We start from the raw sequence: 144,179 nt of genomic DNA on the forward strand, positions 1-144,179 counted from the left end.
GTCAGTTGGGTATGGGAACGCTGGGTGTTAGGATTTCTTGCCCAATCAGAATCAGTGTACCCTTGCAAACATAAACCAGAACCATATGTTAAGCCATAACAAAAAGTACACCGCAAATAACGTAATACACGAAGACATGCAATCCAATGTGACATCCTAGGTGTTGTGAAATACTGATTGAGTATGCTAAATGAGTAAGCTAAATATGGCCTAGTGTGAATTAACCAAAGAAGTTTTCCTAAAACAGAACGATAGGTGTGTGCATTGAAGGGCTGTCCTAGGGTATCCTTCGACAAGTGGACAGTAGGATCAAGAGGCGTGGCCACTGGCCATGTCTGATCCGAAGTGGTAAGCTTACCTATCTTGTCATCAGGCGTGTGTGTGTGTACGCACGACACCCGAAGACTTTGAAATGGGAAATAACAGACCGAGAGTCGGGCACCAGTTGAGGATGTACACCAAAGTGTTAAGAGCCTCAACCCAAAGGCGCTCAGCAAGCTCTGCTGCGAACAGCATAGAGCATTCCATTTCCATGACTGTGCGGTTCCTACGCTCTATGACTTCATTCTGAGAGGGAGAGTTGGTAGAGGTGAGCTAGCAAGAAATGCCATGCTTCTGTAGAAACTCGGAAAACTCGTGGGAGATAAACTCACCACCGCTATCACTCCTCATGCACCCGACACGACGACCAGTCTGGTTATAAACCAGCAGCACCCAAGCAAAAAAATATGTGAAAGCATCTGACTTATGCTTGAGAAAGTACACCTACATGTATCGAGAATGATCATCCACTATCAAAAAGAAGTACAGCATGCCATTCAAAGCGGCAATGGATGTCAGCCCGCAAAGATCAATGTGAATCAATCTAAGAGGCTTCTCAGCTCTATGTGTAGACTACTGAGGAAATGGGGTACGATGTTGCTTCTCGAGCTGACAGTCTTTACAGACATCTCGAGCTAGCTTCAGGCGTGGAAGACCCTTAACTAGCTCATGGCGTGACAACTCATAAAGTGAGTCATAACCAAGATGCCCTAAGCGAAAATGCCAAAGACGCTCATTGTGTGTAGGCTCCTGAGATGTGGCTAAGGATTGGAAGTTATGGAACACGGAGCCCTCGGCAGTCGGCTCGGTGAGAAAATGAGTCATGTGGTATAGGCCATTAGGCTGTGCCTCACCACGAGCAATCACTAAACCAGCCTGAGAGTCAAGAACCTTGACTGTGGTTGCTGTAAAGAAAACTGCTCGCCCCAACCGGCAAAGCTGCTAAACAGATAACAAGTTCACCCCAAGCTAAGAGACATGATATACATTGTCCAACGAAGCCAGACCCGGATCCTTGTCAATGGCAAAACTGGCGCAACCTTGAGCCTGAATCTTGACCGAGGAGTTGTTTTCTACACGAACTTGCCCCGCTGCAGGGATTCGGGTACGGAAAAAGTCCTCTATAGGAGTCATGTCATGTGTAGCTCCATTGTCCACAATCCAAACTGAAGCTGAAGTGCTTGGCTGTGACGAGTGGGCCTCTGCAGTAACCTTGTCAGGAGACAACTCATAGATGTGAACGAGACTTGCATCGGATGTCTCTACGGAGAGGATGTGGGCCTCTACAGACTAGTCAGACAAGCCCTCTGGAGAACGTTGTCGACTGAGATGGCTATGCGGTGGCAGTGTGAGTCTGACCTTTAAACTACCCCTTGCCATCACCCTGCCTCCCCTGCTGGGGGTTGCCCCACTGAGGAGCACGGGTCTGAGACTTAGGTTTTGGTGCTGTGCCTCATGCCTTTGATTGACACTCGTTGTCAAAATGGCCAGCCTTTTGACAATGTTGGCAATACCTATTCTTTTTAGGTACATACTGTCACATTGGTTTAAGTTGTGACTGGGAGTTTCCTTAAGAATCCCCAAATTGATTTAGCTTTTGAGTTTGATTTTGATTTTGAGTGGAGGTTTGGTTTGGTTTGCCCTTCCCTTGTTGCTCTTTCTGAGAATGAGTAAGAATAGTCCCCCTCTGAAGAGGAATTCATATGAAACTGATCGAACAACTGTGCGTAACGCAACAACTGACACTCAAATTCACAGAATGAAGGCATGGTAGGCTTTGAAACCATTCCTTCCACAAAATTGAAGTATTTCTTGGGAAGTTTATTTAGGAACAATGTGACCTGATCGTCAGAGGACTTGGAAGTCCCCGTAGTGGAGAATTCAGCGAGGAGACGCCGAAACTCAACCAACCTGACTTTCAAGTCATCCCGGTCAGTGATTTTGAAAAGCTAAAGCTCATGGTCAAGATTAATACGACGGGTCCTATCCCGAGCCGCATAGCGGTCAGTCAAGTGTGCCCATCGCTCTGACGCTAAGTCAAAATGCTCAAGCTGAGAATGAAACTCAATCAATAAGCCCTGCATCAACTCGACAATAGCGAAGGCATTCCTAGCCTTCCATGAGCGGACGACCTTGTATGGATTAAATGTGGGATCGGGTTGGGGTTCCAACCCCTGCACAAGATCCCATAGGTTCTGTGAGTCCAGGACATGTCTCATCAAATTGGACCAAGTAGTAAAGTTTGACCCATTAAAACGAGTCTTGTCATTAAATGCGTTCTTGGCAGAAGATGAGCTAGAACCATGAGGTGTCGGGTAGGTGGTGTAAGATGATGGTGACAAAGATGGTGGAGGTGGGTGTGTCTGATAAGAGTAAGAGGGAGGGGAAAGAGGTGGGTAGACAGAAGGAGACTGTGAGTGTCCAATGAGTGCCGATTGATACGAAGGCAGTGAAACATGAATGTTTCCATAAGGTGCCAGTGTAGGTGGAGACACTGGGACACGGTAGCCTTGTCCAAAGTGAGGCTGGGACACAGTAGGATGACCAGAAGGTCCACTAGGCAATGCCATGGAGGCAAACTGTGGAGGCAACTGATCCACACTTGGGAGAGACTGAGTGGGATACCCAGGCTGCAATGATCTCGAAAGTGTATATGAGATAGGTGGAACACCACCCAACTGAGGGAAGGATGAGGTACTAAAGAATGTGCCTATGTTTCCATAACCCCCCGGTGTGATGTGCAGTGTGACATGAGGTGTCTAAAATGGAAATGTAAATGGTGTAAATGGAAGTGATGAAGCAACGGAAAAATGTTGTGGGATGGGTGGGTTTTGAAAGTGAGGTGTATGAGGTGCAGATTCTTTTTGTTCATTTTTATCATTTAAAGACTGATAATGAAACTGTGAAGATAATGATACACCATGTAATGAAGTGAAAGAAAAACCAAATTCATTCTAATTATGTGAAGTAGACGGAAAAGAAGGAAGGACAGAAGAAGAGGTACCTGACTTTTTCTTATAATCCCCGCGACGTGTGTTAACATATAAGAATTGGTCCTTAAGAGGACCTTTTCTGTAGTCAACAAACTGGACTCTTTCTTCCACATGATCTCTACCAGTATATTGCAAAACAGAAGAGGTAAAAGAAGAAGGCACAAAAGACGAATCAAAAGTACATTGCACCGGAGAGGACGGAAGAGTTTGAAAAAATGAAAAATACTCCGGATCTTGCTCTCTAAGAGGGGGGCCCATCCTTGATGGAGGTCTCAACAGCCCTGCAACATAATTAGACTTACGCGCAACATCTGAAGAGTGAAAATCATGCATACCTTCATTCAGAAGCTTTTCTTGAAGGGCAATCCTTTGGTTGAGTCCTCAATCTTCTTTCGTCAATAGGCTATGATCAGTTTATATTCTTCAAAGGTCAGCTTGCCTATCTTTTCTTCCATGTACTATGATGTATCTTCCACCATGTTGGAACTTTGTGGAGCAAGCTGATCGGCCCACTCTTGCTCATTTCTCGACATAGGCTCTTCTGAAGACTGAATTGGTGTTGATATATTCGAAGTCATTTGAACCTACTGTTGTTCTTGCTTCTTGCGAAGAGCTCTCAGATCAAAGGCCTAGGTTTCTCAGAAAGTACAAGGCTCTAATACCATGTAAAGAAAATACCCTAACACAGAAGCATAAACAAAAACCGTACGACAAAGCACAGACTGATAAAAGAACATAGTTAGGGTTAGGGTTAGGGTAACTCAGAGACAATGAACACAGTTAATAAATGAAATGATATGACTACTAATAATACGATGCTCATGTAGCAAACACACTATGCAGTGAATGAATACTGAACCTCGAACTCCTGTATCTCAAGAATCAAGGCAAGGGTAATGAGCAGAAGAGTGTGTCGTACTCCGAACGGATCTCGAATCGTAGCAAGGCAGCCTCCAGATGTCGAATACCAGCAAATGCAGCAATGAGAAGCTAGATCTGATGCAGACAGCAATGAGGAGAGAGAAAGACTAAAAACGCAAGCAGGATAGCTTGCAGGAGAGAAAAACTGCAGCGACTGCAGCAAGAGAGAGAAAACTGTCAGGGCGGTAGCTAGGGTCTGCAAACGCAGCAGTTTGCTGACGTGGCAGGCTGTACGACAGCAGTGTAAATAAACAGCAATCATTGGCCAGGCAGAAACAACAGCAATCACTGTGTGGATGGCTGGAGACAAGCACCAGACTGTAGAAAATAGTGATGGACAGCAAGGGCTGAGATGTCCTCCGTGCTGATAACACTTGAAACCTGTAAAAACAAGATTCGGGGAAGAGTGGAGGGCTGGCTGCCAATTTATAGAAAATTAGGGTTCTAGATCCTCTTCCACTTAACTCTCTCAATCCACTCCCCGTTTTAGGGTTTTGGCTAAAATAAGCCTAAAATAAGCATGTTTTGGGGCTATTTAAGTGGGTAAGAGCAATTCTTCACACAACATCAGCCATACCAAGATATATTTTTCCATATATTGCATGCATCACTAGTTGCATTTTTCCTCATGACTCACACTATACGGAGTATTTGCATGACCAGCATTAATATCATGAGTTCCAAACGCGATGGACTGCATATATACATTGCCAAACTTCCCACTTTGTGTCCCACCATCATGCCAATATTGCTATACATGGGGATATGCATATTTCCAGTCATATCCAAATAAATTGGGCTTTACACACAATGCATTGGTTGTTGCATACCATAGGGATTTGTGCCATACATTCTTATATGCAGTCCATGTCCAACCATAGCATAAAGACTCGTGCCATCACCAAAGTATCATGGTTGCCCCATCATTGCATGTATGCCCTGCTGTCCAAAAAGCATTGGATCAGCACTTCCAAGTTGGCACTGCATTGCATCAATTGCCCCACTAGTATCATATGCTTATGCTCACTTTCCACATTTGGAACATCATGTTGTTGTATTGGCTCTCCCCTCGGTGCATCTTGCTATCCCGAAGTTCTTGAGGACCATTGCCTCTTCTTGCCTTTACTGCCCTCCTTTAAAGGGGTTCAAAAAGCGCATAACTAAGGGCCAATTGCATAAACATTTCAGCTGTTGTCCTCTTCAAATGCACAAATTACCTTAATAATCTCAAACATTGAACACCCTATTGACCCCAAAACGGACGCCTCTTTCGGTATTTCTTTAACTTGATTACTAATGGAATGAGTGCATGCTAAGATTTGCAATCTCCTTTGCTGTTCCAAAAGCCTCTTTGCTGTAGCAACAATCAGCAATTAATTCGGTCCAATGACCCCTTGATTTTTCACCCAAGACTTGCACGAATGGAACCTCCAACTAGCCAAATGCTGCCCCAAATTGCAATGAATGGGCTGGCATCTGAATTCCCTAACAATTACACAAATTCCAGGTGATGTGAATTCAATATACAATGCCTTCATCAATCGGCATGAGTCCCGAGGTGGTTGTTAAACCCTGATTTTTGCAAAAATTTAGGATTTACAATAGAGATCTCTTTGCTTCCACCAAATTTAGCTAAGATTTGCTAAAAATGACTAAGAAATGCTAAGATCTCTAGAGAATGGGTTCGAGAAGGTGAGAGAAAGCCAAGATGAGAGAGAAATCCAATTTTCTTCTTGAGAAAATCCTAAATTCTACCTAATGTCTGCTCCATCCTGCATTTAATACAGTCACCTACTATTGATGTACACCTCCAAAATGTTGTCACCTGATCAACAATGCTGTTGCTAGCCCCTAGAAGGTGACTCCTTGGTATTCCTTACCTGCTAAGGTCCCTAGATGGCTGTCTTTTGCAGCTATTTGATGTCCTTTGATCAGAAAATGGACCAGCAGCTCTCTCTCTCTCTCTCTCTCTCTCTCTCTCTCTCTCTCTCTCTCTCTCTCTCTCTCTCTCTCTCTCTCTCTCTCTCTCTCTCTCTCTCTCTCTCTCTCTCATGTGACGGATGCTGGCGTGACGGCTCTCTGACGTGATGGATGCTGGCGTGACGGCTCTCTCTGACGGATGTTGGCATGACGGCTTTTGACGGATACTGGTGTGACGGCTCTCTCTGACGGGATGCTTCTGACAGGATGCTGGCGTGACGGCTCTCTCTCTCTCCCTCCCTCCCTCCTCTCTCCCCCCCCCCTCTCTCTCTCTCTCTCTCTCTCTCTCTCTCTCTCTCTCTCTCTCTCTCTTTTCGTAATGGAAATTATATTTATCAAGTACTAAACAACAAAAGAGTTACAAAAGTCATGGCAATGACGCAGAGGAAATCGCCATATGCTAGGGAAGTAAGTCCTCTCGAGGGCGTGACGTCTCTCTCTCTCTCTCTCTCTCTCGCGTGCTCAGTCGTAGTGAGCAGTTGTGGAGTGAGGGACTTGGCGTGAGGGACCTAGGTGATATACCTGGCATGATGGAATGCAATCGTGGGCAGGTCTCTCTCACTTAGTCGTGAGCAGTCGTGATCAAAGAATGCAGTCGTTCTCTCTCGCATGCTGGCCTGAATGAATGAATGCAGTCGTGAGTAGGGTCTCTCGCATACTGGTTAGCAGGGAATGCAGTCGTGTGAGCAGTCTCTCGCACACTGGTTTGAATGAATGCAGTCGTGAGCAGGGAATATAGACGTGAGCAGCCGTGACCAAAGAATGTAGTCGTGAGCAGTAACTGAAAACAGTGTGAACGCATTTGGGCCCGTAAAAGATTATTGGGCTTGCAAAAAATTTAGTGAGGGGTTGGGAAAACCCTGGAAATTTGCTCAAATTTGCAAGAAATCACAGAAATTGCTCTGATCTAACAATACAAAGTACAAGTTGAATGGCTTTGCACACAATGTATGAGAGATGGATAATATAGACAAATGCAAGTATCAAACCGTGGAAAATGAATATCTGGGAGACGAATCTGATCAAGAACTAACACAACCGTTCATGGAAACAATGTTCAACACCCCTTCTAAGAACACATGGTACAAGACGTATGGCCATAGGGTCCGTGATTGGACTGTCTCCCCAGCATCTGACAGGCATGAAAGACTTCACGCACCATGAATGAAAAAAAATACAAAGAAATTCATCTCATGATTCGCTCTGAACTACGAATTATGAGACAAGAATTAGAGAAAGAAATACGAGAGCAAGTCAAAGCCGAACTGATAGTAAATCAGAGGGCAGAAATGCAAGACATGCAGAGAAAGATTAAGAATGACCTACAAGCACAAATGCTGTCCGAAATGCACACGCTGAAAACAGAAATGCTGAAAGTTGTAGATGCCTACAAAGCTGAAATCTTAAAATTGGGAAAAGAACTGAATACATTTGAGAAAAAAGAAATGAACGCGCAAGAAGAACTACAAAAAGAGAAAGAGGCTTTGAAGGCATGTGAAAGGGAGGTTCATTCATGGGCAAAAGTGGCAAAGACAACACAAAAGCAGATAGAAGAAGCCAACCCATGGATTGAGGCAATAAAAAAGAATAAGAAAACATCAGTGAACAAGACTGAAGTAATGAATGCTACCTTGGAAGAAGAGGCTAGGAGACGGACTAGGGTTTTACATGTACGGGTAGTAGGATGGGAGGAGAAGAGCAGCCCACAGGAAGATGCTAAGACACTTGCTGACAAAATTGGGGCTTTAGACGTACCTATCGTTAGTGCTTGGAGAGTGGGGAAAGAGGACTCTAAGTCCAAGGCTCTAATTCTTCGCTTTGGAGACAGAATAAAAAAAAGGCCTTCCTCTCCAAGAGGAGAGCCCTCAAGGGTGAGAAGATTTATTTGGATGAGGACCTTACCCCAACATAGATAGCGCATCGCAGAGAACACATCCCCAAGGTATTGGAGGCTCGCAAAGAGGGAAAGTGGGCTGTTTACAGGAATGGACGAGTCATCATCACTGACAAAATAACTTCATGACGGTAAGAGGCCTATGAGACACTTCGGATGTCAATATGGAATTGTAATGGAGCCCTGCGCTTGGATATTGGTTACTTTGAAGATAGCTTCCGAAACATAGACATAGCAATGTACACAGAAACACACCAATGTAAAGGTAGCCGACTACCAGACGTGCGGGGATACAGGTGGGAAAGTGCATTTCGTCCAGCAACTAGAAAACCAGGAAGCATTAGGGATTCTGGAGGTGTGGCCATACTATACCGAGAAGACCTCAAAGGGATAGTGCAAGTAATGAAAAGAGATGATGATGCATGATATTTATGGATTAGGATACATGCAGGAAGACCACGGGAGATATTCATCGCAATATGCTACTTTTCTCCTGCAAATTCTACCTATGCCACACGAGATGGATCTCCCTTTGATGTACTCTATGAGGATATCATGAGATATGCTAGCATTGGGGACATATTATTAGTAGGAAATTTCAATGCACGCAATGGAGATAGACAGAGTGACTTTTATATGCATGACAGTGCCATGTTCAAAGAGATCGACATAGATGAAATAGGCCTACGCAGGAGAGCCTAGGATAAAGAAGTGAGTACCTATGGGACACATCTATTGACCTTGGGAAGTGCACATAGACTAGCCATCTTTAATGGTCTGCCACAATGGCCAGGATCTGACAATTTGACATATTGGAATCACAAAGGAGAGGCAAATACTGTGGACTACCTGATGGGCTCACCGGCATTGATACCAGATATCCAAAATTTCAAGATATCTAAGAGGCCAATTGGCATAGCAACAGATCATGCTATTCTGACACTCATGCTCTCTTGTGTACATATGAAATATGAAACACCGTGCCTCCCTAAACATCCCAAATACTACTTTACAGAAGACACCTCACACATCTACAGTGGTTCTCTGCAGACCAGTTTACATACATTGGACTTGAGTAGATCGTTGGAAGAATGTATAAGGGATTTAGCAAAGGCCATACATGGATCAGCCATGTATGCATTCCCACACAACTTGCCCCGATGTAGACCCACGCAATCTACTGCTCCCCAAAATAGCTGGTATGATGATGAGTGTAGGGTCACTCGAGCTCGCTTACTGAGGGAAGTGGAGCTAGGCACTCAAACACATCACTAAGCAAAGGCGTTCTTCAAACGCCTTGTGCGGAAGAAGAAACGAGACTACCTAACGAAAGTAGAAGCAGAGATATATCAGCTATTTTTGGGGCGGGACAACAAGAGCGCATGGAAGATGTTTCATGAAAGACAACCCCCCATACAGATTACTTCACCATATGCTTGGCTTGACTATGGGAGACAGTTGTATGACTTGCCAGGACAACCACCTATGCAGCCCCACAAGCTTGTAGGCCAACACAGTGGTCTTTCTTCACATGGAAAATGGTTAGGGATGCAATCTATAGATTACAAAATGGGAGGGCACAGGATGAGGATAGACTAGTAGCACAACATTTCCGACTCTGTATATGCCTGGTACTAGGATGAACATGTACATTCTGCCTCATGAGAGAGGGGAATTGAATAGTGCATCACAACTCAGATACTCACAGAGCGTTAGGTATCCTATGGATAGATTGACTTACAATGGTTACTATGTGAAGCATTATGCTTATATGATGAAGGTTATGGAAGTTAAGGAACCTACCACTTATGCTGAAGTAGTGATGGATAAGAATTGGTGCACAGTTATGGATGAGGAAATAAATGCCCTGGCTGAAAATAGTACTTGGGATCTTGTTCCACTACCAGATGGAAAAAAGACCATTGGCTACAAATGGGTCTATAAGATTAGATGTAAGTTGGATGGTAGTGTAGAGAGGTACAAAGCCAGGCTGGTCACTAAGGGTTATGCTCAGCAGTATGGACTAGACTACCAAGAAACTTTTAGCCATGTTGCCAAGATGGAAACCATATGAACAATGATTGCATCGGCTACTGCAAAAGGCTAGAAATTGCAGCAGATGGATGTTAAGAAGTACATATGTTCAATAGAGCAGTACGTGAAGGTTTCCCTATGAGTTGGTCAGACAATACTATAATTCCGCTATTTAAAAGTGGTGATCCCCTAATTCCTAGCAACTACAGGACTATCATGATCGGTCATTCTTTGGCCAAGATATATGGATCTATATTGGAGTATGAACTCAATGAGTGGACTGAAATGCAAGGCAAGAGAGCACAAGGACAGGCAGGTTTCAGACGAGGATATACGACGCTGGACCATATTCTCGCACTTAAGAGCCATTATTGAGGAGAGTCAAGCCCGAGACAAGAGGATCTATTATTGCTTTGTAGACTTTCGCAAAGCTTTTGATACAGTGCCTCGTACACGCATCATGCAGAGATTGCAGGACATTGGAGTACCAGAGGGTATACGATGGGGTGTCTATGCATTATATGAGGTAGTGACAAGTCATGTACGAGCACCTGGGGAGCTATCAGAGAGGATTGACAATACTATAGGAGTGAAACAAGGATGTCCACTTTCACCCACATTGTTTGGCCTATACATAGATGAAGTGTCTGATAACATAGACCGAGGAGGAGCTAGAGCCAACCTAGCAGGGGTGTTGATACCGATATTACTGTATGCAAATGATATTGTTCTCATTTCAGATTCACTAGAGGGTTTGCAGTGCCATCTAGATGCTTTGCACATCTTTTGTAGAGATAAAGACCTCACAGTGAACCTTGGGAAGACCAAAACCATGGTTTTCAATACTTCAACAGCATGGGTGACTAGATCTATGTACAAATTCACATTTGGGGGAGACATACTGGAGCATGTGAGGGAATACGTCTATTTGGGAGTCACTTTCTCTGGCCCACATTTTTCATTGAGAGGGGCGTCAGAGGCACGTCTGGCATGTGGATACACAGTACTAGGGGCACTTGAGAGTCAATGTGCTCACATACAGTTCCAGGAGCCCTGCACCAAACTTAGCCCATAGGCGCCTTAGCCCACTCACTGATCAGATTGGAGTAGAGAGGGATTATTATGATGGCTGGGATAGCATGGAAAGGCCATTGATCATGATGATAGCACGATGATTAGAAGTAAGCCCTCCACCCTACATCCCATTGTCAGAGCAGAGCTAGGGGCAACACCCATAGTCACGGAGACACTCTTCAGGGCAGTAACCTTTTGGCACAGACTATGGAAACTTCCACGCCATAGATACTCTAGATTGGCACTAACCTCATCTAGACAACTAGCAACAGGAGGCGAGAAGAACTATTGGTTTTCACAAATGGCTATTTGGATGAGCCTACATGGTTTGGATATTGACCGTCTTCCACCTTTGGATTATAGCCTTGATTGCCCTACACTTTCTCTCAGCCGATCAAAGTTGAACCAGGTGGTCAAAGCTGATATCTTGAGGATTGAGACGGCAAGGGCATGGATCCACCCACCACTCCCTCTAGGATTGAGGATGGAGTTCTACAGGAGTCATTTCTTGTGCCTCTCTGATGATGGTTTCACTATTCGGCCAGCATATATGGGCACCCATCTCTCCCATAGCGTACGGGTTGCTATCGGAGAGATTCGCACCTCGTCATATAGGCTCCAGATGAAGACAGGCAAATGGACATATACCCTAGCAGAGGATAGGACTTGCCAACTTTGTGGTCGAGAGCCTGAGACGGAGGCGCACTACATATGCAAATGCACAGTATACTATGACATACGAGGATGGTACCACTGCCTCTTCCGAGATGGATTTGGAGCCCTTCGTCGCATCATGGAGTACGAGGACTAGAGATGCCTAGGTCTCTTCCTCCTGGAGCTCGAGAGGCGCCGAACTTCACTACTGCAAAATAGGAGGCCAGCTCACCCAGAGGGACACACATAGAGAGCAGTGACAGACTTCTACAGAGCCGACCCTACTGACACTACCAGCCTAGCAGAGACAGAGCCACCCTGCCAAACACCTTACAGGCCACACCGTGCAGTCACACTGGATAGAGCCATTTCCGTTCGTCGAGCACGACGACCCCATCTACCATGACCATGTCCGAGGAGGCCACATCATAGTCGGATTAGAGCCATTATCATGAGACACCTCAGACTCACCACCAAGCATATCAGTGAAGCAGCTAGGGACCGCATCATAGCTGAGGTCATGTGCAGATCTTGAGACCAGCTACAGCCCATAGTCTCCACCACACTTTTGTACATGGCTAAATCAAATCTGGTTCTCCTTGCCTTTCCTTTTCTTTTCTATCGATGGAACAACACTACACATGGTTCAACCCTAGTATAGTCCCATCATATAGCTATTTTCAGTATTGTTTCATAGGCCACCCACTTACTGTAATGTTATCTTTACCTTACTGATGAGATGACATTAGACATGGATGTACTCTGGATTTTGTCTCATAGGCCACATTGGCCTTATGTAGACGTTAATCTCTCTCTCTCTCTCTCTCTCTCTCTCTCTCTCTCTCTCTCTCAAGCTGTAAACTAACTGAATGGCTAAGACCTAACCCCCAAAAATGTTTACTCAATTTGCATGGGTATTTTTGCCAAGTGGCAACCTTCTTCTTTGATTAGAAAATGGACCAGCAGCTCTCTCTCTCTCTCTCTCTCTCTCTCTCTCTCTCTCTCTCTCTTTCTCTCTCTCTCAAAGTTGAACCAGGTGATCAAAGCTGATATCTTGAGAATTGAGACAGCAAGGACATAGACCCATCCACCACTCCCTCTAGGATCGAGGATGGAGTTCTACAAGAGTCATTTCTTGTGTCTCTATAATAATGGTTTCACTATTTGGCCAGCATATATGGACACCCATCTCTCCCATAGCGTACGGGTTGCTATCGGACAGATTCGCACCTCCTCACATAGGCTTCAGATGGAGACAAGCAAATGGACAAATACCCTAGCAGAGGATAGGACTTGCCAGTTTTGTGGTCGAGAGCTTGAGATGGAGGAGCACTACATATGCAGATGCACAGTATACTATGACATACGAGGACAGTACCACTGCCTCTTCCGAAATGGATTTGGACCCCTTCGTCGCGTCATGGAGTACGAGGACCAAAGATGCCTAGGTCTTTTCCTCCTGGAGCTCAAGAGGCACCAAACTGCACTACTGCGAGACAGGAGGCCAGCTCACCTAGAGGGACACACACAAAGAGCAGTGACAGACTTCTTCTACAAAGCCGACCCTACTGACACTACCAACCTAGCAAAGACAGAGCCACCTCGCCAGGCCACACCATGGTGTCACATTGGATAGAGCCACTTCCCTTCGTCGAGCACGACGACCCCGTCTACCAGGACCACGTCCGAGGAGGCCACACCACAGTCGGATTAGAGCCATTGTCACGAGACACCGCAGACTCACCACTAGGTATATTAGTGAAGCAGCTAGGGACCGCATCATAGCTGAGATCATATGCAGATCTTGAGATCAGCTACAGCCCATAGTCCCCACCACACTTTTGTACATGGTTCTATCAGATATGATTCTCCTTTCCTTTCCTTTTCTTTTCTTTTCTATCGATGGAACAATACTACACATGCTTCAACCCCAGTATAGTCCCATCATATAGTTATTTTCAGTATTGTTTCATAGGCCACCCACTTATTTGTAATGTTATATTTACCTTACTAATGAGATGACATTAGACATGGATGTACTCTGGATTTGGTCTCATAGGCCACATCGGCCTTATGTAGACGTTAATATATCTTTCTTTTCTTCTTTCTAGTATAGTCCCATCGTATAGTTATTTTCAGTATTGTTTCATCGGCCACCCACTTATTTGTAATGTTATCTTTACCTTACTGATGAGATGACATTAGACATGGATGTACTCTGGATTTTGTCTCATAGGCTACATTGGCCTTATGTAGACCCAACCCCCAAAAACGTTTTCTCAATTTGCATGGGTATTTTTGCCAAGCGGCAACCTTTTAAACCCATTTTTTAGCATTATTCAACCATTTAATTAATTTTCAGAATTAAATAATCTTGAAAATTAATTTTTACCCTTCTAATCCTACCCAAAATTAAATGTGCCCATCTATAATTAAATTGGCTAGGCCATTTGCAACCTCGAGTGGTCCCCAACCTCTATTGACACTTGGACTGACATTAATTAATTAATTAATGATTGTCCCTACTGTCACCACTAACACTTATTTGTCAAATAATTGTCCTAGGGTCAAAACTGACCAACTAACCCTGAAAGCACAGCTGATATAACTTGTTACAACTTTTGTCTTTGGAATCCATTACATCCTTGGGTTCCTTGGCATGTTACCATAAAATGACTACCATGTGTATCACATGTGCTAAATAACCTTGCACATTTGATTAATAACTTAAGAAAATGTTATCAGCAAGATTAAAGCATCTCAAAATTTCACGTCCCCCTGACGAGTAGCCACAACAGCATTGTAATTGGATCAGCTTTGTTCTTCCTATAACAAAAGAGACACAAGTTGGTCGATATTGAAGGTAACTTGGTTACCCATAGTTACCAACCGCAAGGTAATAGCAAAACCTTGATATAACTCCGGCAGACCATTAAGAGTGATAGAAACAAGCTAATTATCAAGAACTCCTTCATCAATATTTAATAATTGCACTATAAGATCTTTGATAGGCATCCATATTACCTTCTTCCTCCATGCCAACATCTTCAAGTTTCTTACATAGGTAAGCAACTCGTGCTTCATTGTGCAGTAGATATAATGATGCAAGCTTTTGCCATGCATCCTTAGCTATCTTGCATCATCTAATGCGTGGAATGATACCTCTCTTCACCGGTAAAGCAATTAAGGTATGCGCTTGGGCATTACGGCCATCCATCTTATCTAATCTTGAGTGGGAGGAGTTGTTGAAGAAGAAAAAGAGTCAACATCATGAGAGCCACCTCACAATGTGGAAGTTAGAGGTGGTGCCAAGGTTGGAGAGGCTGGCCTTTGCTCGGTGCCGTTCGTAATATGCCATAGATTCTTCGTGACAAAAACAAGTCGCATCATGTAAGCCCACATTGGGTAATTGGTACCATATTGAGCTTGTTGTTGACGCCAAGCATGCCCAACAAATTATTATTATCATTGGCCATGAGTGGAAATCAGCAATAAAATAATATTTTCCAAGTGAAAGAAAGAGAATATATGCCTGAAGAATAATAAGTCGCAGATAAATGAAATGCTGCCCACCTCAATGAAGTCAAGTAATGTGCAGAATAATAATTTCTTTCTTGCTGTTTTCCTGCTGAGGAGAGAGAAAAGTACACAGAAAATAATTATTTTCAGAAATAAATATTACCAAATCAAGGCAGCAATCAACAATTTGCTGAAATCAGAGGTTAATGGCTGAAAGTGCTCCAATAATGCGAACAGCAGCAGAATATACCCAATAGTACGCGGAAACAATAAAATTTTTCTTCAATGTCCGAAAAAACAAAGGCCAGAAGCCAAATAATATGATTTTGGAGCACGTCGAGGGCTAAGAAAATGAATTGAGGCAAAAGCCCCAATTTCAGGCACCTCGGTGGTGAAATTGGGCAAAAGCCCCAAATTTGACCCAAAAAGTGAACAGAAATTGAAGAAGGTGGATAAAAATTTTATCCACATGCTGTTGAATGTCACGTCACAATGTGAATTGAGCCTCAATATTGATGAAATTTGATGGATTTCAGAAAATCCCCAAATTTTCCAAAAATTCTGGGGTGAAATTGGGTGCGAATGTCGAAAAGCCCCAAATTTTATCGAGAAATTGAAAAGAATTCAACAATTTTTATGAATTTTTTACCCAAAAGATGTCGAATGTCACCCTTAGTGATGAATTGAAGTCAATGTGGAGGAAGAATGCCAAATTCTGAAAAAGCCCCACACTTGGTGGCAAAATTGGAGTGAAATTGGCCAATTCAGTGAAAAGCCCCAAATTTGTCAATGATTGATAACAAATTTCTTCAATTCAAAGATGAACTTGGAGAAATTGATAGAATACCCCAAATTTTCTGCATGGATTGGGGTGAATTGTGAGACTTTGAAAAAAAACCCCAAATTTGGGCAAGTTTGTGCTTTTAAGAGGGGGCTTGCGCAGAAACTAAGGCTTGCTAGAATATAAGAGAAATTTATTAAATAATGTTTCTTTGATGAAACTTAAAACTGTAATGTGTCAGCCCAAAACTGAAATGTATGGCACGTTTTTCGGCTGATGTGGAGCAAGTCGACGGAATAGGTGACAAGGAATCGGCTGTGGAAGCAACATTGAAGGCGATAGCTTGTCGGCGTGGCAATGGGCAGCAAGTCACATCAGCAAGAGACCTTTGACGTTGCTCTCAGTCTATGTGCGTGTGACAGACAGAGTACCTTTAACATGGCTGTCAGTCTGTGTGCATACAACAAGCAAAGTGTCAAGTGGGCACGGATGGCATCAGGTTGGTGACTAGTGTGGGGAACAAGTCGTGAGGAGGTGACCTAGAGGCAAACAAGAGTCAGCAGACTCGGCAATGCACAAGTCTTTTGGGAGATGTGAGTTAAATGGCAATAGGTAACATTGCAGCCTAGTCACGACAAACATGCAGCCAACACAGCAACGATTGTCGATGTGGCAAAGACCCAAATAGAACCATGTAGGTTGTCAAGTGTATGGCGATGCGTGAATAAAGACGGGTATGCCTCAACCTTTGAAGACCAAAGCAAGGTGATGCTAGGGGGCAAAAGTAGCCGTGGTGGCCAAGCAGCAAGTCGTGGCTGGTGACGGGAATGTTGAGGCAGCACACCAAGGGTGGCCATAGGGATGCAAAGAGACCAAGTGATGGCAACAATGGCCGGATCGATGGCGTTTGACCATCAATCACCACTCATTGAGGGGGCGACAAAAGCCGACGGGATGGCAATGGCTTCCGAGCAACCGCCAACCAAGGTGCAGCGCTCAATGGCGATAGCTATGTTGAAGGTGGTTGCACACCATGGCAATAGTAATGAAGAATGGCTGCTCTAACACCACTATTGGCCCAAGCGTGGAGCAATTGTGTGATTAATTTAATGAAAAATGAATGAGAATGAAAGAATTAATCGATACACAACAATACTCGATCACGAATGAGAAAGAGTGTATTAATGAGTGTGAGAGATGTGCGATTAACTTAATGGAAAATGAATGAGAATGAAAGAATTAATCAATACACAATGATACTCAATTATGAATGAGAAAGAGTATATTAATGAGTGTGAAAGAGTGCAACGCTCAAGGCAATCACACTGAATGATGCCACACCTATGCACATGAGGCATGAAGTGTCTTTACTCCAACAGCTTAACCATCATAGGAAACCCTAAAATAAACCCTAACCCTAGTGTCACTTAGTGCCTAAGACAGGAAGGGCAACAACTGCATTTAATAACAATTTAAATGCCTAGGGAGCCCAGATCATGGATCAAAGGACATCAATGCGTAGCCCACAAGATGGCCTACAGATTACACTACGTACCAATCAAGGAAGGAAATACATGTCACCAGAGTTTAACTCCTTTTTGCCTAAAACGGGCTATTATGTGTGTAGTGTATGTGCTAAATTGTAGCCCCACTAAACCATTGGCTGAATGTACATCTTACGAGGCTTGGAATGGCCAGAGACCAATGGTGTCACATATTCGTGTCTTTGGTTATTTGGCATATGCTTTGGTACCACAGCCATAACAACATAAATTGTGAGACAAGGCCATCAAATGCATTTTTATTGGTTATAGTGCAAAAAGTAAAGGGTACCGCTTGTATCAACCCTTCACAAACAAGATTTTTGGCTTGATGCTATTATATGTGTAGTGTATGTGCTGAATCGTAGCCCCACTAAACCATTGGCTGAATATACACCTTATGAGGCTTGGAATGGCCGGAGACCAATGGTGTCACATATATTTAGAATATGCTTTGATGCCACAACCACAAAGACATAAATTGCAAGACAAGGCCAGCAAATGCATTTTTATTGGTTATAGTGTAGAAAGTAAAGGGTACGGCTTATACTAACCCTCCACAAACAAGATTTTTGTTAGTAAAGATGAGGTATTTGCTGAACATGCTGGTCAGACCTTCATGGACTACAAAATCAATCCAATGTGGAGCCTATGGACATGATTGATAGTTTGTGGCCATTGTTCTAGCAAAGTGCATCTAATTTTGGTCAATTTTAGCAACCTGTTGAGGGTTTACAATAGCAAAATCAGCAACAAACACATGCTGAACAGACCCTGATTTTCAGCACATTGATCGAGGCATTGCTGATGATGAAGTGGCTGATGGGAGGGCTGCTATTCTAGACGCTAAAACAGTCCCTAGATGACTATTTGATATCTTACGGAACAACAACAATCTGTTCCACTTCCCAATAGAGCTAGAGCAACCACTTGCCATACACATGGTAAGTTGGTTGCGCAAGCACTAGTAGCTATTGCTTTCAATGAGAAACGTGTCTCTTTAGATGATGCTTTACATGATGAACATTGGATGGCAACTATGCAATCAGAAATGGACTCTATTCACAAAAATGGCACATGGGAGTTATGTAACTTGCTTCTTGGCAAGTGTGCTATAGGCATAAAATGGGTTTACAAATTAAAACATAGATCTAATGGTAGCATTGATTACTTCAAGAAGGCACATCTAGTTGCCAAAGGGTATGCCCAACAACATGGCATTGACTATGATGAGACATTTGCATCCACTTCACATATGACCACCATCCATAGTGTCATTGCTTTAGCTACTCATTTTGATTGGCATGTGCATCAGTTGGATGTGAAGAATGCTTTTCTGAATGATAATCTTCATGAGGAGATTTATGTCACACAACCTCTTGGCTTTGTTTAGAAAGGCTGAGAAAGCAAAGTGTGTCGGTTACATAAGGCCCTCTAAGGTTAAAACCAGGCACTTAGGGCATGGTAGAAAGAATTTTGCATATTTGATTGTTCTTGGCTTCAGTAACTTGCACACTAAAAGCACGCTTTATGTCCACGAAGATGGGGATAACCTCATAATTCGCACTCTTTATGTGGATGGCATGCTATTGATTGGACCTCATGAAACACACATCTCAGCCTTAAAACCTGAATTGCAACATGTTTTTGATATGACAGATCTTGGTCACTTTTGGCATACAATTTACAATAGTTGAAGGGGGCATTATTTTATGACAATCTAAGTATATTGGGCAACTTCTTGAGTGTTTTTAGATGCAAGAACGCAAGCATATCTCTACTCCAATTGAGATAGGCCACATGTTTACACTTGAGGATATAGATCCATTTGATGCTTCTCTTTATCAACAAGTTATTGGATGTCTATTATATTTGTGTAATGCACGGCCGGATATTCAGTTTGGGGTTTCTCAACCGGCATGCTTTATGCACAACCCTGGTACTACACTCTGGCAAGCAATCAAACGTGTCTTTCGTTATCTCAAAAGCACTCAAACATTGGGCCTTTTTTATCCTAAAGCCACTTCTCTTTGCTTGCATGCATTAACAAATAGTGATTGGGCTAGTTGTTTTGACATGTGGGTGTCCAATAGTGGTAATTGCTTCATGCTTGTTGATTCATATATTTCTCGGTTGAGTAGAAGCAATCTACATTGGCCACATCATGGTAACATGGAATGGGTTTTAGAGACAGGGATGGAAACAGAGACGGGGGCAAGAATTGCCATCCCCCGTTACCATTAGATGGGACGCGTTGAGATGGGACGAAACAGGATGGGGACGAGAAGCTAGAAAATGGCCATCCCCTATTACTATGGGCCACATTGAGCTATGAAGCTGAATATAGGGCAGCATTTACAAGTACATTGAAATGTGTATGGCTCAGCCGCCTTTTGGTCTATCTTAGCATGGGACAGTAGCAATCACCCACTCCTATCTATACTGACAATCAGAGTGCCATGGCAATTGCGAGAAATCCAATTTTTCATGCTTGCACTAAGCACATTGAGGTGCATTATCATTATGTTAGAGAGAGGTTCCATGCCAAGGAGATTGGCTTGCTTTATGTCCCTACACAACACAACTTGGCAAATGTGTTTACAAAAGCTCTCTCTAGAGACCAGTTTGAAGGCTTTCACAAGGCTCTAGGCTTCATATCATTTGGATATTAATTTGTCTATTCCTTGTATATGTTCACATCATTCCCTCAAGGGGGGTTTATTACACTTATCATGTTCCTCCTAAGTTTTGGTGCAAATGAGAACTTTTTACCTTCTAGTTGGAGAAGGGTTGTTTTTTTGTGTGAACACCCGCTAGTAGATGTGAAACTTAGTACCTTAGGGATTGTGCTTTCATATCATTCTTACATAGCTGTTGTGACCTTCCAACACAATCTCCTCTTGTTGTTCACTTGTTCATTTGTGTGTGTGTGTGTGTGCGCGCGCGCCATTGTTGCACTGGTACCACATACGAAAGGTTTCATACTATACCATACTTTAGGTACCGTACCTTACGTATTAGTACCATAAGGTACCAACTTAATGGATACATCTTTCCCATTCGAACTGCACTTTGGGACTAGCTAAATGCTCCTTATATTAATATGATAATTGATTCTCCCATGAGATTAGGTTATTTGAGATTCAAACAAATTTTCTCAACCTTCTCTCTCTCAAGCCCACACTTCTCTTATTTGTATGATCATGCATGTATGATGTATCCACTCCCATCTATGTAGTTATAAGTTGTAGGTAGTAGTAGCACATGATTCCCATTCAACATTAGGTTTTGGTATATTACCCTCAAGTACTCGTCTTATATACTCTAATAGCATTGCTATTTAGACTTGAAATATCTATTCTATTATCTTTAGTCCAAAATAATCAAGTTATTTTTTTTCGTACTAATATCGTACCATACCTTATAAAATCTAAAGGTACCATTTAGTACTGTATTTTATCGCATCGTATCATATCGTACCTTTCATAAGTGACAACTATGGTGTGCGCGTGCGCGTGTTGATAAATCCTAACCTAACACAACAACAAGAGATGATGGATAGGCAATAAACACAAGTTGAATCAAGTTGCTAGCTGATGTGGAGAGTTGGACAATAGGCACCAACACCAAACAGCAATACATAGCAGCTCAAACTGAGATATCTTTTATGCAGGGTGTGGACAGTACAATTTAGGCACTAGCAATCTGCAAAAACAAGATTAGACTGAGTGGTGGATAGCATGTCCGTTTATTGATGGACAGGTTCTTCCAAATTAGGGTTTGGCTTATGGCACACAAACACTCCCTAAGATCGCATTTTTTGTTTATTTAAGTCTAGTAAATTTGAGTTCTAGAGCTGTAATTAAGAGTTAATTAAGTGATAATGCATTTTTTAGCTCAACAAAAGGGGCTACCATTCAAGATAAACATCAAGGTATATCTTATTCATCTATTCAGTATCTTATTTGGATAGAATCAAGGCTTCCATATTGACAAAGAAAAGTGGTGTGATAGCCATTGTGTGGCTGATTTCAAGCTCAGCTAATTGGTGTTTTAGCTGCTTGTGCCCATAGCAAGGCCTACCTGTCCAACAAGCAAAGGGCCTACTTGAGCAAGGGCCCCAACTTCAGCTAAGGGGCTGCTTGAAGTGAGGGGGCAGCTTGTTTGAACAAGCTTAGAGCCCACTTACAAGCCTAAATAGAGACAAAAAAGAGAAGATTCGAGATTGTCTATAGTGCTCATCTTCGAGCTGTGGACCACCACTGCAATATGTTCCCCTTTAAGAAAGTGGTTGCCTTTCGTATCTTGGAGGATTCCATGAAGTTGCATTGCAACCTCCCGAATAAGCTACATCAAACTGTTGAATAAAAGTCAAAGCGTTCTGCCTATCTTATGCCTTTGCTACCGCTTTGGGAGTCAAATTATCATAAATTGGCTGCTGCAAAAAGGGTGCACTTGCTACCTTTGCATCATAACCAGCACCATAAGAAGCATTTGCATAACCAACATTCATTCCTTGAGCCCCATACATACCAGGGGGTGCAGATGCATTACCATACATGCCACTTTGTGCCCCACGCATCATGCCAATGCTATCATACATGGAGTTTTGCATTCCACTTGCCATACCCAAATATATTAGGCCTTGGATTCTATGCATTGGCTGCCACATATCATAAGGAGTTACACCATGCATCCCCGTATGCAATCCTTCACCCACAATAGCCTGAAATATAGTACCAACACCAAAGGATCTTGGCTGCCCCATACCTGCATGCATGCCTTACTATCCAAAATCCATTGCATTGGCACTACCAAGATGGCATTGCATTTGTGTGTCTTGCCCCACTAGCACTAGTTGCTTTTACTTCTTAAGACGGTTTCAGCATTTCCTTCGGCATATCCTACTATCCTAAAGCTCTAGATGATGACTTCCTCTTTTTGCCCTTGCTGTCCTTGGAAGAATTTAAAAACTAATTAAATTGAGGATCCTTTGCCAATTGTGCAAACATATCAACTACTCTCCTCAAACAATCTCTGAACTGGCCATCCAATTCTTCATCTTCTTGCTGATCATCAGCATTTAGTGGCCTAGAGAGACCTGCTTCTTGCTCTAAACTCACATTTTCTCATTGCTACCTAGTCTGCGTACCCAGTGTACCTTCTGATGGTAAAGCATCATCATGACTTTAACCCAAATCACTATATGATGACATGCCTACTATAAATACACTGTACTGATCACAATTTCAGTAATATGCAGCTTCATTGACTTGCACACAAGTCCCTTGAGCTCACCTACTCAACAATGTTGATGGTATCTTGGCAATGGGACCATGCAACCAGCCTTCCTTCTCAGAGCCAATGGTAATGACCGGATTAATCAACAATTACAGCACGCATAAAATTCACATAAACTGAAAATGCAAATATTACCACTTAATCTTGAACAATGGACAGCCTATTGGCACCAAAATTGGTGCCCCTTGAGGTATTTCTTTATCTTGAATTACAATTAGATGGAATACAATGAGATTCTCTGAATCTTCTTTGCTCTCCAATTGCTTCTTCCTGTCATAAATGACCAGCAAGCTTTCAAACCAATTTATCCCTTGCTTTGCTTGGGGATTGCCCTTCAATTGTACTCCTTGGTTAACAAATTCAGCCTCAAATATTTGCTAACTAAATGACCACTTGAATATCTTGAAATTACCCCGATTTAGTGACTAAGATTCTACTCTCTAGACCTTCAATTTCTGAGCACGCTTCCCAAGGTGGCTATCAAACCCTAATTTCTATTGTAAATTAGGATTTACAATAGAGATTAGCCAAAATCTCTACCTCCAATGGCTGAGTTTGCTAGAAGATGTTGAGAAAGGATGAAAATAGACTAGAGGATAAGAGAGAAGGCTGAGGAAAGAGAAATTTCAAACTTCTATTGCAAGAAAATGGAAAAAATCAACTACTACCTATCCAAGCAACCATGAAAGCTGTCTCCATTGATGGAACACCCTGAATATGATGTTACTTGGCTGAAATAGCCCTCAAACTACTATCACCTACTATTGTAGTCTCTTCTGGGCACGTCGCCAACTTCTAGAGGGTCTCCTACTAGCTAGAAACGGCTTGTCAATTGTTACAACAGCAACAGTAGCCTTCTTGCTCTCTTTCTCATCTTGCACAAGGCTGGAATGACTCTCTCTCTCTCCCCCCCCAACCTCAAAAACGTTTTTCCCACTTGTATGGGCAAGTTTTGCTAGGTGGGGGCCTTCCAAAACAATTTTCAGCATTATCCAACATTATTAAATTAATATTCAGAATATTAATTCTAAAAATTAGTTTAATAATTACTTATGGCTCAAAAAATAATCTAACTAGCCAACAATTAAATTTGCTAGGCTAGCCCATTTATCACCCAAGTGATCTTAAGCACTCACTAGCCCGGAACTAGCATTAATTAACTAATTAATGCCGATTCCCTAGTGTCACCACTAATATTAATGGATAACTAAATGTTCTAGGCCAAGTTTTGACACTGGATACTAGCTTGTAACTATCAAGCATAGCTTATTACAATTTCTTTCAATGCCACCTACTGATCACCAAGGTTACTAAAGTCTCAGTATTTCTAAATTGATTTGCAGTTCACATGTATGCCTAACATGTGTACAACTTAATAATACCAAAGCTAGACATTAAAAATGCATGTCCTCCTAACACTGTAGATAGTTGAATTGGTTTAATTTACGCTAGTTCACAAAAATTTGTATTCACATTGCAACTATACCAAACAGATTAATTGTTCATTTTAAATCAAACAGCATGTCCATGTGTATTTATAGATATATCTAGTATTTGAAAAATCCTCTCTTTATGAGGAGTTAGACACTATTGAGAAAAATAACTCGGTAAGACCTCCCCATCCCAAAATGACTAAAGTTGAACAAATTGCAAAATTTAATGGGAACAATTTACATACTTATCTCATAGGTAAGGATATATGGAAACTCTCAAAAAAAAGAAGCACCTAAAGATAGTTTTTTTGGGGGAAGGGAAAGCATTCGGAATCATTGCATTGGATTTATCAGATGATGTACTCCATCTTAACACATAAAAAGTACCAAGGAAGCTTGGGATGAACTAGACGAGATCTTTAAGTCACAAGCCATACACCCAAAAACCAATCATGTAATGGACTTTTTCAAATTGGACCTAAACAAATTTGATTACTTAACATCATTAATCAATAGGTTCAAAAGTTTAGAGGTTCAACTTGCATCCATTGAAAAAGAGATTGAAAAAGATGTAACAATAGTTGTACTTTTAAACAATGTTGACAAAAAAGACAACTCTGAGCATAATGTGGCCACACTGAGAAATGTACCTAACAAAATCCTAAACAAGTTGAAGCGGTGTTGTATGAGCAAGAAGGAATGATCAAGGCAAAGTCCCATGAGCTACCATTGAGCTCAAAAAGGAACTGCACTCTATACCAAAGCAACATAGACTACTTGCAAAATCTACAAAAGGACTAGACATCAAGACAAAGCTTGCTAGAACAAAGGAAAGCCAAGATGTAAAAATTATATGACATTTGGACATTATTTAAAAAAAATGTTGGAGCCAAATGGCCAACTTTGTGAAAGACAAAAATTTTGAAGAATCAAAAAACTCCAAACATCTTTTATATGTAGCCGAGGGAACTTGTTACCAAATCGATCTAAGGTGTACTTTCCTATACTCTAATGACACTACTAGAGCTAGAGACCTTGTAGGCATTAAGGGGGGCAGTCTATATCCTTGTACAACATAACTCACTACTAGAAGTCTACTTAGAATCTAGGGAGAATATTGAGGAAAGCGAAACCTACATCCTTAGATGAAGCTGTCTAGAGGACGAGCTAGCACTCTTGGACTTGCTAGCTCAAACAACTAAACACTCTTGCTTAGCTTTACGTAGAACAAGGATCTGAAAAAGCCACAACCTCTTTTTATCAAAATAACACTGCAAATACTGCTGAGACAAATGCACCTAAAATCAATCCAAAAATATATATCTTCAACTTGAAAAGTAAAAAATCTTGCATTTAACTAAAACCTCAACTTGAAATATAAAGAGTCTTTCATATAACTGGAAAGGGAGTAGTAATACCTGGCCATTTGATAAAAACTTATAAGATCCTTCAATATCTTGGCAGCACATTTTATAGAAGTGCTCCGCACCTAATCCCACAAGCATACCTTTTCATTAGTGCCAATATGATAGGGAGGATAACAACATCGATATTTAAAGGTGGGGAATGGAATCCAATGATCGCAGACTAAGGATGAAAGAGGCTTTGATTATGAGCATTTTAAGCATCTAATGGATACTTGACATCAAATAATGCATTCCCGTTATTCAACTTGAAAACTATGCTGCACAGCTGTATGAAAAACAAAATTAGCAGACCATTCACAAACAAAATTTGAGCCTTTACTCCAGAGTCACATATCTCCAAGACGGTTCTTATTCAGCAAAGCAAAAAACAAATGCTTACTTAAATGAACAGGTCACAAAACAAAAAAGCAAGTAACAAATGTTAGAATTTGGTAATTGTGGGCAGTGCCCAATGTACTTTGTGTGGTGTGGACACTCATTTAAGTGTCAATGTAGTGTCTTTACATTAAAGTAGTGACACTAGGAACTAAAGTTAGCCTAACTCTAGTTAGTTGGTGAAAGGCTAGTTAGGTCAACCTATGACCTAAACCAGTGTTGTACTTTCACTCTATCTTTCAGTTCAGCAAGTACACTCTACTCTCTTGCTCCATCTCTACGAGCTACCTCCAATGCTCAGCAATGCCTTTGTCAGCACTCTCGCCATCCCTGCTTACTTGCGCCGCCTCCTACACGCACATTTACTGCTATCGTCACCACCACTTTGCCATCACCCACATCTGATCGGCCTCTTGCCTAACATTTTGTGAAGATCCCACCCAAATCTCAACTTCTACCACCAAAAATTTGGGCCTTTTGCCCGATTTGTGCTCCCACGCACAAATCTTCACTAACAAGGCCGATATTACACAATTTCTTCAAGATTTGTGCAAAAAAGTTGGGGCTTTTGGCATAGAAGCTCTAACACACATCCCAAGGCAAACTCCAACTACTGCTCCATGTTGGCACACATTCCAAGGTGACATTCTACAAAAATTCAAGTTGTAAGCTAAAATTTTATTCAATTCCTTTGAAATTTCGAGAAGAAATTTGGGGCTTTTGCCCTACACACACTCCAACGCAAGAAATAAGTGGTACACCAACACTTAATTGCTGTTACGATCAAATTGAGGAGAACTTCAAAAACTTTGGTGAGAATTAGTATTAAATTGTCGGAATTTGTACTTTTGTGGTCACACATGACTGAATGCTGATTTGAGTGACATAGTGCACACTTTGGCATTTGTGTGACAGTTTGGTACTTGTTTGATAATCCTGTAGGATTTTTGGTACTCTCAGTCTACACACTATACTTCAATATCGAAGTATTTGGCTATACCCCCACATTCATTCAATAGCTTCTTCATGAGAAGCTTGGCTAACTTTGGAGCAAATGTTTGTTGCCAAGAATGAGACTCGCATCTCTTTCTTAAAGAAAGATCTAGAGACATTGAAGATGGACGAGGGTGATTCTATTCAGGATCACTTAAAAAAAATTCAGGACTTGCATGAGCAACTTATGAATGTTGATGAGTACTATTCAGATGCACAGATGATATCTACTACATTGAACTCATTACCTCCTTCGTACTTGGCTTTTCATATGGCCTTAAACCTCACCATAAGGATTCCCGTACAGCCAATCACTTTTCTTCAATTAGTCAGTTTGCTTCTAGAGAAGGAGCACACAAGAAGAAATAGTGGTGTGAATGCCATAGCCTCTCAGCAGGCTTTTATGGCTAGACAGAAGGGCAAAGGCGGCCAAGTAAAGAATGCTCCGCAAAGCTCTAGGACTTCCGGCACTTCACAGCAAAGTAAAAAACAAGGGAGTGTTGTGCTAAGAAATACACTTAGCCACTTAAACAACCCCAAAACATGCTTATTTTAGGCTTATTTTAGCCAAAACCCTAAAACAAGGAGCGGATCAAGAAAGTTAAGTGGGAGAGGATCTAGAACCCTAATTTTCTATAAATTGGCAGCCAGCCCTCCACTCTTTTACAATCTCGTTTTTGCAGGTTTCAGATGTTACCAGCTTGCTGCCCACATCCCGGTCACGGAGGACATCTTAACCCTTGCTATCCATCACTGTTCCCTAGAGTCTGGCGCCTGTTTCCAACCCTCCACACGCTGATTGCTGCTGTTTCTGCCTAGCGACTAACTATTGTTCATCTGCGCTGCTGTTGTACAGTTGCCACGCCAGCAAATTGCTGTGTTTGCAAGCTCCAGCTGCCACCCTGACAATTTTCTCTCTCCTGTCTGCAGTCGATGCAATTTTTCTCTCTCCAGCAGGCTGTCCTACCTGCGTTTTCAGTCTTTCTCTCTCCTGCAGGCTGTCTTGCCTACGTTTTTAGTCTTTCTCTCTCCTGTAGGCTCCGTTTTTAGTCTTTCTCTCTTCTCATTGTTGTTTGCTGGTGTTCAACATCCGGAGACTCCCTTGCTGCGATTCGGGATCCGTTCGAAGTACGACACACTCTCCAACTCATGCACCTCATACACCTCACTTTCAAAACCCACCCATCCCACCATATTCTTCCGCTACTTCACCACTTCCATGTACACAATTTACATTTCCATTTCAGACACCTCATATCGCACCGCACATCACACCGGGGGGTTTTGGAAACATAGGCACATCCTTTAGGACCTCATTCTTCCCTCAGTCGGGTGGTGTTTCACCTACCTCATACACACTTTCGGGATCATTGCAGCCTGGGTATCCCACTTAGTCTCTCCAGAGTGTGGATCAGTTGCCTCCACAGTTTGCCTCAATGGCATTGCCTAGTGGACCTTCTGGTCATAATTCTGTGTCCCAGCCTTACTTTGGACAAGGCTATTGTGTCCCAGTGCCTCCATCTACACCGGCACCTTATGGAAACATTCATGTTCCAGTGCCTCCGCATCAATCGGCACTCATTGGACACTCACAGCCTACTTCTGCCTACCCACCTCTTCCCCCGCCTTCTTACTCTTATCAGACACTCTCACCTCCACCATCTTTCCCACCATCATCTTACTCCACCCACCCGATACCTCATGGTTCTAGCTCATCTTCTACCAAGAATGCATTTAATGACAAGACTCGTTTTAACGGGTTAAACTTTACTACTTGGTCGAATTTGACGACACATGTCCTTGATTCACAGAACCTATGGGATCTAGTGCAGGGGTTGGAAACCCAACCCAATCCCGCATTTGTTCCATACGAGGTCGTCCACTCATGGAAGGCTAGGAATGCCTCCGCTATTGTCGAGCTGATGCAGGGTTTAATGCCAAAGTTTCGTTCTCAGCTTCAGCATTTTGACTTAGCGTCAGAGCGATGGACCCATCGTATTAATCTTGACCATGAGCTTCAGCTTTTCAAAATCACTGACCAGGATGACTTCAAAGTCAAGTTTGTTGAGCTTCGGCATCTCCTCGCTGAATTCTCCACTACGGGGACTCCCAAGTCCTCTAACGATCATGTCACATTGTTCCTAAATAAACTCCCCAAGAAATACTTCAATTTTGTGGAAGGAATAGTTTCAAAGCCTACCATGCCTACATTCTATGAATTTGAGTGTCAATTGTTGCGTTACGCACGATTGTTCGATCAGTTTCATATGAATTCCTCTTTAGAGAGGGCTCTTCTTGCTCATTCTCAGAAAGGACAACAAGGAAAGGGCAAACCAAACCAAACCTCCACTCAAAATCAAAATCAAACTCAAAAGCTAAATCAATCTGGGGATTCTCAAGGAAACTCCCAGTCACAACTCAAACTTGGGTGGCAGAATGTACCTTTAAAAAATAGGTATTGTCAACATTGTCAAAAGGCTGGCCATTTTGACGACGAGTGTCGATCAAAGGCACGAGGCAGAGCACCAAAACCTAAGTCTCAGACTCCCGCCCCTCAGTCGGGCAACCCCCAGCAGAGGAGGCAGGGTGATGGCAAGGGACAATTTAAAGGTCAAACTCACACTGCAACCGTACAGTCATCTAAGTCGATAACGTTCTCAACTCTAGAGGGCTTGTCTGACTGGTCTGCAAAGGCCCATATCGTCTCCATAGAGACATCAGATGTGAGTCTCGTCCACATCTATGAGTTGCCTCCCGACGAGGATACTGTAGAGGCCCACTCGTCACAGCCGAGCACTTCAGCTCCAGTTTGAATTGTGGACAATGGAGCTACACATCACGACTCCTATAGAGGATATTTTCTGTACCCGAGCCCCTGCAGTCGGGTGGGTCGGTGTAGGAAACAACTCCTCGGTCAAGATTCGGGCTCAAGGTTGCGTCAAATTTGCCACTGACAAGGATCCGGATCTAGCTTTGCTGGACAATGTATATCATGTCCCTCAACTTGGGGTGAACTTGTTATCTATTCAGCAGCTTTGCCGGTTGGGGCGAGCAGTTTTATTTACAGTGACCACAGTCGAGGTCCTTGACTCCCTGACTGGTTTAGTGATTGCTCGCGGTGAGGCACAGCCTAATGGCCTATACCACATGACACACTTTCTGACCGAGCCGACCACCGAAGGCTCTGTGCTTCCAGGCCTTAGCCACATCTCGGGAGCCTACGCAAAATGAGTGCCTTTGGCATTTTCGCTTAGGGCATCTTGGTTATGACTCACTTTATGAGTTGTCACGCCGTGAGCTGGTTGAGGGCCTTCCACACCTGAAGCTAGCTCAAGATGTCTGTAAAGCCTGTCAGCTCGGGAAGCAACACTATACCCCATTTCCTTAGCAGTCTACACATAGAGCTGAGGATCCTCTTAGACTAATTCACATTGATCTTTGTGGACCAACATCCACTGCTGCTTTGAACGGCGCGTTGTACTTCTTTTTTACAGTGGATGATCATTCTCGATACATGTGGGTGTACTTCCTCAAGCATAAGTCAGATGCTTTCACATATTTTTCTGCTTGGGAGTTGCTGGTTCATAACTAGACTGGTCATCGTGTTGGGTACATGAGGAGTGATAGCGATGGTGAATTTATCTCCCACGAGTTTTCCGAGTTTCTACAAAAGCATGGCATTTCTCGCCAGCTCACCTCTACCAACTCCCCCTCTCAGAATGGAGTCGTAGAGCGTAGTAACCGCACAATCATGGAAATGACACGCTCTATGCTGTTCACAGCAGAGCTTCCTGAGCGTCTTAGGGTTGAGGCTGTTAACACTTCGGTGTATATCCTCAACCAGTGCCCGACTGCGGCTCTTCCTCAGAAGACCCCGTATGAGGCATTTTTGGCTCTTGGCCTCTTATTTCCCATTTCAAAGTCTTCAGGTGTCATGCGTACACACACACCCCTGATGACAAGATAGAAAAGCTTACTCCCCAAGCTGATCTCCTTATTTTTGTGGGATATTCCTCTGAAGCGAAAGCCTATCGTTTGTTCGATCCTCGGACAAACAAGGTGATCGTTAGGCAAGATGTCGTCTTTGACGAGAGGGATATTGTGCAGTCTTCTGCACCAGATTCCGATCCGCTTTCTTCTTTTACATCATCAGAGATCGTGCCTACTGAGCCTGGTCTACTTCCCGCTCCTGACATTCCCGCAATTTCTTCACCTCCCAAGACCCCTTCGCGAGACCCATTACCTTGCTGGTATCAGCAGACCATGCGGGATTCGGGGATCCTACCACCGGATTCCACTCCGGAGGGACCTAGAAGATCTGCCCGACTTGCTCCTCACGCATCATTTGCATCGCTGTTTACATCTGATTACATAGCGCATTCTAAGCCGAATACCTGGCAGGAGGCTCTTTAGTACCCTCAATGGCGAGAGGCCATGGAAAGGGAGCTAGAGAGTATTGACCGAAATGAGACTTGGACATTGGTGGATCGTCCGAGCCACAAGAAAGTCATAGGGACAAAGTGGATTTTTCGGACAAAGCTAAAAGCTGATGGGACTTTAGACAAGTACAAGGCTCGCCTTGTAGTGCAAGGGTTTTGACAGAAGCACGGCATTGATTATGAAGAGACCTTTGCCCCTACTGCGCGGTTGACTTCCTTTCGGTTCCTACTCGCACTCGCCGCTCACCACGGCTGGCCGATACATCAAATGGATGTGAAGAGTGCCTTCCTGAACGGATACTTGGAGGAGAAAGTCTATGTGGAGCACCCATCGGGCTTTCCCTCAGGGAACCCTAGGGATACGGTATTCCACTTCCAAAAAGCTCTTTATGGTCTGAAGTAAGCGTCGTGGTCTTGGTTCCATAGAATGGATGAGTTCTTACAGACTCATGGATACCATTCTACCCCTTATGACCCGAACTTATATGTTCGATCCACTCCAGAGGGGGTTAGCTATATCCTGCTATATGTTGATGACTTACTCATCACAGGTTCAGATTCTACTGCCATAGCGGAAATTAAGGCTAAGCTTAAAGCTACATTTGAAATGACAGACCTTAGTTTGTTGTCTTATTTTTTAGGGATGGAGAATGTATTTTTGTGTCACAGCAGAAGTATGCACTTCAGCTTGTGGAACAGTACACTTCGGATCAGACACGGCCAGTGGCCACACCTATTGATCCTACTGTCTACTTGTCGAAGGATACCTTAGGAAAACTTCTTTGGTTAATTCACACTAGGCCAGATTTAGCTTACTTAGTTAGCATACTTAGTTAGTATTTCACAGCACCCAGGATGTCACATTGGATTGCATATCTTCGTGTGTTGCGTTATTTGCGGTGTACTTTTTCTTATGGCTTGACATATGGTTCTAGTTTATGTTTGCAGGGGTACACTGATTATAATTGGGCAGGAGATCCTGACACCCGACGTTCCCATGGCGGCTACCTCTTTACCTTGGGCACGGCTCCCATTTCTTGGTCCAGCCGTAAGCAAGAGACGATGACAGCTTCCACAGCCGAGGCTGAGTACCGAGCTCTCTTCGATGGCACCACCGAGGCCATCTATCTAAGGAGTTTACTGGTGGCGCTTCATTTTCCATGTGACTCTCCCACAGTTGTCTACTGCGACAACCAGAGTGCCATTGCCCTTGCGGGCAATCCGATCATCACACCACGGACACGGCATGTGGGAGTCTACTTCCACTTTTCCAAAGAGCAGGTTGAGCTAGGCACTATTCGCCTAAAGTTTGTGCCTTCATCAAATAATTTTGCAGATATCTTGACCAAAGCGGTCAACTGGCCAGTTCTTCAGTATCCGCTACCCAGGATCGGCTTGAGTACACCCTCCCCTACTTTTTCAGCTTGACGGGGAGAGGGTGCTTCCCTCTTGCTTTCCCTTCCAATTTGAGAGGAGGCGGCTTCTACTCTTAATCGTGATAGTGATGATGCTTACAGTTTTTTAGACATTACATTCACTTATTCTTTTGTATTGTATTATGGGTATTTGTAACTTCATCCACACTATCAGGATGACCTGATTGTAAAAGGACACTTGGACAAGTGAACACTTCCCCTGCGAGGGCACTATCCCAGTGGCACCATTGCATAGCATATTGTATAAGCATGACATCTTGCATCTCCCTTTGCATTACCCTATGCATTGGCATTCTGTTCATGTCAACATGCATCTGTGTGCATTTATCCCTTTTCAGTCTTTTGGAGTGGTCGACTCTAGGATCCACCATATTCGTAGCATAACACATGGCAGTTCTCCTAAAGGCAATTTCCCTACCCTTGCTTGCTTGCTTGCTTGCTTTGCTTGTCTTGCTAAGCCCATCGTTTTTTTCTTTTTGCCTCGCATATTCAACACATGATTGGCACATACACTCACTTTTATCATCCTTAGGCACTTATCCTCGTCAAAGCGAGGGATTGGCTTGCTAGTTTTGTGAATAACTTGGGTTTAAAACTCTCTTTATCTTTTCGTATCTGTCACTTAATCAACCACTGCCCCTATATTACTTATGTATTTTCAAAACACTTTTCAAAAACAAAACAAAACAAACAAGTCCATTGTTGATTCCATCCACCTTTGTAGGCCTTGTAGGCCCTTGGGCAGCCGACGAGCACCCTTGATTCGATGCCCTGACCTCTCTGGGGTGATCACTTGGGCTCCCTTGGTAAGATATCCATCACCTTTGTAGTCTTGGTAGGCCACTGGGCAGCCGACGTGCACCTTTTGTCCGATGCCCTGGCTGCTTTGGCATGGGACGCCTTGGGGTAAATCAAAATTTAGACTGGTCTACTTTTCTTGCCCTATTTTGAGCCTGAAAGGGAATGTTGTACTAAGAAATGTACTTAGCCACTTACACAGCCCCAAAACATGCTTATTTTAGGCTTATTTTAGCCAAAACCCTAAAACGGGAAGCGGATCAAGAAAGTTAAGTGGGAGAGGATCTAGAACCCTAATTTTCTATAAATTGACAACCAACCCTCCACTCTTTTACAATCTCGTTTTTGTAGGTTTCAAATATTACCAGCTTGCTGCCCACAACCCGATCACGGAGGACATCTCAACCCTTGCTGTCCATCACTGTTCCCTACAGTCTGGCGCCTGTTTCCAGCCCTCCACACGCTGATTGTTGCTGTTTCTGCCTGGCGACTCACTGTTGTTCATCTGCACTGCTGTCGTACAGCCTACCACGCCAGCAAACTACTGCGTTTGTAGGCTCCAGCTGCCACCCTAACAGTTCTCTCTCTCCTATCTGCAGTCGTTGCAGTCTCTCTCCTACAAGCTCCGTTTTTAGTCTTTCTCTCTCCTATAAGCTGTCTTGCCTGCGTTTTTAGTCTTACTCTCTCCTTCAGGCTCCGTTTTTAGTCTTTCTCTCTCCTACAGGCCGTCTTGCCTGCGTTTTTAGTCTTTCTCTCCTACAAGTTGTCCTCCTTGCGTTTTTAGTATTTCTCTCTCCTGCAGGCTCCGTTTTTAGTCTTTCTCTCTCCTCACTACTGTCTGCATCAGATCCAACTTCTCACTGTTGCGTTTGCTGGTGTTTGATATCCGGAGGCTGCCTTGCTACAATTCGAGATCCGTTCGGAGTACGACACACTCTCTAGCTCATTACCCCAGCCCTGATCCTAGAGATACAAGAGTTCGAGGTTTAGTATTCATTCACTGCATAGTGTGTTTGCTGCATGAGCATCGTATTATTAGTAGTCATATCATTTCATTTATTCATTGTGTTCATTGTCTCTGAGTTACTCTAACCATAGCCCTAACTATGTTCTTTTTATTAGTCTATGCTTTGTCGTACGATTTTTGTTTATGTTTCTGTGCTAGGGTATTTTTCTTTACAGGGGGCATGCACGCCAAAAAAGGCAAATGCCATTATTGCAAGAAACCAGGCCACTACATCATTGAGTGTAGAAAGCGCATCGCCAAGGAGGAGTCAGGAATGTCTATTTTTTATGCTCCTTCCACTGCTACTGAGTCCGCGTCCTTTGTTGCAAACAAGGATTATTGCTTTTACACATGCAGTTATGACACTTCTTGGGTTGATCAAGCATTTAGCTCTACTGAGGACGCAAGCATGTGGTTTTTTGACAATGGTGCTTCTAGGCATATTACATCTCGCAGAGATTTATTTGCTTTTGTTGGTGCAGCTCCAGTTGGCAAGTCTATACAGTGTGCCAACAATGCATCATACCTTGTTAGAGATATTGGGGAGATTGTGCTCACTGCCATTGATGGCTCTATTCTCTGCCTACCTACAGGATTCTTTGTTTGTGCTAGGCATAAAGAAGAATCTGCTCTCTATTTCTTCTTTGGCACATTGTGGATTGCAAGTCACATTTGATGATAACAAACACATGGTGAGAGACAAAGAACACATGAATTTGGTCTTGACTGGCACTTTATGTCATGGATTATATGAGTTGAATGCTCTTTTAGTTGATCAGTCAATGTACTTGGCATCTACTCTTACTCTTGCTATGATACAGACAAAGTTATAGCATGCTCAGATGGGGCATGTGAACTTTGGTAGCTTGATGCTCTTACAACGTACACAGATGCTAGATGGATTACCTCTTTTGGAGAGATCTCCTGAGCACTTGTTTGAAGGATGTATTTTGGAAAAAATGCATCGGTTTTCGTTTCCCCGTGATATTGCTTTTAGAGCAACAGCCAAGTTGCAGTTAGTGAATTCAGATGTCTGTGGGCCTATGCATACAAAGTCATTGGGAGGATATTACTATTTTGTGACTTTTATTGATGACTCTACAGGATTCTGTTGGGTCTATTCTTTGGTAAAAAAGTCAGAAGTGTATGATGCATTCTTGGCTTTTGTTGCACTTGTTGAGAACCAATCTGGTTGTAAAATTAAGACTCTTCGTTCGGACCGAGGGGGGAAATATATGTCCTCTATGCTAAATTCTTTTTTGAAGCAGAAGGGCATTGTCCATCAGTATACTACTGCTTATACTCCACAGCAAAATGGGATTGCAGAGAGAACGAATCGGTCACTCATGGAGATGGCCAGATGTATGCTGAAAGCAAAGAGCTTGCCACACAGTTTTTGGATGGAAGCCGTCATGTATGCTTACCATGTTTTGAACAGATGCCCCACCAAAGCATTAAAGAAAATTACACATTTTGAGGCTTGGAATAGCCGAAAACCTTCTATTGGACACTTTCGTACCTTTGGGTGTCTTGCATATGCACACATTCCACAGGTACTCAGAAAAAAGTTGGATAACAAGGCTGTCAAATGTATTTCTGTGGTATATAGTAGTGAAAGCAAAGGCTACAGACTATATGATCATGTTTCTAAAAAGGTGTTTGTCAGTAGGGATGTACTATTTGATGAAAAATCAGAACTGTCCCTTGCTCGTTTAGACGCATATCAGGCTGTCCGTGATGTATTTGAAGGGCTGTTGCCTATTACATTTGGTAATTCAGCTGGAGTTTCAGCAAGGGAACTCAATGTTCAGCCAGCTGCTCCATTGGAAAATGCAAAAAATCAGCCATTGGCTGATCTGAATATTCAGCAAAGTGTTGAAACCGAAATTCAATAAGAGCTTATGCACAGTCAAGAGGCAAGACAAATGCCTAGATGGTATTCACAGACTATGAAAGATAGTCATCTGGATGCACCCATGGCTGGTCATACTAGAAGGCAAGCTCGTATGCATGATACTGCACATACCATGGAGTTTATTATGGCAACAAGCACCCTTGATGATGAGGAGCCTGAATGTCTTGAGGATGCACAATACAGTGTACACTGGATGGCAGCAATGCAAGCTGAATTGGATTCTATCACTAAGAATCAAACATGGGATTTAGTATATTTGCCCTTTGGGAAGAAAGCCATTGGAACAAAATGGGTCTACAAACTATAACGAAATGCAGATGGATCCATTGACAAATATAAGGCAAGGCTTGTAGCTAAAGGCTATGCACAAAAAAAAGGCATTGACTATGAGGAGACATTTGCTCCTACCTCCCGAATGACGACCATCAGGTCTATGGTTGCTTTGGCTGCCCATTATGGATGGACTGTGCATCAATTGGATATTAAAACTGTATTTTTACATGGGGAACTTCATGAGGAAGTATACATACAACAGCCCATTGGTTTTACAGTTGAGGGATCGGAACACTTGGTTTGCAAGCTGAAAAAAGCTTTATATGGTTTGAAACAAGCTCCTAGAGCTTGGTATGCAAAGATTGATGCTTTCTTGCTTAGCCAAGGGTTCATAAACAGCTCATCTGAGTCTACCCTTTACGTATGTAAAAAGGGGGGATCCATGCTGATCATTTGTCTATATGTTGATGATCTCTTGCTTACAAGGACACATGCTAATCAGATTTCAGCATTCAAACAAAATTTACAGCAAACTTTTGACATGTCAGACTTGGGGTCTTTGCATTATTACTTGGGCATTCAGTTCATACATGATGCTAGAGGCATTGGTTTATCACAGTCAAGATACATTGGTAAACTTCTTTAGAAGTTTGCCTTACAGGATTGCAAGCTAGTCTGTATACCAATGGAACCTAGACTAAAGTTGTCATTATATGATGACAATGATTTGTTTGATATACGCACATATGCTCCAACAGTTGGATGTCTTATTTACCTATGCAACACTAGGCCGGACATACAGTTTGCAGTTTCAGCCCTGAGCAGATATATACATCAGCCACGCATGTCACATTGGCAAGTTGTTAAGCGTGTCTTTCGTTACTTGCAGGGTACTAGATCTCTTGGATTGCTTTATACCAAGGGGGGACCACTGTAGTTACATGCTTATAGTGATTCTGATTGGGCTGGTGATTATGATTCACGTCACTCCACTAGTGGCAATTGTTTCTTTCTTGGCTCATCTTGCATATCTTGGCTTAGCAAGAAACAATCCACTGTTGTCACATCGTCATGTGAAGCTGAATACAAGGCAGCTTTCACTACCACAGTTGAATGCGTATAGATTAGACGCTTGCTAGCTGATCTGTATGTATCTGTTACGGAGCCTACTCTTTTGTTCACTGACAGTCAGACTACCATTGCAATGGCACAGAACCCAATGTTTCATGCACGCACGAAACACATTGAGATACATTATCACTTTGTCAGAGAGAGGCTACATGTAGGTGATATCAGCCTTGTCTATTGTCCTACCACCAATAATGTGGCAGACATCTTCACCAAAGCTCTTCCTCATGAAAAATTTGAAGCATTTCGCAATGCTTTAAATTTGATCTCCTTCGGTTGCAGATGATCCCATATTCTTGATCACTCTTCACTCTAGGGGGATTTGTTGGATATTTCACTTATGTCTCACTTGCGCCTACGCTCACATAGGAGTGTCGATGATCAGTAGGACAGTGGGGCACTTTTTACTCTCAATACGAGAGGTTTTTTCCCCCAGACTTATGGTCTAATTTTGTATGTGCTTATGTCACACACTTACGAGCACTTATCGTGTTCAGGTGTGAACACCCTCTACAACCCTAAGGTTTAAGGGTTGTACCTTGTACTTTTAGTCGACACTCTTTCAGTCTATTGCATTGGGTGTCGTGCTTCACTCTCACACTATCTATTGCACTCTCTACAGAGCTTCGATCCTGTCTCTGTTGGGATAAAGGCCCGATAACCTCCATGTATAGTACACCCACATTGTACATGTGAATGCACCCTTTACATGCCCTAAGTATAAATACATTTTATTCTTTGTGTACCAACACATTGTTGGTACACTCTAATCGTCTCGTACTTTCACTCTGCTCACACTCTCTCTCCAACCGTCACATTCTCACGCTCACTACTGCTCAACCTTCATCACTCTCTGTTATGCCCCCTCTTGGTTCAACAACTGGTGTCAGAGCTTAAGACTCTGTGCGCTTCCGAGATCGAGGGGCAGTCGAGTGATTGCGAGATAGGGCCAATGTCTAGTGAGTAGGCTCACTAACGAGCTCACGTTTCCAGCAGGCACACGCGAGGGGACCAAACCGCAGTCACAGGCGAGTGACAGGCAGATGACCTTCAGATTGCCGAGCGACTTGCTGCAGTTGGTGACCACGTGACGGTTTTCTTCAAGCAGACGATTGGGCGATAGGTGGGCGACTAGGCGACAGATGGGCAGCGACACGCGGCGTGGGGACCAGGTAGAAGTCGACGGCAGCAAAGGGCTGCAACGTGACCTACAGCAGACAAGCCACGCGATGGCCACGCGATCCGCCTAACGACCCACGTCATTTTCTTGTAAAATCTAAATTTCCTTCTACATTTTTTTTTGTCACCACTTACTCCTGGTGGCAGTTCACACGCTGGAAGCACAAATCACAGATCTGTGAGGATTCAAGCCAAAAAATTGGGGCTTTTCCCAGATTTGACATCGTTCATGCCTGTCAGTGACTTTCGAGTCAAAAATTACAGACATTGCGAGCGGTGACCTAAATTAATTTGGGGATTTTGCCAAATTAGTCAAAATTTTGCCCCTTTGAGCAAAATTTCCTGACATTGGATCCCAGAAATTTGGGGCTTTTCATATATTGGCAAAGTTTTGCTTAGCTCGGTCAAATTGACTGACATTTATGCAATTTTGGTATTGAAATTTTGGGGATTTAAGCAGATTTTACTAAATTTTTGCATCTTTTGCCCGTGTGGTGGCTGGTTCATGTACAAACTGTAGAGATTTATTTCTGGTTGAGAAAGAACAGCAGTGTATTTTGCTGGTTCAGCTTGTGCTTTTGCAAATTAGTGCATTTACTCTTGTGTTCGTGATCAAATGGCTGCAACTTCTTCCAGTTGAGACATCAAGAGTTTGATGGAGATCAAACGGTTTGATGGTCATGGCTTTGACCTTTGGAAAGACCGTATGCAGGGCATTTTGTTCCTGAAGGATTGTGAGGATGCTTTGCAGGAAGATAAACCCGCACTAATGTCTGATGCAGATTGGGCCAGAGTGAATAAAAAGATTGTGGCTTATATAAATCCCTAATGACATTTTGACAAACATTAAGGGTTTAGATACAGGTTATGCAATATGGGAAAAGCTGAAAACTACTTATGAGATCACCACACCTATTAATCAGGTGCATTTAATGCGCAAGTTGGTGAATATGCGACTGGATGAGTCAAAGCCTGGAGCACTTGAGTGCATTTACAGGGATTCTAAATCAGCTCAAAGATGCAAACTTGGACTTTGATGATAAGTTGAGGGCGATCTTTTTGGTCATGACACTGCCGGACTCGTGGGAAACCTTGGTGGTTTCACTCAGCAATAACCCCAATCTCTCATATGATGGGTTGAGGGGTTCTATCTTGAATGAAGAAATTAGACGTATGTCTAGTGGAGAAGGCAGCAACTCAGCTTATAATGTAAGAGGCAGGGTTGAAAAGAAAAATGCAAATGCACGGCAAAGAAACAGGAGCAAGAGCAAAGGAAAGGATAAGAGTGACATTACTTGCTATCACTGTGGTCGAAAGGGCCACAAGAAACCTGATTGCAGGTGGTACAAGAAGGAACAAGAGAGAAAGAAGAATGCAGAAGATAAAAAGTAGAAGGAAGAAAAGACAGATGCATTGGAGACAACCAAAGGCAAAGAGAACGCCAATGTGGCCTCTAGCATAGTTATAGAAGAGCTTTCAAATACCTCTAGCTCGGTCTTGAGCTTTTTTAATATTTTCTTGAGCAAATTTTAACATACTATTCATATCCTCCAAAAAATCCTTTGCTGCCTGAACCTTTTCCTTATGCAGTCCTACTGCATGAGGAGCTCTGGGCTGAAACCCATACATTAGCATAAATGGACTATATCCAGTGGAAGAGTGTTTGGCACTATTATATGCAAACTCTGCTATTGGTAAATACTCTTCCCAATTAGTTTGCCTTTTATTTACATATGCTCTCAACATATCTTCAAGGATTTGGCTAACCCTTAAAGTTTGCCCATCTGTTTGCGGGTGCTCCGCCGTGCTCATGCTAAGTTTAGTATCCAACTTCTTAAATACAACACGCCAAAATTGACTATCAAATTTTCTATCCCGATTAGAAACTATATTTGCCGGAAGGCCATACAATCGGTATATGTTCTCTATGAACAATCTAGCCAATTCTGGTGTTTTAACATCAGTTGAAGTTGGGATAAACCTAGCCATTTTGGTTAACCTATCCACAATCACCCACACAGAGTCGTGCCCCCTCTGTGTCTTGGGTAACGCGGCAATAAAGTCCATGGAGATACTCTCCCATTTTCCCGAAGGAATCTCTAACGGGTGGAGAAGTCCTGCCATTTTCAATCTTTCAGCTTTATTAACCTGGCACTTATTACATTTGACCACATAGTCAAGGACGTCCTTATTCATTCCAAGCCAATAGAACTGCCTTTTAATAAGACTATAAGTCTGGCACTTATTACATTTGACCACATAGTCAAGGACGTCCTTATTCATTCCAAGCCAATAGAACTGCCTTTTAATAAGACTATAAGTCTTGTTAACTCCTAGATGTCCCGCACTAGGGGTATCATGACACTCAAAGAGTATCTGGCGCCTTATTTCTTCATCTTTCGAGACACATACCCTACCCTTGTAGAGTAAATAATCATTATCAATGGTAAAATTCTTCCACTTGAATCCCATTTGAGCAACCCCTAATGCTCCATTTCCTTGTTGAACATCCTCAGATATTCCTTCCTCAGTGGAGGCCCTTCCATTTGGATCCCCATTTTCTATTGCTTCCCATATGTTGGAATATGCCGGATCAACCTGGCATTTTCCTTTTAAGGATTCAAGCAAATCGGAAATGAATTGAGTAAAACTCAATTCATTAATGATGGGCATTCTGTTGAGCGCATCAGCTACTATATTGTACTTTCCTTTTCTATACCTTATCTCATAGTCGAACTCTTGGAGGAGTTCAACCCATCCGGCTTTACGCCCTTGTAGATCCGGTTGGTTATTAAGCCACTTAATGCTTTCATGATCCGACAAGATCAAAAGTTTGGCACCATACAGATAGTGCCTCCATTTCTTCATTGCATATACTATTGCATATAGCTCCCTCTCATAAACGGAATAATTCCGTTTTGCACAGTCTAATTTCTTGCTTTCAAAAGCAACCGGTCGACCCTCTTGTAATAAGACCGTGCCTACTGCCCTGTCACTGGCATCAGCTTCAACCACAAATGGTTTATTGGGATCCACAATTAATAGTATTGGAGCTGTAGCAATAGCTACCTTAAGTTTTTCAAAACTTTCATTTTGGTCAGTTCCCCAATTAAAGCTCTTCCCTTTCCCTTTAAGTTGGTCCGTCATTGGAACAGCTATCTTGGCATAATCTTAAATAAATCTACGATAAAATCCAGATAAACCTAGGAAGATCTGCAGCTCTTCCAGGTTCCTTGGAGATGCCCATTCAATAATTGCCCTTACTTTTTCTGGATCCATCTTGATTCCCTCTTTTGAGATAATATACCCCAAATATTTGACCTCTTGTGTGAAGAATTCACATTTAGTTTTCTTCGCATAAAGGGAATGGGTTCTTAACAATTGGAATATTAATCGTAAGTGTTCCAAATGTTCTTCTCTTGATTTACTAAAGATCAAGATATCATCCAAGAAGACTACTACAAAGCATCCTAGATAGGGCCGTAACACACTATTCATCAGCTTCATAAAAGTAGCTGGTGCATTAGTGAGGCCAAAAGGCATCACCAAAAAATCATAATGCCTGTATCTAGTACAAAATGTTGTCTTAGGAGCATCTTGGGTCTTAATTCTTACTTGGTGATAGCCTGATCTTAAGTCAATCTTTGTGAAGAATTATGCCCCTTGTAATTGATCAAAAAGATCTTCCATTCTAGGCATAGGAAATTTATTCTTCACCATTATCTTATTAAGTGTTCTATAATCAACAAAACTATCTTTTTTCTTCCCCAATAAAATTGGCGAAGCCCAAGGTGAATTGCTGGGTTGAATAAACCCCTTACCAAGGTAATCCTTGATTTGTCTTTTAACTTCTTGGTGTTGTGTTTCACTTAGCCTGTAAGGTGGTTTAGAAACAGGGCGTGTATCTCTATCTATGTCAATTGGGTGATTTATACCACCCCTATCTGGTGGAAGGCCACTAGGTAAGTCAGATGGAAATACATCTTTAAATTTATCTAACAAACCACTTAATTCATTATTTGCATTCAACTCACAAGCATAAGAAAATTGTTGCTTTATATTACAAGAAGTAAAAATGTCATGTACAGGGAGAGACCATAACATGTAAACCTCACAAGCTTCCTTCTTCACCAACTTATGTACTTCAAGGGAACACATCAAAGGGTTATCAAATACTTCATGTTCACCTTGAATCATAAAAGTCTTACCATCCCTTTCAAATTCCAGTGTATTATGATAATAACTACGCTTTAAGGATGGTTCCAATCCCCATAGCCACTCCCTCTCTAAAGCGATATCGGCTCTTTCCATATTCATAATCTAGAAATCGAGCTTATCTTTATATCCTAGGATCTCGATTTCCAAATTGGATACCATGGTATCCCATATTTTATTATCCTGACCTTGCATCATGTGAACAATGTATTGATGCTCACTCTTTTGTTGGGGAAGTTTCAACTTCTTGACAAGTGCGTAACTTATGAAATTGTGGGTGGCAGAGTCATCAATCATGACTCTAACCCTCTTCCCACCTATCGATCCATGCACTCTAACTAAATCATGTGGCCCAAACATAGGTTGCCACATAGAAGTTGACATACAACACCTATGTTGTACATCCTTGTGCAAGACCTCTAAAGATTTATACTTTTCATGCCCCTTTAATTCCAGGGTCTGCACTACATGGATTTGTTTCTCTTTTCCCTTGCCCTTGTCCTTATCCTTTCCTTTATCTTCCCCCTTTTTCCTTTGAGGGCAATTCCAAGCAGCATGTTAGGATATAGGCAATTGAAACACGGCCTTTCTTTTTTGGCCCTATCAAAGTCATCTTGACTTAGCTTCGGCCGTACATATTGTTTCTTTTCAAAGGGTTGTTTCTTACCCTTAAGGAATGGCATTTTCCTTTTGGATTTGCCTACAAATTTTGAGGCCTCAAATTCCTTAGTCTGGGTTCCGTATCGGTGAGACTAGTGAGTGCACCTGGACACATATTATCTTCATTGATTAATGCAAATTTAATTGCCTCTTCAAGTGTCTTAGGTGAACTCCTTTTTACAGGCCTTATCTAGTCCCCTTATAAATCCTCTTGTCTTTTGAAATTCATCTATTCCTTCCAATTTGAGGATTATCTCACAATACTCCTCGAGATATGGTAGCAAAGGTCTTCCCTTTTGTTTGACAAAATCCCAATCTTCCCAATTTCTTTCCATTTCATTTTCAGGAAGGAATTCTTTCAAAATTGGCCCCAAGGTTAAACTGGCCTCCAGTGCTTGAAGATGTGGTGAAGTATTCTTTAATTTGTGCAAATCCTCCCATTTTTGGAGGAAGTTAAAGATAGTGCCTTTGTTTCTATCTTTTTCCTCCCCATGAAACTAAGGGGGTTTCATATCTTTTAACACTAGGTTATCCCTCAGCTTTTGGTGGGGTTACCTTGGATCTTGCATAGTCAGATTTAATTTCGGTGAGTGCTTGAGTTAGCAACTCCATTTGAACCCCTATGCTTGCACACGAGCAATTAAATCATCAAATTGCTCTCATGTAGCAAAAAATTCTTCCCAGTGTTCTTCTTGCATTTCAGTTTCATGGGGATCCACCATAGGGTGGTCCCCGGAACTAGAGCCTTCCGTTGCCCTCTCTCTCTCTTTCCCCTCCATCTATACACTAGAATTGGAAAGAAATTACAAGAAATTTAGAGATAAAGGTGGAACACTTCCCTGTATTTTATTCACCAGATTTTGTTTACAGCACACTGGAATTTCGCCTTCTTCCTAATTGCAAAATCGCAAACGCCTATATGGATCAGTTGTTCCCAACCGGGTGGACATACTCCCGCGATGTGGGGCCTCAGTCGCAATGAGAATATCCCCCTTTTCACCATGTCGAACAAATAACCCTTTCGGGTCTGCAAGTTACGGGAGAATTTACAGGTGGCGGATATCACCGGCCACGTGTACTAAAATGCGGGCCAAGCTCGCACACGGCCCTTAGTATTATGATACCAAACGGCTGGGTGGATGTCGACGACTGAAGGGTGAACTACGTTGAGTGGATGTTGACAGTTGAATGAATGTCGACGGCTGAAGGGTGAACCGCGCAAGTACTTGGATGCGGCCCTTAATAGCGGTCGGACTGGAGCACGGCCTTTTGTAACGACCCCCTCCAGGGATCGTTGTTAGATCTTGATGGCTCTGATACCAATGTCACATTCCGGAAGCACAAGATACAAGAGATCCCTTAATTCACCACCCAGCCTCACTTAAGAAGATGCCGGAAGGAACCAAAAACAACAACACGTGTCTTTTCCTGCCAGCCGTCAATATCTAGTAAGTTATGCTAATTTAACTCACTTTCTTCCTAAGCTCCCTTGAACACCGTACTGGCGCCCAAGGCCCCCCCAGAGAGTCATCTCTCGTGTTGTTTCCCCTAAATTGTCGCGTTTATTAACGTAACATTTCCAAGTGTCACGTTTATTGACGTAGCAATCTCATTATGGAGTTTCTAGTGAGGCCTTTACAGCTTCAAAGAGGGATGACAGGAAGAAGAAATCGAAGGCCCAATGTTATCACCGTGATAAGAAGGAACACTTGCACAAGGACTGCAAGGAGTTAGCAACCTCACGAGACAAGAAGGAGAAACAGAAGAAGCAAGATGCGGACTCCTCTGACAAGTGATCCTCTTCCTCAAACTCCGACTACAATCTTTTGGCCAAGGGGAAGTCCAAGGCACAACAAGGATCCACTTCTTCAAATCGAGGGAAGGGTTTGGTTGTCCCTTCCTCTACTACTTTCTAGTCCAAATGATGCGGTCATCCCTCATCACTCTCCAATGCCAAAGAGGGAGTGTGAGAGGGTGGTACGATGGGGCAACCGAGCCTCATCTATACAAGTATATAAGTGCATAGGTTCCAGAGAGGAGCATCCCTAACGCATCAATCAAAGTCTAGCAAGTTTAACTCCTGGAGCTGGGATTGACATCCAAGTTCATGATGGGCTGCTATTTGACAGAGAGCAGGATTGGCTCCTAGTCTGCACTCATATGAGGGGACACTTCGGTGGTCTTGGCCAAAGGCAGGGAATCCATGATCACATATGTTCAAAGGCATGTTTGACAGGATAATCCTGTATGCTATTGTGAGACATTGTTGACAAACCAGAGATCTGTTATGACTCTTCTCTATTTTCAAGAGCTGGTACCATTGACATCGACCTCAGGTTCTCTCCGAGACACCTTGGCGGTAGCTTAATCACCCACTACTTGGGTATCCATGGTTCTACTCTAGTGGTTCTTTGTTGTATGGACTATGATTAGCCTTTATCATTGTATTATTGTATTGTATCATATCACCCATGATCTGAGAGAGGGTGTTAGCAATCCAAACAGCTCATAACTAAATATGTAGATCTATGCCAGACATTGCTAGGTTATTTGGGCATTTTATTATGGTTATTATAATGCTTATTTAGGGCATTTTATGCTAAGCTCACCAACATTAAATGATGGTTAACTTGCCCCTATTTTGACATTATTTTCTTCTTTATATACCCAGCTTCCTCCTCATTTAGTTAGATCATCACCTACAAGTTATGTGGAGAGAGGGAGCCCATGTTAGTGCCTTGGAGCCAAAGATTCACTGTTGTACACATCATTCTCATGTTTGGTATATAGATTGCATTTTCCGAGCACATCTCTGAGTTCTCTTCTTTTGCAGTGTTCTTCTGTTTTCTTTCTCTTCTATCTTGTGTTTAGCAGTTTATTTCAGCACTTGTCTATGCTTCCATTGCTACACCACTTCTAACAAAAGGACCCCCCAATGTGAGATTTGAAGGCATGTAAGGTATACTCAATGGAGGCTGAAAGGAAGGTGCAATGAAACTAGTAGGTGGGATGGATGGGAAATCAAATGGATTTGTCATTTGTGTAGTTGTGGAAAATGTGTTAGGTTCCTTTTGTCCATTAAATGCAAATGATAAAAAGATGAATCACCAAAATCACAGTAACCATGAGATATTAAAGCGGAAGGAAAAAATGAAAAAGGAGCATTCACCATGGATTCTTGCAATTTTGATTTACCTTTTCTTGAGTGCAACTAGAAAAACCTATTCTCTTCAAGGCTAATGAACCAATACCTAGTTTGAAGAGTTCCTTGATCATGACCATCTCCAATATCTTGCAAAAAAGAGAGTAAAATCAAAAAGTTTAGTAGCATGTATACTTGACATAGAAGTGAATGAAGGTGGAGAAGTGTGGAAAAGAGGAAAGAGATAAGGATGTAGATTATGGTGTTTCCACGTCAAGATGGCCACTTCTTTGTGAAGCTTCTTTCCTTCCTACAAAATCATTAGACCAATGCACTGAATCTAAAGGGGAAAACTCAAATTTACCTTCAATCTACTATTGAGCTAGATACATGAGGAGGAAATCATATTCAGCTTGTGAGATCTCATATGATCTATGGACTCCATGGTAGTCCTAAGACTCTTCAGCCATGTTGGATATGGAGGAGCAAGGTGTGAAGCCCACTCCATTGCATGTCTCGATGTGCTAGCCTTGTGAGTATCATGATGAATCGGTGAAGATGTGTTCGAAGTGATCTTGCCCTTCTATTGTGCTTGCTTCTTGCAAAGGGCTTCCAAATCAAAGACCAAGGTTTCATGAAAGAGAACCTTGCTTTAATAGCATGTGAAGAAATACCCTAACACAAAAACATAAATGGACAGCAACAAACGCAGCAGTGTATGGTACCAAACCAATGTCTAGATAGGCAAAGGAGAGGGAAAACTGCAAACGCAACAAGCTGATGATGGCATGGCAATTTAATGGCAACAAAAACACAAGTATGATGATGTGGCAAGTTGACAGCAATAAAAACTCACGTATGATAACATGGCGGTCCAAACAGCAGCCACTTATCATAAATGCAACAGTTCAACAGGTCGCCAACTATACATGATGTGGCTAATCAGCAAATGCAACAAAAATCATAGTAGATTGTGCGATGGAGGATGGAAACATGTGCCTCATGAATGTAGATAGCCATGGGTAGCTTCAGCTAAGATGTCCTCTACAAACGGGGTGTGGGTATTGAGCTAAAAATGCATTAGCTTTACTTAAACAATCCCAAAACATGCTTAATTCATGAAGAAAACCTTTATTTTAAAAAGAAACGCAATCCTAGAGAGTTATTGTGTCCCACATGCAAAACACCTAGTTTGCATGCCCCAAACTTTCTATGAATATGCATGTAGCCCACCATTCTCTGTCAATCTCGTTTTTACGAGTTTCAGGAGCCGTATCTCTGCTGCCTACACCCTGTTATGTTAGAGAGTCATTCCCTACACAGCAAGCAGTACGGCCAGCTCAGAGGAGCCACATCAGAAAGTGCATGTGCCACATCAGCACAGTCGCACAGTTGCCACATGGCACAGCAACAATCGAACAGATTTTTTGTGCAATCGGCCATTTCTTTGTGTTATTTTCTGCTATTTATAGCAGTTCAGTGCAGCACTTGGTCATCTTGGATCTGACAGAGACAGCCTGCTGAGACTGACAACACGCGGGCTGACGGAGATCAAGGTCCTCAAGGCAAAGACATACGCAGATATTTTCTCTACACCCGTGTATATTTCTGCATTCCTATACAGCATTCTACACTGCAGATTTTCTGTGTTTCACTATCTCCTCTCTCTCTCTTCTCTCTGTGTTCACTCTCTCTCAATCTTGGTCCTACACTTCCGCATCGTTGCACTTTGAGATGGTATCAGAGCAATGAAATCGGACTGACTTATTGAAGAACCTGCCTGAAGAGGAGATTTCAGCACAACACAAGGCTACGTTTCCAGCATTCGAGGGCAAGCAAGAGGGCTGCACATCGAAACAAGACTGAAGCGAGTGTGGGCGTGCAGGAAAGGAGTCCAATTGGCGAATTTGCAGCTGGTTATTGCTGTTTGAAGGGGTGGAAGGCTGTGTTTTACGTCTTCCACTACCTTTTTAAAGCCTCCGGCGGCTGAAGAAGGTTCGCGAAGCGGAGGAAAGAGCCCTAACAGGCTGCGTTTACACAGTCAAAGGGGGCTGATTTTGCGTTTGTGCAAGTATTGAAGGTGAACATGTTTACAAAGACTGATTTGGAGTTCCAGCGATCATGGACAGGAAGGTGCCTATCCTACCGGCTCTTCCATCAGATCAGAAGCTTGATGGTGACAATGACTGCATCTGGCGCATGATGATGTTGGCCATTCTGGAGTCTTATGATTTGGTGGAGCTTGTAATGGAGGAGATTAACCAGCCCTCAGCAAGGGATGAGTCCAAACTCTCTTCCAATGCTCATGTAGAATTGACCAAGGCCCATTCTCATTGGGATAAACTGAATGCCAGGATTTGTTCTTTTCTTTTTCTGTCTTGTACTACAACCATGATAGCTCACATCGAGCACTTGACGGTGGCTCGAGTGATATGGCTGGAGCTCAACCAGATTTATAATCGGATGACCCTGATAAAGAGGGTCTCTTTGGAGGTGCAAATGCGGACCTTGTCCGTGAATAAGTCTTCTTCACTTCGGTAACACATCAACAAGCTTCAGATGCAGGTTCAAAATGCGGGAAAGCCTATTTCCTCCGAAGACATGGCGATTACTTTATTGTCCCAGTTGCCGCCACGATTTGGTACTTTTTATTCCGCTCTTATTGCATCAAGGCCAGAGTTGACTCTTCGGTGGGAAGAGCTGGTTCCTATGGTCTTGGACCAAGAGGAATAGTTGAAGGGACATAATACTTCCAAATCAGAGGCTTTGGTTGGTCAAGCCTCTCAGAATATGGTAAGACCGGTTAGGACACGGTACACCAAGATGAAGGACCTGAAGGATTCTGGAGCAGTGGCTGCACCCTCATCAGCTGCTTTTCTACATTTAGCGGTCATTGAGGACCCTACACTGAAGACTTCTAATGCTGCGATGACAGCTCCCCAGGCTCAAGAGTGGATCATGGATAGTGGTGCTTCCCGGCACATGACTCCTCCCATTGATGTTGCCCATTTGCGACCTTCGCATGGGCAGATTCTCATTGGAGACAGCTCTTCTGTGTCTATTGCTACGCGGGGTGAGATGCAGCTGATTCCAGATGGACGTGGTGGTACCCACACTTCTAAGGTGTTGCATGTTGCCAAGCTTGGGGTATCATTTGCTTTCGGTTCATAAGATTTGTTCTCTTGGCCTCTTGGTGGAGTTTGACAGTGATGTTGTTCACGTTCTTGATCGTGGATCAAGGAAGGTTCTGACCTTCGGAAGCCGTCACCAGGATCGTTTGTCCGAGGTTTGCCGGACATAGTGGTGAGCCAACATCCCTGTGTCTCCTACATTCCTGGGAAACTGCATCGGGATGCGATTCCCAACAAAGCTCCACGACGGTCTACTTCACCTATGGAGCTTGTATCTATGGATCTTAGTGGCCCAATGAGGACTGAGTCCCTAAAGGGGAGCTTGTACTTCATGTTGATCGTAGATAACTACAGCAGGATAAAATGGGCCTATTTCTTGGCATTGAAGTGGGAGGCTTTCTCCCAGTTTAAGGATTGGCTTCTCTTTGAGGAGAACCGATCTGGCCAGCGATTGAAGACCTTCCGCTCAGACAAGGGTGGTGAATTTGTATCTAATGGGTTTGCTCATTTTTTGTAGATAGAGGCATTCACCAGGAGTTTGCTAATACCCACACTCCTCAAGAGAATGGCATTTTGGAGCGGAAGAACCGAAGTGTGATCGAGATGGTGCACACCAAGATGGCTCACCAACAAACACCTCAGTTTTTATGGGCCGAGGCAGTGGCTACCACAGTACACGTCCTCAATCAATCCCCCACTTCGGCCGTTGACAAGATGACACCTTTCGAGGCTTACTTTGGGACTAAGCTTGATATCTCTTATTTCAAGATCTTTGGGTGTGACGCCTATGTGCACATCCCGAAGACGCAACGGGACAAGTTCGAGGCAGCTTCTCGACGACAGGTTTTTGTTAGCTGCAACTCCTAGTCCCAAGGTTATCATCTGTTTGATCCCATCAAGCGGGATGTCTACACAAGCCGAGATGTGCGTTTCGTGGAAGTTCCGACCACAGAGGGGGGTGAGGAGCACCCCATCCTTGGAGATCCAGGGGAGAGTTGGGCTCCTAAGACACTTCCTTTGGAGCCAGAGCCCCTTGATGAAGATTCTTCTTCTGATTCAGAGTCTTCCCTTCCACTGGCCACCCCAGTGGAGCTTCTGCCGGTGGATGTACCTGAGTCTTCAGTAGATGGAGAGAGACGGGGAGAGGTAGGGAGAGGTCCGGCCTCCTCCTCATTGGGCCCATGACACACTCCGAGATTCATGGATCGAGGGGATCCTGAGGAGTGGGAACCGCAGGATGGACCACGGAGGTCACGGAGGAATCACGCACATTCTACAGAGCTTGTTTACTCTAACTATTGTTTGATGACCCGTGTTATGCAGGATCAAGAGACCACTTCTGTGAAGGATGCTTTGCATTCTAACCATTGGCAAAAGGCTATGGAAGCTAAGTTGGAGGCTATTGAGAGGAATGGCACTTGGAACCTTGTGTCTCGTCCCTCTCACAACAAGGTGAATGGCATCAAGTGGGTTTTCAAGACCAAGTACTTTAGCGATGGTTCTTTGGACAAGTACAAGGCTCGCCTTGTTGCTAAAGGTTTTGCTTAGCGCCCCCGCATTGACTTCCATGATACTTTTGCCCCACTGCTCGTATGGCCACTATTTGAGCTGTTCTTGCCTTGGTTGGCCATTCAAGGGATCATGCACAGAAGGTCCAAGTGACCAAGACAGCTTTACATCAAACGTTCGAGATGACGGATTTGGGGCTTCTTCATTTCTTCTTGGATCACAAGATTTATCAGTCTCAGAGGGGGGATTTTCATCTCTAAGCAAAGATACATTCAAGAGCTCTTGGTGACTTTTGAGATGGAGACTTGCCGGACCATTTCTACTCCTATGGATCCGAACTGGAAGGCCACTTCACACTCAGATTCTCCCTTGACGGATGCTTCCCGCTACCGTCAGTTGATTGGATTCTTGATTTGGCTACTCAACACTTGTGTTGATCTTTGTTTTGTTGTGGGTCTTTTGGTGGGGTTCATGAGTGAACCCAAACAAGTGCATTGGCAGGCTGCCCTGAGAATTCTTTGGTATTTGAGGGGGACCTCTGACTTAGGGATTTCTTATCCAGCAGGTACAAATACTTCAAATCTTGTTCTTGCAGCTTGGAGCGACTCAAATTGGGCTAGAGATGTGGACCACCGGCGGTCTACTACAGGCTATTGTTTTACCTTGGGTACAGGAGTTATCTCTTGGAGTAGTAAGAAGCAACCCATGGTAGCCCTTTCTTCTACTGAGGCGGTGTATTGGGCTGCATCTTCCACCACATGTGAGGTTGTGTGGCTTCCGAGATTGTTGGAGGGGCTTGGCTGCCCCCAGACTCGCCCTACTCTTTTGCGGTGCGACAATGAGAGTTACATTGCCTTGGTACAGAATCCTGTATTCCATGCCCGCAAGAAGCTCATTGAGATCCAGTATCACTTCATTCGGGAAAAGCTTCTGGATGGTACCCTTGATGTGGAGTACTGCAAGACGGAGGATAATCTTGCAAACTTGTTCACGAAGGTGCTTTCCCAGGCTCTTCTTCGAAGACATGCCAGATCCCTCAATCTTCTGACCTATCCAATATCTGAGAGGGGGTGTTAGAGAGTCATTCCTTGGACAGCAAGCAATACGGCCAACGCAGAGAAGCCATGTCAGCATGCGCAGGAGCCACGTCAGCACACTCGCATAGTTGCCACGTGGCACAACAGCAGTCGGACAGATTTTTTGTGTAGTCGGCTGCATTAAATGCACCCTACCTGATTCTGGCCATTTCTTCGTGTTATTTTCTGCTATTTATACCAAATCAATCCAGCACTTGGTCATCTTGGATTTGACAGAGACAATCTGCTATGACTGACAGCATGCGAGCTGACGGAGATCGAGGTCCTCAAGGCAGAAACATACGCAGATATTTTCTCTGCACCCGTGTATATTTTTGCATTCCTATACAGCATTCTACACTACAGATTTTTTGTGTTTCACTATCTCTCCTCTCTCTCTCTCTCCTCTCTGTGTTCACTCTCTCTCAATCTTGGTCCTACGCTTCCACATCGCTACACTCTGACATGTTCGTGGAGGACGTTGCAATCAAAGCTTCCATCAACCACTTGCTACCATCTGGAACTTGATTCCAACCTTCCTCGCATTTGCAATTGTCGCCAAGTTCCACCAGTTGCCACCTATAGCTAGGTGCTATCACCTATAATTGGATGCTATCGCCACCGGTTGGCAGCTGTCGCCATCATCTTCTCTCTCCTCTAAAGGTTGCGTTTGCAATTTCTTGCTGCCACCCTAACATTCTCTTACCTCTATCTACTGCATTTGTATCTAACAGCTATTGTGCAAATATTCCCTCTCCTCAAGTACCAGCGTTTTTTGTCTTTCTCTCTCCTACACTACCGTATGCATCAAATCCAGCCTTCCTTGGCTGCGTTTGCCGGTGTTCAACACTAGGAGGCTGCCTTTATTGCGATTCAAGATCTATTTAGAGTATGACATACTCTACAATTCATAACCTCTACCTTGATCCCAGACATACGAGAGTTCGAGATTCAGTATTCACTACATAATGTGTTTGCTGCATGAGCATTATATATTCATTTTTCATTCACTTTATTATTCATGGTGTTCACTGTCTCTAAGTTGCCCTAACTGTGTTCTGAGTTTATCAATCTATGCTTTGTTGTATGATTGGTTTCATGCTTTTTTGCATTTAGGGTATTTCTTCGCAATGGGCAGCAAAGCTAGAGAGCCTGAAACCTACAAAAACGAGATTGGGCTTGAAACCTATTTATAGAAAGTTCCAAGGCCTTATACCACACATCGTTTTAAAACTCTCTCGAACTGTGCACCATTTTAGGGTTTTCATTAACTAAGCATTTTTGGAGCTATTTAAGTGGCTAATTCAACGAGTAATGCTTATGTTAGCTCAACGCTTGGGCATTACCCACATACACGTGCTAATACACTAGAGAGAGGATGGAAAGGGCGTACATGTATAACATGGTAGGATACGCTCATAGAAGGCAAAGGTGATGGCAAATCATGGTATGCAAGATGATGGACAGCAAGCCAACATTATGTTATGCTTGGCTGGGAATGACCTTTCCTAAGTAAAATATCAAAAATAATGTCGCTCACATGGCACTTTAACAAGTTGGGCAAATTCAGTAACTAAACGAATAAACACGAAGTGTCAGATTGCTTATTGGGAGTGGACTGAATATTTTCATATCACGGATAAAAGCAATGAGAGGCAAACTGCAAAGGCATCATGGCGATCATCCTAGTACAAATCAGCAACCACATCATCTGCTCCTTTTGTTCATGGCAAGTTGAGAAGAGCAACCTACACATATGCCAAATGAAACACGAGATCAAGGCAAGACAAAGTATTCATGGCTTGATCAAGGTGATGACTCTTCAAGGCAAATCAAGACAGAATGAAGAGCTGCCGCACATTGGACAATTAAGCAATTTCATGGATTTGAGGTGTCAATTCATGCTTGAGTTCTTGGAGCCAATACTTGTACAAAACTCTATTTTACCATCTATAATTAAGATTGAGGATCTCTTTCTTGTTTCTTGGATTCTCTCATCTTCTATTGAGTTGAGCATCAAGATTATGAGTCTTACACTTTACTACCTTGATATCGGACATGGAAAGGCCATGTTGAGCTAACATAAGCATTGCAAGCTGAAGTAGCCACTTAAACAGCCCCAAAAATGCTTAATTGATTCAATCCCTAAAATGGTACACGGTTTGAGAGAGTTTTAAAACAATGTGTGGTATGAGGTCCCGAAACTTTCTATAAATAGGTTGGCTACCCTCCATTCAGTCTTAATCTCGTTTTTGCAAGTTTCAAGCCCTCTAGCTTCGCTGCCCACACCCCGCTAACAGAGGACATCTCAATCAGAGTTTCCTATTGCTGTCCACCTGCATTAGGCGCATGTTTCCAACCTTGTCTTTGCAGTGATCACCTACAAGAGCTGTCGCCAGCTGTCCCCCACCTTTCAGCACTTGCAGTTTTCAGCCTCGTGGCATCATATTGTTCCCCAAAAGGCTGCATTTTGTACCAGTTGGCAGCCTTTGACTTTGTTTCCTATGTTTATCACTCCCTAGTTCTCTCTGCTTGTCACCTTGCTCCAAGAGGCTGCATTTGCAGTTTTCTTTCTCATCTACTACCTATATACATCAAATCTAGCCTCGGCTAGATTTGCTGGTGTTCGACTCTTAGAGGCTGCCTTTGCTGCATTTCAGGATCCTTCAAGAGTACGACACACTCTCCCACTCAACACATCTACCTTAGTCCTCAAGACTCCAAAGTTCGGGGTACAGTTTTTATTCATGCACAGTTTTGGCTACATGAGCATTGTATATTCAGTATTCAATCATTCATTCAATTTCTCTATGGTTGGATTGTGGACAATGGAGCTACTCATCATATAATCCCCATCGCGGACATTTTCATTTCCTGAGCCCCTACAACTGGGTACGTCTAAGTTGGGAACAACAACTCAATCAAGGTTCAAGCTCATGGACACGTCCGTTTTTCCACTAACTAGGGCCCAGATCGTGCTATGCTAGATAATTTATACTATGTCCCCCAACTTGGGGTGAACTTATTATCCATTTAGCAGCCTTGCTGGTTGAGCCAAGCAGTCTTCTTCACAGTGACCACAGTCAAGGTCCTTGACTCTCTAACTAGTTTAGTGATTGCTCGCGATGAGGCATAGCCTAGTGGCCTATACCACATGACACAATTTCTTTTCAAAGCCAATAGAGCCGACGGCCCTAAATTCCACTGCTTCCAAGCACTAGCCACTACATGGGAGCCTATGAGCACTAAACGTCTTTGCCATTATCACTTAGGACATCTTGGATATAACTCTCTTCATGAGCTGTCGCATCATCAAATGGTTGATGGCCTTCCCTGCTTGAAGCTATCACAAGATGTTTGTAAAGCTTGTCAACTCGAAAAATAGCACCATACCCCATTCCCTCAAGAGTCTACACATAGAGCTAAGGCGCCTCTTAGATTGATTCATATTGATTTTTGTAGTCCAACATCCACCATCACCTTGAACAGCAGATTGTACTTCTTTTTTACTACGGATGATCATTCTCGTTACATGTGGATGTATTTTCTAAAGCATAGGTCCAATGCTTTCACATATTTTTCTGCTTGGGTGCTAGTGGTACATAACCAAACTGGTTGTTGTGTAGAATGCATGAGGAGTGACAGTGGGGGCGAGTTCACCCCCCACGAGTTTTCTAAGTTTCTACAAGAGTATGGTATTTCACGCCACCTCACCTCTACCAGCTTCACCTCACATAATGGAATTGTAGAGCATAGGAACCGAACCATCATGAACTTAACACAATCTATGTTGTTCACAATAGAGCTCCATGAGCGCCTTTGGGCTGAGGCTGTTAACACTTTGGTGTACATCCTCAACGCGTGCCCGATTGTGACTATCCCTCAGAGGACTCCAGATGAGACATTGTTTGACTCTCGGCTTGTAGTTTTGCACTTTAGAGTCTTTGGGAGTCATGCTTGCATACACGCCCCTGACAACAAACCGGCAAGCTCACTCCCCAAGTTGATCTCTTGATTCTTGTAGGATATTCCTCCAAAACAGAAGCCTATCATCTAGTTGATTCTTGAACAAACAAGGTGATCATTAGGAGAGATGTAGTGTTTGATGAGAGGAACATTGTGCAGCCTTCTATACCAAATTCTGCAATATATTGGAAATGTCCTATTTCAAAGATGTGCTCTCTCCTCACATTGTTCCTATTGAGATAGTGTCTTCAAAACCAGATATACTGCCTACTCCTAACCCACCCACAGATTCTTCACCTCCCAAGCCCCCTCCGGGAAACTCATTATCTTAGTACCAGTAGACCATGCCAGATTCGAGGACCCTTCCACCAAATTCCAATCCAAAGGGCCCTAGAAGATCTATCAAACATGCACCACAAGCTTCATTTGCATCATTGTTTACAATTAATTATATAACGCATTCTATGCTAAATAGTTGACAAGAGGCTCTTCAGCACCCCCAATGGCGAGAGACTACGAAAAATGAGCTTGAGAGTATTGACCAAAATGAGACTTGGACCTTGGTGGATCATCTAAGCCACAAGAAATTCATCGGGACAAAGTGGATTTTTAGGACTAAGCTAAAAGCTTATGGGACTTTGGACAAATACAAGGCTCGCCTCGAGGTGTAAGAGTTTCAACAAAAGCAAGGTATTGACTATAAAAAAACCTTTGCTCCTACAATGTGGTTGACTTCATTTCGTCTATTGGTTGAGCTAGTCGCTCATCGCAGTTGACCGATTTATCAGATGGATGTTAAAAGTGCCTTTCTAAACGATTCTTTGAAGAAGGAAGTCTATGTGGAGCAACCTCCCTAATTTTCATCTACTAACGAGAAAGATAAAATCTTTCGATTGCGGAAAGCTCTCTATGGGATGAAACAAGCACCATGGGCTTGCTTTCAGATCCTTAGGACTCATGGATACCATTCTACCCCTTATGACCCAAACTTATACATCCATACTACTTCAGAGGGGATCAGCTATGTCCTACTATATGTAGATGATTTATTTATCACCCGCTCTAATTCTACTACCATAGCAAAGATAAAGGCCCAACTTTGCTCTCCTTTTAAGATGACAAACCTTGCTTTATTGTCTTATTTTTTGGGAATGGAGGTAGTTCGATCTAAGGGTAGTATTTTTGTTTCCCAACAGAAGTACACTCTTTAGTTAGTGGAACGGTATTGTACGGATCAAACACAATCTATGGCCATATGCCTCGACTATCCATCTTTCTAAGGATACCCTAGGTCAACCCTTCAACGAGCACACCTATAGGTTTGTTGTTGTCAAAAAGCTTCTTTGATTGGTTCACACTAGGTTTGATTTAGCGAACTCAGTCATTATTTCACTTCACCTCGGATGTCACATTGGAGTGCCTATTTGCATGTTTTGAGATAATTACGGTGTACTTACTCTTATGGCCTAACTTATGGACCTATTTTATGTTTACAAGGGTACACTGACTCTAATTGGGCCAGAGATCCTAACACCCAACGTTCCTACGATGGCTCTCTTTGACTTGGGCACAACACACATCTCTTGGACCAATCATTAGTAAGAAACGGTGGCAACTTCGACAGCAATGGCCAAGTATCGAGCTCTTTTCGATGGTACCACAAAGGCCATCTACTTAAGAAGCTTACTAGCAACTTTACACTTTCCATGGGACTCTCCCAACATTGTCTATTGCGACAGCCAAAGTGCCATTGCCCTTGCAAGCAATCCGATCATTGCACCATGGACGCGGCATGTGGGGATTCCACTTCCACTTCACCAAAGAGCAAGTTGCGCTAGGCACCATCCACTTAGATTTTGTGCCTTCTTCCGACAACTTTGCAAACATATTGACCAAGTCGGTCAATCGGTCGGTGTTGCAATACATTTTCCCTAGAACCAACTCAGATACACCCTCCTCTACTTCTTTAGATTGATGTAAAGAGAATACTTCCCTCTAGCTTTCCCTTCCAATTTGAGAAGCGTCGGCTTTTTTCTCTTGATATTGACAATAATGATACTTAGAGATTTTGATACAACAATTGTATTTATTCCTTTTAACATTGTATCTTCATTTGCAATGTCAAAATGACATGATTGTAAAAGGACATTTGGGCAAGTGAATAATTCCCCTGTGAGGGCAATGTTCAAGTGGCACAGTTGTATAGCATTTTGCATGAGCATGATCACACCTACATTGCCTCTTGCATAACTCCAATGCATTGGCATTGTGTTCTGTAAACATGCATCTGTGCACATTTATCCCTTTTTGGTCTTTCTGAGTGGTCGACTTTGGATCCACCATATTCACAACAGTGCACATAGCAATCTCCAAGGCACTCTCCCTTGCTTACTTAGCCTTATTAGCTTGCTTGCCATATATCTTTTTTGTCTCTCCACATACTCCCCATATTTGCTATACATTCCATTAGTCTATTCCTTCGTCATCGACATCCAATAGTGGTAGGGATAGCCTATTTATTTTATGCAAGCCTTCGGGACTCGCTACTTGTCTCCCATTCATTACTCAATCGACTGCCACCTCCCCTTTTTGAAACAATGATTATCAAACCAAAAAAAAAAAAGAGTTCATTGTGGTTCCTTCGAGACTCGCTACTTATCTCCCATTCGTTACTTAATCAATTGCCACCTTCCCTTTTTGAAACAATGATTATCAAACCCAAAAAAAAAAAGGTGATTCCTTCCGCCTTTGCAAGACTTGGTAGGCCATTGGATAGTCAACGTGTACCCTTTATCCAATGCATTGGCCTCGCTGGAATGACCACTTAGACTCCCTTGGTAAGATAACCATCACCTCTGTAGTCTTGGTGGACCACTAGGCAGACACCGTGCACCCTTTGTCCAATGCCTTAGCTGCCTTGGGGTGGGACACCTTGGGATTAAAACACATAAAAACAAAAACACTTCAAATTTTGGTTGGGCTTCCTTTCTTACTCGATTTTTGAGCCTAAGAGGGGGTGTTGAGCTAACATAAGCGATAACATCCTGAATTAGCCACTTGAACAACCCCAAAAATACTTAATTAATTAAATCCCTGAAATGGTGCATAGTTTGAGCGAGTTTTAAAATGGTGCACAATACAAGGTCTCAAATCTTTCTATAAATAGGCGAGCTAGACTCCATTCAGCCTTAATCTTGTTTTTGCAAGTTTCAAGCCCTCTACCTTCACTACTCACACCCCGTACACAAAGGACATCTCAATTAGAGATGTTGGTTGCTGTCCACATGCATTAGGCACCTGTTTCCAACCTTGTCTTCGCGGTGATTACCTACATGAGTTCTCACCCAACTTTCAACACTTGCTTTTGCAGCCTCGCGGCACCTACTCTGTGTTTATTGCTCACATGTCACCCCTATCAAGCAAACAACTTCTCCAAAAGGCTACATTTTTTCACCAACTGGCTATGTTTGACTATGTTCCCTACGTTTATTACTCCCTGGTGCTCTCCTACCTGTCGCCCTGCTCCTAGAGGCTGTGTTTGCAATTTGAGAGCTATTACCTATCTGTATTAGATCTAGTCTCCTTGGTTGCATTTGCTAGCGTTCGACACTCAAAGGCTACCTTTGCTGTGTTTAGGGATCCATCAAGAATACAACACTCTCTTCCATTCACCACCTTTGCACATGGGAGCTCTGGCAGTTTAGTGTGCATTTCTCCCATTTTAGGCACATTTCTTGTGCATTTCCCCAATCTGTCATCAAGAGGTTTCCACCTCTAGTCAATGCCAAACTGCTCCACAACTACTAGTTATTTTTGTCATCATTTTCCCCAATTTTTTTCAGCAGTCGGACTGTATTTAATGCAATCATTTTTATGCATTTGCTGTAGTCTGCCAGATTTGGGGCCTCCTACAGCAATCGGCCAGGATTGAAGAGTGTTGGCTATTTATAGCCACCTCATTGATCACTCTCTCACTTTTGCAGGTTATCCTCAGCACAATCCTCTCCAACACTCTCCGTCATTAGTGCTACCTTCATCATCTCAGCCTGATCTGGTGCCTCACTGATGCTCCGGGCTACATGTAGGGACTGATCAGTCCTCATCATTGTATTCAGCATTCTTCTTCAACCAGTGCAGTATTTCTTCCTTCATCATCTATATTCTGTGTGTGTGTGTGTGTGTGTGTGTGTGTGTGTGTGTCTGTGTGTGTGTGTGTGTGTGTGTGTGTGCACGCACGCTCATGTTTCTTCTTCCATTGTGCACTCACATGGTATCAAAGCCTAACTAAGAGCACGAAGGTGAGATCTTTTGCAAAGGAGGAGCCCAATCATCAAACTCAGCTTTCATCTCTTATGTTTAATTGCGTCAACTTTTTGGTGGTAAAATTTGCATTTTGCTGCAAACGCAACCATCCAAGAGGAGGCAACTGTTAGCAGTCATGTTTGTCATGCCTTGTCATCTCCTGCCTGTGAGCCTCAGTCTAAGTCAGACGAGGACTTTAGGAGCTCTGACTTGTCTATCACTTGTTTTGACGGAGGAGGTAGCTCATTCTAGAGCACTCAATTTATTGCATTTCAGTGCATTTTCTCCTCCAGTCGGGATTTTATGTGCATTTCCCGGGGCAGTTTCTACATTCTTCAGCCTGCCTCACCTGCCGGACATTGTCCACCCTTTCCGGGATTTTTCTGAGCATTCCTGGCATTTTTACCAGCATTAAATGCTGGTCGGACATATTTATGACCTCAAATTTCAGGTCGGCCAGTTTTTGGGTTTTTTGGCTATTTATAGCCATTTCCCACTTGGCAGTCAGTTGTATTATCATCTTCCCTCCTTCTTTGGCAGGTGCACACTCCGACTCCGTCATCTTCCTCCGTCTTCGGTGCTGCCGTCATCATCAGCCTGATCTGGTGCCCTCACTGACGCTTTGGGCTGCGTGCAGGGGCTGATCAGTCCACAGTTATGTATTCAGCATTCATTTCAGTCAGTGCAGATTTTCTTCCTTCATTTTCTGCTCTCTCTCTCTCCTCCTCTGTGTTCGTGTTCTTCTTCCGTTGCGCACTCTCACATGGTATCATCGCCTGACTGAGAGCACGGAGGACCTAACCTTGTGGAGAGATACCTCACCCCTCTTCTGCTGCTGTCGCCTCATCTCCAACTGCCCAGGTGGCCCCTCCAGGTGGCCATTCTTCTTGCGTTTGCTGCAGACGACTACTCCCGAGGCTGCCACGTCATCAAACGATCCCTCTTGCTTGTGTTTACCATCAGGCGGCCGCTCCTTCAACTGGGCAACACATCATCAGGCTGCGTTTTCCTGATCTGGTGGTCGTTTCCACTCTTGGCGGCTCATCTCCTGCTGGCAACCCACTCCCAGGCTGCGTTTTGGTGTTGGCGGTTTCTGTTCTGGTGATCTTCATTAGCTACCTTTGCGTTTTGCAGATCCAGGTGTTTGTAGGCTATCACAGCCTGCATTTTGGTGGTTGGTGACCATACTGTTGGTCCTACTTCGGCTTTGGCACAGTTTTCTTTGGTGTTTGGTGTTTTGCAGATTGGAAGATGTCTTTTCATCAGTTTACGGGCTTTGATGACTCAGATGACGAGCTTTTGTCTTGACACTCATCTGAACGGAGGCGTGATTTCTATCACGAGGACCGTCGTCCCGAGTCGATTCCTCTTTCCCGTCCCCCTTCTATTCATGTATCTCAGCGATCCCCTTCCAGTGGGCCGAAGATGCAGCCTTTGGTACCCCCTATACAGGTACCCGTACTTCCTCAGCTGCCCAAAGAGGACCGGTTGGATGGCTCCAACTTTTTTCTATGGTCCTGCAAGGTGGAGTGTATCTTGGACTCCTTCGATCTTTGGGAGCTTGTTTCTGTTCCTATTCCCCGGCCTAAGGTTGATCCTGCAAATGGGACATCTATGGATCGTGCAACCTTATGGGATTGGCTTAATTCTAGAGCCAGATCTTTCCTCTTTCTGAGTTTGCAGGATTCTGTCCTTGTTCATGTTCACAGGTTGAAGACTGCAGCAGACGTGTGGAGAAAGCTCGCGTCTCTCTATCAAACAGAAGACGTTTGCCCACTGGATATCTCTCGAAAAGAAGTTGCGGATGCTCGCTATTGATGATAGTCCTTCCATGAAGGACCACATCAACAGATTACAGGATATGAGGGATGAGCTTGCATCCCTCGGTCGGACGATATCTTCTGAAGACATGGCTATGATTCTTTTGACTCAGCTGCCTTCGCCTCGGTTTGATGTCTTCTACACCAGCCTTCTTACATCGAGGACCCGTGAGAAGCTTCTATGGGAGGAGCTATCCCCGCTTGTCTTGGAGCATGACGAGCGACTCAGAGAGGTCAGTGCTAGTGGATCTCACTCCACTAGAGCCTTTGTTGCAGGTTCGGGAGGACAGAAGAAGAAGAAGACGAAATCAAAGGCTACGAAGAAGGACAATTCTTCAGGCTCTGACTCAGATTCAGAGAGACCGAAGTGCCCACACTGTGGGAAAGGGACACATCCCGAGGAGAAATGCTGGAAGAAGTATCCTCACCTTCGTCCGGGAGCGAAGGGTGGATCTACATCGGAGCCTTCTTCTACCTCTACACCAGCTGTTACCCATGAGTCAGTGTTCCTTCATATCCATGCTTTGGAGGAGGATCCTTCTTCCATGGCTGCAGTGTCTTCTGCGCAGCCTTGGTTAGTGGACAGTGGTGCTTCGAGTCATATGACTCCCCGAGGTGATTTGTTACAGGATCTCCGTCCATCAGAGGGTTCAGTCACTGTTGGTGACATTTTATCGGTGCCTATTAGTGGTGTTGGCACATTGCCTTTGTTTACCGACCGACCTTCGAGCTCCTTTTCACAGGCCCTACATGTTCCGGATTTGGGCCTTCCCCTCCTCTTAGTTTATGGCCTTACGAGGCTTGGCACACGAGTGATCTTCACCAAGCATACCGTTGTTATTGAGGATTCTTTTACAGGAGCTGTCTTATCTACAGGTTGGCAAGAGAGTGGGCTTTACAGGCTCCATTCCCCTTCTTTGATGCAGGGTCCTCCGAGGCAGTCTATTGCTACACCCGTTCCCGCTTGTGCACCTTCTATTCCACAGGTTCCTTCCCATCCTCCACCCTCTCCTCCGGTGGTTCCCTCGTACCTCCCATCCCTTTCAGAGGGGGACGATCTCGGTGATGCGGCTGTGGATTTCCTGGCCCCTACTGTTTTAGGGGGGGCTTCCCAGGATCGCGAGGAGTTTTTTCAACAGCAGTCTACATCGACGGACTTCATCGACCTTGGCATTCCTCTTGCCACCCCAGGATCCGTTTCTCCCTTGGCCTTCTGCCACATCCAGGATCTGAGAGGGGGTGTTAGCAGTCATGTTTGTCATGCCTTGTCATCTCCTGCCTGTGAGCCTCAGTCTGAGTCAGACGAGGACTTTAGGAGCTCTGACTTGTCTATCACTTGTTTTGACGGAGGAGATAGCTCATTCTAGAGCACTCAGTTTATTGCATTTCAGTGCATTTTCTCCTCCAGTTGGGATTTTATGTGCATTTCCCGAGGCAGTTTCTGCATTCTTCAGCCTGCCTCACCTGCCGAACATTGTCCACCCTTTCCGGGATTTTTCTGAGCATTCTTGGCATTTTTACCAGCATTAAATGCTGGTCGGACATATTTATGGCCTCAAATTTCAGGTCGGCCAGTTTTTGGGTTTTTTGGCTATTTATAGCCATTTCCCACTTGGCAGTCAGTTGTATTATCATCGTCCCTCCTTTGGCAGGTGCACACTCCAACTCCGTCATCTTCCTCCGTCCTCGGTGCTGCCGTCATCATCAGCCTGATCTGGTGCCCTCACTGACGCTTCGGGCTGCGTGCACGGGCTGATCAGTCCACAGTTGTGTATTCAGCATTCATTTCAGTCAGTGCAGATTTTCTTCCTTCATTTTCTGCTCTCTCTCTCTCTCCTCCTCTGTGTTCGTGTTCTTCCGTTGCGCACTCTCACAGCAACAGCCATATAGGAGAAAGCAACATCATCCAAGAGGAGGCGACATCATCTGGTTGGGTGGCGGCAGCTTCTCTTCCCCATGCATCAGCTTTTCCTCTCTCTTCCTCAAGCGACAGTCCTTGTGTGCAGGTGGCACATTCCATTACCTATCTTGTGTTGCAACTTTTTGGGTGATTGCAGATTTGGAAGATATCTTACCAATTTCAAGGCTTTGATGACTCAAACAAGGAGCTTATCTCACACCACTCGTCTCAGCAAAGACGTGATTATCAGGAGTTTCATGATTACCAATGACAAGAGGAGTCTCCTCAAACCTGTCCTTCTTCTGCTCATCTATTACACCAGGCCCCATTTGAAGTGAAGATGCCTTCCTTGATACCCTCTATTCAAACTGGATACCCAAAGACGACAAACTAGATGGTTCCAACTATTCCTTGTGGTCCTGCAAGGTGCAGTGTATACTCAACACCTTTGATCTTTGGGAGCTCCTTTCTTCACCTATTCCCCATCCCCAAGAGGATCCAACTAATGGGCTCTCTATGGACCGTGCTGCGCTATGGGATCGGCTCAATTCTCAAGCCAAAACTTTTCTCCTTATAAGCCTGCAGAACTCTCTTCTTGTGCATGTTCGCACGTTGAAGACTGCAACGGAAGTGTGGAGCAAGCTTGCATCTTTGTATCAACACAAGACATTTGCCCACAAGATCTCCCTTGAGAAGAAGCTGCGAATGCTTAATCTTGATGACTCTCCTTCTATAAAGGAGCACATCACAAAAATGAAGAATATGCAAGGTGAGCTTACCTCTCTTGGATGGAAGATCTCTTTTGAGGATATGGCTATGACTCTTTTGACTCAACTACCCTCTCCTTGTTTCAATGTCTTCTACACCATCCTTATCACCTCGAGGACCCATGAGAGACTTTTATGGGATGAGCTTTCAAAGCTTATCTTGGAGCATGACGAGCGACTCAGAGAGGTGGCATCAAGTGGTTCTAGCTCCACCAAGGCATTTACTACACGTACAAGAGGCGGGAAGAAGAAGAAGGAGAAGGAGAAATCCAAGGACAACAAGAGGACAAGAAGGATTCAAAGGAGAGAAAGCCCAAGTGCCCACATTGCGGGAAGGGCACTCATCTCGAGGAGAAGTATCAGCAGAAGTACCCCCATTTGAAGCCAAAGGAGAAGGATTCGAAGGATTCGAAGGATTCGAAGGCAACCCCCACTACAACAGAGTCTGTCTTTGTGGATATACTTGCCAAGGAGGATATGAACTTTACGATTCAAGTTCATGGAGTGGGGACCGTTCCCCTATTACCAGCCACACAGTCTTCTTCTGCTAACGTTCTTTATGTTCAAGAGCTGGGCTTCAACCTCTTATCTGTTTATGGTCTTACCCAGCTAGGTACCCACGTGGTCTTCAGCAAAGGTGCAGTGACTATAGAGGATGAGTCTACAGGAGCGGCTCTTTGGATCGGTACATAGGAGGGTGAGCTTTACACGCTCACCGCCTTAGCCACAAGGTCTTCCCACGAGCTTGCGGTGCTTTGGCATGCTCATTATGGTCATCCGAACATGAATGCGATTCGACGGGATTCTCCAAGGAAGATGATGGAGAGACTTCCTCATTTCCCTCCTATTCACATCCTTTGCCCTAGCTACTTAAGGGGCAAGCTACGTCAGCAACCACATCCCCAAGTTGCCACATGGAGGGCTTCTTCACTGCTTGAGTTGGTTCACACCAACCTTTGCGGCCCTCTGGGCACGGCCTCCCTTGGGAAGGCCAAGTAGCTAATGTTGATTGTTGATGACCAGCTGTTATGTGTGGCCTTATTTTCTAGAGTAAAAGAGCAATGCATACTCCTGCTTCTGCAAAGTGGAAGGTGTTTGTGGAGACACAAACAACTTCCAAGGTCCAAGGCATATGAGCAAATCACGGCGGCAAGTTTACTTCTACTCTCTTTTTCGAGTTTTGCAGGGATCATGAGATTCAGTGGAGTACTCCCATCCAAACACACCATCTGAGAATCATGTGGTAGAGCAAGCAAATCAGACCATACTAGAATCCATGTTAGAGTATAGGGACCTACCGCATTCCCTTTGGGGTGAGGCGGTCACTATAACGATTCACATCCGTAACCGATCTCCAACTTTTACTTTGATGGGCATGACCCCCTATGAGGCTTTCTCAAGGAAGAAGCCTTCTATTCCCATTTTCGCATCTTCAAGTGCGAGGCATATGTCCATGTAGACAAGAAGAAAAGGCAGACGAAGCTTGACTTGTAGTCACAGAAGCTTGTCTTCGTGGGCTACAGCATGACCACGAAGGGCTATTAGCTCTACGACCCATCCACATGGAAGATTGAGGTGAGCCAAGATATGATCTTAGATGATGAGGCTCTAGCCTCCGACAATCCAGTTGATGGTCCTTGTGCAAGTGATACCTTGTCATCAACTAACCCTCCCCCACCCTCAATTCCTCTTCTTCCTTCCAAGTTCCCTATTGCCACCCCTCCCTCGTCATCGGCTCCTCCCCCTCCACCTGCTCCTCCATCTACCCCTGCTTTCCTTCCACCCTTGACAAATACTACTTCTTCACCAAGTACTTCCATCCTTTAGCCTCCTCACCGGACCTTCACCATCAGGAAGGGAGCCTTCTTCAAATCTAGAGGATGCCCCTCCACTTCAGGAGGGAGAGTCCCTTCGACAAGTGTATTGCAGGTACCGGAGACTTCCTTGTCTCTCACGCAGTAGGATAAGCCTCTCCACATTCCTTTGTGATATAGATGGCTTATGCAAGATTTTGGTGTTTCTCGCTTTCTTGCTAACCCTTCCAAGTCCACGCAAATCCACTAGATTATGCTCTTATGTCACATATTCTTCAAGATAGAGAGCCTACTACAGCTGATGAGGCTCTTGCACAGGATGTTTGGAGGCAAGCTATGCAACTGAGCTCAATACTATTGAGCGAAATCGGACTTGGGAGTTGGTTCCGCGCCCTCAGAAGTAGAAGGTGATTGGTGTGAAGTGGGTCTTTAAGACCAAATATCTTGCAAATGGTTCCTTGGACAAAGGCTTGTTGCCAAGGGTTTTGCACAACACATAGGATTGGACTATTTTAAGAATTTTGCACCTACCGCTTAGATGTCTACTATTCGGGCTATCTTGGCTATTGTTGCCCATCATCATTGGCCTGTTTACCAAATGGACGTCAAGTCTGCCTTCTTGAATGGCGTCCTAGAGGAGAAGATTTATGTTTCCAACCTCCAAGTTTTCTTGTGTAGGGGAAGGAGGACCATGTCTATAGGTTGCAAGAGGCCCTTTATGGCCTAAAGCAAGCTCCCAAGGCAAAGGATTGATCGATTATTCTTACTGAGTGGCTTCCATCAATCGGTACATGACCCTAATCTTTACCACAAGGTTGCGGGTGACATCTGTGTTTTGATTATTTTGTATGTGGATGATCTTATCATCACTGGAAGCTCCACATAGAAGGTTGATCGAACTCCGAAGATTTTAAGCCAAGAGTTTGACATGATGAATCTCAGGTCCTTCACTTCTTCCTTGAATTGGAGATCTATCAAATGGCATAGGGCATTTTTATTTCCTAGCACAGGTACATCTCCAAGATTCTAATTTGGCCAAGTGTTGGCCTCTTTCTTGCCCCATGGACCCTAAGCCCAAGCTTGTGGCAGCAAGAGATCCCCTTATTAATGCTACCCGTTACAGGTGCCTTGTTGGTTCTCTGATCTGGCTTATTCATACTCTGTTGGACATCTCTTTGTGGTGGCTTTGCTATCTTCTTTTATGAAGACTCCTACATAGGATCATTGGAGAGTAGCCTTGTGTGTTCTTCGGTACTTACAGGGAACTCAGTCCTACGGGATCATGTATGGGAGTGACTCTGATTGGGAAGGTGATGTGGATTGGAGACGGTCCACTATTCAAAATTCCTCTTCAGTCAATGCAGTATTTCTTCCTTCATGCTAGCTCGGCACAGAGGCAGATTGGCACAATGACTCAGTCGGAGGTAGCTTGCAGAGTCTTGGTGGATTCCATAGACTGAGAGGAGATACCCTACACTCTTGATCTTTTTAAACTTAGGTCTTTTTTCCAAATTTTTCACTTTTTTCAATTTCCATACATCTCATTCCAATATACCATGTAAACTTACACATAAATTTTATCTCTTCTTATCTGGAGAGAGATGATGATACCAGTTGTATTGGTTATGGTCTCATAGGCCACTCTGGCCTTTTAGAGACGTTAATAGATCTTTCTTTCTTTCTTTCTTTCTTTCTTTCTCTCTGTGTGCTCATGTTTCTTTTTCCGTCGTGTACTCTCGCAAGTCCTCGAGACATGAGAGTTCAAGATACAATTTTCTTTCTTACACAGTTTGTTTGCTGCATGAGCATTGTATATTTAGTATTCAGTCATTCATTCATATTCTCTGTGTTCATTGTCTCTGAGTTACCCTAACCCTAACTGTGTTCTTCTGAGTTTATGCTTTGTCATATGCTTTAGTTTGTGTTTTTGCGTTAGGGTGTTTCTTTACAGACCCAATGCCCCACAACTACACTAGTTGCCTCTGTGAGAGTGCACAACACAAGAAGGAACATGAACACAAAGACAGAAATAGACAGATTGTAAGAAAAGACGAAAGAAATATACACTCGAAAAGGAAAGAATGCTGAATGCAAAAGGACTGATCAGTCCTTGCACACAACCCATAGCATCAATGAGGGCACCAAATCAAGCTAATGATAATGGCAGCACCGAAGACAGAGGAAGATGCCGGAGTCAAAGTGTGCACCTGCCAAGGAAGGAGAAAGATGAATGAATGAATGATCTGCCAACTGAGTGGGAAAGGCCACAAATAGCCAAATACCCCCAAATCTGGCCGACCTAGAATTTAGGACCAAAATATGGCCAACCAACATTTTATGTCAAAAAAATGCCCAAAAAATGCCAAAAAATTCCCAAAAAGGGTAGACAATGTCTAATAAGTGATACACACTGGTATATGCAAAAAATGCCCGGAAAATGCACACAAAATCTCGACTAAAGGAGACAATACACTAAAATGCAATAAATTGAATGCTCTAGAATGAGCTATCTCCTCTGTCAAAACAAGTGATAGACAAGTCAAAGCTCCTAAAGTCCTTGTCTGACTCAAACTGCGGCTCACAAGCAAGAGATGACAAGGCATAACAATCATGACTGCTAACATCCTCTCTCAAATCTTTGATGTGACAGACCATTAAGAAAAAAATGGATCCTAGAGTGGCAAGCGGAATGCCAATGTCAATAAAGTCCATCGATGTAGATTGCCAATGAAGAAGCTCCTCATGATCTTGGGAAACCCCTTTAAAACACTAGGGGCTAGGGAATCCACAATCGCATCACCGAGATCGTCCCCCTCTAAAAGGGACGAGGGATACAAGGAAACCACCAGAGGAGAGGGTGGGGGATGGGAAGGAACCCACAAAATAGATGGTGCACAAGTGGGAGCGGGTGTAGCAATAGACAACTACCTTGGAGGACCCTGCATAAGATAAGGGAAATGAAGCCTATAAAGCTCATTCTCCTACCGACTTGTCACAATAACAACCCCTATAGAAGAATCCTTAATACAAAGAGCCTGCTTGGTGAAGATAATAACCCAAGTACCAAGCTTAGTAAGGCCATAAATTGAGAGGAGGGGAAAGCCCAAGTTTGCAACATAAAGGGCCTATTAAGGGGAGTCAAAGCGTAGTCAGGAAACAAAGGCAAAATGCCAATACCACTAATAGGCACTGATACAATGTCACCAATAGTGACAGAACCCTCAAAAGGGCATAGATCTTAAAACAAATCACCTTAAGGAGTCATATGACTAGAAGCTCCACTATCAACCAGCCAAGACCTCTCAGAAGACGAGACAACCACAGAAGAATACTCCTCCAACTCAACAATATGAAGGAACACCAACTCATGGTAAACCGTTGGAGTAGAGGTAGAAGGCTTGGAGGTTTTAGCTCCATCCTTCATTCCCGGACAAAGGTGAGGGTACTTCTTCCAACATTTCCCTTCTGGATGTGTCCCCTTCCAGCAATATGGGCATTTAGGCTTCTCTGAACCGGAGTAAAAGCTTGAAGAACTCTCCTATCCTTTAGCCTTGGACTTCCCTTTCTTCTTCTTTCCCTATCTCAAACCTACAATAAAAGCTTTGGTGGAGGTTGATCCATTGGCAAATTCTTTGTCATGCTCGTCACACTCCAAAACAAGCGGAGCAAGTTCCTCCCATAGAAGCTTCTCACACGTCCTTGATATGATCCTGCCAAGAGATGCAAGCTCATCCCTTATATCCTCCAATCTGTTAATATAATCCTTCATGGAAGAAGAATCATCAATAGCAAGCATCCATAATTTCTTCTCAAGAGTAAACCATTGGACAAATGTCTCTGATGGTACAAAGAAGCAAGCTTTGTCGACACTTCCACTACTTATTGCAACCCACGAACATACACTAGGACAAAATCCTATAAACTCATAGAGGAAAAACCAGGCTCTAGAGTTGAGCCGATCTGATAAGGCCACATGATCCATCAATGATCCAACAATGGGATCCTCCATTAGATGAGAAATAGAGGGGGTAACAAACTCCCAAAGATCGAAGGTATCAAGGATGCACTCCACCTTACACGACCAAAGCAAGTAGTTTGAACCATCAAGCCAATCCTCTTTGGGTAAAGGGAGTACGAGCACGTGTATAGAGAGTGCCATTGATGGCATAAGGATGCCAATAGCATGGGCCTTCTATGAGACATGGAGAGAATGGGAAGGAGAGTGTGCCAAAACAAACGAGCTAGGTGACCATGCTTCACAATCTGCGCGATAATCTCACCGCTATGCAAAGGAGTATGGAGAAGGCTCCTCATTTGTATCATCAAAGCCGCGAATCTGATTGTAAGATATCTTTAAAATCCTACAAGACACCCACATGAAATCTGCATTTTGGTGGTATACAGCCCCGAAACAAGAGGAAACGACTACAGGCTCACAAGGAAGTCTATGTAGAGGATCCATCTAGGGGAGAAATACTATCGCATGCACAAATCGACAAAACGTTGATGTGGCAAGGCCGCCTAGCAATTGCAGTAGTCTCCTCCACGAGAAATCAGCTCTCTCTCTCTCTCTCTCTCTCTCTCTCTCTCTCTCTCTCTCTCTCTCTCTCTCGGGATGATACTATGTAAGAGTGTACAACAAAAAAAGAAACACAAAGACAAAGACAAAGGAACTAAGAGAGACTGCAAGAAAAGAATAAAGAAATCTGCACTGAACAAGGAAAGAATGTTGAATACAAAAGAAGGACTTATCAAGCCCTGGACACAGCCCATAGCATCAATGAGGGCACCAGATCAGGTTGATGGTGATGGCAACACTGGAGATAGAGAAAGATGATAGAGTAGAAGTGTGCACCTTAAATCTGGCTGACTTGAAATCTGGGGCCAAATTACAGCCCATCAGCATTTAATGCTGGTTTGGCCAACATTTAATGCTAGTAAAATGCCTAAAAATCTCCAAAAAAATCCCAAAAAAGGGTGGAGACAAACTGTTGTATGCAAAAACTGCCCGGGAAATGCACACAAAACCTTGACTGAAGGAGAAAATGCACTAAAAGGCAATAAACTAAGTGCTCTAGAATGAGCTACCTCCTTCATCAAATAAAGTGTTAGACAAGTCAGAGCCCCTAAAGTCCTCGTTTGACTCAAACTGAGGATCACACACAAGAGATGACAAGGCATGACAATCATGACTGCTAACAGCCTAAATTGGGCAGTCCCCATATAATCAATGCTTACTTCACTCATGGAAAGTTCAGCTATTGAAGACGCTATTCGGAGATACAAGCTGTCGTGACTTTTGGCTCTATGCCTTTACTTCTAACTTACGGTAAGGTAAGTGATCAAGAGTTTTAGTTTTATTTAACAAAAGTGATAGCCAATATATTTTATTTTGAAGTCTGGTTGGCATTTGAATCCTCGCCATGGTATAACCTAAATCTTCAAAGAGTGAATCCAATCTACAAGTCAACATTCTAAAGTTGTGATGCAAATGTTTCATCACTTTGACTCTCACCTCCAAAGGTAGGTTGACTTTTTCCTCGGTTCTAGTTCAATAGAATAAAAAACACGAAAGTCCTTTCAAGAATTAAAAACATGAAAGTCCTTTCAAGTACAACCAACTAAGTAACAAACAAATTAAGTAGTTAAAAGCAACCAACCTTTCATAAGAGAGTTTCTGACCATCAAAACAACACACACATGCGCCCACACACATGCACGACTAGGGAGAGAGAGGATAAGCATGAGGAGAGGATGAAGAACAGTACCAGCCAGTGTGAATCTGAAAGAGCTACGGTTATTGCAAGCTGATCTAGCAGCTCTGTGAAAATTTCAGCCACTTTTGTGTCCTCAAATGACTCCAAATAAGCATTGTTAGTCAAAATGTCAGCTAATTCAATGGCAGCTTTACGAGTGCGCCAATTCTTAGAAAGAAGACCTCCAGGACCCTTCAGCCCTGACCAGATCCACCTTAAAGAGGTCATTGGCACACGCGACATTTTCTTGCTGTTTTCTTTTGTAGGCACTGCAAGTTCAAGTTCCCTTTCCTCGCCAAGATGCTTCTCATCTACGTGATTTATCTCATCAATAGAAATATTTTCATGAAGCCGGTGCTTGTCCGAAGCAAGCATCCAATTTGTGTTGTGGCAAGTGGCAAAACGGAAAGCGATAGTCAAATGTTTTAAGCAATATAGCCAGGACGCGCATTGCTGAGGAGCAGCCCTGCTTAAATGACTGGCAACTCGAGCACCAAACCCCTTCTTAAATGCTGCCTCGCATAACGCTTCACAGCAATCCCTGCAAGAACTTAAAGCCTCTCCTTCGTGCTGTCTCTCCATAATATCGATCTTCTCCACTTTGTCTTCTAGGGAAACAATGCATCCTCTCAACTCTTCATCAAGACTTTCAAAGCTCCCTTTCGTCTCCATTAAAGGTGCAATTTCCAGGATTTCTGCTTCGATGTAAGCAATTTCTCTGCCATTGACAGATGCCGTGTCTCTGCACGTGAGAGAAGTTTTCCTTCCGTTTCCTGCTGCGCGATAAAGGCATGATGGCGAGCTGCTGGCTTCGGCATGCGAGGTCCGCCTATGAGCTTCCTGATCATGATCGGAAAACTTTTGAGCAAGCTTCAGAAGGAAGGAAGCAGACAAGGAAGCTGCAGCGACGAGAGCCTGGGCTTCCTCTTCCAACAGATTGTCCGTCAGGAGCTGATGGAATGCGGAGGTGAAAAGCAAACGTGCAGCGTGAAGACCCTCTGCTACTGAGTCGTCCATGACGTTGATGTGTGAGAAAGAGAGAGAGAGAACCGGACGGGCCGTGCGGGCTCGGGGTTTTGGGTAGAACTATCTTTTGAATTTCGTAATAGAGCTCTGGAAAAGTCGAGACTCCGGGGTCGGAACGAAACTTCGAGTTCTATGATTCATAATCACCGGTTGGATGACAGATTAGCAGACAGGGTAGCTGTACGAGTATAATTATGGTCACCTAGTATAACCATCCATGGCTGTATGCCAACCGGACATCGTGTGGGTGTATGGGAGGCATCCTCTTAGTGTCCATGCCATGCACATTTGATAGGGGCTTCACTCGCACTTGGCAAATGGTTTTTTGGGAGAAAAAATAAAAACTAGTGTGTGGAAAGCGAGCAGTTGAAGACAGCCAAGAACTGCCACATGGAGTCACCATGGTGATCGTCCTATCATGGCCTTGCATGTAGGAGTGTGGGGGCACCTTGCAACCATCCAACCTTGCCTGGAAAAATGTATGCTTCTCTGTTGTGCTCTTTCCTCCAAGTCAAACTCGTCGTGCTTTGCATTGGTTTCGTCTAGTTGCTAGCTTCTTTGTCCAATGCCTAAGGGTTTCTTTGCACGATTAGAATATTTCATTGTACCACCATGCCTCCATGAGAAGTTTGGAGGAAAGAGAAGCAGAACAAGTCACGTAACCTTGAAGATGTCAATATCTATAATCTAATGCATTCTATGAGCATTCTGACTATGAAGACAACCACAACAGAAGCATGTTGTATCCATGCTACTCCATGCCTTGTCCTTGAGAGAGATCTTAAAAGGAAATCATTAATTGATGGATGCATGACTTCATCAAAGGAGACTAGTGAAAGTTCAACACAAACTGTTATGTGTTTTTATTGTTCTTTGCCAAGGCCTTTCTCCGCGTGGGTGGCCTCGTGTGTTTAAACCTCTCTCTCTTTCTTTATTGCTCTCTTGCTTGTATCCATTTTTGCTCCCTCATCTAGATCTTGTCCCTTGTTGCTTGCATTTGCACTCGTCGAGTCACCTCCCCTTGCAACTACCTTGATTAATCGCCAAATCTTCACCCAAGGGAAGAGTGCTTTCCCCCTTCCTTCTCTTTCCTGATACTCACAATTTGATGCAATGCTTCTCCTCGGTTTCATTTGGAAGCATTCGTAGAAGAAAGTTTCTCCAAGATATAAACATTTGAGTAGAAAATTGAATTGAATATAAAACTTTTGGGTAATGCAATGTTGTTTCCATGTTGCTCCATGGCACTGTGCGATCTATTGTTGAGATTATCAAAGTGGACACACATGATTTGAAGCTAAATCGAGGGGTGGAAGCTTTTGGGAAAGAGGACCTACATCCTTATATTTTGAATCTCGCAAACGAAGGTGAGGATTTTTTTAGATTTCAAGATTGTTAGTTTTTTGTCATAATGTCGACTTAACTGATTGGAAACTCATTGTCATGCGGGTTGAAAGGTTATGTTAGAAGTATATGTCTTTCCTTCTTTCCCCTATAAGCTTAAAAGCATGTAGACCTTCTATCCCATGCAACTTGAAAAGCTTATGTTAGAAGTAATTTTGTAGTTCATAGAATGATGGTTGTCACGCATCTTTCATTTCTCTTGTTGTATCTTTCAATTGACAGATTGGCGAGATTTCAAGAATGTCAATGCAAAGTTGCTTCTTGGAGCTAATAATTGAGTAATCAACAAAGGTCAAAAATCGGAAGGACTGGCAAGTGGATTGGGATGTTTTCATTTTGATGTTTCCAAGTCCAAGGTAATGCTCCCTTGTCCATATGCAAATGTTGCATTACATGGTTTAATTCCTTATGAGGCTTTCCCTCTCTTCCAACCTAAGTCAATCATGGGATGATTTTGAAACATTCCATATTCCATACATCCTCATTTGGAATACGTTTGATTTCTTGGACATGCCAAAAGTTTTTAACTTGCTACAATTGTTTTGTTTTGTATTTGCCACTTAAAATTTTCATTTTCATGTCAATACTGACATTTCAATATGCCAACTGCTAATTGAATATGCATTTAGAGCACGTGATTATCCCTCTACTAGTGCTTTTGAAGTTGCTCCCTGAAGCTACCTGGATTCACCTTATAAAATGTTGATTTAGCCTGATATCATTTAGCTTAGCCCCAAAGCCTTCAAGCGGTTCAAGGTAGAGTTGGCAAGCAAATATAATGGCGATACATATCATCAATTTGCAAATAACTACAACCACTTATACAATATGTTGCAAAATAGTTAACTGGCTTATCAATTCATGGTTTGGTGAACCATCTTGCAAAGCTAGGTATGTTCTTTATAGCATTTCTAGTCTAACCTAGCTAACATCCACTACAAGGGACTGGGGCAATAGCGACGCCGATTAGCGACGGCGTTTATCGGCGTCGCTATTGGCGTCGCTATTTGCGTCGCAAATGCGTCGCTATTGGCGTCGCTATTGGCGTCGCTATTTGCGTCGCTATATGCGTCGCTATTGGCGTCGCTATTTGCGTCGCAAATGCGACGCAAATAGCGACGCATATAGCGACGCAAATAGCGACGCCGCAGGGAAAAAAAGCGCGGCCGAAACCAGAGCGCCGTTTTCATTTTGTTTTCTTCGCCTTTTGAGAGCGAGAGCGAGGGAGAGAGCGAGGGAGAGAGCCAAGGCTTTGTGAGAGAAGAGGAGGAAGAGACTTGCTGCCGCCGCCGCCGCCGCCGCCACCGTCGTTGTTCGCAAAGGAGAGGAGGAGCCCTCGTTGCAAAGAGAAGCCGCCCACGCTCGCCATATCTCATTGGTGAGTCTCCCTCTCTCTTTCTTTTACTTGTTGAAGGTTTAAATCGTTCTCTTTTGTTTATTTAGGAGAGGAAAAGAAAGAGAAGGAGAGGGAGAAGGAGAGAGAGGGAGAGAAAGAGAGGGAGAGGGAGAGAAAGAGAGTGAGAGTGCATTCTCTCTCTCTCTCTCCCTTTTGCTTGTTTAATGTTTAAATTACTTTCTTCTTTGCTTGTTTAGGAGAGGAAACGAGAGAGTAAGAGAGAAAGAGAGGGAGAGGGAGAGGGAAAGGGAAAGAAAGAGAAAGAAAGAGAAAGAGAAATAGAGGGAGAGGGAGAGGGAGGGGGAGGAAATAGGAGAGGGAGAGAAAGAGAAAGAGAGGGAGAAGGAGGGAGAGTGCATTCTCTCTCTCCCTCCCTCTCCCTTTTGCTTGTTTAATGTTTGAATCACTTTATTTTTTGCTTGTTTAGGAGAGGAAATGAGAGAGAAAGAGAGTGAGAGGGAGAGGAAGGGGAAGGAAATGAGAGAGGGATAGAAAGAGAAAGAGAGGGAGAGTGCATTGTATCTCTCCCTCTCCCTTTTGCTTGGAGGATGTTTAAATCACTTTATTTTTTGCTTGTTTAGGAAATGAGAGAGAAAGAGAGATAGAGAGGGAGAGGGAGAAAAAGAGAAAGAGAGGGAGAGGGAGAGGGAGAGGGAGAGGGAGGGGGAGGGGAAGGAAATGAGAGAGGGAGAGAAAGAGGGAGGGGGAGGGAGAGGGAGCGAGGGAGAGGGAGAGGGAGAAAGAGGGAGAAAGAGGGAGGGAGAGGGAGAGGGAGGAGGAGGGAGGAAATGAGAGAGGGAGAGAAAGAGAACGAGAGGGTGAGGGAGAGGGTGAGAGAAAGAGAGGAAGAGAGGGAGAGGGAGAGGGAGAGGGAAGGGAATGAAATTTAAGATAATATACGTATCGATAATGGTATGCAATGTGCTTTGCATACGGCCACGTACTTCATCAAAATTAACCCAAAATTATTGTTATAGAAGTGGAGATCCCTTAAATTGAGTATATGATAATTTCTCTCAGGTCTTATGACTATGCGTAGAATTGATTGAAATAAATTTTATTACTATAGTTGTAAAATTTCATAGATGGCGCGCATTAATTTTAAAATGGATTACTTATACTCAAAGCCGAGATATAACAAAAAATTATCTACCAGGACAAACAAATCGTTGAGCATGATACAAGGCCGAGATATAACATCGGAAAATCTCTCGACTACTATATACAATGCAAGGTTTATGGTCAACTTGCAAGTTGACGTACATCTCCAAAAAGCTATCCATTTAAGCCTCGTTTGCTGTAATGTAGATAAGATGGCAAACGAAGAAGGTCCTATTGTTCAAGACCGCGAGTCGTATCTTAATCAGCGTGTCCCATGTCCTTGCTCTCAATGCAAGTTGGCAATTAGACGAAAACGCCGATTGTCTATAGAACACGTACGACGATTTGGCGAGTTTCAACCTGAGATTATTGATCAGGCGATTGCAGATTTTCAGCAAACGATATTTTCAAGTTAGCATTTTTCATGCATTGTACTCTCAAGCTAATTGAAAACCATACACAATAAGATTGGGTCTTGTTGGCAAATTTTGTGTCCAGGGGGGTGATGTCTCGACCCAAGGGGGAGTGCACCCTTTGCGGCCAATTAGAAGAGTTCGTGGACGTGCGATGGATAGATGGCAGGAGCCAATAGACCACTCGCAAGGCCCATCTATATCGTCAATGCCAGAGGAGACAGACAACCTTCCCGACTTGCCTACAATCTTGGAGCCTAAGATGGAGGCAATGATCGATGCATTGATTCCCATGGATGTTGAGACATCTGACCCGCTTAGAGAGGAAGCATCCATACCATTATATGATGGGTGCCGAGTATCTCGGTTGAAGACATTGCTTGCACTCTTAAGTGTGCAAGCAAAATACGGTTGGAGCGATATGAGTGTGACTGAGTTATTCAGGTACCTTGCATACAGACTTCATTGTTTTTTTAAAAAACAGTATTATTGTAAATATGGATGGATTTTTTAAGGTGTTTTATGATTTTTTCAGGTTATTGAAATATCATATATTGCCACCTGCAAACACCATGCCTGAGTCTCGTGATGATGCACGACATGTTTTACGGAAGCTTGGCATGGACTACAATAACATCCATGCATGTATCAACGATTGCATATTGTTTCGAGATGAAAACGAGACTATGGAGACATGTCCAAAGTGTGGTGCTCACAGGTATCGACAGGACTTGCAAGGGCAGACCATCCCTCAAAAAGTCCTCAGACACTTTCCGCTCATCCCCCGCATAAACCACATGTTTCGCACGTCTGCCATGGCAAGCTTGACAACGTGGCATGTGCAGAATAGGTCTATGGATGGAGTGCAACGAATATCAGCAGATTCGCGCGCATGGAGCCACATTGACTCTACCTTCCCAGGCTTTGCGCGAGAGCCAAGGAATCTTCGGCTCGGTCTCGCCATGGATGGTGTGAACCCATTCGGTCTGCGCTCGACTTCTTACAGTGTGTGGCCTATAGTGCTTGTCAACTACAACATTCCTCCATGGCTTTCTACGAAGAAAGGACATCTCATCCTTAGCTTGCTCGTCCCGGGCCGCTACAAAGTAAAAAATATGGACGTGTATCTTCGTCCATTAGTCGATGAGCTTAAGATTTTGTGGGAGGAGGGGGTCACGGTGCAAGATATGAGCAGGCGCGATGGTCGGCGGTCAGCCAACATTCGAGCCATTCTCATGTGGACGATGCATGACTTTCCGGGATTGGGAGAGTGCTCAGGTGAGCAGACCTTTGTTCACGCCGATAATATCTATATTTTATTTCATTCAATCAAGTATTCACTAGGTCGTGGATCGCCTTGCAGGTCTCGTTACCTCAGGTTATCATGCATGTCCATTGTGTGGGCCACAGTTAGACTCCCGAAGGTCACGAACCATGAAGAAGATGGTATATCAAGGACACACCACTTTCTTGCCGAAGGATCATGAACTCAGGGAAGGTTTTCTTGGACGACCTCCAGCACGTATGAACGCTGCAAGCTGGTACGAGCTGAAAATGGTAAACCCGGAATCACATCCAAATGGAATGCGACGGTTCTCAGTTTTCTACGAGTTGCCATATTGGACCCACTTACAGGTCAACCACTTGTTGGATCCCATGCATATTTTCAAAAATGTGGGCAGCTTGCTATGGGACCACATCACAGGAAAGAGAGACACTATAGGGTCACGAATGGATTTAAAGGAGGTAGGTAAGATGGAGGCGCTTTGGCCGCAGTCGAGTGCTGAAGGGGGAGTGCAGCTTCCTCGCGCTCCCTGGGTTTTGTCTACCAAAGAAGCTCGCATTGTGAAGCAAGTAATCAAGTCTATCCGCACTCCGACGGGTATGATGCGTTCTCTCAGGTCCGCATTTTCTAAAGATGACCAAATGTCTGGGCTAAAATCCCATGATTGGCATAAGATATGTCAGGTTTGTGAACAGAATGGATTTTAATTAGCGTGGACATTTTGAAATTTGAAAAGTGACCATTATTCTTAATGCTTTCTCATTTGTGGCAGTTTGTCCTACCGATCGCGATCGCGGGATGCCTAACTCCAGAAATTCGCGGGGCCATTTACAAGCTGTGGACTTTGGTGCAATGGATCTCACAGAAAGAGATTAAGACGTCCTCTATTGAATCCGCAAGGCGGGGAGCAGTTGAGACGGTCTGTCTCTTTGAGAAATACCTGCCCACTAGCATGGTCACGATACAAGTTCACCTTCTTGTGCATCTTGTGGACGAAGTGGAGATTGCCGAACCTGTCCATACGCGATGGATGTTCTTCCTGGAGCGCTTCATGAAAACCCTGAAAGGCTTTGTGCGACAACGAGCTCGTCCGGAAGGTAGCATGGCGGAGGGTTGGTTGGTGTCAGAGGCATTAGTGCATATCTCACAATGGCTACCAACGGTGGAACCAGACAATGAAATGCTATGGACGCTCAAGGACGATGACAGGCTGACTGGAGATGTGGTGGTTGGAAATGGGGTAGAAAAAAGAATGGATGCCTCAATGGAAGAGAAGGTGAATCGCTTTTGTATGTTGCACCATGCCTCCATGGAGACGTGGCTCGCCAAGTACCAAATTGCAAGGCAAGATCGAGAGGAAGCACGAGCTGAATTCCGACGCAGTACGCGTCACCGACCGATTCGATATCCCGAAGGCATGGAGGAGATGCCGCGGTTTATGTCAACACGATGGTTGCATGGAGCCTTGATCGCAGCATCCAGCGAAGGGGCAGAGGTCTCAATGGAGGAGTGGGAGTTCTCGAGGGGATGTAGTCCAAAGGTAATGAGGGGTTTAGAATGTGTCGTATCTGAATTTGTTTGCTACATCTAATTTGAGTGTTTCAATGTGCAGTACAAAATATATAGTGCAGCGTGGTCACGCGGACGACATTTTCGGGTGGAGCGTATTGACAAAATGCGCTCCACAATGGACTGTGGTGTCATGGCAAGGTTTGAGCAAGAGAGCCGGCGACGAGCAACGGATCCGAACACGGTTGTGGATGAGATGGAGTATTTTGGGAATTTGCAAAGTATTATTACGGTGGATTACCGTAGCTTCTCCATGATAATATTCGATGTGCAGTGGTTCAAAGTGGTACTTGGAGGAGCTGGCGCAACGGTTCGACGAGGTCCATCTGGATTTCTCGAAATAGATTCCGAAAAAAAATGGATGGATTTGCGCGACACCTTTGTGTTGCCGGCACATTGTGAACAGGTAATCTTCTAGTCATTTGCTTGCTAATTGTAATACGACATGCTTTATGTCACAATGGTTTGAAGACGGTTTGTAAGTGTTTGTGAACAGGTAATCTTCTATCCAAATCCCCGACAACCTCGATGGTGGTATGTTATACCTTCAACTCCTCGAGGTGCGAGAGTATACGATCAAAGCGATGTTCCAGGCATAGATGAAGAATATATGCAAATAGAGGGATCGAAATTACAAGGGGTGGAGGCCACCGCAAGCTTGGAGCCCGTATTGGCTAACAATGATGGAAATACTGAAGTCGTAGAATTTTTTGAGAACGAGGCAGACTCGTTCTTTTGTAGTGACATGTCTATCGACCTTCCAGTGTATGCAGAGTTATGTCAGGAGATTAACATGGGACCATAGAATACTTCATTCTTGGAGAATTGTATTACTCAATTCGTTGTTTAGATCTTCCATAAAGGTAGATAAGATATGCATTTTAAGATGGATTTTTCAAAAATGATTTATATTAATGCGCTTTGTATAGTTTCAATTGATTATTCTAACATTATTTTTTATCTCTGCAGGTATCGATATTTTCAGGATGAGTCGAGGGATGAGCGATGAGGAGTTTCAGGAGATGATGGCACGTATGTCTCCAGATCAGCTCGCGAGATTCAGAGAGATAGCAGATCAGGAGCTGTCTCGTTCTTCGTCAGGGCGCTCTGCTAGATCAGCTTCAGTGCGATCAGATGCTTCAGCTTCGAGCAGACGATCTCGACGCTCGCGACTTGGGCCAGAGGGAGGGACTGCGACTGCAGGAGGATCAGGGGGGTGCTGCTGTGGAGACACGGATGCGGTGTCTCCGTCTCGTCGTTCAGCTAGAGCTCGGTCACCTCCAGGATTTGTCACACCTGTGGGGACGTCCACTCCAGTTACTCCGGCTTTTGCGCAGCCGTCGGCAGATGTCACGCCTTTTGGTGGCACTCCTTTTGGTGGCACCCCCTCTGGTGGCACTCCTTTTGGTGGCACCCCCTTTGGTGGCACCCCTTTCAGTGGCACTCCGGGAGAGGGTACCCCCGTCGGTACACCGGATGTTCAGGGGTCTCCTGGATATGCCCAGGAGCGTGGACGGAGATGGGAGAGGGCCCATACGAGGCACACTCCTAGGGATTATGGATACCTAGTGGATGGCAGGTCAGGAGCTATCATCATGAATGATGAGGGGAGGAGGGTGATGGCTCGCATGAGGGAGTTGTGCCAACAAGTTTTTCGGCACAACGTCCTGGATCATTGGAGGAACATACCGGAGGGGAGCAAGGAGTACATAGTAGCATCCTTGCACGAGGAGTTCCCGGTGCCAGCCGCAGTGGATAGATTCTCTACGGGCTGGATGATGGATTGCATGCGTGCATACATGTCACATAGACGATCCGATGCACGCAAGGCAATCAAGAGTGGGGCTCCAAAGCCCGAGTGGTTAGATGCAGAGGACTGGCGCCGACTGAGGGAGGAGGCTACAAATTCGCCAGGACGTTGGAGTCAGCAGCGGGAGGCGGCGAGGGTACGAATTGAGGCCGGATCAGTACATCATCTTGGGAGTGGCGGCCACAGGACATATTTGGAGGACTTTGTAAGTTTCTCTTTTGTTTTGCTTATTTGTTTTTTTGAGATGTTATTTGTACTGACAATCATGTTTCTAACAGTTAGCATTTTGTTTTCTTTGCAGCACTCCATTACAAATCGTGATCCGCAAGGCCTTGAGACTCAATATGCAGAGAGGCACGGTCTCAGATCATTGATCGACCGATTGTACAGACGCGGCGGCCCAGTAAGTCTCTCATCTTTCATGTCCGTAGTTACCATGAGATATTTGAATGCATTATTGTATGGTGGATTGATATGTTGTTTCTTTTTCTGCAGAATCCGTTTGATGCTCCTTTGCAGAGGGACGAGCTTTCGGGGGACGACGATTTGTAGCTCGCCCTCGGATCCTTAGCGCTCACATACCTTTAGTTTTTAGTCGCCCGATCTATGTAGACATTTTCTATGTATTAGTGATATTGTTTTATGATTGTACCAATCGCATTTTATGCGATATCATGTATTTATTTCATCTATCAGTTTTATGATTTCAGTATAGATTCTTTTTGTTTGCAAACGCTTTGTATGCAGCAGTGCAGAAACTATTTTGTATGGCTCTCATACAGCACACAGTGCTATATGTGGCAGGGCAGCTTGCTGCCCTGCCACAAAAAATTTTTTTTCTCTGTTACCGTCGCTATTTGCGTCGCAAATTTACTGCAGGCGTCGCTATTATCGTCGCTATCAGCGTCGCAAAATCTCTGCAATCGTCGCTATATGCGTCGTTATTTGCGTCGCTAAATAGTATTTGCGACGCATATAGCGACGCAAATAGCGACGCATATAGCGACGCAAATAGCGACGATTCTATGGCGTCGTCAATAACGACGCTTTTTGCGACGACGGGGGCAAATTTTGTTGTTTGTATTTTCGTCGCTTTAAACGTCGCTATAAGGTCTATATCTTGTAGTGATCATTATTGAATTATTGATACAAGCATTTGGTCTAATATGCTATTATGCCTTTGTTGTTTTTTGCTCTATTGTAGAAGCTCATGCATTGAAGCTTGTATTAATACTTTAGTTTATTGCTACAAATTTTCATTCAGTGTATACAGATTCTATGCTTATGGTTGTTGATGATTGGTGGTTTTATGTGTACAAATTCTATTTTGAGGGCTGGTTCTAGTTTGATTCTACTTTGATTAGCCTTGAAGATAAAGTAGGTGAGACTCTCTCACTCTTAGTTCTTCTTTGTTTGATGTCTTACTATTCATATGCAATTCTATACACTAGTAAAGGTGGGAAGATAGGGAGACATTCCTTTGTGTTCAACTACATAGGAGGTGTCAAGGGTTACCTCGTATTATGTCATTCCACAAGCAACGGATTAAATCTATTGCATATGTAATGAAGTTTAGTTGCTACAATAAATGGCACACCATCATGCCATACAAAAAATTGTTGGTGATAGGCTTAGATGGTTGCAAGCAGCCCACAAAACATTGCTTTAGGTTTAGGGCGGTCCTACGATGAGCAACTAGCTATGTCACAATGTGCTTTGGCAGCTCTATACTTGGCGAGCCTTACTTCAAATGAATGGATGGATGGTAGAATAAGGGACCTCAGACCTTTGGTAGGAATGGGCAGCCCTTCCCATAGGACAACTCGCAACCTATGCTCAAACATGGCTTGTTGACATTCCCACTCTTTGCGAGCTTGTCACAAAGCAGCATGCTCCCCCGCTTTATCATTTCTTTGCCTCAACAATATCGTGCTACCCAGCTCTCTTTTGGGTTTGCTATTCCTTGCCTTAATGCTTTCAATGTACTAATTGGAGGTCAATATAAGTGAGTTGGTGTAATCCATGAATGCCTCTTCTACAAGCATGCATACACTCGCTTCCACACAAGACACATTTAGGAGCTCCAATGTCCATGGAAGGGTCTAAAAGTGGCTTGCACATTGTGCAACGATGGTTGTTGTTGAAGATCAGCCACCAACATGGTAGTAATAGCCTCCTCTTCATTGCCCATCTCAAGTGTGTTGAGCACCCCACTACAAGCCTAATTATCCAATGCTTGCATGCTCTTGGGACTTTGGATAGTAGTCACTGCCTTAGGTTGGACAAGGGGCTGAGAAAGTGCTTGCACATCCGTGCAAACTCAGTTGTGATTTGTATGCTTATTGCCTTAAACTAGCACACTCTTGTCCTCAAGTAATGCATGGGTGGTGGATTTGGTACACTACATTGCCAATATGAAATGAAGCTAGTCCCTTGAGGACCTCTCTTGGTCTTCTTGGTTGTCCTAAGGTTCATAGTTGAAATAGAGAAATTAGTGTTGAGAAACATTGTTGTAGCATGTAGAGATGAATGTAGTATTTGCAATTTTGCAACATGGATAGACTAGAAGTGCAAGGAAGCCAAGGTTAGATGTTATGGCAAGAGAAACAAATACAATACCGCTTATAGGATACAACTGCAACAAGTAACCATAGATTCTCACCCATGATTGAACTCTTAATATTCCTTAAGAAGATTCTCATAATCGTTAACCGAGAACTTGGCTTCTTGGCTTCAAATTGTAGATTAGCTAGTTGTGATGAGGGAGTAGAAATGGTGTGTTTGGAAGGGAGGTGAGAAAGTACGAGGTTGACTTGTTGTCTCCTTTGCTTTTGATGATTGGCTATAGTGGTCTTTGAAGGGAAGTTTGAGAAAGGTGCAGCTATCTTTTGGGCCCGACGGCTAGCTGGCCTCATATGCCTTGGTTTTGTGCAAGTGGCATGATAGGTGTGAGGGCATGAATGCTTTAGAAAGAGGGCAGAGAGAGAAGTGACCAAGTGATCATGAAAAAAAGACATTTTTTTTTCTAGGATTGGACCTAAATGTTTATTGTTCATGTTTTGTTTGTAATTTGGCAATTATTGACCTTTATTTTGGGGAGGATTGAACTTTCCAAGTGAACTCCTTTTGGCCTCCACCCACTTACTGGCACATTTTTCCTATGTCAAAATGTCTATGCATGGTGGTATGTTGAAAGTAAGGAAGGCATTCAACCCTTTGCTTTGGCACACTTGCACCTTATCCTATGTCTATGATGACTAAATCACCCTTTATTCCTCCAATCACCTATGTAGATCAACAAGTACATCCCATCGTCATGGACCTACACATCAGCAACTCTTATCCAATGTTGTAGAGGCTACTACCATTACCAAAATCCCCTTGATCCCCCTCCCACACCATCCAAAGTCCCATTGCCACGTGCTGCCATTGATCCACGTGTAACCATGCATGAGAGCAATTAGATAGGAGGAATCGATGCACAACACCAACAAGTACCATGTGCTACTATAGCTCTACTAGGACCAAACATCACCAACAAAAGTGCTATTAAAGTCCCATGAAATGAAGACCAAGACCAAGAAGGTAGTTTCTCAATCCAAATCCCTAAGGAAGGGATATTTCATTAGATGAAAATGTACGAATCCCATGCTCTTTATGGGCTTTACCATGGCCTTTGTCCACTAATGGAAGTGCTTAGAACTTAGGTTAAAGACCACTAGTAGTAGCCTTTAGGAATCCAAGTTCTATATTTTAGGTATTCACCTAACAACTATTTTTTGTTCCTATTTTAATCTCATGAAATGGTGATCAATGTCGTGTCTTATGGACAATGGATGTTGAGTAGTTCTCCCCTTACTCTCTTCAAATGGTTAGAGAATTTCAGCCCTTTGGGTCCCAAACCCAATAAGGTCCCTATGTGGATCAAATTCCCTAATCTACCAAGCCACTACTACCCCTTCCTCAATTCCATTGCTTCTTTACTAGTAAAGGATTGGGCTAGTAGCCATACACTAATATCAACCCCCAATGGCACCTTGTATTGGGGTAGCCAATGATCTATAGCCAAGTAGGTACCCCTTGTATATCTACACAATGTACAGTCATATATGAGTGAAGATAACAAAGAATAAATGTGCCATTCATTTTTTACACACATAACACTCTTGTGTCATAACCTCTTGCACTCCATAGCTTCTATCATGCATCTCGCCATTCCTTCCCTCTCAATTGGCATTAGAGGGACATTCAGTGTTCATGGGAGCTCGTGCTTGGAACAAGAAGAGTGAAAAGTGAAGCTTTGTCATCACAAAGTTACATTAATGCTTGCTTTTTGCACATTAATAGAGGTATTATTCTCATTGTTGGAATCTAGAGCTAAGTTTAAGGTTTGATTTGGGGCTACAATGGTGGAAAGAGATCTTGGTACATGGTTTAGATGTATGTAAGCACAAGGGAAGTTTATTTTTCGTAAACAAGGGGTCTAGTTGGATCTAGTAAAGAGCTTGCTTAAGCTCATGCTTTGCTTGTTTTGAAGCAAGGGGTCTGCTTGTGTTTGTTAACAAAGAAACGAAAAGAGAGAGAGACTTTCAAGATAGGTCGTGCTACTCATCCAAATACTCTAGGAGGCTATTTATGGTAAAAATAGCATGTATTGATGCTTTTTGGTCATTTGAGTTTCTCACTATAATTTCTTATGTTTTGTTGTTATCTGAAAAGGCTACAAGACATCAATCGTATTAGAGAAACCTTTCTATAAAATTTAAAGATTAATTGGCAATGAAACTAGTTCATACTAGGAGGCTCCCGATTTATTCCCAACTTTAGATTGCACACGTATTTTGATGAATTTGTTAACTTGGAGGATTTCTCATACTAGTTTATACTCATTCTATAGAGATTATGTGGGTTGAAGTTGATTTGTAAAGGAAATTATATGTATTTGGTCTCCGATGATTGTTTTATGCTCAAAAGATAGTTGGAATACTTGGGATAGCTTGCAAAAAATTCAAAATCCTTCAAGAGTGCTAAAATATTATTTTTACATCACATTTATGTTGGTTTTTGAGCTTGTAGCTAGATATATCCTATATTTTTGGTGTGCAAACATACTTTTATCATTATGGCTCCTTCATCCAATTTAGAAAATTCATTGTTTAATATTGAAAAGCTTGATAGTACAAACTTATCATATTGGAAAGAGCAAATATACAATATATTGGTCCAGAAGCAAGTGAAGCCGAACAAATGTGATGGGATTAAGCTTGAGGACATGGATGCCAATATATGGGGGATTGCATAAGCTTGCATGCTCAATTGTTCTATTCATACTCTCAAAGTTTGTACATTTTTTATGAAAGTCGTGATAGGTGCATATGGTACATGGAAAAAGCTTGGTGACCTGTATGAAAAAGAAAGTGCAAACCTTGAAGTTGATTGGGTGAGAAAACTCATTGATCTCTGCATGGAGGAGGGGGCTTTAATGTCTAGTCACCTCAATGAATTTAACACTATTTTCAATAAATTGATACATTAGAAGATATCTTTCATGATTCAGTGAAGGCCATATTCTTGTTAGTCACCTTGCTTGAGAGTTGTGATAAAACAAAAAGAATAATACAGGTTTAAAGAGCTCCAATGCACTTATGGTGAGAGGAATGTCAAATGCCAGGGAGAACTCTTGTGAGATAGGCAAGTCAAGAAGCAAGTCACAAAGCAAAAAAAAAGTAGAATGCTACTTCTATAACAAGAAAGGGTACACAAAATAGGATTACTTTAAATGGAAGAAAAAGGAAAACGACAATGATAGTCAAGAGACAATAAATATAAATATTGAGGAGATTAATGCACGTGACAGTGATGATGGTGATGTCTTGTTTGTATCCTCTTTTGGTGATACGTTCTTGGTTGCCATGGACAATGGCATGTCTCGTAAAATTGACTTATGGATTTTGGAGTATCGTTTCATGTTACACCACAAAGGGAGTGATTCTTTACTTATGATGTTGGAAAGGGAGGATACGTCCATCTTGGAAACAACTATGCGCGTAGCATTGTTGGTATTGGGGTTATGCACTTTGTCACTACTAAATTGTTCTTCTTTTGTTTTGTGGAATGTATGGTATGTTCTAGAATTGACAACAAGTTTGATTAGTATAGTGCAACTTGATGATTGTGGTTACTATCTTTGGTGATCATGTGTGGAACTGTTCCATGTGAACATGCTCTTTTCTCATGAGAACTAGGTCTTCAGCTTATGGTCATGTTTATCCCTTTGAATTGGATATAAGACCATGTCATAGCTATCGTAGAATAGTCATTTGTCTCTTTATGGCATTGCCATTTGGGGCATATATATGTGACTATAAAATGAAAGTTTTGTGCCATTTGAACCATCTTCCTTGTCTAAATTTTTCTAATCATGGATTTTGTGAGCATAGTCTCTTTGGAAAGCAAACTAAAATGTAACAAGAGGCCTATACATATACCTCCAAAGTTCAATTGAACTGTCAGTGTTGACAGCTTGTGTTCCAAAGCTGTATGCTTCCTTTTATGAAGAACTAATGCAGTCCAAAGATCAATTGCATAAGGCAACATCCGAGTTAGCCTCTGCTAAGGACACACTAGCAGATTTGTTTAAACAGATGGAACAACAAACCCAAATGATTGAGACCCAATGAGAAGAGATATCTTCTTTGAAGATTCAATTAACAGAAGCTCAATCAGAGGTCACTAGAATCTCAGAGGAGAAGGAGAGGATGTCCAAATAAGCGCAAGAGTTTCAAACTCTTTTCGCTGTAAAACTCTCAGCCTTACAGATTGCTACTGACACAGTGGAATCACAAGCTTTCCAAATCAAGCAGTTGCAAGACCAACTGGCACAGTCACGGTTTGTTCCTCCAAGCCCTAATGTTCCACTGAACCCTTGTCTCTCACAACAGGACTTGGCAGTTCTCCAGAGACAAGCTACCTTGTGTCCTTTATTCCAAGATAAAGTGGAAAGATTGCAGTCCAGGATGGATCTGCTATAGTCTACATTTGAGCATTTCCAGGAATATGTTCCTCCGGACCATTCTTTCTTTGTCCACTATCAATTGCAAAAGTTGGCCTTTTACATGAAGCTTTCAACGATAGATCTTCCTTTTCCAGAGGATGGTTGGAGTGGGGCTTGGTCTCCTGAGTTACTAACAGAAGTGGTCCATATGGTGTTTAAAGATTCTGTCACGACAGATACCATGTTGCTGTCATATATGTATCTACGAGGAGACTTGTTAATTCCAGATGAAGTGGATATGTCCTGGTATGTGGGAGATGTGATTTTACAAGATGCATTGTATGTCAACTATTTGGAGTTGTGAATAAATGACATGTTTTAGAGTTACTCCTCAAAAGTGGCTACTTGCCCTAATAGTTCTTGGCACTCAATGATTGATTATGTGGTCCTGAATCAACAAGCAGAACACAGCTTCTACCTATGTACAGAGCACTAACCAACTGAGGGTGGATCTCTTGGCTCACCTTTCCAAAAATAATCCATTTGATTCAACCTTTTTTGTTGCCTATCAGAGAAGATCTATCTTAGGTCCCTCTGTTCCTAGCCTACTGTATTACCAACAAATGGCTCACCGTTATGATATCTATCTTTCCCTCTATCAAACCAATTCAACAACAATCTTATCCCTTCTTTTCCAACCTCAATCTTTTCCTCAAATTCCCATATTTACATATTTATCTTTTATCGAAGATAGAGTATTTTCCCCTTCTCCACCATGCCCTTCTCCATCCATCCATGTACCCTCTACCTTTCCTATTTATCAATTAACACCCTTCCTAACTGATTCCCTCAAATTTTTAGCCACTCCTTCTTTAACCTATTCCTCCTTTTATGATTTTGCCTACCCATCTCTTCATCCACTTTTACTTATTCCACTTCCATCTCCTGCCACTTCTATCTCTCAACCCCCTCAGTTGGTTAGTGAATATGAAGGGTTTGATCAGCAGATTCCCAGAAGACAAGGATGGAGCTCGAATGATTCTCTTACGGGACCTCAAATAAACTGGCCAATAATTCCAGGAGATTGGACAACTGCTAGTCAAGCATACTAGAACTACCTTCATTTTGCTCACCAATATTCACAATCTCTGGATCCTTCGGTGAGATTGACAGCTCATTTTGCTTGGTATCTAGCATACATGCATAGGCATTCCCATAATGATCAAAAGGCCATTCCAAAACTTTGTATGAATGTCAATGTAAACATTGAATCCCACCAGTTGGATGTCCTGTATTTTCATGCCCTATGTCTCGCTAGCAGATACCTTATCTTGCTAGAAAGGATGTGCTGCCTGCAGTTCTTTCAAAATCCTCCAAAGACATTTGTAGATGAATCCTTCTCCATGGATCGCTTTCGAAACCACCAAGCCTTCAAAAGGGATCATCTTCATTGATGCCTTTACAATGTATCTTGGATTATTCTTAATGATATATCTCTTTTTGGAGGTGTCATTCAGATGGTTGTGTTAGTGTTAGTGTATATGTTGTCTTAATTGTATGTGATGAGTTCGTGCTGATTACGAATAACTTGTTTGAGAGCTCGTTTCAAGCTATTGATGGTGGATGGAAAGCCTATGTTGGAAAGCTGAAGAGAACCTCTTATATCCTTTACAAATTTGTTATGGTTTTCAAATGATTAATCAAATGAGTTAATGAATAATGAAAGTTTTCATTTAGTAGTTTTTTCTATCAGATACAGGTGATAAGTTGGGGTCGTGGTTTGGCAAGATTATTGAAGATCTGAAGGAAGATACAATTGAGCTGAACTTATATTCTTCTTTTCCTTAGGTCGCGAGGATGCTTCCTTTCTAAGTGTGGGGATATGTTGAGAGTGGAAAAGACTGATTTTTGTTGTTTTTGAGGTCTGAATGATTGATTTTTGATGGATTTAGAGTGATGTATGGTTGTTAATGGAAGTATTTGAGAGTGTTTTGGATGATATTGATTATGTTTTGGAAGTCCATGATGATTTCTAATCAAGATATGAAGCTCTTTGATGTTCTGGTAGGTTCTGTTGAGCTTCTGTTTGGTTCTGTATACCTTCTATATAGCTTCAGTTTTGTTCTGATTTTCTTCTGTATAAAGCATGGATTGATGATTGATGAAGATTGAGATCTTTTGAAAGCTTATTGAATAGTTTTTTATAATATGGAATGGTTTGAGTATGAGTTATGAGGTTCTGATGACCTTATGTAACCCTCTATAGAGCCTATGTCTCTGCTCTGTCTCTATATTGTAACTGTAATGTAGTTGTTCTGGTGCTGTACTGTAACTATTCTGTAGACCTTCTGTAAGTGTTCTGTAGAATGTGTGTGTGACTTTGGGAAAGTTTTCTAACCTTTGGAAAGGATGAATCTAAGTTCAAAAGAGCTAAAACAAGTGGAAGAAGCACTAAAGACTGAAGAGAAGACTAAGTGACAATGACAGTAGTGAGCCGTGAAAAGACACTGTAGTGGCTCTGGTGACTCTTCATATCAGACATGCCTCTTGGAAGGTGCATCCACGACCTAAGAAGGATTATTGAGGGTTATTATGAGGGTATTGTAGTGAGGATATGATGTATTATTAATAGAGAGAGAGAGAGAGAGAGAGAGAGCCAAAGATAGCCAATTCTATCAAAACAGTGTAACTGTATGTGAGAGATTGAGAGAGAGAACTATGAAGGCATTGAAGATGAATAATATGTGATTGATTTCCATTCAAAGATGGTGTATTCTTTTTTGTTCTTTGTTCTATTGAATCATTTTATGAAGATGTTGAAGATTATATTTGATTCTATCAAATCCGTGGGAGAAATCTACTATGATGCTGCATGAAGAATTGTTGTTTTCTTTGTTTTGATGATCAAAAGAATAAAATAAAAGCTTGTTGATGTTACAAGATAGATTTTCTTGCAAGAGAATTCCCTTTTCCTTGGTGTTCCTCTTGGAGCTTCACATGCTTCGTTGATTTGTTTTCGACACTATCATAAAAAACATTTGTGCTTTTTCAAGGTGTTTTATAAAAAATTTTTAGGTTACTGAAGTATCATATATTACTACTTGCAAATACCATGCCCGAGTCTCGTAATGATGCGTGATATATTATACGAAAGCTTGCCATGGACTATAACAACATCCATGCATGTATCAACAATCACATACTGTTTCGAGGAGAATACGAGACTATGGAGACATGTCCAAAGTGTGGTGCTCACAAGTATCGACAGGACTTACAAGAGCAAACCATCCCTAAAAAATTTCTTAGACATTTTTCGCTTATCCCCCGCGTAAACCACATGTTTCGTACATCCGACATGGCGAGCTTGACAATGTGGCAGGCACAGAATAGGTCCACAAATGGAATTCAATGAATATCAGTAGATTCACACACATGGAGCCACATTAACTCTACCTTCCCAGGCTTTGCCCGAGAGCCAAGGAAACTTTGGCTTGATCTTGCTATGAATGGTGTGAACCCATTCGGTATGTGCTCAACTTCTTACAGTGTGTGGCCTATAGTCCTTGTCAACTACAATATCCCTCCATGGCTTTCTACGAAGAAAGAACATCTCATCCTTTGCTTGCTCGTTCTCGACCGCTACAAAGTCAAAAATATGGACATGTATCTTCGTCCATTAGTCGATGAGCTTAAGATTTTGTGGGAGAAGGGGGTCACCGTACAAGATATGAGCAAGCGTGATGGTCGACGGTCCGCCAATATTCGAGCCATTCTCATGTGGACCATGCATGACTTTTCGGGATTCGAAGAGTGCTCAAGTAAGTAGGCTTCCGTTCTCGTTGGTAATATCTATCATAGCTTGTTCAAGTTTGTATTTATTGGATAGAGGTGTTGGGACATGTCTCGTTACCTTAGGTTATCATGCATGTCCATCGTATGGGCCACAGTTAGACTCCCAAAGGTCATGAACCATGAAGAAGATGGTATATCAAGAACACGACGCTTTCTTAGCAGAGGGTCATGAACTCAGGGAAGGTTTTCTTGGATGATCTTCAGCACGTATAAATGCCCAAAGTTGGTACGAGCTGAAAATGGTCCATACGGAATCACATCCAAACGGAATGCGATGGTTCTCAGTTTTCTCCGAGTTGCCATATTGGACCCACTTACAGATCAACCACTTGTTGGATCCCATGCATCTTTTCAAGAATATGAACAACTTACTATGGGACCACATCACAGGAAACAGAGACACTATAGGGGTACGAATGGATTTGAAGGAGGTAGGCAAGATGGAGGCGCTTTGGTCTCGCAGTCGAATGGTGATGGTCGCTTGCAGCTACCTCATGCTCCTTGGGTTTTGTCCACTAAAGAAGAGCGCATTGTGAAGAAAATAGTCAAGTCTATCTGCACTCCGACGGAAATGATGTGTTTTCTCAGGTTCGCATTTTCTAAAGACGACCAATTATCAGGGCTAAAATCCCATGCTTGGCATAAGATATGTCAGGTTTGTACTACGAATGGATTGTAAGTGGCCTGCATATTTTGCTATTTGGAGTGTAGCCGTTGTTCATAATGCTTTCTCGTTTGTGGCAGTTTGTACTACCAATCGCGATCGTAGGATGCCTTACTCCAGAAATATGTGGCGCGATTTACAGATTGTCAACTTTAGTGCAATGGATATCACAGAAGGAGATTAAGACGTCCTCTATTAAATCCGCAAGGCGAGGAGTAGTGGAGACGGTCTGTCTCTTTGAGAAATACCTGCTTACCAGCATGCTCACGATACAAATCCACCTTCTTGTGCATCTTGTAGATGTAGTGGAGATTGCTGGACCTGTCCATACGCGATAGATGTTCTTCTTGGAGCGCTTCATAAAAACCCTGAAAGGCTTTGTGCGACAACGAGCTCAGCCAGAAGGTAGAATGGTTGAAGGTTGGTTGGTGTCTGAGGCGTTAGTGTATATTTCATAATGGCTACCAACGTTGGATTCAGACAACAGTATGCTATGGTCGCTGAAGGACGATGATAGACTGACCGGAGATGTGGTGGTTGAAAATGGGATAGAAAAAAGAATGGATGTTGCAATGGAGGGAAAAGTGAATCACTTTTGTATGTTGTACCATGTCTCCATGGAGACATGGCTCGCTAGGTATGAGCAAGCTAGGAAAGATGGGGAGGAAGCGCGATCTGAATTTCAATATAGTACGCGCCATCAACCGATTCGATATCCCGAGGGCATGGAGGAGATGCCACAGTTTATGTCAATCGGATGGTTGCATGGAGCTGACCACAGTGTCTCACGAAGGGAAGGGGCGGAGGTCTCAATCGAGGAATGGGAAATCTCGAGAGGATATAGTCCAAAGGTAATGATGTGTTTAGGATTTGTCGTATCTATATTTCATATGCGACAACTAATTAGGTGTTTCAATATACATTACAAAATATATAGTGCGGCGTGGTCCTGCAGATGACATTTTTGCGTGAGCGTATTAACAAAATGCGCTTCACAATAGGTTGTGGTATCATGGCAAAGTTTGAGCAAGAGAGCCGACGACGAGCAATGGATTCAAATATGGTTATAGATGAGATAGAGTATTTTGGAAATTTGCAAAGTATTGTCACGGTGGATTACCATAACTTCTCCATGATTCTATTCGATGTGCAGTGGTTCAAAGTGCTACTTGAAGGAGCTGGAGCAACAATTCAACGAGGTCCATCTGGATTTTTCGAAATAGATTCCGAAAAAAATGGACGGATTTACGCGATAAGTTTGTGTTGCTGGCCCATTATGAACAAGTGTATAAACTCATGTTTTTTTAAATTGTATTACGACATGGTACATGTCACAATAGTTAAATTTCTATTGTACGTGATTTTGAACATGTAATTTTCTATCCAAACCCCCGACAACCTCAATGGTGGTATGTTTGATGCCAGGAGGCATATTTCACGGTGGATTCCGTGCCACGGTGGATTCCGTGAGGTTTTACGGTGGATTCCGTAAACTTTGATGACCGGGGCTCATACACAAAGTGGATTCTTTGTGCGAGAAGTTGATGCGGACGCCTGTCCTTTTCGGGCGTTTCATTAATTTAATGTGTACATGGGTGATTCCATAGCGGGTGATTTCGCAAAATGCATATTAAATTAATAAATGTTTATGAGTTTAGAGTGCACACTCGTAATAAATTAAGGTTAGGATTTATTTCTAACCAGTTGATTTATTTAGTAGTTGAAGACTGCTAGGTATTCACTTTTGTCAGTTTAATTGTATTATTTTACTAACGATTGTGAATACTTCAGTTGATGTGTAGAGATAGCAGCAGTGGCGGAGGAAAGGATTGGAGGATAGCGAGTATTCGATTTATGGATTATATTTTGATGGGCGCATACCTTAGGCATGGCGCCTATATTTTGTCACGCCTATTTATTGAGGCATCGGTTATTTATTATTATTTTGTATGCGCATGGGCGCACGATTATGTTATTTTTACTTGGACATTGTATTGGGCGTGCCAGACTCTTTGGGCGCCGTCCATTAGCTTTATTCCTATTTTGTGTTAAAGCAAACTCAAAAGCTAAAAGCTTGCTATTTTGTAATTTGGGCTATTATTTGAGCTTGAAGATGAATAATACATAAAATACATGCTTTGTGGAGCGCTCACACAAGGCATGGGGGGAGATTGCACCCAATTGGTCTCTTGCTCTTGTCGTTCATGCTTTTTACCTTGTAATTTGTGCAAAAGTAGAGTTCTATTGTTCTTGGGGACCTTCCGGCATTCACTACGCGAGCGTACAGTATCTGATCTGCGCACCAATGTTATACCTTCAGCTCTCCGAAGTGCGAGAGTATATGATCAGTGATTTTCCGAGCATACACGAGGATGGTATGCAAATAGAGGGATCAATATTGCAAGGGGTGGAGGCCATCGAAAGCTTGGAGCATGTAGAGGATCCAGCATTGGGTAACAATGATGGAAATACAGGAGTCCAAGAATTCTTTTGAGAACGAGGTGGACTCATCCTTTTGTGGTGACATGTATATCGACCTTTCAGTGTATCCGGAGTTGTGTTAGGAGATTGACATGGGACCATAGGGTACTTCATACTTGGAGCATCCTCCTACTCAATTCGTTGACAAATCGCTTATAAGGGTATATAAGATATGCATTTTAAGTAAGTTCATTTTTTTAAGATTTATATTACCGTGCTTTGTATGATTTATATTAATTATGCTAACATCAATTTTTGTATGTGTAGGTGACCTTTGTGGATATTTAGATCATCACGATGAGTCGAGGGATGAGCAATGAAGGAGCTACAAGAGATCTTCACACGTATGTCTTCAAATCAGATGGCTCGATTTAGAGATATGGCAGACCAGGAGTTGTCTCGGACACCATCAGGCCGTTCTATTAGATCTACTTTGGTGCGCTCTGATGCTTCAGTTTCCAACAGATGAGGTCGACGCTCCAAACTTGGGCTAGACAGAGGGAGTGGTTCAGGGGGATGCTGCGGAGACCTGGATGCAGTGAGTCCGCGGTCGGCTTGGGATACATGTGCTACTCCTCGCTCTCGTGGCGGTTTGAGAGAGCATGGCTCAGGTGGTTGTTGTGGAGGTACCGATGCAGTGTCTCCATCTTATCATTCTGCTAGAGTTGTATCACCCATAGGATTTTTCATACATGTGGGGACGTCTACTCCAATCACTCCAACTTTTTCTCAATCGTCCATAGGTGGCACCTCTATGGATGCTACTCCGAGAGATACTACTCTCATAGGTACACCAGAGGTACACGGGTCTCTTGGATATGCCTAGGAGCGTGGTCGCAGGTGGGAGAGAACACATCTTAGGCATACCCCAGAGGGATATGGATACCTTGTAGATGATAGGTCAGGAGCCATCATCATGAATGATGAAGAAAGGAGGGTGATGGCTCGTATGAGAGAGTTGTGCCAACAAGTTTTTTGGCACAACGTCTTGGATCATTGGAAGAACATACTGGAGGGGAGCAAGGACTACATAGTAGCATCCTCGCATGAGGAGTTTCCAGTACCAGCCACATCAGATAGGTTTTCCACGGGCTGCATGATGGAGTGCATGTGTGCGTACATATCACATAGACGATTGGACGCACGTAAGGCACTTAAGAGTGGGGCCTCAAAGCCCGAGTGGCTAGATGCGGACGACTAGCGCTGACTTAGGGAGGAGGCTACAGATTCTCTAGGATGTTGGAGACAGCAGCGCAAGGCGGCGAGGGCATGACTGGAGGCCGAAATGGTCCATCATCTTAGGAGTGGCGGCCATATGACATATCTGGAGGACTTTGTAAGTATTTCTTTTGTTTTGCTTGCTTATTTTTTTGCAATATCCCTTGTTCTGACAATCGTGTTTCTAACAGTTGTATTTTGTTTTCTTTGTAGCACTCCATTACAAACCGCGATCCCACTGGCCTAGAGACTCGATATGCAGAGAGACACAGTCTCATTGTATTGATCGACCAATTGTATGGACGCGGCGGCCCTATAAGTCACTCATCTTTCTTATCCATAGTTACTAAGTTTAATTAAAATGCATTATTGTACGGTGGACTGATGTGTAGTTGTTTCTTTTTTTGCAGAGTCTATTCGATGCTCCTGTATGGTGGGATGAGGTTTCGGATGGTGAGGATCTATAGCTCGCCCTTGGATCATTGGAGCTCACATACTCTTCTTTTTTGGTCACGTGATTTGTGTAAGCATTTTCTATGTAGTAGTAGTATCTTGTCATGATTGTACCGGTCGCTTTCATTACGCGATCATGTATTTATTTCATGTATCAGTGTTATGATTCAAGTACACTTTGCCTTTATTTACACCAACATTGTACACATTACTAAAACTATTTTGTAAGCTGCCCTGCCACAAATTTTTTTCCCCTATTACCGTTGCTATTAGCTTGCAAATTTACTGCACGCGTCACTCAAATAGCGACTTGATAACGGCGCTTATTCTGATTGTTCTATGGCATTGCCAATATCGACATTTTTTGCGACGATGGGGGCAAATTTCTTTATGAACATTTTCGTTGCTTTAAACGTCAGTATAAGGCCTGTATCTTGTAGTGTGTGCTATATGACTTACCTTTTCTAGCTACCCCCCACTTGCAAAATCTATCGACGCTAAATAAGGGAAAAAAACTCTCATTAGGTAGGGTAAAGATGGAAAATACAGGTATGGAAGAGACTACATACATCAATAAAACTTTGCATTCCGTGTCTCTATGAAGATTAGGGGGTCATCTTTTGTAGTAAGCCAAGCTACATATATGGATTGTTGGTCATGCCGTGAGGCTTGGAATGGTTGTTGTACTTTGTGATGGAGTGACAAGTCATCTCAAGACCTAGTTGGTATGTTTTCTAGGATGATGTCATGCCATGGAATTTCTCTTAACATATAATTTGAAGATGGAATATTAGTGCACATAATGAATGTGGTTGAATGAGAGACTCAACCTAATCTAGGCATTTGTGCTACCATAAGCATGATCTTCTGATCTTTGACTTCCTTGATTTTGATATTTGATTGATATTTGCTTAAGCACTTGATCTAACCTTGGACGCACATGTTAGACGTGCAAAGTTGGGCACGTCTATATGTGCATGTAAAAGAGCGTGTAAATAGACGCGAATTTTGCGTCTATATATCCGCTCATATAGACGCGTTTCCAGACGCATAATTATTTAACCACTTGAAATTGGACTTAATATAATTAAAAAACTAGAGTTAATAATTATTTTTGCATTGCTCTCTAATGAATGGCAGTTCCTCCAGTTGACAAGCCTGATATAAGTAACTAGCGGCAAGCAACACAAATCTTATTATACAATTAGTAGCAAGCATTGCATGTATCTCGTAATTTCTCTACTTGAAGATGATAAAAAATACTTCCTTTTTATTATGGAAAATTCAATTTAGCTTTAAACTTGACTATTGATTCTTGAGTATGCACATGTACGCATGATATTTTCCATAGAATTAAGAATACACATTGAATCATTAAGCGAATTAAGTATGTTACAGTGAATGGTCCATCTCATCTTCAATGAGATCAGCCCTTGCTAAACTATCTACTTCTAGGTCTATGTTACCAAGAGGTAACGAAACAAATAAGTCTATCCCACTATCAGATGTGTTGCTATATTGCTTAATAACTTCATCATCATCAACCACATTATTGTCCTCTTCTGTGTTTCCTTGAACATCCTTGCGAGGTTTATCTTGTACTATATCACGCATATCATCCATTATGGTGTCATCATGTACATCATCATTAATTTTTGGATTGTCATCTGCTATCTCTATGTCGGTAATATTACCATATATTGGTTTTGAACGATTAGATATAGGAATGACATACCACCATCGGTTATTGTTTACCATGTGGATGATACACAACCTGTATTTGAAAAACAAAAGCAAGAAACTTAAATACTTATTATATTGTGTATACGTATCACATGTATACATATAAAAAAATTAGCTTTTACATATATACATGCTCGCATTTTTGAGGTAGTACTAATGTGTCGTTCTTGTTTTGGTGAAATTTTGTAGAGTCAATGATTACAAAACCACTTGGATGACGTCTGATTGTGTAATGCTCATCATTTGTTACCACTTCTTTAAACCACTTCACATCCAGTACATATATAAAGAATCGTCTGAAGTCAAGCTTCATAATATCTTGGATCAAGCCATTATAACCTTCCATGGTACCATTGGCATCCTCGAAGTGAGCAAGAACACCACAATCTTGGGTATTTCTCTTTTCATCTATACGTTGAGTTCGAAGATGTTTATCCTCACACCAAATAGCATTGAATAATATGCACTGGTAGTAAAAGATTAAGATCAAACATGTCAATTTATTATATAAAATATAACTAGAAACAAATTAATTGATAGTATGTCTCACCTTTGATAAGCAACCTCGTGTGTATTCCCACTCTTCTTAAGATATATTAATTTCCTCCTCTTTTTTCATTCTCTCCATTTCCTCATGTAACCAATCTATATCAATATGACGTGGGAGCCCATTTAGATGATCTGGAAATGAGACATTATGTCCATATCTGGTGCGAAATGCTTGTCTTTCGCTTTTTCTTCTTGCCCTTGCTTCATTATATAGTGTCACCCATTTGCTCATTACATCACTACTAAGCACACAAAAACTATTTAACTTACGAAGTTCTTCTTTTGTTAGCACTTTACTCATTCCTTTTCCTCGAGGTATTATAGAGGTCATCCTCAAGTCTTCATCGTCTTTCCATAGTCGTGGTTGAGAGGGGTCCACTTCAGCAAGATATTCAGATATATAAACAAGGGATGATTGCACTAACCAACCCTCAACCATGCTTCCCTCAGGCCATGCTTTTTGCCTCACAAAATCTTTCAAGGTTTTCATGAAGCGCTCAAGAAAAAACATCCACCTTGCATGAACTGCCCCACAAAGTGCAATCTCATCAATCAAATGTACGAGTAAATGTAATTGAGTAGTCAAAATAGACCGAGGAAAAATTTTCTCCACCGAACAAACCACCTCAATAGATAATACTCGAGCATCTTGCAATGTGTTTGGATCAATTTCCTTCAAGCTCACGTATCTGTCATGATGTATTTGACAATTGTTTATTTTTGTGTAGAAATTCAAAGATATATAATGAAAAAATACAATGTATACACACCTCACAAGCTCTCCGATCTTGTAAATGATATCACGTACATCTTTGGATACACAATGGGATATGCTAGTAGGAAGTACGAACTGAATGTAAATAATATTCATAGATCAAATGATTAGTTGAGAAAAAAGTCATCATACCCCAAAGTTTACACATAGTTACTCCACTAATTACTATATTCATGGTTAGAGATACCCTTACTTGAATCATTTTGTGCCAATCGTGGGACTTCAAACCAGATAGTTGCTCCACACCTCTTTTCTTTTTCTTTATAAAGGCTCCCTTGAGACATCTCATACATCTCGTGGGTGTTTGAAAGCTACATATTTGTTCCTTCACTATTTTTTCCTCATTCTTTGACAACATCTAAGGTGCATGGGGTAGCTCAATCTTTCCTCTGGGTCCAATGCGTGGCCAGGCTCGTCTCATGCGACCAATGTTACGTAAATCCTCCCTTACATTGACTGAATTACGAGCCCCTATCAAGTGATCCCATAATGTAGATACAACATTTTTGAATATGTGCATGGGGTTTGATCTTGAGTTCAGCCCAATACGAAAGATGAAAAAATATAGAGAACCTAACAAACAAACAATATATTATGTAAACAATTTATCATGGTAAATATTTTAAAGTCAATCGAGAGAAATATACTTCTTATCGAGTCATGCCGAGTGGAGGGTGACTGTTGGCATTAATCCATCTCTCCTTCCAATCTCGAATGGCTAGAGATTGTGGAGTCATTCCATTAGTAGGGAGAACATATTTGGGATGGTCAATAGGAAGAAATCGATGATGATTGTCATAGATAATCTTCTTTAAACGTGTCGGCCTAGAAGAAACTAGAGAGGGACCGCAAATAGGACATGCATGATATCTTGATGTGGTTAAACCTGAACAAACAAGTAAATTAATAACATGCAATTGATTCAATTCTTGAATTTCAAATATAGAGTTATATACATATACCTGAACACTCTCCGTATCCTGGAAAGTCATGCATGGTCCACAACAACATGGCCTTCAACATGAAATCTCTAGAGGATGCAGATGCACTTGTATCTTGTACCTCAATACCTTCCCATAACATTTCTAACTCTTCAATCAAAGGCTCTAAGTAAATGTCCATGTTTTTTACCTTGTGCTTTCCAGGAATCAGAAGGGACAACATTACATGTCCCTTTTTAATTGCCATGGATGGAGGAATATTATAGTTCACCAATACCACTGGCCATACACTGTATAATGTGCTTTTGATGCCAAATGGATTGATTCCATCCATACCTAAACCAAATCTCAAATTTCTTGGCTCTTCTTTGAAAACGGGCCACAAATTGTATATATGTTGCCATGCCGGTGTGTCTGCAGGGATCCTCCATTTTCCATCACTTGAACGATGACTAGCATGCCATGACATGAGCTTTCCAATAGACTTACACTTGAACATAAGTTGAAAACGTGGAACAATCGAAAAATATCGCAAAACCTTACGAGGCACATCCATTGACTTCATCTCCACTTCGTATCTTGATTCGCCACAAACAGGACACTCTTGTGCGAACTTATGAATCCCACGAAATAAGACACAATCATTGACACATGCATGGATCTCGAGGCCTCCCAGAGATGTCAAGTAATGTCTTGCTTGCTCTCTCTTAGTTGGCAATTTGTTTCCTTTTGGAAGCATTTGTGATAATAACCTATATATATTTTTTAAAGTGAGTTAAAAAACCACCAACATATATTTGTGTCTGATTTCAAAATAGAACAACTAATATTATGATTCATAAGCCAAACTGAATTGATACCTACTTCAATAATGCATTCAAACTGACATTACTCCATCCATAAATTGTTTGCAAGTTAAGTATCTCGAGGGATGCATGATGAACGGAGTACGTACAACCTTCATACAACGGAGTAGATGACGCTACGTATAGTGGGTCATCTGGCTTCGTAGAGTGATCTTCTCCCCGAACCAGTTGCGAAAATAGATTATATACCATGTTGTCCAAAATCTCATCCTCTACAACTTGATGGGGTATTTCATGAGGGCTACTATCATGGTCGTTAGTCTCCACTCTTCTTGAAGACTCTGCCTCCTCGCGTCAACGTTTTGCAGTCTCTCGACACCCGAGAGGGAGCATCTGAGGATGTGGCACCGCATCCTGCTCAATCACAAAAGGGAGTTTCATGTACATTGATCTATATTGAGTAACATAGACTAGCAATCTTAGTGTTAAAACAATGAATACCGGTGTTTTTTCTCGGTCCCATTCTCCATACATGCTGAGGTGTGACATTGCAACTCAACGTGCTCAAAAAATACACCCTCGACAACGATCACACATGCATTTCATTTTTCGTCATAGCCATGCATCTCGATTATGAAGACGTAATGTTTCATCTTCACTTGAGGATGTGCTTGTTGACTCATCAGCATGCATCGCACTAGGTGATGACGACAACATGATTAAACCTAATTCATGACAACATCAAATTTGTTATTCATATGTTTACATAAAAACTTCAAGGCTATTAATTATTCTAAGATCTCAATTTTAAATACACAAAACTTATCATAAACACATAAAAACTTATGATAAGAACTTACTATCAAAACTTATCTTAAATACAAAAACTCATGATAAAAACGTAAGCGCACTAAATGCGCGTCTATATCTGCGTTTAACTATGCATCTAAATCTGCGTCTATTTGCGCATCTAAATTCGCGTCTATAAGCGCATTTACGTAAATGTAGACGCGCATATACACGCCAAAATAGATGCAAAAGTCAAAATTCAAAAGATACTTGAATCATTTCTTTTCAAACTGCGCATTTCCTTTCCTGCATTTTTTGCACGTTCTGAAGCAGCTCGAGTTCAGTCGACATGCAGTCTACCTCCACTAGTCTCTTCATGCCTCAGCTCCTCATGACTCACCTCTTCTTTCACTTCAAAGAGATAAGAGGGGAAAGAAGAAAGCCAAGGAGAGGAAGAAAGAGAGAATAAAAGAGAGGAGAACAACATGAAGAAGAAGCAAAGAGAGGAGACAACAAGTAGCAAGCATCAAGGGAGAGTAACTCACCAAGGAGAGGAAGGAGAAGGAAGCAGCGCCACCACCCATCCACACCAAAGACCCAAGGTGAGTCCTCTCTCTCTCTCTCTCTTTCTCTCTCTCTCTCTCTCTCTCTCTCTCTCTCTCTCTCTCTCTCTCTCTCTCTCTCTCTCTGTGTATTAGGATCTATGATTGAACTTCTTATAGCACATATAAATCATGGATGGCGGTTATCGGATTGAAAGCAACCGACTGAGCGCGTTTAACAGCACGTGTAGATTTCAGTACAGACATAGACATAGACACGCAGCTATGTTTGTTGTCATCGCGTCTGCAATCGCATCTCCAGATGCGTATATTCTGTATCTCAGACGCGAGAATACACGCGCTTTGCCCAGAAGCTTTGACTTTAGAGTCGCATCTCCAAGCGCGTGTATTCTGCATTCCAGACGCGAGAATACATGCGCTCTGCCCAGAAGCTTTGACTTTAGAGACTCGTCTGAGAGCGCGTCTATGCTGCATCTCAGATGCAAATATATACGTGCTCTGACTAGAGGGTTTGACCTCAGGGAAGCATCTGAGAGCGCGTCTATTCTGCATCTCAGACGCGATTATACACACCCTAGCTCTGATAAAAAGTAGTTTTTTATTTCCAAAATTATACGAATTTGTCTTATTTCTGTGTTTTGTTTGCAGATGTCGCATCCTCGTTCGTCTAGCAATGACCCAGATTTGGATCGCATGAATGATACATTGGGCTTGTTCGACAGAGGGGTCAATGCTTTTTTTGGAGGTTTTCCTAGTAAGGAAGACTTTATGGGAGAGATGACTAGACACCTTGGCCGCTCTCCCATAGCAGATGAGGTGTTCAATGTCATGTCTGGAATGCCATTGACGTCTTTGCCTGGCACTGCTTCCCAAACACCAAATGTCCAAACTCCAATTGTAGGTACTCCATGTGCAGCACCTATACATGCATCGACTGAAGCACAAGCGTCAACCGACGCACATGCATTTACAGAAGCACGTGCATCCAACGAGGCAGAGGGTAGTCGATAGAGAGGGAGAAGGGAGAGTCGAGGGGGAGGACAAGGCTTGTGTGGGGGTTGCCTAGGAGGTGGCGAGCTATCACCCTCACCAGAAGATCACGTAGAGGAGTGTGTATGCCAGTACTATAGAGTTACAGATACTGGTGGCATCTTCCATGATGATGAAGGAAGGGATGTAATGGCATACATGAGGAGCGTCGTTCATGCGACATATAAAGATTGTTTCGTTTACTTCAAGAATCAGAAAAGCGGCTTGTGACAGGAGGTATTGAGGGCAGTCCATAGGAGGTACCCAAATCCTGAGGGTCAGTGATTCTCGGATGATTGGGGATGCACAAAAGTGAGGGATTTGCTTCACAACAAAAGATCCCACCTCATGACACGCACCAGGGAGTCACTGCGGAGACAGGAGGAGGGGCATGGAGCCTATAGCCAATCACCTATGTGCCACCACATAGAGTGGAAGAAAGCCAAGAAGAAAGCAGCAGAGAAAGTGAAGAGTCACCAGCACGCAGAGGCGTGACGCATCCAAATGGAAACCATGGGATCGTCGCATTACGGATCAGGCGGCAGAGAGTCGTGGGAGGCAGAGTTTGTAAGTATATTTTGATTTTAAGTTTTTTAAAATTTATATTTCTTTCAATTCTTTATATAATTTGTTCTAATACATTGTGTCTCATAATTGTTTATATATATCATAATTGTTTTGCAGACTACTATTGTTGGTAGGATACTTACTCCTAGAGAGGTAGGTTACCATCGAGGCCATAACCGCGCAGCCACATGGCTTCACTTCTATGAGGAGGGTCTCATCACTGAGGAGCAATACAACCGGGCTATGAGGATTTGACACCAGAGGAGGTATGTTTTTCTTACTTTCCTATTAAAAATATAGCTAATTATAACTTTTTCTTTGCAATTGTACGTAAGCAACCTTGATCTTTTGTGTGTGTAGGTGAACCTCGATGTGGAGCATAGCGAGGAGGGGGATAGCGACGCTAGTAGCCATGGTGGTGCTAGTGAAGATGTTTCTTCTTCAGATTCGTAGAGGAGCACCATACCTCCTTTATGGCCTTATTTCCTTGTATATCTATTATCCATCTTTGAGCCTACTGCTTGTGGCCACGCTTTAGGTCGCAAGCACTTAAACTCCCCATGTAAATGCGTTTTATCTATAATGAATACATGGATTTTTGTTTTTAATTCTCGTGCCTTCAGATCCATTGTGTTTTTTCCAAATGCACAATTTGATGTATGGGAAGGGAATTTTTTTTCAGTTCTGTTATTCACGTCTATTTGCGCGTCTAAATTGTAGAAAACGCGCGTCTAAAATGCAGGGTACACGCGCTATATAATTCAAATTGATAAAAAGAAATTAAATATCTTTTTTTAAAAGGAGATTTTTGGTTTTGCATTCGCGTCTACTGGCGCCTGTAAAAGCGCGTCTATGAACATGTCTATATGCCCGTCTAATTTTCTTGTAGACGCGCTTATAGACGCACAAAAGAAATTAAATAAACAGCAATCTTGGTTTTCGTATGCGCTTGTATTCATGCGTGTGTATGCGTGTCTATAGCGTGTCTATTGGTGAGTGTAAATTTTCTCATACATGCGACTATAGATGCGAAATGGTAGACGCGCAAATAGACGGGCTGGTAGACGCACCCGTAAGATTTTCTCTCAATTCAAAAATCACGTCTAAAAGTGCATCTAAGAGGCATTTTTGTTGTAGTGATATAACATACACATAACGACCAAAAATTATACATCACGATTTTTTAAAAATAAGGAATCCATTGATTGTTTACAAACACTAGATATAATCAATTCGAAAAAGTATTACTCAAGAAGCTTTTTCATCACTTGGTTAGGCTTGAGAAGAAAAGCTTTACTTCAACCTTTTGTGGCAATCAAATCCTAAGGTATGCATAAGTTCCGTTTATCTTTTGCTCACTCTAGCTTATTCCAAACTTGTTCAAGGCTTTTTGGGTGAGCGTTTGGGCATTTGTAAGAGTCCCATTGTGCCTCACTCCATCATCTACATTAGTAGAAGTTCCAAGTTAGCTAGTATTATTTGTCACTACAAGAATACATGGACATAGCAACAACGGTTTCCAACATAAATTAGTGGCGGCGCTATTTGCAATGCAAATAACAATGATACTCAGGCGAAAAAACGTGGACCGAAATCCAAGCGCGTCATTTTGTGTGAACGAACGAAAGAGAGAGCGAAAGGGTGAGCGAACTACATCTTGCGTTTAAGAGAGAGGGGGAGAGAAAGAGAAAAAGAGGGAGAATAAAAGTTTCTCACCGCTGCCACCGTCGTTTGTGAAGAAGAGGAGGAAGTGTATGGAGGGTGACGAGGAGCCGTCGTCATCGCGAATTAGAGGAGCCACCGAATCCATCCTCGGGCCTTTGCAGTGAATGCATTGTTCCCTCTTGCTTTGTTTTTCTTTTTTCTCATTTTTTTTTGCTTGTTTTTGTTACAAATCATGTGTATTGAGAGAGAAAGAGAGGAAATGAGAGAGCGAGAGAAAGATAGAAAAGGAAAGAAGGAACGAGAGAGAGAGAGGGAGGGAGAAAACATTAAACATAATAGAGAAAAAGAGAAAGAGAGGGAGAGGAGGGGGAGGGAGGGAGGAAGAGAGTGGGAGGAAGGGAGAGGTTGTTGGTATTGTTGTTGTTGTTTTATTTCTTCTTTTATTTTTTTCTTGTTTGTTATTGTTGTGGTGGTAGTAGTAGTAGTAGTAGTAGTAGTAGTGGTGGTGGTGGTAGTTGTTATTTAATTTCTTATTTTCTTATTTGTTATTGTTGTTGTAGTCATAGTAGTAGTGGTAGTGGTAGTGGTAGTGATAGTGGTAGTGGTAGTAGTTGTTATTTAATTTCTTCTTTTCTTGTTTGTTGTTATTGTGGTAGTCATAGTCATGGTCGTGATCGTGGTCATGGTAGTAGTAGTAGTAGTAGTAGTAGTAGTACTAATAGTAGCAGTAGTAGTAGTTTTCTTGTTTGTTGTTATTGTTATTGTAGTAGTAGTAGTTTTTTTTCTTTTTTTGTTTATTGTTGTTTAGTTTTCTTATTTGTTATTGTTGTTGTAGTAATAGTAGTAGTAGTAGTAGTTTTTTCTTCTTTTCTTATTCGTAGTAGTAGTAGTAGTAGTAGTTTTTTCTTCTTTTCTTGTTTATTGTAGTGGTAGTGATAGTGGTAGTGGTTTGTTATTGTGGTAGTCGTAGTCATGGTAGTAGTAGTAGTAGTAGTAGTAGTAGTAGTAGTAGTTTTCTTGTTTATTGTTGTTGTTGTTGTTGTTTTTTCTTTTCTTGTTTATTTTTGTTTAGTTTTCTTGTTTTTTGTTGTTGTTGTTGTTATTGTTGTTGTTGTTGTAGTAATAGTTTTTTCTTCTTTTCTTATTTATTGTAGTAGTAGTAGTTTTTTCTTCTTTTCTTATTCGTAGTAGTAATAGTAGTAATTGTTGTTATTGTTGTTGTTTTTTATTCTTTTCTTGTTTATTGTAGTGGTAGGGGTAGTGGTAGTAGTATAGAGAGAGAGAGAGAGGAAGAGAAAAACAAACAAGGAACAAGAGAGAGGGAATAAACATACAACAAAATAAAGAAAGAGAAAAAGAGAGAGAGATGGAAGGAGAGAAGAGAATGAATGGATAAAAAACAAAGAGAGGGTAATATTTTGTTCTTTAATATATTCTTTTCTTGTTTGTAGTAGTAGTAGTAGTAAGAATGGTGGTGGTGGCGGCGAGGTCCGGTACAATACCACGAGACAGAAAACACTCTGACATACGTTAATTTGTGGGTGGGTGGAGACTTTGCATACGCTAATTTTGTTGAGTTGCAAGACAAGAAATTCATTCTCAAACAATTTAAGAAAGAAAAAAAGAATGATAACAAGAATAATTTTTTTATCATAACGTAAACCAAATGGAAAGCAATGAAGGTCGTGATATTCAAGATCACGAGACATATCTTAATCAACGTGTCCCATATCCTTGCTCTCAATGTAAGCTAGCAATTAGACGAAAACATCGATTGTCTATAAAACACGTACAACGTTTCGACGAGTTTCAATCAGAGATCATTGATCAAGCGATCTCAGATTTTGAGTAAACAGTAAAAAAATTGTATATCAATCATGCATTGTATTTGCAAGCTAATTGAATACCATATACAAAAACATTGCGTGTGGTTGAAAAAATTTCTATCCAAGGAGGTGACGTCTCATCCCAAGGAGGAGTGCACCCTTTGCGGCCACTTAGAAGAGTTCATGGGCGTATGATGGATGGAGTGCCTAAGCCAATCCACCACTTGAAAGGTACTACCCAATCTATACCGTCAATACTAGAGGAGACATGTAGCCTTCCAAACTTTCCTACAATCTTGGAGCCTGAGATGGAAGCAATGATCAATGCATTGATACCCATGGATATTGAGATATCTGATCCGCTTAGAGAGGAAGCATCCATACCGTTATATGATGGGTGCCAAGTATCTCGCCTGAAGACACTGCTTGCACTCCTATAAGTGTGCAAACAAAATACGAGTGAAGCGATGCGAGTGTGACCAGGTTGTTCAAGTACCTTGTATGCATGCTTCGTTGATTCCTTTTCGACACTATCATAAAAAACATTTGTGCTTTTTCAAGGTGTTTTATAAAAAAAATTTAGGTTACTAAAGTATCATATATTACTACTTGCAAATACCATGCCTGAGTCTCGTGATGATGCGCGACATGTTTTACGAAAGCTTGCCATATGGACTACAACAACATCCATGCATGTATCAACGATCTCATACTGTTTTGAGGAGAATACGAGACTATGGAGACATGTCCAAAGTGTGGTAATCATAGGTATCGACAAGACTTACAAGAGCAAACCATCCCTAAAAAAATTCTCAGACACTTTTCGCTTATCCCTCGCATAAACCACATGTTTCGTACGTCCGACATGGCGAGCTTGACAATCTGGCATGCGCAGAATAGGTCCACAAATGGAGTTCAACGAATATTAGTAGATTCACATGCATGGAGCCACATTGACTCTACCTTCCCAGGCTTTGCCCGAGATCCAAGGAATCTTCGGCTCGATCTTGCTATGAATGGCATGAACCCATTCGGTATGTGCTCAACTTCTTACAGTGTATGGCCTATAGTCCTTGTCAACTACAATATCCCTCCATGGCTTTCTACGAAGAAAGAACATCTCATCCTTAGCTTGCTCATTCTCGGCTGCTACAAAGTCAAAAATATGGACAAGTATCTTCGTCCATTAGTCGATGAGCTTAAGATTTTGTGGGAGAAGGGGGTCACCGTACAAGATATGAGCAAGCGCGATGGTCGACGTTCCGCCATAATCGAGCCATTCTCATGTGGACCATGCATGACTTTTCGGGATTCGGAGAGTGCTCAGGTAAGTAGGCTTCCGTTCTCGTTGGTAATATCTATCATAGCTTGTTCAAGTTTGTATTCATTGGATAGAGGTGTTGGGACATGTCTCGTTACCTCAGGTTATCATGCATGTCCATTGTGTGGGCCACAGTTAGACTCCCGAAGGTCACGAACCATAAAGAAGATGGTATATCAAGAACACGATGCTTTCTTAGCAGAGGGTCATGAACTTAGGGAAGGTTTTCTTGGATGATCTTCAGCACATATAAATGCCCAAAGCTGATACAAGCTAAAAATGGTCCATACAGAGTCACATCCAAATAGAATGGGATGGTTCTCAGTTTTCTCCGAGTTGCCGTATTGGACCCACTTATAGAACAACCACTTGTTGGATCCCATGTATCTTTTGAGAACGAGGTGGACTCATCCTTTTGTGGTGACATGTATATCGACCTTTCAGTGTATCCGGAGTTCTGTTAGGAGATTGACATGGAACCATAGGGTACTTCATACTTGGAGCATCCACCTACTCAATTCGTTGACGAATCGCTTATAAGGGTATATAAGATATGCATTTTAAGTAAGTTCATTTTTTTAAGGTTTATATTACCGTGCTTTGTATGATTTATATTGATTATGCTAACATCAATTTTTATATGTGTAGGTGACCTTTGTGGATATTTAGATAATCACGATGAGTCGAGGGATGAGCGACAAAGGAGCTACAAGAGATCTTCACACGTATGTCTTTAAATCAGATGGCTCGATTTAGAGATATGGCAGACTAGGAGTTGTCTCGGACACCATCAGGCTGTTCTATTAGATCTACTTTGGTGCGCTCTGATGCTTTAGTTTTCAGCAAACGAGGTCGACGCTTCAGACTTGGGCCAGACAGAGGGAGTGGTTCAGGGGGATGCTACGGAGACCTGGATGCAGTGAGTCCGCGGTCGGCTTGGGATATAGGTGCTACTCCTCGCTCTCGTGGCGGTTCGAGAGAGCATAACTCAGGTGGTTGTTGTGGAGGTACTGACGTAGTGTCTCCATCTTGTCATTCTGCTGGAGTTGCATCACCCATAGGATTTTTCACACCTGTGGGGAGATCTACTCCAATCACTCCAGCTTTTTCTCAGTCGTCCGTAGGTGGTACCTCTATGGATGCTACTCCGAGAGATACTACTCTCATAGGTACACCAGAGGTACACGGGTCTCTTGGATATGCCTAGGAGCGTGGTCGCAGGTGGGAGAGAATACATCTTAGGCATACCCCAGAGGGATATGGATACCTTGTAGATGATAGGACAGGAGCCATCATCATGAATGATGAAGAAAGGAGGGTGATGGCTCGTATGAGAGAGTTGTGCCAACAAGTTTTTTGGCACAACGTCTTGGATCATTGGAAGAACATACTGGAGGGGAGCAAGGACTACATAGTAGCATCCTCGCATGAGGAGTTTCCAGTACCAGCCACATCAGATAGGTTTTCCACGGGCTGCATGATGGAGTGCATGTGTGCGTACATGTCACATAGACGATCGGACGCACGTAAGGCACTTAAGAGTGGGGCCTCAAAGCCCGAGTGGCTAGATGCGGACGACTAGCACTGACTTAGGCAGGAGGCTACAGATTCTCCAAGATGTTGAAGACAGCAGTGCGAGGCAGTGAGGGCATGACTGGAGGCCGAAGTGGTCTATCATCTTAGGAGTAGCGGCCACATGACATATTTCTTTTGTTCTCCTTGCTTATTTTTTTGCAATATCCCTTGTTCTGACAATCCTGTTTCTAGTAGTTGTATTTTGTTTTCTTTGTAGCACTCCATTACAAACCGCGATCCCACTGGCCTAGAGACTCGATATGCAGAGAGACACGGTCTCATTGTATTGATTGATCGATCAATTGTATGGACGCAGCGGCCCTGTAAGTCACTCATCTTTCTTATCCGTAGTTACTAAGTTTAATTAAAATGCATTATTGTACGTGAAGGGGAGCTACAAGCTCTACCCCGAGACCTACGGATCACTTATTGCTCAAGTGTTTTAAACCGAGCGGCCATGGCTACCTCTCACATAGCCGACACGCAATGCCTATCTTACGGGTGCAGTGAGCTTACCTTGATGCTCGATCGAGTACCCTCCTCTTTCGTACACACCGGTAGCTCCATGATCCTTGAGGCAAGCTCAAGCAACCTCAATCCCACTCCCATGAGCTTCATCCTCCATAGCCACGCGCGAGACAAGAGAAGAGAAGAGAGGAGGGGAAGATGAAGAGAGAAGATGGAGAGCTTCTTCTCCAAGATCCCTCACTCTCACACAATCACTCCCTCACTCCTTCACACTCTCTCAATCCCTCTCTCAAGCACAAGCAAGAAGGCAAGAAACAAGAGAAGAAGAAGAACAAGCTTTGGCCACACACAAGCATGATCTTCTCATTCACTTTTTGAACTTTATATATATGCCCTACTTTTCATGGGCAGTCATCCCCTTTTTTACATGGCCGGCCATTAGCCTAGGCCATTTTCTCATTTCCCACTGTTCTAATCTATCCTCTTCCCAACTAATGCATACAATTTGCATAGGAGTAAGCTTGGCACTCTTTTACAAGGATTCAGGAGCGCTTTCACATTAATGGTGCGCTTTTTACTCTTCTACTTTCCTTGGGCGACTCTAAGACTTCTTGAGGGTCGTGCCCGTGCTTTTAATTTTTTCAGGGTCTGGTTACCGGTTAAGGCGCCTTTTTCTTCCTTTTGTCCTGCGCCTTTTGCTATTTCCTTTTTTCCATTTCCCGCTCCTCTGTGTTGCGGTAAACATTAGGTAAACATTACCCCCCTCCTAGCCAAGTGCCAGTCCCATGGCACTGTGGTGGGAAGTAGTGGGATAAATGATGTTGTTGCTAGGTGGAACTGGTGGGTAGATGACACTGATGCTTGTGAATGAGAGTTGATGGAGTTTGATGACGATGACCAGGAGAGATTTCGGCATGCTTTAGACTTCATGAAAATGATCGGGATTTCACACACAGTTGTGACTCCCATTTTGCGACGGCTGATAGAGGTTCCAATTGACTGGTGGAAAATAGGTAGCCGTTTATCCTTTGGTCAACAGAAACGCTTGATCAATAAGCAATCCCTTAGGAGAATGGTGTTGGAGGGATTTATCCTGGAGAAACCCCCCTGAACTCTACCTTGACAAAGGTTTGCTTTGTCTTCGCATGGAAGATCTTTGTCTTTGTTTTGAAGATCTTGTTATCCTGAGGATCCTTGTCTTCGATTTGAAGATCTTCAGTTTTGATTTCAAGATCTTCAGGTTTGATTTCAAGATCTTCAGCTCAGCACTGAAGATATTGAACCTTGCATTGAAAATCTTCAGGCTTGTGGAATCAATAAGCGATCCGTAGATCTTGAGGCAATAGGCATGCATCTTTGGAAGATGAGGTTCCAAAATCTAAGCCAATGGCAGATCCATCACTGGGTTTTCCTTCTGATTGATTTGGTTCAGTCATGGCAGCCATCAGTAGGCGGATAATTGGCAACATGAAATTTGTTGAGCCATTTAAACCTTCGCAGCGAAGCTCCTAAAGTTGTAGTAATGGAGTCATGTTCGACTCATGGAAAAATTCCTTGTCATTGGAGGATGTAATGGATGATCTTCTTCAGCCAAGTAGCCAGTTCTTGAAACACGAACATAACCTGCAAGAAAAATTGTGCACTTCCTAGGGGGTGTGTCTGTCTCACTGTGTAGTGCATGGTGCCCGTGCTAGTGGAATTGGGAGATGGGTCTAACCTTGGGCAAGCCCTTGGTAATGTCCCACACTTGAGGACCCAGTTCATGCATCGTTGGATGTGCAGTGCAAAACTTAGGGTGACAGGTCTGAAAGTCCTACCCTTGATGTGCCCTAAGTGTTAAGTGGCGAAGGGGCTAGGGAGAACCCTAGATGCAGTGAGTGTGGTGCACAATAACAATGAAGGGAGACTGCAAGCACATGTGAAGTGTTCTCCTTGTTAACTTGCTTAGTAGTAGATTCATCTTTCAGCTTTGCTATTTTTTGCTCTTGTCTTTCTCTCCAGTCACCTTGTCTTTGTTTCCTTGTGGCTTTTTCTCTCTTTGCTTTCTTTTCTTTTCTCTTTTTTTTTTTTTGAGAATGAGAGAGGGAGTACAATTGTCAAGGCATATCACACCCATTTAATCACGGGGCGGTCGCAAGCATTGAGATAAGAATGCCCGACTTTGTAGGTATTCTTTAATATTGGCCTTAGCCCTCAGAGGAGTGGTTGACAAGAAAGGGTGATTACACCTTGTGAAGTGGGCATCACTCATATTTTCTAAGAGCTCTAGACAAAAGGAAGGAAGGAGAGTAGCCCGCATCATTAACCGAGTCATAGCTCTACTATCTATTCCTAGGTTGATATCAAAGAAGAGTGGGGGGATATGGGCTTCCTCTGCTGTGGGTTTTTGGAGTAGCAGGAATTTGATAAGTCGGAGGTAATTACAAGTGGTCAAAAACGCTAGATCTGGGCAGGAAGAGAAGTCTGCAAGGAAACGATTTATAGAAGGAAGTATATCTTCTAACCTAAACACTAAGTATTCCTCAGGGCTCCTAGCATTTACATTATATATTTTTGGAAAGTCGTAGTCCCGATGCAAGTCTCTATCATAGTCCACTCCATGCCTACAGGGGTAGGGCATGTAGATAGGATCATTGCGCTCTTCGAGGAGTGAACTGCAAAAGGCGGTCCATGCATCAAAATTGGTGTCCCAAATCCTCCTCCGCCATTTCGGCTGTGCCTCGTAGCCTTGGACGGTTTTGGGAACCAGATTGACCTTATCTTCCCAGTAATCCTGTGGTTCTTGTCGCCACCTAGTTATTATTAGGCTCCTCTCTTCAATCCACCTGTTTGCAAGTTCATTAGCCAGATCCTTGCTGACGCCAGATGACTAACTCTTGGGGCCAGTCTACAGGATGGGCATCACCTCTCAGTGGCATGGGCTCTTGAGGAAGTTGTCTTGGAATTGTGCGTGCTCGGCGTTGGGCCTCCTCAGCTAATTCTTGTATTCTCCTCCTTGCTGCAACTATACGCTCAGGCAGATAGGCATCTGCAGGTTCTTCCTATGGGAGATCGGGTTGAGACGGAGTCGGCATTCTTTGTTGCTCTTCTTCATCACCTTGCTCGAAATCCGGACTTCGACATGTCGCTCAACCACAGATGAGATGACTGGCAGTGGTGGTGGCGGCTGGTCATGCTCCTCAAAACCTACCTCCTTGAGCTCAGTAGTGGAAAAGCCCGTACAGCGTAAGTAGTGGAATTGTTGCTCCTTAGTGATCCCTGTACTCGTTGGGAGCTCCCGCTCTTAAAGACCATATCTTAGAGCTCGGGTGGTCAGCTCCAACTTTCTTTTCACCTTTTCCATTGGATCATCACCCTCAGCTTGTGTAACATGGAGTACCGTGTTGAGGAAGGCTGGCCGCTGTGTTTTAGTAGTTATTTTGGCAGCTTCAACCGTGGCTTTTGCAAGCACCCTTTCGCATTCTGCCACTGCCAAGCGTTCGGTCAAGTCTCTCACCCTGTCAAAATTATTCCTTTCCCAATCCATAGCTCTTTCTTCCATCCTTTTTCTCTCTTCCTCCAGTTGGCTCGCCAGGGTGGTCACTACCTGTTTGCTGCTCATTTGTTAAAAACCACAACTGGTTCCTTTCTCTTAACTTCTGAGCCAGCTGCTCTTCAGCAATCCCTTTGGCTTGATCTACAATGTTGAGTCTTTGTTGCACCTCGGCCAGTACTTCTGATTTTTCCTGCATCAGCTGCTCTTGGCTTTGGATCTCAGCAAGGAATAGCCTTTTTGATTGAAAGCCATGGCCATGAGGGCCTCTACATCTTCCTGGGAGGTCTCCAACGCATCTTGTAATCTTTGCGCTTCATCTTGTAGAAGTTTTGCTTCTGCTGCTAAGACTCCTGGCCCTTCACTCTTCAGAAACTCGATTTCACTTATTAATCTATTTTGTTCTTCTAGCTCCTGCCACAAACGGAGCTCCATGGTATGTTCTTGTGGTGTACTGGCTTCGCCTTCCTGAACCTCCTGTCTTAGCGTTTCCACCTGAGCGACCTTTTGCTGTAGATCATTGTATTGCTGCACTAGTAGCTTTAGACTCCTTTGCTCTGTCACCAGATTCTGCTCTTCATCTTCCAGCCTTTGTCTAAGGCGGCTTTCGTTGTCCTGGGCTTCCTTTGCTTTTGCTACTAGTTGGTCCTGCAGGGCCTTCATTTCTCTTCGTCGGTCAGCTTCCTGCCTTGAGACTTCTAGCCTAAGAGCAGCTGACATTTCTTTTTCTTTTTCTAGCTCCATCAAGGCCACTTTCTTCTCTTCCTTCGCCTTGTCTAGTTGTGCTAGTAGCTCAGCCAGATATGCATCATAGTCAGTGTCGGCAGGCATGGGAGTATGGGGTGTGATGGTTGATGCCTCCAGCCTTTGTCTTTTAGGGTCTTGCCGTGACTCTGCATCTGCAGCAGCAGGCCTTTTCAATCCGGTTTCTAGCACGATCTCGGCCACTTTGCTCACTAGCATTTGCATCATGTTCATTAGCTGTGTCGTGTCGAGGGGAGGTGTGGATTGTGTGGTGGTTGTAGTAGTGGTTTCAGTCATTGCAGGCACAAAAGAGGAAGGAAGTGGATGTAGTAGGGACTTGCCCTTGCCTACAGCCACTGGAGTTGCTTCCACACTTGAACTAGCTTCGGCTTTATGACGGGGGCTCACAGGTTCGAGCTCTCCACCCCCGTGGGTCTCTTCCACAGATCTTCGTGTAGCCTCTGCCAACTCGGCCAGCTCCTTCAGTCTCTGCTCTTCAGCTTCTTCTTCCGCCCTTCTTTTCTTGTCCTCTTCTGCCTTCTTTGATTCTTCTCTTATCTTTGCAAGCTCTTCCTCCTCTTTCCTCCTTCTTTCTTCCTCAGCCCTCCTAGACTCTCTTTGAGCCCTCTTGATTTCAGCTCATTCTTCTTTCCTTTCCTTCTGTCTCTTGTCCCCTTTCTTTTGTCCTTCTGGTTTGCTTGCTTGTGTAGGTGGCACCTCTCTTGTTCTCCCTTGTCACTTATCGTTCTTTCACTTGATTCTTCTCCGTCGTGGTGAGGTGGGCTTTGATGCGGTGGACTTTGATGTGCAGCTTGCTCTTCCATGACTCCAGCATCCTTCATTGCTTCATTTATGATGGCTATCAAAACACCACCATATCTAATTGTGGCCGCCTTTGAGGCAGGTTTCTTCCTTGTGGAGCGTGCTATTGAGGTAGGGGATTCTCCTCCTGCTAGTGCTTCCGCTGGAGTGAGAAGGGCAGCTGAGCTTTGAATGGTTTTCTGCACGAACCGATTCCAGTCTACCTCCTCAGGGACTCCTACTGCGATGCTTTCTAACAACGGGACCCCAATCCTGTTCATCAATGCATTGTACCTTTGGCCTGAGAAGAGTGTGTGGATCATCTTCGCTTGCACCTTCACTGCTGGATACGGGATGTCAGCCAAGCTGATTCCATCCACTGTGTGCACCTCTTCTTTCTTTACCCCCAGCATGGCGTAAACATCCCTTGTCGGTCGCCTCTCTTTCTTGGGTACGAGCCCCAAGGCCTTCTCTATAATTGCCGCATTGAGGGGCACTTCAACTCTTCTTTCATGCTCCCCTATCCTCACTGTGACAGTGCCACAGTTCTTGCCCTTGTCAAAGTTCCTCATAAATTCAGCACACATGCCGTAATCCACGGCCTGCCCCACCTTTTCCACATACTTGTGGAGGTGGCATCTGTCCACCAATTCTTTGACTGCAGGTTCCTCCAAGATGGCCTCGTCCAGGTTCAGCATGTGCTTGAAGGTGAATTGACTGAATCCTCATGTCTCGACGCTGATGCTGAACTTGGTCAACTCTTCTTCAGAAAATGGGAGTTTGTCCCCTTTGTCTTGTCCTGCCATGGTGGTTACCTGTCAACACACCATGCCAACATTAATGCTTAAAAATCGGCTTATTTCTAACAAAACTCAATTTTGAGAGAAAAATGTATGTGTCAAAAATTGGTATACTTGCTTAGAGGCTTGAATTTTAGAGGCAGGATCACAACAGCAATTGCTATTGTTTTCCCTTTGCAGTATCTTCCATTGAAACTCAATTAATCATAACATTCTGCTAGATAGCATGACTCTCATTTTGCTGACTCTCATTTTGCTCTGCTCTTGCTCACATTGCTCCCCCCCATCTTGGATCTTTCAAGGAATCCTTCCTAGGATTAGCACAGGAAGTACGAGGCAAATGTTGTTTTTCGTGGATTGACTTACTTAGCCAATAACCAATCATAGAAGCTTGGATTGTATTCGAGTTGGGCATGACAATCAAGAGCAGATGGTTGGATGGAGACTTGGGAGATGTAGGTCAAGACATCGTGAAACAGATCTCCAGTATTAAGGTGGCTTGCAACATGTAATTCCTCTTCCGTAAGGAATTGGTCAATGTAAGGGTGAGCAAGCACATGGTCGTCTAAATGCTGGTTGCGGGTGATGGCCAAAACCCTAAATGAGATAGATGCCACATAAGTAGGGTCATATTCAATGGTTTTAACTACCCTACATTGCTCAGCATTGGTCATTATCCGGCAACCTTTTTTCTCCCATTGGATTCTCAGAGCAAACCACTGCTGCAAGAACGCGGAAGGCGAGCTTGCCATCTGCGTGAGCTCTTGCAACTCGTGCTCAGGAACAGAACGAGGAGGCTTACGATATGAAGTGATTAGTCTTCTGAGAGTAGCTTGCTCCTTTGAGATTTTGTCGTTTGCTATCAATTCAGCAGCAATTTTGGGGAATTTACCGGTCATAAGTTCGTATTCTTCCCAAGTGCATGGTAATGCACGAACATCCGAAGCAAGTGTTTTGTCAAGAAGACCTAGGTCTAGCCTCTCATAACTTCTAGCGAATGTAGTGAAAGTTTTGTCCAACATCTTGATGCAAGTTACTAAGTAATCCCCACAAGTCGCGGCGAGGTCTTTAGCCAAGGAAAGAAAAGGTCGTACCGCGTAGGAAGGTTTAAGACCTGCTGGTGGAAATGGTGCAAATGGATTGGATAGTGGTGACTCCATCATTGGTGTCACAGGTGTGGCTTTGCACTCCAAAGCACTTTGAGGTGCTGTAGAAAGCTCTGGGGGCATGGGAGTTGTGCTGGGTTCTGAGTAAGCAGTCATGGGGGTATTTAAGTTCTCTGGATTAGGTAAGTCTAAGGCTTGTGGCATTTGCTTTGGTCAATAGATGAGCTGGGCTTACTAGCCACAGCGGGCAATGGTTTGCTGACTATACCCTGGGCACCATGTGTGCAAGCCTCCCTCACTGGGGTGAGATTGCTTGTAGATGAGCTTTTAAACTTGCCATTTTTAGGCACCCAAATCCAGGGGTTTCCCTCGTAGTATCCTTGTGCTCGCAAGAGATCTTTGGGGATCCATCGCGGTGTGGTTGTGTGTCTATATCGATAGCGTCTAGACTGCCTCTTAGGCCGTGATGTGACTGATTATTTTGGCGTTTAGAATCACGTTTGGGTGGTCTACCCGGATGTGGTCTTTGCCGTTTTGGCACCCATATAAGATTAGACACCTTGGCCTTGTGAGCACTCTTGGTGGGTTTGGGCCTAGGGTCGAGAGCCTGGAATGAGGCCTTAGTTTTCTTCTGTTTAGACTTGGGCTGAAGCGTGGTCGTAGGGGTTTCTACCGGTGGCTTCGTAATGGTGGAGGAGTCAAGACAGCCCTTGCTGAAAGTCATCACTATACGCACATTGCCTACAGCAAGATAAATGCGGTTTAGGTTGTAATCCACATTACAGTTCGTTTGCTTCTTGAAAGTACGACCTAATAGTGACATATTACCGGCTCCTTTAGTGTCAGGCAACACATGGAAGAAAGCTGGTAAACTTTCAGACTCGATAAAAATGACCACCTTGCACTTCCCTAGGAGTGAATAAGCATTACCCCCAAACGGGGTGAGTTTGGCATTAGTGGGCTGTAGTTTCGGCCAATGCGTGTCCAATGGTCATGCGTCAAGATGTTGTAGTCGGCACCTTCATCAATCAAGGCATCGAAAGAATACGTTGCCCCTACTGTGACTGTGATTCGTAGATACGCCAGTGCCACTGCTTCTTCGTCCTGATCTGTAAGGTCGGTTATAGTAGCCATGCAGACGTTCATTGGGGGTTCTAGCATGGGTGGCTCATGTAACAGATGGGAAGGAGGATAGTACTTCTTTATGCAGCTGCCATTAAAAAAGCCTATTCCTTCGCCTTCAAGTGTCTCTAACTCAACATTCCCTGTTCTACCAATCATATATACTCTGAAAGGCCCTAGCCCCCGAAACTTCATCTTCTGTTTATGTCCTTTTACAGAGTATAGCAAAACAAGGTCCCCTTGTTCAAAGTCTCGCTATTTGACATGCTTGTCAAATTCATCGAGCCTTCTCACAAATCAGAGAGTGAGTGGCGAGGAGTCAGGTCTCCGTTAGGCGCTCTAACTCCACTAAGCGATTGGTCCAAGCCTCTCTTCCCTCCCAACGCTCCTAGACTGCTATCCTTAAGCTAGGGATGAAGAATTCTAAGGGTAAAATGGCCCCAGTTCCATACGTCGACCTAAAAGGCATCTGTCCTACAGCCGTTTTATAAGCTGTGTGATAGGCCCACAAGGCCGCCATTAGCTTGTTGTCCCAGTCACTTCTTGAAGTAGACACTACCTTTGTAAGCACGTTGACTAAGATTTTATTCGTGGATTCGGCTTGGCCATTAGCCTGAGGGTAATAGGGAGAGGACTTCCGATGAATTATTAGGAAGGTAGAGAGCAGGTGGGAAATCACCTCATTAATGAAGTGCGTGCCTTGGTCGCTTACAAGTTCGATTGGATAGCCAAACCATGAAATGACTTGCTCCCACAAGAACTTTGGAGTGGTTCTAGCATCATTCTTCCTCGTGGCTCGTGCCTTTGCCCACTTCGTTAGATAATCGGTTGCCATTATGATGTAGCGAGATTGGGAATATTGTGCCGCAGGACTGATAGGTCCAATAAAATCGATGCCCCATTTTTCAAAGGGTTGTCGGGCTATGATAGGGGTCAACTCCATCTTGTCTTTCCGCATAGGCACTTTGGTCCTTTGGCACTCATCGCAGTGCTTTATGAATTTAGCTACATCGCGGAAAAGGGTGGGCCACCATAGTTGGGAGTGTAGCACGTTTCGGGCTGTTGTGTCCCCGCTAAAGTGTCCTCCAGCGATTCCGCCATGTGCTTCTTTCAATGCATCATGCATCTCGTGCTCACATACGCATCTGCGCAATAAACCATCTTGTCCCAACCTGTAGAGTTGGCCGGCTATCAGTTTTGGTATGGCTGAATTTTCAGGATAAGTCTTCTCACCCTGGCCTTCTCAATAGGTCTCTCAGGTAGTCCGCTCTCTAGCACTTGCACTATGTCATCGGCCCAATACTATGTCAGATCAGCTTTAAACAATTCTCTCTCGCTAGACAGGTTAAAGAGATGAGCATCCGATAAATCGTCAGGTATGTCTTGTCCATGGCTTCTCCTGTGGGTATGCGGGACATGTGGTCAGCCATGTAATGTTGCTTTCCTTTGCATACAACCACAGAGAAGTCAAAGTCCAGTAGAAGGAGTAACCATCTAGCTATGCGTCCCGTAGTGCAAGGCTTGTTCACAAGATATAGCAAGGCTTGATGGTCAAAAAAGAAGAAAAAGGGAGTGGCCAACAGGTAATGCCTAAATTTCTTTACCGCAAATACCATGGCCAACCCCTCCCTTTCTGTCGTGGAATAGTTCATCTCGGTCTCTGTGAGTTGCCTGCTGGCAAAACTCACCGGGTAATCTAAGTTATGTTCACCAGGCTGGCATAGCACGGCTCTAATAGCGAACTTAGAGGCATCTATGTGTACATGAAACATTATGTTCCAGTCTGGGGCTCGTAAGATTGGTGCAGTAATAAGAGCCTTTTTCAACTCCTCATATGCGCATTGGCATTCCTCAGTCCACTCGAACACTATCAACAGTTTGTACAATGGTCTAGCAATTAGTGCGTAATTTAGTACCAAGTGTCGATAATATCCAGTGTGTCCTAAGAAGTATTGAACTCCCTTGTAGTTATCAGGTGGCGGTAAGTCAACAATGACTCTGACTTTAGAAAAGTCAGTGGCAATGCCGTTCCTTGACACTACGTGCCCTAAGATGCATCCGTGTTTCACCCAGAACTGGCACTTTAAGGGGTTCAATGAGAGGTGGTACAACCTACACCTTTCAAAGACAGCTCTCAATTTCTCTAAGTGTTTGGCCCAACTAGAGTGTACGCATAAGTCATCTACAAACACTTCCAGTTCGCGCCTAAGCATGTCCTTAAAGATAGTGCACATTAGGTGTTGAAAAGTCGCAGGTGCGTTCATCAGCCCAAAAGGCATGACAATGTAGGCGAATTACACCCCATTCCGTGGCAAAGGCAGTCTTGTGCCTGTCGTCGGGGTGTACTTGCACCTCATTATAGCCCAAGAAACCATCCAGAAAACTATAGGCTTCTTTACCTGCTACCCTCTCAAGCATATGCTCGGTGTAAGGTAAAGGATAGTTATCCCTCTTTGTAGCGGCATTCACTTTCTTGTAGTTCACGCACACTCGGATTTTTCCATTTTTCTTCATAACAATCATGATAGGTGATACCCAGTCCGTGTGCTCGATCTCATATATGAATCCTGCCCTCATGAGTTTATCAATCTCCTCTTTTACTACATGGGCATGTTTGGGATTCATGGGGTAAGGTCGTTGTTTCGTTGGCACTGCATCAGGGGCCATTAGGATATTATGAGTCATAACCCTAGGGTCGGCTCCCTTAAGTTCATCCAATGTCCAGGCAAATACGTCAATGTACTCTTGCAAGAGTGCAACAAGTTTGGTCTCCTCATCCTCCTCAAGTCATCTGCAATGAATACAGGTCTTGGCTTTTCACCTTCCCCAGCCAAGTTAACTTCCTTGACTTTGGCGGGTACCTCGATCGGTTCACTAGTTTGGCCTTGTCTTTTTGCACCTAGCAGAATCACCACTCTATCACCCTTTTTAAATTTTGTAAACCGTTTGGGTATATCTTGCGGTTTCTTTTGCCTTTCTGCTTTTGAGTCCTTTGCTTGCTTCTTGGCCTCCTCCTTTAGCCTCCTGCACCTTAGGTGGACTGGCAAGTCTCCCTTGGTGCGTTTGACTTTAGAAGGTTGTGGTATCTCGGGATCACTCTCAGTGCTAACTTCCGACTCTGAGTTAAACTCGCATCCCTTACTTGAGGAAGGTGTTTCCCCAGGGGGTTGTAGTTTAGTAGGTGCATCCGTCTTGAGCACTGGGATTACCGTGCCACTCCGGCTTGCTCGTAATCCATGGATCCTATGTGTTCTAGCCAGGATCTGTCACACTCCATTCGCATGACTCCTTTTTCGTTCTGACTAGTCCTTCCTCTCCTAGGCCTCGAGTCTGCCCTGATTTGTTCTATCGCTTTTCCTTTCGTGTCGTACTCTATTGTATCTATCTCTTCTTCACTCTCCTCTCCCGTAGAGCGATAGTCCTCATACTCCTCGTCATCAGAGTCCTGTCCTTCTGACTGCTCATCATCACCTAAGCTTTCCTCTCCAGTCTCCTTGTCATCAGTAAACTAAAGCCCAGTTATATAACAAATTCAGGTCATGGACCTTGGTCCATTTCCATTCTGGCTTAGCTAATAGATCACGTAGAGGTTTTAAGTTAGCAACCAAGTTGCCTTCCAGTTTATTGGTCAGATACTCTACGATTTCCTGAAGCTCTAGTTTGTTGTTGGGGATATGGAACGAGGCTGGTTTGCCTGGGTTGAGTGAGCTTCCTTCCATCATGCAGAGTGGCACAATTGGCTCCTCAATTGGCATGGTTGCGGCTTTAGTAGCCTGTCGATATAGTTCTTCCTCATCCAAGAATGGTAGGTCAATGGTTGCCAAAACGTGCATCCAATCCCTCTCATCCTCAGGGAAAGGAATATATTTAGTGAGTGATCCATAGGGTTTGGTCGTTTGAGTATCACCTTTCAGCATAGCTGAGATGGCATCTAGGTCAACAGGGGTCATCTTCCAAGTGTCCATCTCTACCCTTACTGCACTAGTTCTGTTCCCTAGGAAAATCAAACCATTGCCCCAGTCCTCAATGACACACGCATTCCTCATCCAAGGTCGGCCTAATAGTATGTCGTAATCCACTCCCTTCATGACAATGAAGTTTACGGAAAACTGCACACCGGCAATCTTTACTGGCCAATTCTTTAAGACCCCGAATGGTCTTACCTTCATTCCATTTGCTAACATGACGTTAAACCTGGCAATCTCTACAGGAGGGTTTTCCCATGCCTCTAAGACTACATGGCTTAGTACACTAACACCTGCACCTGTGTCTACAATTCCTTTTTGCGTCATATCTCCTAAGGCTAGGATAGGTAAAACTGCATGCATTTCAATGCCTTCCCAAAAAGCATTGATGTGCAAGGACCTAGGAGTTGAGTGTAGAGTTAGACTTGGGTTCTGTGTAACCGCATCATGATCTTGCAGATCAGCACCCGTAAGTCATGTGTGTCCCTCCATCAAGTCTTTTAACTCCTGCCATAAGGAATGATTCTGCCTAATCAGGTCTTCCAAACTTAGAGTTATTAGAGTAGACAACAAGGTTGTGAGGAGGCTACTGGGCTCTTGTCTTCCCCTGAGGCTAGCATTTCTAGGCCATGTGTTCTATCTGCCCTGGCAAGTTTCCCCTTGGCCTTGCTGCTGAGTTGCCCCCAGTGGTGCAGGTATGCTCGCAACTTGTGGTTTTGAAGGTGAGACTGGTGTGCTCACGCTGGAGAAATCATCAATAGGATCTTCTAATATGGGTTCAGCATCCTTGAGGTGCTTTTGGGCGTCCTTGACCCACTCCTTGACCTTAGCTATAGCCTCAAGTTGCCGTTTGGGATGGGGATATTCCCCTACCTTGGCACTCCCTAGCTCAATTGTCTTAGGAGCTGAGGTCTCCACCTCTACGTCTGTGACCCTCTTTCCCATTACTAACGTCGTAGCTTCCTCGGTTTTAAGAGTTATCTTTGCATCAGTTCTCTTTTTCCGTCTCCTCCGGCTTTTCTTCCCTATTGAGGTTGCGTCAAGGTTACTTGGCCTTGGCAAAGAGAAGCCTGCCTGTTTTGTTTGAGCTCGCGTCATAACATGTAGTGGGATGGGTGTATCACTGCCAAAGGTTTCCACTCCAAAAAGCCCCAAAGGCACCGATGGCATGTTGGCAGAGCTGATTGATGGCTTCCGCCTAGGACAGTCAGGAAACAGATGTGTGATTCCACACTCTGTGCATCGGAGATCCGCTTTGTCCTTGTTAGCTTGTTCTCGTTCTGGGCAGCGTGATGAAATGTGGCCTGGGTGGCCGCAAGTCCAGCATGTGACTGGATCTTGGCTTTTGGCCCTCCAAAGCCTTTGCCTCTTCCTCTTCCTAAAGCCATCACCGGCACCGGCTGATAGTCCATCAGGACTAGGTTGCCCTCCTCATCATAGGATATGTACAGGTTGACATATGTTTCTTCCTCATTAGGCTCCTCCACAAAGTGAACAGGAGCATCGCTAGATGGGTGGGTTACAAAAGGCCATGGTGGTCTGGGTATATACCAGTTGGGTTCATCTCCAGCCTAGGTACGGCAGGTCTTGAGTCAGTCGGTGCTGGGAGAGCTAACTGGGCTCCCCTCCCAAAGAAATTGGGTGGCCTATTACCTAAGTATGGAGGGTTGTACTGTTGCGCGTATGGGAATCTCCTCGGCATTCTACAATGCACTGCATCATGCCCGAATCTACCGCAATTTGAGCACGGCCGAGATCTAGGATCTTGGCACTCAACTGGGAGGTGATTGCCGCCGCAGTATATACATTGTACACGCGATCTCATAGGCTTCCTTACCAGCTCTTGCAATCATGCAATCTCCATTCTCATTTTTGTCATCCCCTGGTTGTGGTCTACACTCTTTCCCTTATCCTGCACACTAGCAGTTGCTTTTCCCCCCGAAGTAGTTGATCTCTAGGGTCCCTCTGGCTTGCACTCTCTCGGTTGGTAGTCCTCATGCTACGTTCCCTGAGTTGATCATCTACGCATATTGCCTCCTCGAAAACTCTAGCTAGCATGTCTCGTTGCAAGGTGGAGTTACTGGCCAAAGCCTTGTAGAGCTCCTCACTCCGAATCCCGTTCATGAACACTGATGACACTACCCTCTCAGTAGGTCGCTCATTGGCAGGAATTCTCTTGTAGAGGCTATGCACCTGAGTGACGTAATCCCTAACGTCTTCCTTCTCCCTTTGACTGATATTCATCAACCTAACGATGAGGTTATCCGAATACCCTGCCTCCAAAAACCTCTTGATGAAGAGGCCCTTAAGGCGAACAAAGTTCGTACATTCTGCGTCATCTAGACTAGAATACTAGGTCCTCCCCTTATCGCCTAAGCACAGGCCGAAAGCTTGAGCTCGCTGCGCAGGGTCAGTAAGACCGTTTGTCTCACATACTTGCTCGAATTGCTCCATGAAGCTATACGGGTCACTGCTAGGTTCGTATCTAGCTAGTTGTTTTGCTACGATGGGGATTCTAGCCTGTCCTTTAGCCCCTTGTGTGACTCCCAATCCCGATAGTAGCGCGGTGGCTAGGGTAGTAGCGCTCTATTCAACGGACGTATTGTCCAAGAGTCGCTTTGCTACCAGTTCGCTCAATGTCATGTCAGCCTCTGTTGCACGTTCCCTCTGTACATTTGTTCTAGATTTGGCCGCTCCAGCTAGGTCTAGCACTCATCTAGCCTCATACATATCTACGTCTTGCTATAGCCTTCTAGCCATTTGCTCATGGTTGTAGGCAATTATGCCTTCTAGCGCTCTCTTGATTGCTCTTCTCTCTTCTTCCAGGTTTGCTACCACTTCCTCTATAGGTCTGCCCTGGATCACGGTCCTAGTGAGTAGATCATAGTTGTGGACCAGTTCCTGGATTGAGGTTGGAAATTCTCCTAAGTCTAATTGGTCCTCTCCTCGTTCGCCTCTTGATCCTGACATTGTTTCTGCTTCCAGCTCCACGAGGTTGTCAATAAATCCAAGCAGCTTCGGCAGCGTCCAATCCTCTATATTGTTGCTTTCCATGTCTTCGTGTCTTCTCCAGGTCCTACTAGTAGGGCACTCAGGCACCTGTCTAAGTCTTGGGGTCTTCTCCTACTAGTGGGTTCCTTAATGTTATTAGATATCCTGATATATTCCTTGTTATTTGAAAGCAACTGCAATCCTTATTCACACGTCATGCTTAGTGCTTTAGTGGTGCTTGGTGCGAAAACAACCTTTTCTCTTTTCTTGCAGTGCAAACTTAGTGGAACACAAGAGTGAAGTGTTGATGCAGAAAGCGTTTAATGCGAACTCCACTCTATTTCTCTCCACATTCTTAGCCTGATTTGAGTTCTAAGCTCGGTTCCCGGCTATTCTATGGTCTTTCTAAAGGTCTGTGCTGCGTTTTCTATTCTGCTCTAAGTTCGATTGGTCTCTGAGGTTCTAATGGTCAAACTAGGTCTTGGGGGTGTTCAGGGTTGTGTCCTGGGGGTTAGGTCTGTGGGGCAGGGTCAACTAAATATCCTTATTTTTCCTTCTGGCAGGATGGTCCGATTCCCAGAATCGGATTGTCTGATTCTGGAAATCGGACAGGGCTGGTCCGACTCTAGTAGTCGGACGGTTAGATTCTTGCAGTCGGACAGAGTGGTCAGATTCTTGCAGTCGGACAGAGTGGTCCGAGTGCCACATGGCACGTCCGATCGGACTGTTTGATTCTGGGAATCAGACATGGCTGGTCCGACTCTAGTAGTCGAACGGTCCGATTCTTAGAATCGGATGGTCCGACTCCAGGACTCGGGTGGTCCAATTCTGGGAATCGGACCACTGAGACCTGGTCCGACTACGTCTGGCGGCAGGCGCGATTTCGACGCATTTCGATCCCACTTGACGCCTGCTACACATAATCACCAGACACTTTCCAGATATGATTAGGGCACTACTAAGAAGCACCAGACTCACCTGGAGTAGCACAAATCGATGGCACCCAGAATCGTGATAGCGCTCCCTCTTCTTGGCAACCAGAAGCTCTCTCTCTCTCTCTCACACAAAGCTAACCAGTGAAATGAGGTTTGCCCTGGCCTCCCAAGCCTCATAAGGTCCTTTCTTAGCATTGCAAAGCCTTAAAGCGAGTTCCCTTTTCCTTGTTTTACCCAGAAATTTGAATCTGGTCCCCTGTTTCCCTGTTTCCAGCAGCAGCCAAAACCTTCTGTTATCTCTTTTCTTAACCTAATCTAACCTTAATCTAGTGCAGCCAAAATGCAAAACAGAGATGCAGAATGGTAGTCCTACACTAATGCTTCCAACAAACCAAAACACTTAATTGTTTCATAGATTAAAACCTCCTAAATCTCCTAGCTATCTCGAGCACTGGTTCGGGCTGCAAACCCTACATCTATGCTCGATTTGATGTGTGCGGCGCCCAAGGCTCGATTTCGTCGGTCCCGGTAATGGAACCAAAATGAAGGGGAGCTACAAGCTCTACCCCGAGACCTACGGACCACTTATTGCTCAAGTGTTTCGAACCGAGCAGCCATGGCTACCTCTCACATAGCCGACATGCAATGCCTACCTTACGGGTGGAGTGAGCTTACCTTGATGCTCGATCGAGTACCCTCCTCTTTCGTGTACACCGGTAGCTCCACGATCCTTGAGTAAGCTCAAGCAACCTCAATCCCTCTCCCATGAGCTTCATCCTCCATAGCCACGTGCGAGACAAGAGAAGAGAAGAGAGGAGGGGAAGATGAAGAGAGAAGATGGAGAGCTTCTTCTCCAAGATCCCTCACTCTCACACAATCACTCCCTCACTCCTTCACACTCTCTCAATCCCTCTCTCAAGCACAAGCAAGAAGGCAAGAAACAAGAGAAGAAGAAGAAGAAGCTTTGGCCACACACAAGAATGATCTTCTCATTCACTTTTTGAACTTTATATACATGCCCTACTTTTCATGGGTGGTCATCCCCTTTTTTACATGGCCGGCCATTAGCCTAGGCCCATTTCTCATTTCCCACCGTTCTAATCTATCCTATTCCCAACTAATACATACAATTTGCACAGGAGTGAGCCTGGTGCTCTTTTACAAGGATTCGAGAGCGCTTTCACACTTAATGGTGCACTTTTTACTCTTTTACTTTTCTTGGGCGACTCTAAGACTTCCTTAGGGTCGTGCCCGTGCTTTTAATTTTTTCAGGGTCTGGTTACCGATTAAGGCGGCTTTTTCTTCCTTTTGTCCTGCGCCTTGTGCTATTTCCTTTTTTCCATTTCCCGCTCCTCTGTGCTGCGGTAAACATTAGGTAAACAGTACGATGGACTAATGTGTAGTTGTTTCTTTTGTTGTAGAGTCCGTTCAATGCTCCTTTACAGTGGGATGAGGTTTTGGATGGTGAGGATCTATAGCTTGCCCTTGGATCCTTAGAGCTCACATACTCTTCTTTTTTGGTCACATGATTTGTGTAGGCATTTTCTATGTAGTAGTAGTAGTATCTTGTCATAATTGTACCAGTCGCTTTCATTACGCGATCATGTATTAATTTCATGTATCAGTGTTATGATTCAAGTACACTTTGCCTTTATTTACACCAACATTGTACACATTACTGAAACTATTTTGTAAGCTACCCTGCCACAAACTTTTTTTCCCATGTTACCATTGCTATTAGCATCGCAAAATTACTGCACGCATCACTCAAATAGCGACTTGATAATGACGCTTATTCCGACCGTTCTATGGCATCGCCAATATCGACGTTTTTTGTAACAATGGGGGTAAATTTCTTTATGAACATTTTCGTCGCTTTAAACGTCAGTATAAGGCCTGTATCTTGTAGTGTGTGCTATATGACTTACCTTTTCTAGCTATCCCCACTTGCAAAATCTATCGACGCTAAATAAGGGGAAAAAAACTCTCATTAGGTAGGGTAAAGATGGAAAATATAGGTATGGAAGAGACTACATACATCAATAAAACTTTGCATTCCGTGTCTCTATGAAGACTAGGGGGTCATCTTTTGTAGTAAGCCAAGCTACATATATGGATTGTTGGTCATGCCATGAGGCTTGGAATGGTTGTTGTACTTCGTGATGGAGTGACAAGTCATCTCAAGACCTAGTTGGTATGTTTTCTAGGATGATGTCATGCCATGGAATTTCTCTTAACATATAATTTGAAGATGGAATATTAGTGCACATAATGAATGTGGTTGAATGAGAGACTCAACCTAATCTAGGCATTTGTGCTACCATAAGCATGATCTTCTGATCCTTGACTTCCTTGATTTTGATATTTGATTGATATCTCCTTAAGCACTTGATCTAACCTTGGAATAAGATCATTATATATAATGGAATGTTAAGTTTCATGTTGACAAAGTGTGGCATTTGGCATGCTATATACACCATATTCATGTGATTCCACTTTATCATGATGTTGCTCAAGTATTGTTTCACACCTTTGATTTTTTGTTGAATATTCTCACTAGCTTTGTTCATTTCCTTATTTCTAGCCATTTCTACTCACTATCAATGTGTAGTCTAAGTATACGTCCTGTCATAAAAATCGCTATGACCTTTCACCTCAATATCGAAATGAGGAATTTTTTGGTTCAAAACAAAGCTAACAAACAACTCTTTGAGATGAGCTATCTCGCTTTATTTTAGAATTGAATCAAATAGTTTGAAAATATTCTTTCCTTGATGTATAGAATAATCCAATACCTTGTAGATCCATTGTTTTGTCCTCTCAAGCATTCAAGTTCTAAAGTAAAGCCTCTCTAAACCTAATAACAACCTGGATATGACCTAAAGGCAGTAAGCACCACTTACAATCATGTGTATAAGCCCTATATAAACTGTAAAATACATTGTAGCATCTGTAACAAAAAATGAATAATGCCACCAAAATGACCTCTAGTATCATGTTTCTTTATAATAACACGTATCCTGATAATAAAGGCCAACATAACCCAGGAACAACATGTAATCTTGTAACGTGTCCACCTGTTGTCTTCAAGACACGTCTTAGTAGTCCTTCGAAAAGGATGTCTAGAAAGCTCCGCCCGGCACTCCCATGGAATGTTACAGGGATTCCGATCTAAGACTTTCCGCGTCTGCCACGTAGCGGAAGTATTTTGGCCATTCCCACTTAGGACCGACCTAAATCGGGGTTTTTCCTATTGGCCATTTCCTAAACGGCAACTAGCGTCAAACCCGAGCAAACTACTTTACGCAAAAACGCCAGGTCTGAAGCGGATTCACGCTGCACTTGGTTCAAGGAGAATGGGAAACGAGAGGGATGCAAGGCTCGACCTCTCTGCCATGAGGCATAGTCCCATTCCGTTCCCCTAAAATAGCATAAATTGGGATTATTGTAACCTAGATTTAGGTTAACGCTCTTGCTGTTCATGTTCTTTGAACGATCTTCTTGCTGTCCATCATGATTGAGAAAAGTTCCCGGCCAACCGGGACCACCCATCCATAGGACGAACCCATGGCCACATCCATCGCACTTTCCTCAAGTTGTTTTAGTTATTTAATTACCTAACACATTTAGTTGGACATGTATCAATCAGCTTTCTTAATTAGCCCGTTAGGCATTGGTTCCCTCACGTAATCATAGCACTTGACATAGAAAAGCAATGTCAAACAAGTTCCTTTTCAACAGGTCATCATTTTTATCTTTGAAATACATAAAGTCCAGCCCGTAGGCTTATCTATAATTTGCCCAAAGGCTATCCAACAATCCACATGGATTACTAATCCAAGATTTCGCCTGTAGACTAGTATGCGGGCCTCGAGATCAAATCCCGAGTCACGTTGGCCTCTTGTGTAGGGCCCGGAAGACAAGGGATTTACGGCCAAAGCCCCCCCTGGCACCCAAGCGTCCTCCTACTCCAAGTAGAGCTCAACGGAGAGACCTCTCGTGACGGGTTCGGTCCACCTTCTCGGTGCGGTTAATAACCCCCTTGGTTAGGGTCAGGCAGACAGTCAAGGGTAACTGAGGCTGCCTCTCCCTTCAGGCCTTCAACCTAAAGCATTAGATATCATTTCATCCTTTAATTCCTTGAGCAAATAAAGTAAACAGTGCTCTTTAAAACTGTTACAAGCATGTAATATCTCCGCACAATAAAAGTTAGTTGGTTGGTTCGAAAGTTAGCTAGTCAATTAATAAGTTAGTAAGTTTACTAACTAAAGACTAATTAAGGTAAAAACTAACTAACATTAATTGTTAATAATTTTTATTTAATTTAAAATATTTTATTTAGAAAAATCAAGAGTCGTAAATTCGATATTTTTCTCGTATTGGCAAGGACCGTAGCCACCCTTCATGTAAATTGCAACTTGAACGAGACTTATGAGTTATATTAATCACTAGGTTAATGTGTATAGTTTGGATGGTCCAAAAATATTAGATTTTGGGCAAAACTAGTATATTTTAGATACTTTAGATATTATCCTAAAAAAAAAAGATATGGAGATTTTTAGAACTGAATGATATTTAAAAGAAAAGGTAAGTGATATTTTAGTTAGTTTGGAGATTTTATAAAAAGAAAAAAATAAAGAGAGGATTTGTGAAATCGCGCGCGCCGTGATCGCAGTACACAGGTAAGTGGACAACACTTTGAACACAGAAAAGAAGAAGGAGTGAACTAAGAGCTTTCTAAGCAAGCGTCTTGGAGTTTTACCCCCCTTTCGGAGCCAATGGAACCATTAGATTTATGATATGAGCACCAGATCACTGATCTTTCCAAGATCCCCCTCCACAAAGAGCTCTACTTCTCAACCACAAGCCCTCTTCTCTAATTCACTATAAATATGAGGCATGGGAGAGGCATAAGAAGCATAAGGAGACCCCGAGAGGCTGCGAGAGAGAGGTAGAGAGAAGGATACCCCTCCAAGAGATTGTGAGGAAGAGCTTGAAAGAGAGCTTGAGAGAGAGAGAGAGAAGAGTCACCTCGAGAGGCTGCAAGGGAGAGAATTAGCTCAATTCCCTCTATCTCGATCCTCGACTTAACCATCTTCTCTTACGATCTCCCATCGTGAATCTATTCCACCTTCTTAATCTCTTGAGTCTACTTGCGGACGATGGCCTCCAAGCGAAGAATGTCGCGTGCGAATGACAATCCAACTGCGGTTCCGGTCGTAAGTAATGTATTTTCAAATTCATAGATGCTTGTTTTGACTCTCGTATGAGATACGTTAGGCCCCATACTATGATGGATGGGTATAGGCCATCGGAAAGGATAAATTTCATCTCACCTACTCGGAAGATAGAGTTTGTGAAGTGCATATATCAAGGGAAGATAGTTGCACCTAGTTACATATGACTTATTTGCTAGTAGAGCAATTACAAGGAAGAATTAGTCAAGCGTTATGAATGGCATAATCGTCAAAAGAACGACATTAAAAGATTGGGCATACAAGTGCTAGATTAAAGTATAGTCAAGGGTTATAAATAGCATAATTGCTAAAAGAATATGACATTAAGAATCATGAATAGAGAAGTACTAGTTTAAAGTTTAGATACTTCAAAAGTACTTAGCCTAAGAACCCAAACATTAAGAAAAACTAGATTCTAGCTCAATGCAGGGCCTATTGGAGTCTAATTACTTGAGATCATCTCGCACTTATCTTATCAAGTATTTACACGATATGCCTATAACATGTTTGATATATGAGGATAATTTTCTAGTTGCCTCATGACTTGACTAAGAGCTAGTACAAGAAATTAATCATAAGGGTTAAAACTAAGATGTCTTGAGTTCCGTCCGATAATGATGACTTTTTCCAATCCAAATCCAGGGTTGGGTTATCAAGCAAGGTAAGTGACCTATAGAACTTACATCATGAATAGTGTTTGAACCCTTAACATATGCCCTAGTCGACGGAAGGAAGTGTTAAGAACATTTTTGCATAATATTGCTCTTAGATCCCAAGGGGGAGAGCAAATATGCAATGGAAAATATTATATCATCTACTCTTGCATTGTTTTGGAAAGAATGCAATTGGTTTTGTTGGTTGATCGAACAATATCCTAGATGCTTTTACATTCAACTGGTTGTTAGTTGTTGTTTGGATGATTATTTCAAGTGCTTGTGATTTATGGTAAATGCATGGCAAGGGTCTGTGATGACAAGTCGCCATGGAAATAAAGGAATGTTTTCTTGGAAAATGATATTAGGCTGAATGCCTTGTTTGTGCTTGATTCTTAAAGGATTTAATTAAGGAAGGATATATTGTACGGGTGGATCACCTCCGTGGTCGCATCGCGTATTAACCCGAGAGGGCACTGCTCGATTCATGGGCCGAAGGTCGAGTGGTGAAAAGGCCAACCACGGGAATGATGTTTCGCTCCTAGACAGCTTGCGGGTCAGTTGGAGCTCTGGACACCCCTTGCTAGGTCTAGAATGGAGTTGAAGACCTCCGTGGCCCCCAACATCTGGGCATGTTGGGAGATCCTATTCTAGATAAAGGATTGAGTTCGTGGTGCCATGTGAATTGGACCAATTACTTCTGCAGGGCAGAAGGGATACTTCTGTTGGACAAAAGCAAAACATAATCTCTCCTGTATGGGCGGGAGACAAAGATTAACTTGAAGATAAGTTAAGGAACTTGTTTGAACTTGTTTGTCAATAGATTGCTTTGCTATGTTTTTGTGTCTGTGCTATAAGTTATGCAAACGAACCCTGTTCCCTAAAAGGCTTAATTAAATGAAGTTGACTTTAAGTGTCACACATAAATGTGGTAGGACCAAATTAGAAAACTAAAGCTATTAAGGGAAGCGGGTGGGCGAAACCCCCGACGGGTCCGTCCTACGGCAGGGTGGTCCGAGAGAACTGGGAGGCTTCTCACAAGGTTTACCGTCTTCGACCTTAGAAATTGTTAGGATAGAACCTCGATTCATGCCGTTTTAGGGGACCGGAATGGGACTATGCCCTATGGGTAGAGAGGTTGAGCAACGCATCCCTCTCGTTTCCCATTCTCTTTGAACTAAGTGTGGCATGGATCTGCTTTGGATTGGGTATCTCTACGTAAAGTAGGATGTCCAAAACTCGACGCGAGAATGCTAACAGGAGACCTTGACAACTAGGAACCTGAATTTCAGGTCGATCCTAGTGGGTTCGGTCATGAACGTTCCGTTGCGAGGCGGATTCGGGAAACCCTAGGTGACAAAACTCGAAACATTCCCTGGGAGTGCCAGGCAGCGACGCTTAGATTCATTTCTCGATAGACCGCTAAAAGAGTGCCTAGAAAGCCGATGGGTGGGCACCTCACAAAGCACAATCATTTCCAGTGGTCGTTATTTTTGGCCAACTGCTAAGGAGTGAATCCTTCTTTTCGAATGCATTTAGCATTCGATCCGGGATCAATTTCGACTTGGCAAGATCCCCAAGGGTTTGTTTGTTAACCCATTTGTCCTTGCGTTAGGGCCGTACCCTATTAACCCAACTTAACCAATACCTTAAGTTCTATTAACAGTAAATTTATTGCTCCAAATTATTGATTTGTCCATTGCTTCCAAGCAAATATCTAATCCCCTTATCTTGGTCACTTTTTCCAAGAAAGGTACTATATCAGGACGATTACTCATCCTCTTGCAAGATAAACTTGCGTAAGAATCTACCAATCTTATTTCGAGGAATTTGGCCATTTCCTTGTGCTCAAATCACAAGATCATGTGACTCTGCAATAGGTTGCACTAGTGTCGCATCTAATCCATGGGACTATTTTACCCATCAAACGGCGTCTTCTGATCACGGAATCATGATTAGATAGGAAACAGGGTTAGTGTGTCTTCATAACAATCCGTTCCTGATTGCACTAGGCCGACATTATCGGTCCTAGGGTTCCAATTCAAACTGAGTTTCATCCTTTTAGCGAGCAATCCTTAGGGTAGAAACCCTCGATCGTTTCTCAAAAGTATGTCCTACTGTCCCTACATTCCGTGAATGTGGGCATGTCTTTAGGGATATGAGAGTTTCGTCTTGGCAATAAATGTGTCTAGGTCACGTCCTCAATGTGCTAAATCCTAGTTGGCATTTGGGGTATGTTGCATCGATTTAACCATTCCTAAGCGATTCCTTCGCGGTTTAGGTGTTTAGGGTAAACCAATTTACTTGTCTATTCATGAAGCTAATTACGATGCCATTCTCGTAATCACATGATTATTTGCCTACATATGATTAGATTCACAAACCCTAACTTTTCTGGTTAAGATCAAAGCGTATGTTAAGTTATGGCATAATTCCTATTGATCCTTCATGCATTCACGATTCGTGCTACTAGGCTTTTAGGGTTTATGTTAAAACGAACCATGCAGTCTTTTTCTAATTTTCATTTATGAATGAATTATTTGTATGCTGAATGAGCATTACACAACCTTTCGTAACTACTTACGTAATTGATTTGAGTTTTATGCCAATTTCCTAGAGATTAATCTACTTTATGCAGCCCTAGAATCATTTCCATGCCTTGCAAATTCCTACGGTTATTAGCAACCTTCTTTAAAGAATCATTTCGAAGAAGAGATGTCTAATAATGCGACATACGATTTATTCTTTCCATGCATAATTGAAGTGTACTACCATAATTTTGACGTGTAAAGATGGGCATTAGTTGATCTAATTTCATTACTTTGCGCTGCATAAAAAGCACTTGCTAGGAATGCATAGAGATCTTATGCTCTTTTTTTTTGTTCGTTTCATTGAAAAATACCAATGACCGAATTCTTCAATCGTGAGCTATTTCCTTTAAATTAGCCAAAGTATTTCAATGGAAAAAGTGCATCCTATTTCCATAAATGATCCATGCATAATTGAAATATTACGACGTAAATCAAAATTAGGAAGAAACCTGGACTTGTGGTGAAATGTCCACATGGATGTTAGGAGATGATCCTCCTATGGTTGCGCCTTGTGCCTTTTTAGGGGCCATCGCAAATTCGACCTTCTTGCCTTGGCTGCAGAGTTATGATCTTGGCCCATCTCCCTCACATGCGCAATTACCTTTGAGAATCAGCTTCCTTGATCGATGCTCCATCTTGTGGAATTGGGCTTTGGAAGACCTTATAGGCTTCCTCCTCGAAGCTTGGAGGAAAGAGAAGTTATCTCTAGGAGGGCTCAATGGGAAAGCCCTTAATCCCGACAAGGATATTGGCCTTGTGACGGATGAAATGAAATAGCCTTTAAATTCCGGGTTACAATGGACTTTAATAGGGACACCACGGGTAGGACTTTACAATCGGAAAAATGGCTTTTGGGGGACTCAAGGGAAAGGAAGCTTGAAAATTCCGGATATAAAATTAGCCTTCACGGAAAGGGATAAAATGGATTTAAGAGACTTGTGTGGGAAGGTTTTTTTTTTAAGGAAACCGGGGGGTAAATGGATTCTTGGGGGATGCAAGGGGAAGTGCTCAATTCCCGAGGATGTAAGGGAAGAAAAGGGGCTTAAATTCCAAGGGGGTGTAAAGACCGCACAAGAAGGCCCAATGGAAAAGGGTTTTTAAGAAACCCGAGAGTAATAGGAACTTGAATGGGGATTTCCACGAGAAGGGGTGCTTAGATCCCGGGGGTTATAAAAACCGGCGTGGGAAGGGCCTTATGAAAGCCTCACAAGAAGGGGGTTTAAATGATTTTAGAGAACTTGTGGGAGGAAAAATCCACGGAAAGGGGGATTTAAATGGACCACGGGAAGGGGGCTTGGAAGAGGCCCTTAGAAGCTTCCAGGAAGCTTCTGGGGCATGATAAAGACCATGTTGTCGTACTTGTCTAAAATTGTTTTGATGAAGAAAGAGTTTGCATCACTCACAACCCTGAGCTCACAGCCTAAGATGCGGGCCAATTTTATGGCAGTAATCTTCTAAGGTTGAAGAGGGGCAGAGCGCAAAGCGTCCTCGATGTCAGAGATGGTTTTTGCCTTGAGAGCACAGTAGTCCCATCAAGGCATCCATCATGTTGTTCCATGGCAATTGATGACGGAGGGAGTCGAAGGCTGGGGTGGCGCCCAATCTCTGGGCGACCCAAGGATCGCTGTCGACGTCAATGATGGTGCATTTGAAGTCAAACATCACCACAACGATGTGGGCGATTGGAAGGCAATCTTGTGGAAGGCGGCGTCAGCAATGATAGGCCGTGGCGTATTGGCATGCGGAGCTGGCGGCGTACTCCAGCACTGACGGCATGAACGATGGCGACCACCACTCTCCCTTCTCTCACGATGGTGGCCTATCCCTCACGTCAAATTTCGTCTTCTTTGACAGCCTCACGACCCCCCCCCCCCCCCCTTCCTTCAGCCTCATAGCAAGGGTTTATAGAGGTCAAGGGGTGAAGGGCTCCCTCCCACGTGGTGGCCCGCATGGCTCCTCTTCCTCCACCTCTACTATTTCCCAACATAGCCCCCATCCTCTTCCCTCAGCCATGCTTTGGCTGGGGGAAAGAGGATTTTAAAAAATTTGTATTATAAATATTACAAATCTCCAAAACCTAGCCAACGTTGTTTGAATACTCTTTGCCTAAAATCTTCAAGTCTTCAATTTCTCCACTCTCGGTACTTGTGTGAGGGATAAATTGGTGGCGTGGTCTCCAAATCACCAGGAGGAGGGCAAAGTCCCCCTCATGTCGATTAGTTGTACCCCTTCCGGATCTTCAATAGTGAGGGAGGGTCCTCAACGTCTACTATTTTCCTTGGTGGGTATGCATATGGCAAGTGCATTCCACTCTATGAAAACATAGACAAAATGCATTTCTCCTTTTCGTTTATCTCTCCCTCCCTCTCTCCTTGGCCTCTCTCTCTCTCTCTCTCTCTCTCTCTCTCTCTCTCTCTCTCTCTCTCTCTCTCTCTCTCTCTTTGTGTTTTTTCTTCTTTTCTTTTATCTCTCCCTCCCTCTATTTCTCCCTCTTTCTTCCTCTTCTTTATCACTATCCCTCTCTCTATGCATCTCTTCATAAACAAAAAGAAAAAGAGAAGCAAAGAAAAGAGAAAAACAAAGAGTGAAGAGAGAATGCATGTTTCTCTCAGGCTTCTTTCTTTTCTCCTTCATAGATTCCCTCCTTCTTTGCACCTCTATATATATATACATATACATATATACATACATATATATATATATATGTATATATATATATATGTATATATATATATATATATATGTATATATATATATGTATATATATATATATATATATATACATATATATATTTTCCTCCTTACCTCTCTCTCTCTCTCTCTCTCTCTCTCTCTCTCTCTCTCCCCCCTTGCTTTGAACTCTCTCGCTCTCTCTTTTGCTCTCTTTCTCTCTCACTCATTTTCAAACCTGTAAAATGTCACGCTCAAGTTTCGGTCCTTTTTTTCCCAAAACATCATTGTTATTTGCATCACTATATGTGTTACTATTAGCGTCGCCAACACAAATAGTGTCACATATAGCGACACCACCTAATCACATAGGAAACGGTTGTCGCTATGGTAATATTGCCTAATCACATAAAAAATGGCCATTGCTATACTTCCACTTCCTTGTAGTGAAATAGTATAGTTTCCTTTGAGGAACAATTCCAAGGGGACTTGCATATTTTTCGAGGCCATCTTAGAAACAAGGCTTGCATTTGCATTCCCAAATTTATTGTACCTAGTTTGCCTACGGAATTGAGGCCATTATCTAGGATAGGGTGGGCATTGAGTACAAAAGATATTGTTGCATTCTTCTGGATACTACAAAGGAAACCATGCCCTATGATTACCAAAAGTGACTTTGGTGTCACCCCCTAAGGTTATTGCCACCCTAGCAACCCTAGAATCCAAAATAAAAAAGGTTCTAGTCAAACTCAAATGCAAGGAACAATCAATTTCTTAGAAAAAGGCCCTTTAAACTTTCTGTGTGGCCAAGGCCACCCTAAAGATAGCACTAAAGCAATCAACCATGTATAAGATAAAATTATCCATTGTAAGGCAACCACTCTAGAGTAGGCATCTCCATAAACCTTTCAATCCAAAAGACAAATGTGCATGAATGAAAAAGACCATGGAGCCTCACTCACATAGAAAGTCAAAAACAAAAACCAATGATACTAAATCAACCTTCATTCTAGAGATTGAGAGGCAGAAGGAGGTATGAAGGCTAGTGGTAGGGGACAATGAAAACTAGAAGCCAAAGACACTTCTAGTCTTGTTTGACCATTAATTAGTGAAGAACTTAATGATTGGTGAACTTGTGCAATCAAGCGAGTGTGCTTTGAAAAAATCAACAATTCTAGTGACAACCAACCAACACTCAATGTATACACTTCAAAGTTGCACTATCCCATTAGTTTAATTACCAACAGTCTTGTAATTTGCTATACATTTGGTCGCAAGGCACATAGATAGCTCAAGTCTAGTTGATTATATGTGCATATGAGTGGAATTTAATGGGACTTTACAAGCCATTCGAAAAGTGGACAATTTTTATCAAATGATAATTCTTCCAATGCATTGCATATATCAAAGTATTTTTCATGAATCATTCACCTTGATAATCATTTTTTATGCTTCTGATTAAGAACTCTAGATTTTTGCCTTTTTGTAAAAATGATCTCTAAGCTACATATGAGAATATACTTCCTAGTTTGTTTTGGCTCCTTGTGAATCTTTCCAATTACTATCTTGTGTTGGTCACATTTCCATGAAATTTTTCCTTCTTAATTTTTACAATTTATAAGCATAAATGAAACTTTTGTACATGATCCAAAATATTGCCACAAAAGCAATTTTTTTCTACATGACTTTTGTTAAGTTAGCTACAAAAAGATTTCAATTAGTGATTGATCTAAGATGAGATCTAGATTTAAAAAAAAGACTCTTGTTAACCCCCTAAGATGTGCTATTTTTGACATAATTTTTGAGCTTCAATGTAACATTTTGTCTTACATACATATTTTTCCCTTCAAGTCAAATCTAAAACAATGTATCATGCCATGGTTATGAGATGGGTGTGTTGGTTCTACTTCTTTTCATTTTAGCTTAAAGACCTAGTTCAAAGGTCTAGAAGATAATGTAAAGTATTTTTAAGAATAATCAAGGAAAAGAGAAGTTAAAGGGGTCGTGTGAAGGAAGGTGGTTGGGGTGATGTAACCACCTTTCACCCTTATCTTGCATGCCTTCTTTCTTTTCTCTCTCTCTTTCTGGCTCAAACGTGACCTCTCACCTCCTCTGGTGCTTCAGTTCTTCATGGATTGTGCTGAGGATGAGAGCGAAGAAGCATATCATTGTGAGATTTTCTGTGAGCTTGTGTTCTTGTGTGATGGTTGAGAGAGCACTCTCTTTGACAAATCTTGATGGACCAGGCATTGTAGATGCCGCTTCGAGGCCTGGCACTTTGCAGATTTTGGTGCATCCTTGGGCTTCTCATTTTCTCCAAAAAATGACTAGCCAAAGACCAAGCCACTTTTACCAGGTTGTCAAGCCGACTCATAGGAGTTGTTGCACTGAATAGGTGATATTGATAACTAATTTCTATGATTTATCCTAGTCTTCCTCAATAGTTACGACACTCGATCGTAGTAGTCCAACTAATCTAATAACGAGAACTCAATAAACTTGCATATTCTCGCACTTCGTCTCTATCTCTATACTGGACACTAAAAATACTAAACCTAGGATTTTTATCCCTTGAGGAATTAACTTCAGAGCATATACCCAATAGTTCTATCTAATTCCTTTTATTATCAAATCAACTAACATTCCTCAAACCCATAAACTCTAATTTTTTTCAAAAAACATTTCCCTTGTCCAATATGGTATAACTTAATACATTTTCTACACTTTTAATTTGCATAATGTTAGACACACCATATTTTATATTAATAATGTTCAAAGTAATAACATCAAATTAATTTTTTTTTTCTAACCCTAAGAACATTTCATAAAGCATCCAAAACTATATTCACATGTTTTTTATAGAAGATCCTAACTTTTGTTGAATTAAAAACATGATTTTTATCAAAAAAATATTGTACTTTTCATTTGAAATAATTATTTTTTATTTTTAAGACATATAAGAAATATTTAAAAAATTATAGAAAAAATAAAAAATACTTTTAAAAGTAAATTATTTATTTAAAAAATATGATATCTCATAATTATTGAATAAAATATTTTATAAAAATTTATCTATACCATTTTAAAGTATTTTTTCTATTTTTGATTTTTAAAATATAAAATAAAACCTACATAAATTATAAAAATTATCCAAAGTTGAAAATGAGATTCAAAGATATTTTGTAAAAATTATAAACCAAAGAAATATTTATAGTGAATCACTTATTTATGTTAAACGAGTTAAGGCACTTATGTAAAGTATGAGAATCATAATTG

At 42.9% G+C, this 144,179-nt stretch overlaps 1 protein-coding gene across 1 annotated transcript; it reads right to left on the reverse strand.

The window, feature by feature from the left end:
• Nucleotides 1–23,144: 23,144 nt before the first annotated feature.
• LOC148010359 (uncharacterized) lies at nucleotides 23,145–74,594 on the reverse strand. The gene is made up of 3 exons (XM_087671062.1): nucleotides 73,486–74,594; nucleotides 25,865–25,935; nucleotides 23,145–23,283 (listed from the first exon to the last, which is right to left on the reverse strand). Exons 1-3 carry the CDS (start codon nucleotides 74,488–74,490, stop codon nucleotides 23,145–23,147), a joined length of 1,215 nt encoding a protein of 404 aa, XP_087527188.1. The 5' UTR covers nucleotides 74,491–74,594.
• Nucleotides 74,595–144,179: the final 69,585 nt, after the last annotated feature.

This window comes from Lygodium microphyllum, chromosome 29, assembly GCF_053477565.2.
Source record: "Lygodium microphyllum isolate KBCC chromosome 29, Lygodium_microphyllum_v1.1.10, whole genome shotgun sequence".
NCBI lineage: Eukaryota > Viridiplantae > Streptophyta > Polypodiopsida > Schizaeales > Lygodiaceae > Lygodium > Lygodium microphyllum.

Bases quoted from the DNA above. Each gene is read 5' to 3' on its own strand.
- LOC148010359 (XM_087671062.1), bottom strand. From the start codon at position 74,490: ATGGACGACTCAGTAGCAGAGGGTCTTCACGCTGCACGTTTGCTTTTC. The intron at 25,936-73,485 runs GTACTGTTCTTC...TTGTGGGATTAG, and splicing joins TTTCAGATTCACACTGGCTG to GTGCGGAGCACTTCTATAAA. The intron at 23,284-25,864 runs GTATTACTACTC...CATTTATGACAG, and splicing joins AGTTTTTATCAAATGGCCAG to GAAGAAGCAATTGGAGAGCA.